The sequence below is a fragment of the Cataglyphis hispanica genome, chromosome 3 (genome assembly GCF_021464435.1).
Source record: "Cataglyphis hispanica isolate Lineage 1 chromosome 3, ULB_Chis1_1.0, whole genome shotgun sequence".
In the NCBI taxonomy this organism is placed as follows: Eukaryota; Metazoa; Arthropoda; class Insecta; order Hymenoptera; family Formicidae; genus Cataglyphis; species Cataglyphis hispanica.
Window position 1 is genome coordinate 7,074,947 of NC_065956.1, and position 144,179 is coordinate 7,219,125.

Here is a 144,179-nt window from a genome sequence, read left to right on the forward strand (position 1 = left end):
CAGATAATTCGTGTCGCCGCAACCGATTCGTCTGTCGGCCACACTTTAGTTATAGAAAGATACCGCGAAACAGCACGAAGCCGGTAAAATATGTGTTTAGATAAACGGATGAATTCTTGGAAAACAATTATCCCCGAACGCTGCCTCCGGCAAGTAAACACGTCGCGTCGAAAAACAATATAAGTTCAAAATTGCGCATAATATAAAAGAAAATTCTGAAATATTTTATCTTGCTTCGGCAATATTAATTGAATATATCACTTAAATTAAGATTAGAGAACAAAATCTACATGTGATTTAATCAGACTAGAATCTAAGATATGCATTATTTGCGATAATAGTATATTTTTAATGAATATGTCATAGAAAAATCTATGATATAGTTACATATATTACAGTGAATTGTACATATAAATGATTTCTAAAAATCTCACTGAAATATATTATCTATTTTATAAATTATTATTAAATTGTATAAAATAGAAATATTATTTCATGCTCATATTTTTCTTTACGATATGTGTTTAATAACATAATTAATTTATTGCATTTTTGAAAATAATTTGACGTCAAATTTTCACTGTACAATAAGATTACATATATAATCAACAAGTTTTTTATAATTCATATTTACACTCATCATCATTGCATTTACATTCATTCACATATTAGCGATGCCATGCTACCAACAATTTTTAAGATGAAAAAAATTTTCGATTTATATGCTTATTTATATATTTTTACTTAATATATTAACATATAAAAAATAATATATTAATTAAAAACTAATAATATATCTCTTCACTTGTTTTTATTATATAGCTAATTATTTAAGATTTTATATATTTTATATAAATCTCTTTTTTTCTATTTAATATATATAATATATATTTTTACAGCAAGATAAAATTCTGCGATAATTTTCTGGTGCTTGGCCATTTGCTAATGTGTCTTCTATAATTATCGCAAATAAGCAAATAATTAATGAACTCAATTAATTTACTCACCAATGATGAACCACCTCGCTGTAATCGCTGTCGCTGACTTTATCACAGCTGTCCCGAGTACTCGTTCATAACCAACGCAATTTGAAAAAAACTGCGGTTAATCAGAATCGCGCATTAATACTCGTTTATTAATACTTTCGATACTAGCGATTTACTTTACACGGCACTCCCGACGCGTGTTACATATAAACCGCGACTAATTGCGATCGTGCACCCGCTAATTAATATTTCACAATACTCGCAACTCGCGTTGTACGGCACTCCCGATACGTGTTATGTTACATATAAATCGCCGCTAATTACGATCGCGTACTCGTTAATTAATACCTTTAGCGATACTCGCGACTCACTTTATACGACACTCCCGACGCGTGTTACATATAAACCGCGACTGATTACGATCGCGCACTCGCTAATTAACACTCGCTGATACTCGCGGCTCACTTTACACGACACTTCCGAACGCGTGTTACTCGCAGCACGCATTCCACGCAAATAAATAACGTGAGACGAGACGATCGCGCGTCAACTACAACATTCTTCGTTCGTCCGCACCCGAATAGTAATAAATTCAAAAAAAAAAAACAAGATGGTTGTTCTACAATAACAAGCGGCAACGTCACGGCATAATTTCTCATGGCCAATGAAAAACGTTGACTGGAGCAATTTTACGGTGCGAATTATAGCAAATTACACATGACTTGTTACGCCTGTCGAATAATTGTTGACACTTGAACGGAAAACCGCGGCTAATTATAATCACGCACTCGTTAATTAATACCTTTCGCGATACTCGCGACTCACTTTGTACGATACTCCCGACGCGTGTTACATATAAACCGCGACTGATTACGATCGCGCACTCGCTGATACTCGCGGCTCACTTTACACGACACTTCCGAACGCGTGTTACTCGCAGCACGCAAATAAATAACGCGAGATGAGTCAACTACAACGTACTTTATCCGTCCGCAGCCGAATAGTAACAAATTCAAAAAGCAAGATGGCTGTCCTGCAACAATCGCAACGTCACATAATTTCTCGTAACCGACGACAGACGTAATTTGATATTTGGCGAACGCTGATTGGTGCAATTTTACGCGCGAACGCAAGCTATACATGATTTGGTACGGCTATCAAGTACTTGTTGATACTCGAGATTACGATCATACACTCGTTTGTTAACATTCCACGATACTCGCGACTCACTTTCTACGACACTTTCGTTGCGTATGGCATCTTGTATCTAGCACGCACTTCACGTAACAAATGACGCGAGACACGACGATCGCGCGTCAACTACGACGCGTTCGCGACTGTGGCAGATTAAAAAACAAGGTGACTCTTATGTCAATGTCAATAATCACAACGTTGCGGCGCAACTTAGGCTAATAATATTAATATTGTATAATAATTTAAAAATTGTCGCCAACTGACATCGTTTAAATCTTACAGCGTGAATTAATGTGACAGATTTTATTTTCAGTTTTCTATATTGCATAGTAATATTAATTCCTATCATATGATAAATTGATAGCTTATTATTGCGCATGCACACGTGTGTTCAATTAATACGTAGCAACGGTCGCCCTAGTTCATAACGACACTCCGATACTAATTAGCCGATTACTCACGGGATGTATGTTCAAGTGTATTAACGCGTTCCGTGCAAATCGAATAAACTAATGTACATTCGATAAGTAAATAATATGAATATCATTTTGATATTTCAATCGATCGAAAAATAGATTTTTTTATTAACTATACTTTTAAAAAAACGTAACGAGCAAATTTTTTACGTTTTGTTATTCTACTAATAATAAAAGATATATTTTCTTTTTATAAAAATATAAAGACTATTCTTTATTATTTTATTACGCGCAGAAATATAGAAATTTTCATTAATGGATTAATAATTAAACTTACGCAAATGCCAAAAAAAAAAGGAATTTATATATCCTGGGAACAAAAGGCATGATATTATTTCTTCAAACTATAAACTGCGACTGAAAAGTCATTAACTATACAACATATTGAGAATGTAAACAAATAAGTTAGTTTCTATTTCTATAAGAGATAAAAGAAAACAAAACAAAACAAATTCTTACTTCCAATTTAATACAGGATTAAGATAAATAAAAACAGAAAATTTTGGAAAAAAAAAGACAGTGATATATTTATCAAATTGAAAAGTCATCTATCGTCGTGATTCGAGTTTCCACATAAATGTAGGGAATTGTATTTTACTTTCATTGGTAATATAGATCTTCGAATGATCGATATTATTTTAACAGCAATTGATAAGTCATACCAACTGTTGAAATATGTAATCGCAAATATTTCCTTTTTTCCGTATCAGTTTAATAATAACAAATGCTTTACATTTATTAATAAATGTAAAGCATTTGTTTCTCGCAATTTACACTATAAAAAGTAAATCTGAAGTATATTTAAGCGTATACGAAATATATTTCACTATATATATATATATATATATATATATATATATATATATATATATATATATATAATATACTAATTAAAACAATTGCGAAATATTATTTAACAGAGACAATGCAAAACAATAAATAAAGAGTTTTCTTCTTTTAAAAATATTTACCTATTTTCGAATATATAAAAAGACGATGTAAGAAAAAGAATAATAAATAAGGAAATATTTTGTGCTCTTATATATATAATAGAAATAGTACTTACTACTTATTTCTAAATATAAAAGAAACAGATAATAAATATATAAATATATGTATAATAAAGAAAAATATTCGATTTTTGATATCTAGAGAGAATGTTATCGTACAGCGGGATTCTCTCAAGCACACATATATATCGCGAACGATAATTGACGATAATCGCATCGACATTCGCACCATCTGTGAAAGCACCGTCCGTGAGTCGCGCGAGACGGTCAACACCCTTTCCGACATTTCCGTGTCGTCGTCGTCGTTGAGGGAGGAAGGAGGGAGCGGGGAGTTCTGAGGGAGAGAGTGACATTGGCAACACTGACGATGCTCCTTTCCAGATGGTATCTCCAGTCTCCAGTCTCCAGTGACTAATTCGTGACGGGTCGGACCACATTGAGGCGGAGTGCTTGAACGATCCCAGTGCAATCCATGAAATGAGCATTTTTTAAGTGACGGTAAGCGTGCAGGAATGCATCGTCCACGTTCTACACTTTCCTCCTCTGTTTCTCCTCGCTCAGTCTCTCGCATCTCTCCCAATGCGTGCACTCTGTTTACTCCGAAATGCAACGCCACGCATAGCGACCCCAGAGTCGACGACTCGTCGCGGATACTTCATCGGACCGATTCCTCCTCGTGCTCTGCCGACAATGATATGTCGGGAAGACGCGCCAAGACGCTACCGTCAATCTGTTACGTCTGTCCGCATGTTCGTCGCACGATTGTTGGATCCGCTTTTATTTATATGTCGCTTCTTTCATTTGTCCAAAACGCGTTCGATGCATCGCGTCTTTGAAATTATTACGAGTAAAGTAAGAGTTACGCTTATAAGTAACGAATATCATGTATCTGGTTCTATTAAGTATATATATATATGTATAATCGAATGACTAATGCCAATGATTATACAATATTAGCAATAATTGGATGACTAATACCAGTGATTTTACAATGTTCGCTTTCAGCAGAAGACAACACTAACAATAAGTTAACCATTAATATTATATTGCCTGAAAATTGTTTCTGCTGAATGCTCTTCTTTTATTAAATTACATTTATGTGTTTCACAAGACAGATATGTGCATTTTATTAATTGTAATTAATTTTAATATACTGAAAAAAATGGGTATTCACTTATCTAACATATTCGAAGATAGCAGATTAAATTAAAAAGATTTAAAAGTTTAGCAGAGGACAACAGCTTAAACAGCAGCTGACAACAGTTTGCTCTTTCTTTTATAAACAATAATAACATAAGTAAAATAACAACCATCAACTAGAATTTTTAAACTATACAATATATTTGTATTTTTTATAATTGTTTTTAGTAAATAAGTAGAGTTAATATTGAATTCAATAATCAATCAAGTTAATCAATTGATGAAATTAATATTCTGCAGAGTACTTTTTATATTATTTGGTATATCAAACATATATATATATTATAAAAGATGTAGATATAATTTTATCATATATTTATCTCTTAATTTCTTCAATCTCTCTGATAAAATTTTCCTAAAAATTAAATTACAATGAGAATTCTCTTGTTGATTAATTATATAGAATCTTATCAAAAAAATTTAAACTGATAAAGTATACAATATGTTATATTCCATTATTTTTTGTAGCTAATCCAAGGAACTATTTAGAGAAAAATAATAAAAATTGTAAATTGTACACTAAAAAAACTGCATCATGACGGAATACAAGCTTGTAGTAGTTGGAGCTGGAGGTGTTGGAAAATCAGCACTTACCATCCAACTGATACAGAATCATTTTGTTGACGAATATGATCCTACCATAGAAGATTCATATAGAAAACAAGTAAGCCTACTATTTAACTTTATTTAATGTTTTATGAGAATTTAAAATAGTTTGTCATTCTATTGAAATATTCAAACTATTAATCTAGCCATAATCAATATGTCATAATGAAACACTAACTGTATGGTGATGCCTGAATCTTTTTAGATCCAAGTAGCGCTGTCTGTTTTAGAATCTTTCATTATCCAAGAATTAAAAGTTTCATACAATAAATATAATATCTTCTTTCTTAATCTGTTAATTACATCCATGTATTGTTGTTAAACAGGTAGTGATCGATGGTGAAACGTGCCTTCTAGATATATTAGATACAGCCGGACAAGAGGAATATAGTGCAATGAGAGATCAGTATATGAGAACAGGAGAAGGATTTTTGTTAGTCTTTGCTGTAAATTCTGCTAAAAGTTTTGAGGTAAGTATATTATATAATATATAACATAATTATATATATCTATCTGATTAACATTTTTAAAATAATTGTATTATGTTTTTAATAGGATATTGGAACATATAGGGAACAAATAAAACGAGTAAAGGATGCAGAAGAAGTGCCAATGGTGTTAGTTGGAAATAAATGCGATCTTCAGCAATCTTGGGCAGTAAATATGACTCAAGCGAGAGAAGTCGCACGACAGTATGGTGTGCCATTTGTAGAAACTTCGGCGAAAACAAGAATGGGTGTAGATGATGCATTTTACACTTTGGTGAGTAAACACAGATATCTTTGTTAGTATTACAAATTTTTATATGGCATATTCATAATATTATTGAAAACTTTTATGTATAAGCAGAATCGCATTTCTAAAATATATTTTACCGAGATTTTGAAAAATTTCGAAAGCGACAAAAATTCATTGTACATGCATTTTAGGTCAGAGAAATACGGAAAGATAAAGAACGTACAGGTAAACCACCCGGTAGTAGCGGACACAGAAAACGTCGATGCTGTATTTTATAAATTCTTGGATAACACCAATATATATTTTCACTCAAAACTCTATTATAACGCGAGAAATAGAATACGAGAAAAGCCTTACATTATGTTCACAGTGCACAAATATTTGCTGCTTACTCTAAAGTATAAATTGCAATAAATTGTAAAAAATTGCAAGCACATTTTTTCTATATATTGAGAGAAAAGAACAAATTATGTAATAGCTATAATAGTTTTTACCATATAATAGGTTTATGTTTCATATAAGAAACATTTACCTTTGACAGTTTGCCCCAGGCAATTTTATTATATTGAAGTATCTTAACCCTTGATTGAATGAAAGAATAATGCTGATTTTTTTTTGTTACATATGTATGATGTTGGCACAAAACATGTTAAATTATATATATGTATACACACAAAATTATAGAATTACAAAAAATATAGCTTAACTCGCAAATATTATATTTGATGCTGATATTCATATTTGTCAATGTTACTGTCATTTTTATACAGAGGATAATATAAAAATTTTATTACAGGGCACACAAATAGGCCATTGGTAATATGTGGCGTAAAATGTAACATGTATATATTACTTTCTATCTTATAGCTATTTAGTCGATATTAATAACACTATTCACTTGTCGCACACTAATGGATTTTAATCAAACAGCAATATTATAATATGTTAGTAAAGTAAAATTTAATCACTGTATAAATTGTTTTATAATTTATGAATTAAGTTTTTTGATCAATTGCCATTTTTTATCGTGAATATTTGCTAAGCAAATAAAACTATCATTCTAAAGCAGAAAAAGAAGCTCGAGTCACAGAAAAGATATTACAAACTTAATTCATTATGTGCTGTGATTAGATATTTTTAAGTACATCAGGTTAATTAAGGCGTTACTGTGTGATTAAAGCTGTGTTCCAATATTCATGCCAGTATACTGAAAATCTATATTTTACATCATGTATACTATAAATTTTTAGTACTGATAGTGAATATCGGAACACAGCCCATCTGCAATTTTTATATAAATAGTACTTTATTTAGTAGCTATATAAGAGAATATACGCGCGCAAATATATAGATGTATCTTCTAAGGAACTTGCTTTTTTTGGAAATAGATATATAGATCAAATGATGCAAGTAAATTGTACACAACAATATCGAAATAAACTCGCGACATCGATTGTTAAATTTGAACAGAATATCGCTTTCTTGTATTAATTTCTCATGCTACCTACATATTATTAACCAAAGGCTTAAATATTCAACTATTCAATTACATTTATTCCTAGAAATAATGAATTTATTGCAAGAAAGCTGTATTTGCTATAATGATAGCATATCCATATAACGCATATATTTTTTTTTAGTTTATATAAAAATTTAGATATACTTAAAATTATAATCTTCTTTTAAACTTTATGAGAAAAAAGATAGACACTGCTATTGGAAAGTTAAGATGACAAAGTTAAGATAGCGAGAAATAAACTCTTATGTTTCTGCTCTTTTAATAATTTGCTAATTCATTATAATATCATAGATAATAGAATAATTCATTAAAATATTAACCACGATTTATTGTGACATACTCATAATTTAATAAATAAAATTATTATAAATGACGAACATTATATATATATATATAATTATATGGTACTCAAGTTAATTGAGTTTTTTTTCTGACAATAAAATAATTTCGACATACAATGAATTTTTTCTTTACTTACTTCAACTTACAACGTAAATATTGATGGTTAGGTTTTATAATATATTCAAGGAACAATCAAGGGTTAAATTCTTCGTTAAACAATGCAAACATTACAAATTTCCATATTCTCATATACATGTAATATTTTTTAATATTGATGTATACAAACGCGCATATTCTCATATACATGTAATATTTTTTAAATTAATGTTTCCAGCTAATAAGGAAATGTGTATGTATGTGTATATAAGTATACACATAATATAGAGATACTACACATACAATTCAATTTCATAATAAAACTTTGTAATAAAACCTGTTTGTTATAGCATTCACTTGTCGAATGCTTGCCTATAAGATTGTTATGGCTCATTTATATGCACTATTTACTATTGTAATATTAATTACATAAAATCATTTTTGTAATTTCATCTAACAATATGTTGTCACATTGATATGAATATTTATATAGAAATAAAACATTCATATATATTACTCAATAATATTCATGTTTCAGCTGTATTACAATCGAAATTCGTAAATCAAAAATTTTATGTATAAAGTTCGATTATAATTATTTATTAAAATTCTTTATAAAAATGTATTAAGGTATTCTTATATAAATTTATCTTTAATATATTTTATCTCCCATCTGAAATATGAAAATGTTCACAATAAAATTATATCTATTCTTGAAATATATAATATCAAGATTATATAAAGCTTATTTTATTTACCTTGATATATGAATTTTGCATTTAATACTATAAATATTTTATAGAAATTATGTGTAACACAATGCGCGACTTTAATTATTCTTGGGATAGTGGGCTCAGAATTACTAAAAATATTGAAATATTTTCGATTAAAGTTGCATTTATTTTCGAGCACCTAAGTAAATATAAAATTGTTATACGCCTATATGATTCTGTATGTATCTATATCACTGTCATGTTACTGTGTGTGTGTGTACGTCACTATATATATATATATATATATATATATATATATATATATATATATATATATATGTATGTGTACACACACACACACACACACACACACACACACACACACACACACACACACACACACACACACACACACACACACACACACACACACACACACACACACACACACACATATATATATATATATATATATAAATAAACTAACTTCTAATTACATATGAAATAGTAAATGTAGGCTTGAGTGTGTATACAGTAATATATATGGCACGTCAGTCTGTACGTTTAATTACTTAATTATAATTATTAAATACTACTATATGTTATCCGTCAAATTTATAAATCGTTTTATTGTGTTTGGCATTAATCATGGCTGATGGCTCTAGCACTACCGTATCATCTCCATGTACTTCTGCTTATGTTTGCTCAACATTTCAGTCACCGTTACCAATTGTTTAATTGTTGGCTATAAATAAATATTTTTTTTATATGTATATACTATGAATATTTATACAATTATATAAAATAGACATACCTGTGTCTTTGATAAAACTTGGAGTTCCTTCAAATGTGAGACACAAATATGATGTAATGTCGCCAAGTCTCTTGCAGTGTCGGATACGCTTTTGGTTCTTGGATCTGTACCCTCTGATTCTGGCTTCTCAGCAACATTCTGTACAAGTTTAATTATATAAATTCAAATTTTTATTTTTTTACCGCACATCAATGTTGAAATTTTTATGAATAATGCAATATAAAACATTTATACTCAACAATAAAAATATTCTAATAAATAATATAAAATAAACATATAAAATAAACTTACAGATAGTTGGTCAAGGAAGACTACCATTCGTTCTTTATTTTTGAGTATAAATGGGTTTACAACCTCCATGTATGGTTCTTTTCCACCAAATTCCACTAAATTAGCCAAATTTTGTAGACACTTTGCCACCATAACTAATGATCTATGGAATAATTTAAATTAACAAAAAAAGTACAACATATTGGAATTATTCAAAACTCTATATTAATCTCACATTTGTGTAATTTTTATTTATGTATAATGTACCTTGCAGCAGATGGAGGTGGTGGCTCAGCTATTAGATTAAATGACCTAGGATTTAATATGGCAGGGCAGAGAAGGCGCAGAAATATAAATCCACTGACTACCCGAGTTCTGACTAGTCTTTCATGTGGCCACTTAGCAACTACTGCTCTTTGTAAGCATCCACAAATATATCTGAGAGTCCTCGGACAAGCATCGGGACTTGTAAAAATACTCAATGTAACTTCATCCAATACCTAAAATAAAAAAAAAAATAGAAAAGTATTATGCATTAATATAATTGTCGTGAATCGCATTTAAGTACAATATTTAAAAAAAAAATTATATACTTGTAATAAAAATTCTGCATTACTGCAAGCATCTTCTGGAGAATCCATTTTTGTTGGATTTAATTCACAGCTTTGTTTACTTTCAATTAGTTTCACAATCGTATCACGTAAAGCTGCTTTTAAAAACGAAGTACAAACGGATTTCATATATAAATCCATCAAAGTAGTAGTAAGACTGGCAGCTCTAAACAATGTTGGTGTTTCATCCTCTTTTTCGACCTAAATAAATGCGTTTTATAATTATATGCTTATATTTTATGCTTGAATAGCTAAATCATAACTTACTTCTGCTTGATTCAATGAGCGTAGAAGATCTGCTTCTTTTCTTTCATGCCTAAAAAATTAATGATATAAAAAAAATTGATTTTTATAATTAGATAATCATACAAGACAATTATTGTACCTAAAAATTCTAAGAAGACTATTTGCCAAGGGTACTCTATCTAAGTGGCATACATCTGCTAAAGCCTTGACAACATGCAGCTCTGGATCTAGCAATAACTGTTGAAGAGGACTGTACTCTTCGGGTGGCATAGCTAAATCGTGTCTGTATCTGTAAAATACATATATACGTATACATACACATATATTATTATTATTATTATTGTTATTATTATTATTATTATTATTATTATTAATATAAGAGACTATATTAAAAAAGGAAAATAATGTAAATGTGTTTTAAAAGTATATTAATATTTTAAAAAAGATTTTTAATCTTCACCGTATGCGTAAACGTAATGCTCCCCATTCCCCGATAGGTGTAACTCCCGATAACGGATACCACTCATCCATTTCTTCACCATTAGTCAAACTGGCCAATTCAACCGTTAATTCCGCTACTTCTGTGTCTTTGCTGCGCTTGCCCTTATTGTACAGAGTCAGCGAAAAGGACATAACGTCCGGCGGTACGTCCCTATTGAGCATATTATTGAACGCAGTTGAATAAAAATTGTATATATAGAAATGTTATTGTATGTAAAAATCGTTTACGTACTCTAGAATAAATTCCTCATCCCATAACGGATGTAACCCCGTTTTAACTTTCGTGCGAGCAACTTTAACATTGTTTAGAGCCACTATAATGAATGGACTCGGGACTAGCTTGTATGGAAGCCTATGCGCGTCTAAGATATGCAGATGCAACGAACGTAATTCACGGAGACGAGCGACTTTTGGAGCACGAGTGAGTTGTGATACACATAATGGTTTCAAGGCATTAATCCAATCTAATGCGTTTTCGGAATTCGGCGCAGCCAAGTAAGTTATGGTGGCCAGACAAGGTAATGCGCGTTCAACTAATTGAAAACAATGAGGCCTATCAAATACACTTTCGTGGACCTAAAAAGATACTTGAATAACTCATCTCGTGTTTGCTCTAAGGTGTTATTTCCTCCATTTGCCCATAAAATATTATATAGTACAAATAGTACATGTATGTCATGCATGTTACAATTGTATTGCAACACAATTATTTTTGTTATTAACTTCAGTAGATTCTAAGGTTTCATACCAATATATCACATACTATTCCAATATATATTTCTTACCTGGTACAAGTAAGCACAACTCAAGTCGATAAGACCTTTTGGTTTAGTTCTCTTAGGATTGTCATACAAATAAAGATGCGTATCGGTGGCATCCACCAATAACACAAAATACAATGCTTTCCATTTTTTATTTTTCTCAGATTTCTTTTCCAGATATCCTTGCATTTTAATTCCTTTATTTTTTTTCGCTCCCGATTGCTCTCGGCATTCCCTCAGAGTCGCGTATATTTTCTCGGCATGTTGAATTTCTCTGTTTACTCTGACACTACCATCAGGCTCGGTTACCATCGCTTGAACTAAAGTGTGCCCTTCCACAATTTGTTCCTTTCGATATCTGTGATATAATATTAATATAAAGTCAACACTATTATTTCTATGCAAAATAGCAAAAGATATACCTGTTAATTACAGCATCCAGACATTCAAATGTTCTACCTCCCATTAGGTATCTTACTCCTTTTTTCTCGATTCTGAATCTTTGTATCTGATTGTTTATATGGAAAAAAAGTGAGTAATCTCCTGGACTGTTATCCGATGGTCTGACCTATGATAGAAGATAGAGATATAGAATTTATGCAAGAATAAATTAAAAATCAAGCAGAATATAAAATAAGAGATATTATTAATAAGATAAATCATTATTTGCTTACTAGGAAACTTCCAGGTCCTGCTTTTACCAGCATGTCCACTGCTTCACTTTTGGTGACATTAGGATGAAACCAGGAAAACACTGTGTTAGGATCTATTGAATCATCAAGATCCTCAACTAATTCTCGAAATATTAAACCCTGTTCGCCAGTTCTATGGGCAGTGACCCATAACCACCCATCACCCATGTCATTGTGCACGAAAAATATATCGCCTTTTTGAAAGCTCAATTCATCAGTATCTGGCATTTTCGTATATGGCAATATTGCGACAATTCGTTTCTTATCATTTACTGGTTCAGGGGGTGGTGTTGGGTGTATAAGTCTTTCTCTCTTTAACAGATCCGAACAATGAGTATAATATGCAACCAGATCTGATAAGCTATTAAATTGACGACCGCCTACAACATTATTAAAGTAGAAAATAACTGCTTATATGCAGAACTTCCACACAAAATTATGTAAATATAGAAAGTTTTATGTGCTATTTAATTTGTACATTGAAAACATTTTACAAATATGTTTTAATTTAACATTATACCTCAAAATTTGACTTGCATCATTTTCAGAATAAATGGATCTTATATGCTAAAATAAAATATCTCAAATAATATATAACTATTAAAGCACATATATCTCTCTAAATTGTTTTAAATATAAGATGTATGACTGAGAATTTTTTTGTTAAATTATATCAGTCCCTACCAATATAATAATCTCCACAAACAGCTGTAATTCGAAAGTGATTTATTCCAGTTCTCCCCAAGTAAGATAGAACATAACTTCCAGGCTTCCTGTCGCTTTCACGAACCAGATAACTACCCATTTTACTAGCATCCCACAATCTTTCTTCTGCTGTAAATCTATCTAATCTACCATGATACCATCTGCAAGAGAGATTGTATGCTTTTATTTGTTTTGATTCTATGATTATGAATGCATTCTGTCATATATCAGCCTTGCATTAACTGTAACTCTATTGCAAAGAAATCATATATTTGTAAAAAATTGATAAATTATATTCAGTCTCACTGATTTTCTGGTGGTGCTGTTAACAAAGTAGCGTTTGCACCATCAGGTTCTTCTGTATCTTGTATATCATCTGGTATATTTTCGAGAAAAGGATCAAATTCATTCTCTGCATTTAACGATTCATTCTGACCGCCATCTTCACTTCCTGTACTAGGAGAACCGCCTTTACTACTATGTTCCATCTATAAAAATGCCATTATATTCGATGAAATAAATCTTTCATTTTTATTTTCTACTGACTTTAGTTTATATGTATATATGTATGTGTCCATAATTTAATCCATTTTTTGCATGTTACTGATCAGTTTCACTAACAAATGTTATACTAGCATATCAATTCAAAAATAAACAAAAAGTATAAGGATGCATATTTTTTATTATCGCGTGCATACTTAATCGAGGAATTCAGAAGCCGACACCGCTAACGATAGACACCGAGATAAGTCGTAAATATACAAGGCGCGCTGATAAAAATTGAAAAAGGAGGTAAGATATTAAATAAGGAAAGCGTGAGACAATTTGCGTTACGGCGATCGCACTTCCCTTCCGTGAGGTTGTATAACAAAGAAATGACGTGTGGCGGACGATGAATAATACTCCTCGTACATACATACATACATACCTTAGCATTGTTGGACACGCTGGGTCCGCCACGCACAAATTCCGCCATTCTGTCGATGCACACTCACATACACGCGATTACGGATAAGAATCGAGCCGGTTAGTTGAACGGCATGCGTCTTTATTGCGATGTCTTCCTGCGTCGCGCGATTATTTACAAAGACAGACTCTTATTAATATAAAATATATTGACGTTTCCCGGCAGCCATTTTACTATTGCACGCGCCGATCATGGACTATATGCAAAAGCAAGAGGTAGGCACTATAGATAACAGCAAGTATCGATCGGTAACGACGGTAATGCAGTGATCGACATGGACTATCATTTAATGGCAATTCTTTACAAACTCTTGTCTATGTCCGAAAAACGACTATTGACATTATCGATGGAGTTAAGATTTGGCAGGAATACGAACAAACTCTGAACTATGAGATAGGAGTTCTCGCTAAACTAAACATACTCAAATACGCAGCATATTGGAACATTGGAACTACCAGGCGCGTGGTTGTGTGTGTGTGCGTGCGTGCGTGCAGCATGCGGCGCATGCGTGCGCGCGCGTGTGGTGTTGTATGCAATACGCATAGATCTTCTTGTCTCTATTTAAGAAAGAGATGTATATAAATGTAAATTTTAAAATATAAGAAAAGATACTTTTCCAAATAAGGGATAATATTGATTTGGGTCATAAATAATTTTCATTTGTCTTCTTTAATCATTCTAATTGTTATGGCATATATGCGTGTATCAGGAAACTTATATATGATATTCAGCTGTATTATTCTATGTAACGCAAAATGAAATCTAAAATTATAAAATCAACATGTATATTTCCTTTATATTAATTTCTTAATGAAAAAATCTTTTATCAATTATCACATAGAGTAAAAACGATATATAGAAAAAATTCAAAGTTACAGTTAAGCAACTGATATAATTGTGTGCACTTTCCATATCGGCGAAGACAGTCGCGCAATCCATGATATAATTCACGTACACAATTAATATTTGCAAAATAAAATTGCATATACAGTTCATGAAGAAACTTTATATAATAATAAAAATAAATAATATAATAATAATAAATCTCCAATTTAAGTTTATTTTTTTTATCTAGGAAAAAATTTCTCCATTCCCTCTTCGAGAAACTTAAACATTAGCAATTCTGTTTATTTAAAATAGACCTCAATAGAGAAATTTTTTATCAATTACATATTTGTTCATTATTCATGTAAAAATTGTATATACATATATTGTTTAACAAAATATGTGGAATTATTTGTGCTGATAAATATTTTTTGTGGCAAATTTAATTGGGAATAAAAACCAGATCAGTGTCTTTCAAATTATTATTTTTCCAATTATATTCGCCTTTCCTTTCCAGATAAATGATTCGGGTTTTATTTGTTGACCAAACTCCGCTTTATTCCACCGCACCATAAAATTCTTGTGGTAGTTTTCAATACTTAAATGCTTCGCTAACTTAGCAATTTCTTCATCGTTGTAGGTTTCAATCGGGAAAAATCAGATCTGTATCTTTCAAATTATCGACAACCCATTCGTTAAATCTTTTTTCAAGCTCCGGTGTGAATATCTCTTTCCAATTATTTGTCTTTCCTTGCCGGATAAATGATTCGGGTTTTATTTGTTGACCAGGGGCTGCTTGATTCACCATAGAATTTTGGCGAAAGTTTTCAATATTTAAATGCTCCGCTAACTTAGCGATTTCTTCTTTGTTGTAGGTTTTATCAAAAAACGTGGCGACTTTCTTGATGTTCTCAATTAAATTCTATGTAAAATAGATAAAATAATTTATAATTATGTAATGTATTTTTAAATCACAAACGCGAATATCTATAATATAAATATCTTTATTATCAGAGATACGTTATTTTTATTATAAATATAATAATTTCTTGATTTAATTGAAATCTGACCAAACGATATATTCAGAGGCGTTCTCGAGTCATATAAAATAAAATTAAATTAAAAAAAAAAATTAAAATAAATAAAATTTTTGATTATTATTTCTTGTAAAAAATGATCAAAATATTTAATTATGTCCATCGATTTTCTTCATAATACTTTAGATTTTAGTTTCTCAAATTTATTTATCAGATTTTTTAATTCTTACAAATCTTTATAGAAGATCTTAGTTTATCTTACTTTTATTAAATCTTCATAGAAAAGAAACAAAATATTTGGTTTATGTCTAATTGCCCAAGCTGTTTTTACATGTTCCCAATATGGAGACGACATTGCTGAAATTATGAAAATATATAAATAAGAACGAATGATTTTGAAAATAGATAAAAAATAGATTATATTAATAAAATCGAAACTTTGCAAAACTTACTGTGATCGTTCATGAAATCAATACACAACTGCTCGAAAGTGTCCTGATACTGAATCAGTTTAATGTCCTTTTGGAAATAATACCACGAGACCACCACATCTCTTGGATTTCGGGCGACATAAATAATCTAGAAGTGAAAATAACATTTCCGAAAAGATTTAAATTGCATTTTTTGACACACGTACATACATACACATATGTACATACACACGTGCTTACTTTGCAATTATTGTTTATGACTGTTGGTAATAAATCGAGAGCAAAATGACTCTTGATGAAACGCGGTGAGGGCTGATTTTGCACAAAATCGATACTACACTTCGATATTTTTTGCTCATCGGGAGTGTCGCTTGCAAATATATCGTCTTCCACTAGTAAACCTAAACTGAAAGAGAAAAGTCTTTTTTTTATAACAAAGTGTTGTCTAATTTAAAAATAAACAATTTACTTCGTGTTCTTTCTTCACATTACATAAAAAAAATGCACGATACGCGTTTCTACAAAATTTGAGCTCTTCACATTTATTATTTATATCAAAAATGTAATATTATTTAAAAAATGTGCATTTTCGATGAATGTATCTTCCAAATAAATCCAAATAAATCTTTAGAATTTAATTTTTACGCAAAAATTTTATCCAAATCTTCAACTATAAAACTTGGACGAAATAAGAAGAATATAAATTTAAAAATATATAAATGTAGAAAATGTGGAGTTTATGTCTTTATGATTTTTATGGATATATGGATATTATTATACTATACTCTAAAAAGGGAAATCTTTCTATTAAAGTCCTTCGATGCGCTTCATTGAAATTTAGATCGTTGGCCACCAACCATACGAGTTCCTGTGTCAGCGTTGTACCTGATCGACACAAGATAATTACAATTAAAATACAACCAATAAATCAATATAAACAATACAAAAATGCTGTGGCATTTTATTAGGACTTTTGTTAGGAAAAAATGGCCTACCTGATCTAGGATGGGTAATGATCCACGTGTCATCGGGACGAGTCTCGAAGTTATATGCTTTATCGCCTTGCTCGGCGTACTTGTATGGCAGGAACCATTTTTTCTCGCCGATTTTGACAAAACCACGGGTATGAAGCGGATAAGATTTGGACAGCGCAATCGCCTGTTCACCTTTAATACGTTGGATTTTTAAGTCCTTGAAAGGAAAGGCATGATTCCTTAACATATTTCACGGCGCGAAGTGATGATTTGTGACTTTTTAAAATCTCGTTCGAATATTCTCGGCTGATTCCGAGCTAATAAAATTTCTTAGGAAAAGATCTATGAGTACTCCGGCTTGATATGAACCGCGTACATGTGCGCTCTGCGCTTCGGCTACCTTCGAAGAATAGGCATATATACGTTTTCCACTTCTTCCTACTTTTTACCGAGTAAGGCAATGTCGATCGCTTATTTCTTATCATATATGACAGCGTTAAATGCTTTTCCGACTTGCGAACTATTTATTATATACATACGTACATACATATATAAACACTATATTGGTTTTTAATAGTTTTCAATCGTTTTTTCACCAATAATTGAATAGTTTAAACTTTTTTCTCTTCAATATATATGACACATCTCACAAAAAATCTATAAAGTCAAATAAAACTCTTTATTAGTATATTTTTGAAAATATAAGATATATATTATACACGCTATATATATAGGGCGTATTACGCAAAATGCATTAATATAATCAATTGTAGATTAAAAATTCCATTGTATATTTTAACAGAAATGCTAAATAGATTTGTTTTCGTATTCTACATGTTTTAAAAAATACGCATTATGGGAACTGATACTCTGCATACGAGAAATGCGTATATATGAAGCGGCATATATGCAATATTTACAAAGTAAGTTTGAATTAAACACAAAAAATATAATATGTTCTAATATAATAAGTTCTAAGGCCACGTAAAGACGATACATATTTTTAAAAAAGTGTTAACTAAAGGTATTAATGCGCTAATAATTACTTTACAAAATTTATAATTTATAAGGTGAAAATTTGAATATCAGAATTTATATTAGAAAGTAATTCAAATTTTTAACTCATTCCAGAGCCTTATTCATCTTTTATTAAAACTTTATCAATTTGTGATCTCTCTGCAGTCCATACCATCCCATGTGATCCTACGTCTCGATACTGAACGACCGAAGTACTGAAATACGCTTACTAAATCACAGTATAGGTAAGTACTCTTATACTGTGCTAATAAACATCACACATCAGCGTTTCTTCCGTTAGAAATTGAATTCAGCGTAACAATAATAGCGTAAGAAGCATAAATTAACTAGGCGAAAGCTGATACTCTGAAATAAGACGATGTGATTGGTCAGCGCAAATTACGCTTACGCAAGTTGTCACATGTGACGGCATTCCAATATATTTCAATCGTTCCGAAATTATTAGTAGACTAACTGTTATAGCAATGAAAGTCGGAAAGCATTTGCACTATCACGTAATTGTACATGACACGATAATGAGATAGAGAATAAATAGAGAGAAAGTATTGGCAATCACATAAATAAGCACTTTCTAACTCATTTTCTGTTAATGCAATATATATATATATATATATATATATATGAAATTAAATATATTCTTAAAATTAATATATTATTAATTATATAATTATGAATATAATAATTATTAATATATATTATTAATTATATTATTTATAATGTATTAATATTTATATTAATATTTATAATATTAATATATATTATATTATATAAAAATATGCATAATTAATTATATTTTATTATTACATTATATTTTATATATATATTAATTATAAAATAATTAATAATTTATTATTAATATTAATTATTAATATATTAATATTTATTTTACTATTATAGTATATATTAATGACATGTCATTAATAAAATATTTCCTTTTTTTTGTAAAAATGTCGACTTTTAAAATTTTCGACTTTTAATATTTTACTCACTTTTTTTGAAACTGCCAGCCACCATATGCATTACTGAATTCGCACTACCTCGGAAGTATGTGCAACTAGAAATCAGTAATTCCCTAGGACCTACTTTGATTAAAAAGATAGTAATTATTATTCTCTTGTAGCATGCTGAAAACAATTTCGGAACGCAAAAACAATACTGTCCATACTTTAAGCGTATTTTGGAAAACATTGTTAGTTATTATATATTAATACGGTAGAGACGCGCCATCTATATATTATATGTCTATGATTGAAATCAGATATTGATAAATAACCACATAGCTTGATAAATGCGAACATATATTCTATCTGAGATGCCATAACTTTATATAAATGAATAAAATTTTATCAATTATATTAATAACTTTTCTATATTTCGAGATTATTTAAGTAAAAACTCGCGGAGCTTTGTGGAAACGACTGAAAAGTAACGTTTAATTACAGTTAACCACATAAATTCTTGATAAACTGTTAATTGTTGTTGATCCTGTATGCGAGTACATTCTAAATTGGTTCGTGATTGACTTTTTAATTAGAAAGTTTAACAGATTGTTCCTAATGTTACTCAAGTAAAAGTGCGCATTAATCTCTATTGTATATAATGTACGCGTTTATTCGAGATATTTGATTCTTGTATTAATTTTCTGCAACCTTGGTTTCAAGATACAATCTGAAAGTCACATTTCAATATGTGAATACATTAACATAATACATTGTAAAAAAAAGAAGATAAATATCCTCTATATCTCTACATATAGCTAGTTGCTGTTTAGCAGTGGGACTGTTATTTTACACTTGGTATGATGCAAGGAGTGTCTAAGAAATTTTGCAATATCATGCATAAGATTTCAACATTTACGGGAAAAAATTATGGAACAGTACAAATAGCACCGTTACAGCAAGCTGCTTTGAAAGAACGTTGTATACTTATAGATAAGTTCGATAGACCTATTGGCGAAGCTACAAAAGAATTTTGCCATGAAATTAATGCAGAAGGAAGTGTACCGCTTCATAGGGCATTCAGTGTCTTTCTGTTCAATAGTAAAGAAGAGTTGTTACTCCAAAAACGTTCCAGTAATAAGGTAAGTTAGGTATTTATAAGTTATATAATATTTTAAGATAAAATTATATATTTTAATCACAAGTATGAAAATTAATGGATATAGGCTTCAGTTTTAATATATAATGTTATGTCTTCTGGAAATTCTGTGTCAGGTTTAAATTACTTATTTATCCTGAAATTGAGTTAGATACAATTAAATTAATATATAAAATAACTTCTCTCCTACTTTTTACAAACATTGGATACTATAAATGCTTAAAAAAAATCTGTTTATATGACACATCTTTATGTTACACATCTAGATAACATTCCCAGATCATTACACAAATACTTGCTGCAGTCATCCATTGGCAGAGATTCCTTCTGAAATGGAAGAGGAAAATGCTATGGGTATACGCAAAGCGGCTATAAGAAGACTCAATTATGAACTAGGTATACCCATCGATGCAATTAAACCTCATGAATTATTTTATGTGACAAGAATCTACTATGAAGCAATGAGTAATTCACGTTGGGGTGAACATGAGATCGATTATGTGTTATTTTTGCAAAAGGATGACATTACTATAGATCCTAATCCCGATGAAGTAAGCGAGGTTCGATGGATGCCTAGATCAGAGATTAAAAATTTTGTAAAAACTATGATACCGTTAACACCATGGTTCCGTCTAATATATCAATACAAACTGTTGCATTGGTGGGACAACCTACATACTATACATAAAATGCAAGATCTTGATAACATAAACACATTATCGAACTGATTGTCAAAATAAACTCACAAATTTTGATTACCAAAGATTTTTTCATATTGCATTTTTGCCAATTAATTTTCTGTAATTTAAAATAATAAATATTAAATATATGGGATCTGTTTTTAACTGTATTTTTTAACTTGAATATTTTATATATGCATATTTTTATATACATTGTATAATCCAGATGTATGGAAAAAAGCAATTTTTTTAATATAAAAAAATTGAATATGTGTACAGAAAAGTAAGAAAGAATTTGTGAAACCTCCTTTCTCGAGATCTGCATAACAAAAATATAATACAAAATTTAAATATTTTTTGATACAAAAAAACATGCACATATTTTATTAAAGCAATATAATTGTTCCTAAATAAATTTTATTATAACTTGAATTCTTCGTTTTTATATTTTTTCTATTTATCCTAATAAATTTATTCTTATAATTAATTAACTTTTATTTTCGCTTAGTATTATATTTTTGTTTATTAATTCATCATATTGTATTTTGTTTATGAACTGTGTTTATTTTCTTATTTCTAGTCATAATTCTTAGCAAATTACTCTATACTATTTGTCAATTATCATATATAGCGATTAGTTATAAATGTAGATATGCATTCATTTAACTTTGATTAAAATGCTTTTAATTACATATTTGGATGTTTTAATCAATGTATTATTTGTTTCGTCGATGTAATATTGGAGTTGCTAGTAAAGAACGCCTATATTTATTCACGATTATATATATATATATATATATATATATATATATATAAACATATAAATTCAATATATAATCAATAGCATATTTATATTCACAATAACTTTTTTCAAAAACTCAAAATCAAATAGAAAAATTAACCGTGTTCCGCAGAACAATTGCTGAGTTGTCCAAAGATTCCAAAACTTTTAGAACCAACAAATCTACATAAAATGTTGATAAGACGACAACTCAGCAATTGTTCTGCGGATGGGCAAAGTACGACTAAAATATCAACTAAAAAATATATTTGTCGACATAAATTCTTAAGGATGAGGCATACCCGTTTGAACTCTCGAAAAATAAACACATTTTCTAAATTTTTTTGCAGCGCAACGACTTGATAAAAACTTATTATTTTTTTTACTGAAATTAAATAAACTGTAGTTAAATGAACAATATTCATATCTGATAATAAAATACAAATGCAAAATGTATATAAATTCAGAAGAGACTTTTTAGTTAATGCACATAAAATTAAATAGATTTACATTTCTATTTGATATTCAAAAAAATTATTCTTCTGGAAAATTAATCAAAGAATGAAAAAATTTATTCTATATTTTGAATTTTTTTCTTTTTCTTTCAGTCGTATTATATCTTTACTCAGTAATATCACGATCTAATGGACATTCTGTACATGCTATGTTTTCTGAATATATTTGTAAAGAATTGGAAAAAAACGCACACAGAAATGCTAGCTGGAAAATCCGTTTTAATATATTTTTTTTATAAAAAGATGGAGAGAATAATTTACCATAAGATATTTTATGAAAGAATTACTGAGAGTTACATTTAATTCTATTAAAGGAATTAGAATGAGAATGAAAAAATGACTAACAATAAGAAGTATAAAGATTTCAAGATTTTTATTTTTATTAGATTAGAAGATTAGAAGATTATTTTTTATATAAATTTCGGGCATTAATAATTATGTAATAAACTCTTGTCAATTTCTTCTAATTATATAATATATAAATTCATGTATATATATTTTCAGTTTATCTTATTCTTTGCAGATATTTTCTGCAGGCTATAAGTTTCAGATGTGAGAAAGAAAGAGAAACTATGTCAGTAAAAGAACACCGCTCGAAGAAAAAGTACTCTTACGTTAGGTTCCCTAAATTCTATGCGCTCGTAAGTCGCAGTGAGGGGAAATTAGACAAGTAGAGAGAATAAGATGTAAAATGAGAAGTAACCTAGTTTATAAGTTACGTTATATATTCTTGTCATTGCCGTGATCATTAGTATATCTGCCCTTCCCATTCGCATGATCCATTCATGACGTACTTTTTCGTAGGTGGACTATATATAAACCTGTTTATGTCTTCTTCTTGCTCTTCTGTATCCCGCAAGACATCGTAGATGTATATATATATCGTGTATATAATTATATTTTCCTTTTGTTTGCACTTTAATTTATTGCTGCAAAGTGAAAAGAAGTACGTGTGAAAGTTTATTTTCTCTCAGCACACGTATATTTTCAAATATCTGAAAACCTCTAAATCATCTCATCTCAAAGATGTGTTCAACGACAATTAGGGGTAGTATTTATTTTATTTTATGCTTTACTGTGTTGTTTGGAACTGCATTGGGCTTATACGTAACATCACCGCATATAATCGTCTTCATGGCCGATGATTTGGTAAGATTTATAATTATTAATGAAAGTGAAGACATGTACTCATATATTATTTTAATTGTATTTGAAAAAATAACACATATACTCAATAATAAGCAATACTCTAACGAAATTTTTAATTATTCTTTCTTTTTCGTTATTATTTTTCGGACTTTCTGTGAATGTAATATACAAACATAATTACAGTATAATCATTATTAAAATTTATTAGCTTGATTTGCGAAATATATATACTTATATATTTGTATAAATAATTATAAAATAATAATTAATTTGTTAATGTTTAAAATAATTAGATAATAAATAAGATAATAAAAATTCTATTTATAGAAAAATAGTCCAAAATATATTTAGATGAATCAGTTTTACCGAATGTGAATTGTAGATTGGATAGGCAATCCTTTAGATTAAGCAACAATGCACGTGAATCGTATTGATGCATTTTACGTTTCAACTCATCTGAAAATGTGCAACATAAAACTTTAAAAACTTTTGAATTCTCTATTAAACTATTTCAAAAAAATTTAAATAAGATACATACACACACACACACACACACACACAAGTTATTATTTTTTAAAATAATAACTAATTTAAAAAATTAAGAATTAGTTTTCTAATTGTTAAATTTTTTTCTGTTAACACATGTATCTTTTGTATTGTTATTTTTAAGAGGTGTTTATAATTTAATTACAAAGATAATGTGATCTTTTTTCTCTTTCTATTTAAAATTCATAAGATTTGTCAATCCAGAATTTTGCAATTTCTCCGTCTTTTTGTCAAATATTTAAATATCCATTCAATATTTATATATTATAGTCGAATAATACTAATACGGGAAAGGAAGTAGAGAAAACAAAGTTTAATACAATCGTTAAAAATTAACATTTACATATAAAAAATAAATTCTTTAATAAATTTATTTTAATTTGTCTGTTTTTTTTTTTTGCGGAGAATATTAAAACACACATCTATAAAAGCTAAAAATTAAAAATGCTTTATATAATGATTGGGATTAAAATCTTATTATGTTACTTGTGCTTATACTGTACGTTTAATTTGGCCCGATTAATTTGTACGAAAGTATGATTAAAATTATCTGTAGTTAAGTTAATTACTGTAGCTTACGTGCTATCCACGCCTCCGCGATCAAGTCGTAGATTGTGACTCATTCCAACTACTTGACGAATGCTAATTCCTACACGTCAATTATACTTTAATTCGATCATGTAATTATTATATATTAGACTTCCGGTGCGGATTCATATGTGCATAGAAGGAAAGTACTCTCTTTCTTTTACACTTCAATTACATAGAAATGTTAATAATGCAGTGTTTTTGTAGAAGTCACCTTTCTCCATAAAAATTTTTATAATGCTACGATAAATGTACGTGTACACACACATTTACCTCGTAGTATTGTAAATAAATTTTTTACAAAAGAAATTGTTTTCTATCAAAATACTAAATTATTAATATTTAATGTAATTATTGATTATGCATTTAACGCGTTAAAAACAAATAATGCTCCAAATTTTTAGGGATGGGATGACGTCGGTTTTCACGGTTCGGATCAGATACCGACTCCGAATATAGATGCTTTGGCGTATAATGGAATTATATTAAACAGGCATTATGTCTTACCATCCAGCACACCTTCTAGAACTGCCTTTTTCACCGGACAATATCCAATACGTTTGGGTATGTGTTATTCATCGCGCTTCGTAAATGATAATATCATGAAACAGTGCCTCTAAACTAACGTCTGTCAAATACATTTTGCTAAATTTTCCACAAAAAATAAATTTTTAAAATAAATTATTATTTTCTTTTTTACTTTCTTTAATTTAGAAAAAATATCTTTCTGCACAAAAAATATTTTATGTATATTATTATATATATTTATTATATAAAAATGTGTATTATTATATAAAAAATATTTTATGTATATTATTATATACATATATTATAATATTTATGACCGCCTCGAATGACAACAGGATGCGTTAACTTGTCGTGCATTTAAAAAATTAATACAACATTTGCGCGTCTTTTTGTTGTGTGCTTATATTGTGTAATGTTGTTTCATGCAGGTATGCAGGGAGCAGATATACAGGGTGGTGAACCCAGAGGAATTCCTCTCAAAGTGAAGATATTACCAGAATACTTACGAGATTTGGGATATATGACGAAACTGATCGGAAAGTGGCATGTGGGGTACTATACATCCCAACACACTCCCTTAAATCGGGGTTTCGATTCCTTCTTTGGCTTTTACAACAGTCATATTACGTATTATGATTATAAATACTCGTTTCAGGTATAGCACATATATGTATTAATAATAATTATTTGAGCCAATTGTTATTTTGTAACAAATTGACATGTAATCAAAATAATGTCCATAAAGCTCTATTGCTTTTGTTTTTTAAAGCATTATATTTTTAGATAGATAACGTAATAAAAATTAATCAAGTACACATTCTCTTTTAATATAGTTGATCATTATAATGACATATAGCACAATATTTTAAGATAATTTACTCGTATATAATCTTGTACAACAATCATAAAAATTCATGTTTTCTAATTTACTTTTTATTATTATACATTTTGTTATATACTTTACGATATTTTTTTATGTTAGAACATGAGTGGATATGATATGCATCGTGGTGATGCTCCAGCTTATGTATCAACTAATAAATATGTAACTGATCTTTTCACCGACGAAGCGGTCAGGATCATTCAGTATCACGAGCCATCTCAATCGCTCTTTCTTCAAATATCGCATCTTGCTGTTCACGCGCCTCTTGAGAATCCACATGATTATGACTACTACGATAGACAGTTTAGGCACATTCGGGAAATAAATCGCCGCAAGTATGCTGGTACGTATTATTATATTGCTTTTAAATGCAAAATAAAAAATATCGGTCATATTTAATATTAATTTCATTATCGATTACAATAAAAGTTTACATTAAATAAATAAATTTATGTAATATTTAAATTAATTGATAGAATTTTAACATAATAATTGACAGAGAATATTTATGAAAAATAAGTCATCATTTTTTTTTATATTTGTTGTTTTTTTAGGAATGGTATCGCGATTAGATAATTCCGTTGGACGTGTCGTTCAGGCCTTAGGTAGCAGAGGGATGTTAAAGGATTCATTGATCCTTTTTTTAACTGATAACGGTGCAGCATCCATTGGAAAATTTCGCAATTATGGTTCTAATTATCCTTTACGAGGTGTATGTATTTTAAATTACATACAACTGATATAGATATCGAATCGATAAGTTTAAGGCATAATTGATTACACAAATATGTTACAATCAATTTTCTCTTAATAGATAGAACAAGAAATATATTTTATTTGACTTATATTAAATAGAATTAATTTTGTTTAAAACTTATTTAAATTATATTTAATTTTTTTATATTTGAAAATTTCTAAAAAAAATACACATAAACTTTTGGATTGCTTTGATAGTTCAACAAACAATAATAAAACAAGATTATAATTTATATGACGATAGATGAAATATACGCTGTATGAAGGAGGTGTGAGAGGAGTTGCTGTATTATGGTCACCAAGATTACGTAAAACAGCACGTGTATGCGATGATTTGATGCACATAACCGACTGGTTACCGACTCTATATACTGTCGCTGGTGGTGATGTAAGGGACTTGGGAGAGATCGACGGTGTCAATCAATGGTGCATGTTAAATAACAGTTTTCCGAGTGCCAGAGATAGGCTATTACTTAACATCGATGAGGTTTCTAAGACTGAGGGCGCCATATACAAACAATTCAAGCTTCTTCGGGGTACTTATATGATTGGAATTATTGGAAGAAATAATAATGTAACTTATGCATAAAAAATAAGTTATGAACAAATTATCATGAATATAATTATTTTAATTGAAGTTCCAATTCACACGAATAAAGACAAAATTTAGAATCATAAAGTATTATTAAAAAAAAAAAAATTTCTTAAATTATACGATACAAAATTTGAAAGTATCCATGAGCAGGCTTATAAAACTGTGATTTTTAACAGACGACATTATAGCTCGTTCATTTATTGACAATAATTCCTGTTGTTAGTATATTTTAGGAAAAATCATATCTATGTCTTAGGGTCAATCGAGGGTGGATACTACGATGGTTATTATCCAGATATCGAAAGAATCATGCCTAATTATCCCAGAAAGAGCCTACAAGAAGAAGCCTACAAAAACATGCCGCCGTACACTGACACCGTTTTAAAGAGTGTGGTGTCACAGAGCATCACTCGTCACCTGGGTGATCCAGTCACTCAACCCAGCACGATAATTCAGTTGCGGCGCGAAGCAACTGTCAATTGCCGACCTAGAGACAGTTTCATTACATGCAATGTCACCGAGTGTCTTTTCGATATCAATAATGATCCCTGCGAAACGAGGAACATCGCCGAGCAATATTCAAGGGTGAGTTGTCAATCATCGCGTTGATGTTAAATAAAGTGTACAAACTGAAACTAATTATCGAGATCAATGTTTTCCCACATCTGAAACATATAATCAGTAAACGTTTCTAGTCAGAAAATATTTTTTAAATTTTCTTCTTCAAAACTTAAAGAATTAAACAATATTATTTTAATAGCGATGCTTTATTTTTTTTAATAATAACTTATTTTTTGTATAATTGCTTGTTAGTTTAGCCTTTGATCACTTATCGATCAAGAGAGCAAAGTTACGAATTTACTAAATTAGATGACATCTCGTACAATAATTTTTGCAGATCTCTCGGGAATTGGATAAATACTTGGAACATTACGGGCTTATTATTAAGAGACAGATTAAGATACCGGTAGACTGGCTGGCAGATCCAAGAAGAACAAACAATACGTGGGAGCCGTGGGTAATATCGAGTGAAATTATTTTGAACAATTCGGCTCAACTGGCCAGTTTGGCCTATTGTGTTTACATCGGTATTATTCTCGTAACAGTCATATGCAATGGTTTTATTTAAGTGAATTTTAGTTAAGCAAAACATAATTTTATGCACGAATTTCATCAATCAATTGAGGAAAAATGTGTTGATCAATTTAGATCAATTTGATTTATCGATAGAAATACCTATATTTAAGCTTCTCTTCTCCTTCATACATTACAAAAAGATCACGCGATTTTTTAATCAAATGCATATATATATATATATATATATATATATATATATATATATATTACAGCATATAATAATGTGTTTGCAATGGGTTTATTTTTAAATGACTAAATTATAATGTATAGATATGTTAAATTTGAACTACGTCCAAATGCTTCAGTGAACTATTTAACATTTGTATAGCATTTTTCCTCGTTACTGTATATTCTGACATGGAATTGTGTCAACGTTTTCTATTAGATTTTGCTTCGTATTATTCACTATTCTGTTGACTTACGTGGCAGAAACATTTGCAAATAAAACGACGACGGATGTATGCGATAATTTAGTTTATCTTTTTTCCTTTGATAAAAAATCTCTGAAAAAAAATTGTATCGTGGATAGATAATTTTATAGATAATTTGATAACATTTTTTAAATTTTTTAACATCATTTTAGTTATCAAATTTTTAATCATAATTGTGTGATTATCAACAGATCTCGAGTGCGTATCGTCTCTATAGAATGTATGACCTTGTCGACAATTGGTAGTTATTTCAACTGTATTAACAAAAAAATATCTACGTCAATTAATGCTCCTATTAAAAGTTGCTTTCATTTTTTTGCAGTTATGCGCATAATGAAGTTGAATGCATAATTGTGCACAAAATAGAGTCAGAATAGATTTTTTTTGCCTGTTAAAATAACGGAGCGCTAATTTAATTTAGTTTAAATAACAATGTACTAATTGATTCTGCGTTTATATTTGTCGATTTTCATTTGAAAATGCTATTTTCAAATGCATGTTTTTACCAAATTCTTTAATTTGTAATAGAATTAAGTAACATTCCATAAAATCAAGATATACATATTTATTTTTCATCTTATCGTTAGTTTAATCATACTTTTTTGAATGTGAAAGATCAAATTTATCTTAACATGATTTATAACAGTATTATTTGAATTTCTCATATGATTGTTGCACTATAAATGCACTATAAATGAAACTGTTACGTAACTCGAAAAAGATGGAATACAAAAAGATGTCGATACTTCTTCTTTAATTAATATTTTATATTGTTATTTTAATAACAAAACTATATATTATTAATTATAACGTTATTATAATTCATAATATATAGTTTTATACATACATATATATATATATAGTTAATATATAATTATAACGTAAATTAATAATATATAGTTCTCTAATTATAAATATTAATTTATAATTGATCATATCAATAACATATGATAAATAAAAAAATGTATATTGAAATATTATTTGAACAGTTAATATATGATTAATAAACATATACATTTAAATCGTTATTTGAATTTTGATGTATCCTGATAAATTCTTCAAGCACCATATATCAGATAAGAGTATCGAGTAACAGTTTTATAAGTTATATTAAAAGTTTTAAGTTTTATAAAAGTATCGAGTATAAGTATATTTTAGTATATATATATATATAAGTTTATCTTATATTTAGTATATATGTAATTAAAACTACATATACTTACATAGATAGGTATTACATACCGTGTAAAAATACATATCCAAGGTTATATGTATATTGTACACAATAGCTGCGACAAAAGATAAATATTTAAAAAAAAGTCTGTTTTAAGTTCAATTAGGCTAAACAGCTTATGTTACGAGATCATAACAAGGATATAATCAGGTCAGTAAGCGTTGTCTGAATAGCTTAATAGCTCAGCGTATAAATGTAGCAATGTATGCCTTACACTTTGCAGTATTAAATTTGAACTCGAACGGTTAACATTGACAATCGTTCGATCGTCGAATGATAAAATCGTAGATAACCCTAGATATTAGTAATGCAAAATTATATGTGAAAAAAGTGCTTAAACTACGTATATGTCGTCGAATGAGAAGATATTTTTCATTAGCTTTACTTTTGACATTAGATTTCTTAACAAAATTATTGTGATTTTCCATAACTAAATGTAAACATAAATTAGAATATTAAAAAACTGAATTGTAGTTAACAGCAGACTAATCATCAATTTTAATATATAAATATTATTATTATATACATAGTGCGTTGTGACACCGACCGATAATTTAATGTGCGACATTTTGTGAGTTTGATTAATTTCCGTGATCTTGTTTTATCAAATTGAGAAAATTTGAAACAATGGTTTTGAGAAGAACAGACTTGTTAGTGTACGTCTTTGTAGTGATCTTGAGTATCCCATGCATCTATTTGGGTTTGAAATATAATGCTTCTAATATACAGCCACCTAACATCATTGTCATTATCGCTGATGATCTTGTAAGAAATTATTTTTATTAATATAATAACTTAGCAGATGCGCGCGTGGCATTTATAAAAAAAATATATACTACTAAAAAAAAAAAAAAAAAAAAATAGGAAACACTTTTTATATTTTAAAAATTGAGCTGTTTTCAAACCGCTAAAACTCGACGAAAAACCATTGTAGACACAAAATTAAAAAACCATTTTGAAGCTTTAACTGATGTTTCAACTTTAACATTTCAACTTTAACTTTTGACTTTAACTTTTAACTTCAACTTTAACTTTTGAGTAATGTATATAGTTGCATAGCTTAAAAAATATTTGTGGAAAAACCTAACAATACTTAAAATAAAGAATTGTCAGAGATTTTTCTAAATGTTCATTTAAAAAAATATAATGTAATTTAATTAACAGTTCAATTTTAAAATATTTATTCGTTATATAAGAAAAAGAGAAAGTTCTTTTTAAAGAGAAAGAGAAAGTTGCACTTAAGAGAAAATTTCTTTATTATTAAATATTAAGATAAACAACAAATTATTTTTCTTCAAATTATACATCTTCTATTACTTTTTCAAATCTCCTTCTTAATGGTCCCTTGAACTCAGGTTCAATAAAGCATGTTTCTGTATAATATATAACACACATAGCTAGACAAAATTACACGATACTATTTTAAGTCTGCTTATTTATGAAGTTGATTAACGAGTTATCGTATTAGCATTAGTTTTAAATTTCGCAATATTATACAAGAGATAGTCATCATTTAGGAAAATATAAAGACAATTCAAAAAATAAAAGCTATTCACATTAAAATGTATTATTAAATGTAAATCGTAAAATTTAATTTGTTATTACATATTTTAATAATTATAAGGGATGGAACGACGTTAGCTTCCACGGCGCCGATGAGATTCCTACACCGAATATAGATGCTCTCGCATACAATGGCGTGATACTAAATCGACATTACGTATTGCCAATGTGCACACCATCGAGAACAGCTTTTCTCACTGGAAAATATCCCATAAGAACAGGTAATCTAATTAAGTATATCTAAAACGTGGCATGTTTCATTGTACGATGCAAACTTTTGAAAATTATTTGCATTTTATTGACACATTTATTGATAAAAATGTTCAAAATGTCAACTATATAGATGTTCCAATTTAATGGTAGTTTTCTCAAAACTTAGTTTATGCAAAAATTTATGTTTATATTTCTTTATTTAGGATTTATTTTCTTATTGATTCTCTTGTCCATAATGATTATAATTTTATGTTACGGTATAAAAATGTCCTTCAAAACTCTTTATAAAAAGAAATTAATTAAAATTTAATTTAATTGTATGAAATGTATCCAATATTTAGGTATGCAAGGTTTCCCCTTGCGAGGAGCTGAACCACGTGGTATACCTTTGAACAATATTCTCTTACCCGAGTATCTTCGAAAAATCGGATATGCCACTCATTTGGTGGGAAAATGGCATGTTGGTTATTATACAAGGAATTACGGTCCTACTCGTCGTGGTTTCGACACTTTTGTTGGGTATTATTCTGGTTACATCGAATATTTCAATCACTCACTCTACGAAAGTGTAAGTTTTCTGTTATTATTTGGGGAATATTAATATTATGAAATGTCTTGCTAGATGTATAATAATACGTTGATGTGCACTTCTGCATTATCTGTGCATTATCCTGCAGTAATAACAAAATTATTATTTGCAACTGCTGAAAAGTTTGACCATTTATAGTCGTAGAATCGTAAAGTAGTAGAGTTTATAATTTTCTTTCTTATTACACATTATAAATAAGTAAATCAATCAGAAAAAGTGAAATTAAATTTACAGGAACAATTGGGGTATGATTTGCATCGTATTGTGGGTGACAATCACAAGATTGAATATAGCTATGACTATATGACTGATCTTATAACCGATGAGGCTGAAAATATTATTACGTCGCATAATCCTGCGAAACCTCTATATTTGCAATTAGCACATCTTGCACCCCATTCTAGTGGAATCGAAGATGCAATGCAAGTACGCAATTGGACAGAAACAAATATTACTCTCGGTTATATCGAAGACATAAATAGAAGAAAATACGCAAGTATGTAATAAAATATTCCTTTTTTAAATTGTAATTATCGTAAGTATCGCGCGTGTTAAAATTAAATCAAATTTACGCAAAAGATAAGAAAAATTGTGTTTCTTTTTCTCTCATGTTTATTTAATCTTGATTTCTCAATTATCAATTATGTCTATCATTTTTAAAACTGTTTAACAAAATTTTTTTTTTTAATTATTTCACACGGATGTTATCTTGCTTTATTTTTACTTCAATTATAATAACAATGTTGTTTGCGTTTTTAATAATATCAATAATTTGATTTTATAATGTTTGAAATTATATATATATTTGTCTTTAGGTGTCGTTGCCACTTTAGATGAATCAGTCGGTCGGGTGATCAATGCTCTGCAGAGAACAGATATGCTGAAAAACTCGATCATCATTTTTATAGCCGACAATGGAGCGCAAACTGAAGGACTAATGCAAAATTACGGATCTAATTATCCACTTAGAGGGGTAAATGCAGCTTTACGTTTTTTGTGTAAACGTATTGAGGCTATAATTTTATGTTTGATTTGTATTCGCACATAATTTTCCTTTAATATTGCCAAACGAGAATAACACAAGTCAGTGTTATGTCAAAAATTTATGAAAATAGTTACGTAGATAAAAAAATTACAACATAGAGAGAAGAATTAAAATTTATACAGATTCTAAAATTAATTAAAACAATTTTTTTATTTTTAGTTAAAATTCAGTCTTTTCGAAGGCAGCATTCGCGGCACGGCGTGCATCTATTCACCTTTGATTGATCATCCCTCGAGAGTTTCTATTCAATTGTTTCACATTACTGATTGGTTGCCGACATTATATTCCGCGGCTGGCGGTAATCCGAATGATCTGAAACAATTGGATGGCATTGATCAGTGGTCCGAAATCAAAAACGCGAGAGATGGCAAACGGAAGTCAATTCTTGTGAATATTGACGAGAAGATTAATAGTGAAGCAGCATTAATAGGATCTTACAAACTTGTTAAAGGTAAAAACATATATAATAGTATATAAATAATCTTTTTCATATGTTTCACATTATTTATTATCATTTAAAATTTTTTTCTAATATAGATAAGTCTGAGTACCAAAAGTATTATAATTATAGTGGTAAAAATATACTTTATCCCAAATACAATGCAATGAAAGTACTAACATCGCCAGCTGCATCAGCTATCGCGAGTGTTTCAACTTTTGTGTTAAACGCAAATAAAGTAATGCAGCTGCGGGAAGAAGCCGCAGTAGTTTGCAAGAATTTTACGGATTTCCCCAATTGTACAAATCGCACCTGCTTGTTCAATGTCTATGAGGATCCTTGTGAAACTACGGATCTATCTTCGAAATATCCTAAGGTGACATTAAATTAAGATTGTAAAAAATATAAATACATATTTATATGTTTAATATTTATATTTTAAATAATTAAAAATATAAAAATAGATTATGAATTATATATGAAATGACTTTTAATAATCAATATGTGATGCGAGAAATTAATAATCTCTAATCCGAATAAGTAAAAAAAGTTACAACAGCTATGTCAATAATATTGCATTAAGATAGTAGTGTCTATTAAATTAAGCGTGCCAGTAAAATATGTGTCCAGCATCCATATTTGTAACTTTACGATTGCTAAGAAAAAAGATAACTCTCGTGTGAATTATTATTATGTAAATGTCAGTACTCATCGTCAGTACAGACGAGATGGAAGCGATAGCAGAGAGATAATTCAAGAATACGTCGTTCCATTTGCAGGACGTGAAGAGATTGAACATGTTCATCGATCGCTATAAATCGGTCCTCATGAACCAGACGAACGCACCCGTCGATCCGGCTGGCTTTCCGAGTAACTTTAACAACACTTGGGTGCCCTGGTTGCCGGACGACTATCAGTCGATCAGCGAAATGCATTTCACGATGAATGAAATGACGCCGTAACAACGCTTCATTCGTCTTGGATTATGAAGTGGTAAAGTGCTGATCACCTCAAAAATATAACAAAAAAAAAAAAAAGATGCAGGAACATACATTGCATTAATAATTTCTGAATAATTACGTTTAATTCTGTGTACTTATTCTGTGTACTCATTTATATTATTATATGTTAATATTTTACAATATTAAAATATAATTTTGAATTAAATTTAAATTTTAACCATTTAAATTAATACAATTTTAATATAATTAATAAATGGAAAATACTTTATTATTAATGACATTCTTTATTCGTAACAAGAAAATTGCGAATGTTCTTGAAAAATCACTGCCATTACTTTGTATAATAGGTGATTAAAAATTACTGTCTATACAAAGGCAATGATTTTATAAAAGATTAAAGATGGATTCCTTGTTAAAACATAGGAATCTTCTTGAAAAAATGTCGGGATACATTATAATTTGTTACAATTTTTTTATTGTTACAAAAAATTGAATATTTTATTGAATTTAGAGTACAATTAAATTTAGAATTCTTTTAAAATAAGATTTATTTAAAAGTAAACATAAAGAAGAGAAAGGCAAACAATATATTTTTAGATTCGTATAAAGATTTAATTTCATTTTTAACAGCTTGATATTTCAATTTATTTTTGTGAGAATTTGTTTCAAACCTATGTAAATAAATATTGTATCTTTAACGTTTCATATGCTAATTGCGAATCACCCTATATATCTTTATTAACGGTATAACGGGTGTTGACCGTAGGGTGTAGGAGGGTGGCAAAAAGTTTATCGTTGGTGGGACAAAACTCTTCTTTTCACTGACGTTATTGTATAGAGATTATGCAGATGGGACGCCGTCGTTGTGCGTTGAGAAGGTTGATATCTATTTAATTACCGGTATCGTATTAATTAATCGTGTCTCATGCAAATAGAGAATTTTAAACTTTCGCGACGTCCACTTTGTCGAAACGTCAATCTACGAAGTACTATGTATTTTTCTCTATCTTATATTTCTATTATTAATTATTTATATAATTCAACAATCATTTTTCTAAGTGTTTCTTTTTATTTGCAAATAAAACAGTTATTTGAAATAAATGCGTATAAAAATTCTTCTTACAAAAACTTCTATTTTAAACAGTTTATAGACAAATTATCATTTGATTCGTGTAAAAATCTTTTATATCAAATATAATTAATAGATGCAAAAAATAAAAACGCGTTTCTTAATTAATTTCATCAAATTGCGACAATTATTGCGGGATACCTAAAAGGGGGGAATAGTAAGTATAGTCAATTCCCGCGTGCAACAACAAACACATATATCTCTTTGCTTACAGCATGGTCCATTTCTCATCTTGCATTTAATATTTCAAAAACTGCTATACTTGTTAAACGTTCTTTACTGCCGTTCTTCGCAAGCCCGCAGCGCTTTCGAGCCACGAGACGAGGGATGCCGGCTCTAAATTCTAATCTAGGACCAACAGCGAGGCCTTTTTCTGTACTTCTTCTTTTATATTCCCGAGGCGCGGCTTTACGGCTCATTTAGCAATTCGTTTATTTACAGGCAAGAAATCGCAGGCGCGTATACGCGTACGTGTGGCTTTACTCTTTGTTTGTGCGTAATCACGAAAAGGGGATGGTATGACGACAAGGAAGAAAGAAAGAGGAACAAAAATGAAACAAAAGGGAGTGGATGAGAAATAGAGAGACAGTGGGTGATGGGCAGGGGAGGTATCTTCACGTTCTACGATCGCAGGGGAAGGGTTTGAAGTTTAAGTCGCTTTTAATAGCGAAGCAGCTGTTGCCGGATCTGCTTGTTCCTTTTTTATGGCCGATGTCTTCTTCGGCGAATAATGGGAAATAATCTAAAAAGAAGGAGGCACTCTTTCTCTCTCTCTCTCTCTCTCTCTTTCTTGGTTTTTTCTTTCTTTTCTGCTAATAAAGCTGTGCCTTTAACCATTTATTTTTGATACCAATATTGCACCACAATTCTTCGTGTCTTTAACTCATTATATACCGGCCTAATTACGTGTACATAACTATCTTTACTAATTTTATGTAGTATTAAAGTGTATTATTATAATTATATATCTATTTTTTTTTTAATTTTAAAAATATAAGATCAAAATTGAATAAATGTTAATATCTCTTATTAATTTACTTTTCATTATTCTTAGAAAATCAGTGTTCTTTTCCATAAATGAAAGGATTTCTCTCGCGGTGGAAAATACATGACGTATATCATGATAAAATCAAGAGAAATAAAGAGAGAGGTTACTCGAGATCGCGGGAAGATAATTAGATAATGTTAATAAAGGTAAAAAACAAAGTAGAATTGATGGCGCACATAATACGGTTGCGCGTTAAATTTTTACAGATCTGACGTTCACATGTTGCATTCACTCGTCCACTTACCTGTTTCTTAAATTAATGAGATATAAACGCATTGCGCAAACTGCAAAGCAAGTTAATGTTCCATTCATTCCGCAAACCGAGAGATATAAACAAAGAGTTATTTCTACTTTTGTGTTTCATTTTACTGCACGAGAAAATCGCCCGTGGCAAGAAATCTGCTGCCTCTCGAAATACATATTATTGCAATATCGATAATTGCTTGATGTTGATTTACGTATCACCTTTTTTGATTTGCACTAGTGATCTATCACTTGTCGCACCTGTACATGTAAAGTCGTTTTCCGATTAAATTTCTCTAAATAATATATGACGAGAATAACTTTATAATTAGAATAATTCAGACATTCGCAATATTGATTTGTAAGTAGAGAATTGGCAATATTAATCACCTAAAAATATAAAGAATATACTTTAACCACAATATAATTATGTATAACTGTTATATAATTTTTATAATTATAGTAATTGCCTTGCAATAATAATAGAATATCCCTCTTATATATTTGAGAATTTAATTTAATCCCTAAATAATAAGTATATTTATATATAAATACTTGACATTCAATCAATAAGAAACTTGAAAATTGTGTAAAGTATGTTTATTGCAATTTTTTCTCATCCACGTCCTTAATCCTCTCAAATGAGCACTTAAATTTCTGTCATTTGTTATGACTTCTCTGTCAAAAGCCCTGTCAAAGCTCCGGACAATCTCAGATCGAGGCAAACTCACTTCTTACTCCTCGCTAATATCGATATGCTTTATTAACTGGAGCATTCGCTATCTTTTTACACGGCATGTGATATTTCTAGGTTTACATCGCTGCGGGTGAACTCGCCTGGTGGGTTCCGCGTGCAGAGGAACGAAGGATATAAGTCCAAGCCGAAACTTAACGACGTAATGAACGTCTGACGGAGGATTATTTATCGATGGCAACGGGGCAGCGTAAGGGCCGGCCGAAGTACCTAAGGAGAATAGGAAGGAAGACGAACGATCGACACCGTGGACAAAATTGGCGCGGTAATTAGCACATGGCAAGGAACGTTTCGAGTTCTTCTAATTGATGCACTCGATGAAATTTGCTTGCTAATTGTATGCCGTCGATTTGTCTGATTGAAATAATATATGCGTACATATTTGAGAAAGAAAAATGTGTGTCCAAAAAACTTCGAGATAAATTTAAAATTATAGATTTGAAATATTTATTTCTAAGTTCTATAATAAAATGAAAAAATCCATTTATAATTATTTAATCAATTGATTTATAATTAATAAATCCATTGATAATAATTCAACAAATGCAGTAAATATACGCTGTAAGTTAAAAAATTATTTAATTATTATAAAACAATATATGTATTTTTTCAAATAAAATTTGCTGAAAAATATTTCGATTTAAAAAATTCAATATTAAATAAATTATGTTAAAATTAAATATAATCAAGTTGAATATCAAAAAGCACAAAGAGAGAGAGAGAGAGAGAGAGAGAGAGAGAGAGAGAGAGAGAGAAAGAGAGTGAGAAAGATTAACATTACTATTTTTTTTTTTGTACGAAAGTACAATATTTGAGATCGATACCACGAATCGAAAATTGATGAATCGGAGCAAGATAGCACCAATGCTTACGAATCTTTAAATGGTAAAGGCAAGGATAAATTATTTTGGCTCCGCCTTGTAGTAAAACAAATGATCACAAAGATACCGCCTGCTCGTTAAAATCATTCCCGCAAAGGTGGTCTCAGGTTTTCTTTCTTTTTTTAGGATATTTCTTGTTATGTGAGGTGTATAATTTTCGATAGAATCAAACTCTAAGAAAGTGCAGTGTGTTGAAATTAATTAGTGATTGAAGAACACAAATAATTTGTGCGCCGCCAAATGATTTAAACCTTTTTAATTCATATTAAAGAGATTATTATTGTATGAGATTCCCATGGAAATAATAGTTCGAGCCCAAATGAATTAAAAGCCCATGAAATATTCTTTTTCCTTCGCAATTCTTTTTTCTTTATAATGTGTAATTTTTTGCTCAATAAAATTCAATCAATAAAAATTTAAAATTAACATTACCTTAGATTTGATTAAGTAACATATCTTTTTAATAATATGCTTGTGTTAAGTTAATTTAATATTGAATAAAGAAGCAATTTTTGCATTTCCAAATTATTGAAATTTTTAGAATCTCATACAATCATTTCATATTTATATTTATAAAGTATATTTTTATCAAATAAAATCTATCTCGATTTTATCCCTATATAAAGTTGCAAAGCATAAGGGAAATTTTACATATTTGTATATCACGGATAAAAAGAAAAATATGTTTGGTTTTAAGAGAAGTTAACAACAACAATTGCTTTTCTTTTTTATTCAACGGCATCCCCGTGTTGATCGCCGGACTCTTCGTATATCGAGGAAAGAGGAGACTCAAGTAGGAGGCGAAGTAGGAGGAAGTGAAGTAGAGTAGGAGGACTCCACCACCACCACCGGCTGGCAAATCCTGCGGGACTGCTCCGACGGACACCTGTAAGCACGCAGACTCCCTGCCGAGCCGGACGCACGGTGCACGAGAAAGTTCGAAATCGTCGCAGATCCTGAAGGATCCTGAGGCGTACTGTCGATGCGTTTTTCACTCGCGATTTCAACGAAAGTGATGCCTGGTGTCTGTGCGCGTGTTTTACATGCGGTCCTTTGCCTCATCTATTAATTCACTGTTAATCACGTTGTTCAAAACAAATAAAGTTTTATATCTGAAGATGATTTCATTGATCAGTGAAATGTTATTAAGGGTTCTTAGATATTAAATATGTAGATTATTAAATATACAGTTTGATCGCGAGAATTAATAATTTTTGCCTTTTAGAAAAAGTGCATTCAGTTATAATTAAAGACAATTTCATCGATAAATAAATTTAAAGTTCAGTACGGAGGACTCATGCTGCGAGTTGCAAGGATCTATCTCTCGGTTTTTATAATTTCATGTATCGTGTGTAATTTACAACTCTATATAAGCTAATTTTTAACAAGCACTTTTTAAAAGCATTAAAAATTTTTGCATATATTTTGTTTTTAATTATTATTAATTAATTTACAAAATATATAATTCACGAATTTCCTTCTCTCCATAAACCAATAAAAACATCTAATTTCTAGCAAAAATTTTTTAAATAATATGTGCTAAATATTACTGTCCTATGGAATAATATTTAAAAGATATTAATAACAATCGAGGGAATCCGATATATTGCAATAATTGAGTTAATGATCGAATGTGACAGTAAATACATAATGTTATTGTTACATACAGGATTAATGATCTCGACAAGGATGTTCTAAAAGAGATAAAAAAAGAGACTTTTTAAGATGCATTAAAGAGAGTTCTTTTTAAAATTTTTGTTTTTTCTACAAAGAGAGAAAAATATCGCGACTTTTTAATAGCAATAAATTAAATGATGAAGGTGACGAAGAAATCTCAAATCTTCGCGAAGCGATTCATGCAACATCGAGAGATGACTGACAGTCTTTGAAGACGCGGATAAAAATCGTCTTCGTGATATTCCTGGAACGAGAGCGACGATGTTAAATTTTTAGAATGCGAAACGAGAAAAAATGCGAATAAAGAAGCTAAGCGGTGCTAAAATCTGGCTTCTGCTGCTCGTGTTGGTAGTTCAAGATGGCAGATGTATAAAATGGCTGTAAGTACTAATTTATCTTTATAAGTGTGTTATTCAATTTTGTATTTTGTGTTTTGTGCATATTTAGACATAACTCATCTTACAATAACTCTCTGATAGAATCAGTTTTTGCATGTCTTGACATTCGCGAACTCCGAAATGTCAATCAGATTAGCGCAACTGACAATAAGGAAAATCTGATCTTATTACATAGGGTATATAAGAATAATCTCCAATCAACTTTTTAAATAAAAATATTGACTACTTTTAAATATCAATTTCAAACCCAGATTTTATCATTTTTTCATTGCAATTTAATTTCTTTTGTTGCACACAAAAATTTAAATTTAAGTTTTAATTTAGTACAAAGTTAGATTACATATTTTAGTTTTTTCTTCTAATAATATAAAAATAAACATTAATTTTAAAAACATATAAGATAGAAAGATAGATGAAAAAGATATGTTATTTAAATATGTGTCATTAAAATTATTTATATTTGTAATTATTAAAAATATATAAATTGTAAAAATTTATAACTTGTGCTGTATAAAAAATTAGTCGAAAAGAAATAAAAATATTGAATCATGTAATTATAGTAGCAAGCCAAAAATATACATATATGCATAGTCGTATGTAAACGTTCTTTAATCAATGGATCAAGCAGAGATATGTGAGAAGCTTCTCTATGATCAGCGAACCCTCGTAATAATGAGTTCCATTTGCGCTCTCACGTTCGCTCGCGGTGGCTCCGAACGAGTTCGAAGATTAATGTAGGTCCGTTAATGAGAAACAAATAGATTAGTGGTCGAGGGAAACGCGTTCGAGAACGCGAGCCGAGGACGTAGCCTCCCACTCTCGATCTTGATCATTATTTTCCTTGAATCAAGAAGATCGGACCATGGCAAGATTTAGAAGCGATCGACATAAATTTCGTACTCGAATAAGGAATAAAGATATTGTCGATGCCGCTTTATGAGCTGCATAAATAGACAGCTTTACGTTCGTAATTCATTTCGAATCAATTTTGCGGCCAATATGATTGCAAATGAAAGGAGGATGATTACCAATTTTAGAGATAGCTCGCATCGTAGCCAATTTATCACGCTTCTTATTATTCAGACTAGCCATTTTAATTATCAGCAGCGATGGTAGAGATATATTCATTTTTTATCATGATTGTTTTAATGCAAACATTGTTTTCTTTAATCATTTTATTGACAAGTTTTTATTTTTTAAGAAAATATTTCTGAATGTTTCTCTCTCTCTCTCTCTCTCTCTCAATTGTTTATTTTAGACATTAGAAGCTTCGGAAATCTTTAGATGGATCAATTTTTAAATTTGGACTATTGATTGATATGGATAAAAAGCAACTGTGCAAAGATTGATATAAAAATAAATATTTTAAAATGAATAAAGCAAATAATTATTATATTGCAAATGTTTTTGTTAAAATAGTTATTTTCTTTATTTCTTTATTTTTTTCTTAAGATCGTTGCGCAAGTCATTTCTCTCCGATTACTACCAATCATTCCTGCGCCAAGAATAATTCTTTTCATTTGAAATTAAAGTCGCATAAAGTTGCCTCGTTAACATTTAAAGCTGATGTAGAGATTGTCGATTAACTGATTGTCAATTAACCTTCTTTTTCGAGGATTTCTCGATCTCTGGATATGCTTTAATTGTCATGCGAGAGTTGTGGCGAATTTCATTGTCTACGAAGGAGGGTGCGAGGTAAAGGCTAAAGGGGAAGAGAGCGGAAAAAGCGGAAACAGAGAGAAGGTTGAGCGGCGGAAGATGATGAATGGCGGAGTGATGGTGCTTTTGCGTGCAAAATTGGAAGTACGGGGGGAATACGTCGAGGGGAGAGGGAAAATACGTAAGGAAGATGATCGGGGAGCGGCACGAGGATAGCCGGGGGTGGAAGATTAGGGGTTGCCTACAAATCGTGATTTATAAACGACGTTTTCCAGGAACTCGCCCTAGGAACGAAGCCTACGCAGGTCTTCTCTCGCGATTCATTTGTTTATAATTATCGCGACCGACATTGACGGATAATTTCGTAGGGTGATTCGAATTCTCGATTTTGTTGCTTTTCTGAGGCGAACAACCATCGATCCTGCAATGTCTTAAGACTTCCGGTAGCAATACGGTCGGACGATGATCTTTCTGCATTAAGGAGTGTCGCCAAATTTTTTATTTGGAAACTTGTCGCGCAATTTTTTATTTCGGAATAGTAGAATTTAAACGAAGATTAATGACGCTTGTGTCTTGAAGTGAAGCAATAGTTTTTCAGTGTTGAAAAGGCTTATTGATAACAATAAGAGGAATATAAATAACAGAATTTCACTTCTTATAAACAGTTTTACTCTTAGAACGCAATTTTTTAAAAATATTTTCTAATCTTCTCGCGATTTAAAAAAAGTTGCAATCTATCCTGAACTGCTGCTATGGATCTATTAATCATCGTCTGGAAGATCGAAGATTGTTGCTCACGACTTCGAGGCGACGTTACGAATAGCATTCTCGCCGAGCAATCTGCGGTTCTTTCAGCGAGATCATGTGGATATCTTCGTAGAATCGAGGCCAAGGATCGATTTATAATAATTTACTTGCAACGAACGCCCGAAGGGTCACGCTGAATCACACGCGAGTTGCTATTTATAAGATCATTCTTGACGAAGCGATCTCTACAATGCATTGCTCGTAAATCACGCATTCTTACTTAATGCGAGTTGGAGAGCAGCGGTTTATACCGCTGCAGCGTTGAACTCGCGTCCTACGCAAGGAGAGTCCTAACTCGCCCGTCTCGTTAATTTGTCATTCGAGGGACACCGACGTCGAAAGGATTATAAACAAATTGGATGTTAATTGCGAAACAAGTTGGATTAATTGATGAAGTACGACTCTAAGTACGATGATTTCTTAAGAATAAAGTAAAAACGTTAATAAGATTCGTTGGACAGATAATGTGATTCAATTTTGAGATATCATCTCTTGATTAATGGTGTTATAAATATATCGTCGTGTATTTCTCCTTTTTTTCAGTTAATAGTTAATGTACGCGTATGCGAATCGTTTATATCGTTCATGGTTTCATGATACGAACCGATTTCATTCCCTCTCTCGTCATTTCACGCCTTTAAACAGTTCTACCGTTTTTCAATCTCTCTCCGATCGGACAAACTCGTAGGCGCCCGCGCCTATTATCGGTCTCGTAAAAATCACACTTTACGATTCTACCAGTCAAAATGAATTTCGAAAGTGCAGCTGGTCCAGACGCAATTTCGAAATCGCAATATATTGCTATCTTTCTTTTTTTTTCGAAGAAACTGCCGTGCATTTTCATAAGAATGTCCGCCACGAGCATCCGTGAAGTTTCTTCTATCGCAAGATTCTCTCGCGTAAAACGAAATGGTCAACGGTATACAAATCAAATTATGTAAAATGGTAATATACATGGCGATAACGTTATTTTTTCCCCTGGATAGCGATCATCTAAATGGATGTTCCAAATGGGAGATCAAGGATAATGTACGTCATTCAAATTTTACATGGTTAAAAAAATTATTTCGCAGGAATAATACGGGACGATATATCCGAGCCGGAACAATTTAAAAAAAAAAAATTCTTCAACGTAACGGATTTTTTTTTTGGGGGAGGAAAAAATGAATATTGCCATCGTTGAACCGTTTAGAAATCCCGTGAGAAGCGAAACGAAAGGCGCAGCTTCGACGGATGCTCGTCAGTAGCATTATACTCGGCATCCCGCCGAGGGTGGCACGATATTATACGTCAAAGAGTAAGAAGGAAACATTAGAGCTACCCATAACGAAGGTAGTTATTGAACAATGCGATCGCGAAATGACGAGAGAGTTGGCTGTAAGCTACTCACGCACGCGTGTGGTATTCATTGTATTTTGTAAATTATTACAGCTACGTTACAATGGGGGGCAATTATCATATTGCAAAGCACTTCGTAAATCACTTCGCCTGTTTCTATCCTGGCCGTTACATTTCACCTTCTATCTAGATCTATATAGATTTCTTTAACGAGCTCCAGTTTATTATTCTAAGAGATATCTATCTGAAATAAATTATTCACATCTTATATAGAGTATTTATCCTGCATCATTACATTATTCGCTAATCAACCCCAAAATGATTAGTCTAATATTGCAAAATTCTAATGTTACTCTGTACAGTAATCGACTAATTTTATATCAAATTTTTTTTTTGTTTATTTAAAAATCCTTTATTCGCATAAACTATTATCAATATTTGGAATGTTAATTATCATGTGTGCGTAGCATTGTGCATAGCACAATCCTCGAAATTAATCAGAAGTAAACTATCGCTTTAAACATCGTGATTGGCCCGATGGTACGCATTGCCGCTGATAATTAATTATCTGATACACGATAGGCAAGTAGTCGCACATTTGTCTTGAGAGAGCGACTCATAAATTACTTTACGCGCAAAGCTGCGGGCTGAGCAATACATAAACGCAACTGAAAATTGTGCTTATGTTAGTTATAGATGGCTTCTTATATATTTTACTGTACGCAAGTGGCATCGATTGCTTATTAAATATATTTTGCGTTTAATATTTTATTTTTTCCGACTGTCAAAATAATTTATCTTACCAAGTTTTGAAATTACCTACAATTTTATCTCTTTTATGGTAGATCTAAGAAAAATATGCCAAAAGTCCAAGAATATTTGCAATAGAAATTATCAGAATGTTAATTAAATTGTGATGAATTGTGATCAAAAGATAAAAAAAAAGTAAACTGTAAAGAATATAGAATATATTTTTTTTTCATCGATTGCATAATCTTCAAAAACAAGAATCTAAATATAAATATGGTAAAAGAAGTGTTACATAGTATCAACATCATTCAATTATGTTTATTTATATATGGGCTGATCATATAAGATAAGATATATTTATTACACACTAGAAATTCGCCTAACTGCACTGAAGCTTTATTGTGGCTAATTGAAATGGTTGTCCGTTTGACAAATGTTGCTTGCTATGATATGAATTACGTAACAATGCGGAACTAATTCGAATATGCGTGATACATCGATTATACTATTGGCGTACATTGTGATATGATTTATTATAATTGACGACATAATAAATATTAGCTATGTGTGCACCTGATACATATGACACGTGATAATTGCTAATATGAATCAATAAATAGAGCATTGGAGAGACGTTGCCGTCAAACTAAACAATGTACATAAAAACAATGTAATATATTTTCAAAATAATTATACCTTTTTATTATATATTAAAACATATATCGCCTAAAATGTGTTTAAAATCATAATTAGAATGTAGACGAAAATATCTGGTTACGCTTTCTAATTTTCAAGTAATTATCTTTTGAGCCGTCGCTTATCATTATTCCGTTATTACTTCCGACAAAAAGATCAAAATGCTGTCGTTAGAAAGCATGCTCTAATCATCTAACTTGATTAATCGTAAAAATTTGATATGTATAGTCTAGTGATTAAATCAACTTTTAATTATTGCATTACATGCATGTTAACTTTGCTAGTAATATTGAACCACTTGTTACCTGTCAACACACACAGCTTAAAGCAAATACATTGTACTTAAAAATTTATTAAACATCAAAAGAAAAGTAACAACGATTGCTTTTATCTCTTCTTTCTCTTTCGCGCATGTATATGGATATTTATCTTTCCTTAAAATATTATATGATTGTATTAAAGTTATCACGCTTGAATAGTTTAAATATGTTTATTTATAGAAAAAAACATATATATGATACTGTATGTAAATATATTCTCATTTTGTATTTATATGAGTACTTAGCGCAAAAATTTTGCTGGAAAAAACAAAATTATAATCCATATCAACGATCAAATTTGTTCACACACAGATCAGTTGAATTTAATTTTTACTTTGCATTTACTTGTGATTAAAATGTAAATCCGATAATTAGTCCTCAATTGATTACAATACACAACTCGACATGTTACATTTATTATTTTGTCAGCGGTTAAGGTTCCTCATTAGTACATATCAGATTGCTGAAATAATCATCGCGGACTGGCACTTTAATGAACTGATAATTTGGATTGAATATTTATGATTCGTAATGAATGAATATCCTGGAAGTTTCTTTCGGGTAAGAATGTTTCCGTTTCTTTTCTTTTTTTTTTTTGCGATCCGCAAATGATTCGAGACGCGCGCTCAAGAATTGCAAAGCTTTGGCGCCCTTCATGCGTGCGGCTTTAATGAGCCGTGCGTGCGAAGAATGCACGCGCGATGTGCTCGTAAAGAGACGTAAGAGAGATATAATCTTTTACTGCCATCCTTATAGAATATTTCTCGTTTTTTGCCGAGCAAAATATACTTTGTCGCGCAATATCGAACATCGTGTGAAAGTAGTAAAAATATTTATTTCAGAAAAAATTGCAAATTTGATATTATCTAAAATAAATATCACAACACTGTAGGATACAAATGCAGAAATAGTGAACAGGAAAATTTACATTTGATATTAATGAGAGAAGACAAAAAGAAAAGATAAATTTATCGGCCCAGAAAGTCTAACGTCATTTACGCGAGCGTTACAAGTTTTATGCAAAGCGTATCGCGTTCTTGCGTGGGTTGTAGGGCAATGTGAATGCACGCGCGCGAACGTTTACGTGGAAATTATATTCCTGAGTCGAGTCGTAACCGCGGGAAATCTCTCGACGAAATGTCATCGAGAGGTAGGAGAGGCAAGTTGGCGCGAGCTTGCAGCAACAGCCCAGGCGAGGTGACGAGGATGGTAATAATGAATTAGAGAGTCCCGGGCTCTTTTGATAGGGTAATTTCAAGGGTAGGCTCCGTGACACGGGGTTGGTGATTCGGCCATTCCCAGGGTTGTTACGTCTAGACGCGGTTCGGCGACCGCGTGCACGGGTCATTTCGACTTTCAGGTGTCCGTAATTATTATCCCCGCATATGCGCGTTGCGAACCGAGGTTTAGAGCCGTGCGGCATTCAACCCGCGGCGCTTAAAGGCGAGCCCTTTTCAGCCTCTCGCGCCCTATAATTTTCGAAATTCACCCCCTGATTTACGACACAACGCGAGTCGTACCGGGACTGGAGAGGTGAAGGGATCGCTCACGGCTGTCAGCCCTTCGACGATCATTCGTCGGACAGAGTCGTACATGCCGACTGTTTCACCCCGAATTCTATGGTCGCGTGTTCTAGAGCGTTAAAGAGGCAAGAGAGAAATAAGATCCTTCCTGCTAGAACTTATTAAGAGCGCCTATTGTTGAATTCTCAATCACGTAAAACAATTCTGGATCTTTATTGTATTACATTACAAATAGCAATATATTTATAAAAATGACATCTTCAATGAGTATTTTTATTTTAAATTTCATAATTTTAACTTTAATAAGATATTTTCTCACATACTTTTTTACATGCACTTGGAATCAAATATATTTAGATTTAATTTTATGATAAAATATAAATGCGCAACCAGCAATAATGCGCGCTATTTTTCTAAATTAAAAATTACACTAAATCGCATATTTAGATAGATGGATAAATCGAGAATCGTTGTGTTTAGCGGTCTCGGTCGCACCGGCGATACGCAGGATATGTGGACCAGAGAGGCGTGCACCAGCGCGAAGAGTGCAGGTCTACTAGAAAGAAAGCAAGCGAGAGCCTGCAGGGCTACGCCAGACGTGATGCCCAGTTTAGTGCAAGCCGCCAAAGATACGTCTATAGTATGCCAACAGGCGTTCCGACATCGCAGATGGAATTGTAGTAGCATCGAACGCGCGCCTGACTACACGCCCGAATTGCTTACAGGTTTGTGCTAAATGTCACGTTGTTTAAAAATCTTTCAAACATTCTAATTCGATTAAAGTTATGAAATAAATTACGAAATAATCCTCTTTAATCTTTTTCAAGGAATAACTAAAAAGTAATTGAATTAATAATAAAAAGTAAAAAATTTTATTTGATATATTTTTATTAGAAATATTTTCTGCTAAATTTATTATAAAGAAAAAAAATTAAGGAAAAGAAAAAAACAAATTGAATAATAAATTTTTCTCCTTCTTAAGAATTAGCAATTTTAGAGTTCACGGAAAATATAAATTATTAAAAAAAATTCGTAAAAATATTTTAATATTACTCATAATATTGTGACATGTTTTATTAACATTATGACATGTTAATATAGAATGTAAAGATTATTATTATTATATATTAGACTGTGTAATCATATTATTATGCATCAATATTTTAAGTATAATAATAAATTATAATAAATTTATAATCAGTAATTTTGCGGGACAGAGGAATGCGAAAGTCGATGAAGATTCCGTGGAAACGTATCGAATATCCTTTGAGAGATTTGCGACGTAAATAGGAAGCGCCTGGCAGGCGCGCCTCAATTAGCGATCATTAACAAACCGTAGCTCCCTCGGTCTTCATCCTCTTGCCTCGTGACCGGCTTCCGTCGGATTAATCGCTCGCGTTTCACGATGATTATATTGTAAATAAAAGTGTGCCCGGAGAAATATCGAGATATCTTCCGTTAATGAGAAAACCGAGACGCGCCAATAAGAGATATATCACGAACACGCGAACGTGATGTTCGCCGTTGTATTTTTCATTTCCGACAGTACGGTAATCGGCTTTTTTTTTTATTCATCTCAATTGACAATGGAAAGACTACAAATGTAATTTTTAATTTGAGAACAAATAAAATAAATTTTAATTAAAATAAAATTTAAATCGACAATGTCATGACGATATATTAAAAATAATCCGGATGCAATTAATAAATTAAATTATCGAAATTAAAATTTGAAAGCTGTTGTGGCACTGATAATTATTTTATATAATTATTTTCACACATATGTTGATTTAACGAATGGGGTATCCATTTTATAAATCGTTAATAAGACATAAAAATATATAAAAAATAAGTAAATATATATAAAAAAGTTGTTTCTAAATATGTGAAAACATTATTTCACATTTTTTTAATTGAATTTAATATTCATGTAATCTATAGTATATAAATAACTATGTTTAATATATAGTTTTATTTTTTTGCGATCAAAGTGCACTGATTCATTGATGCATCAACTATAAAAAAAAAAAAATTGATTGTTTCATATATGTGTCTCTCCTTTCACGTACATTTATTACAGGAACAAGGGAGCAAGCCTTTGTCTACGCGATGTCGGCTGCTGCTGCAGTTTGGCGACTTGCACGAGGATGCGCTTTAGGAAGCCTCGCGGCTTGTTCCTGCGCGACTCCGCCACGAAGAGAGCCGCCTTCACCTTCCGCGCTTATGTCGCCTTCATCTTTCACCACCATGTCAGTCTCCTTTGACACGTTGTCTGTAAGGAATTCTTTTAAATGGGGCGGCTGCGGAGACGACGTGAGATCCGCCTCGAGGATGGCGAAGCGATTCCTTCAGGGCGCGACGCCGCTCGGTACCGGCGCAACCGTCAAGTTCATGCACGCTGTTAATATGCATAACAACAGGGCGGGTCGAAGGGTTAGTGTACGCAACAGAAGGATAAGTCATGAAACAGATGTATAGAAAGTTTGGCGAATTCTGCCAGAGAATTTTCAAAGTTTTATTATTTAAATATTTTGAGAAGAATATATCTCAAGTCGAGATAAAATTAGTCGAGGAATAAAATGTTGTTATCTATTGGTATTCTCGAAGCTTAATCTCTCGAAAGAGTAACTGATAATTAATGTTTGCCGTATGACAGGCGGTCGAGCAATCCTTGACTCTGGAGTGCAAGTGCCACGGGGTGTCGGGATCCTGCAGCGTGCGTACCTGCTGGCGCGGTCTGGGCGCATCGGGACCATCCGCCGCCGGAAGTCGTTTGCTTCGCAGATACGCTACCGCGGCTGAAGTCAGACCGAGATCCGGCGGCAGACTACCGCCTTTATATCATCACGATAATCTGCTGTACACCACCAAGAGTCCGGACTACTGTCTGCCGGATAAGAAGAGGGGCAGCCTCGGCACGATCGGCAGGTTAGACGGGTTATTATTTCATGTAATGTGTAAATTGTATCTAATCACGTATGTGATAATAATTATACAAGATAAATCATCAAAGATGGGATCTAAATATCTCTGCCTGAGATTTTTTGGAGATATAAAAAGATGCATGGAAGAATATCGATGATATGTATCTGAATATATTATATGTATATTCAACATATTAATTTTTTAATTTTTATGCTTATCAGGAAATACAAAAGATAATCGCGTATTATCTTAAAATTCCGTGTAATCATAGAGATGCTATCTTCTTTAAAATAATTAGTTTTTCAGAATAGAAATTAGAGTTCATAAATCGGTTTAACGTTAGCTCGTTAAAAAATATTTATAAACATTAGTTTATAAACTCGCGACTTCATAGAAGCGCACTATAAATTTTGATGTCTCTCGATATTAATCGCGATATCGCGTAAAAGAATTCGAATTGCATTTTAACGTGGCTGACAACGTGAAGAAAAAAGAAATATTTATTAAATTCTATTTTGCGAAAGAATTTTTTTTTTTTTTATACAACTACTGTCTGTCAATAAAAGAAAAAAAAGATAAACTCTACGTCATTGATTATTGCATTAATTAATCGCACGATATTATGTATAATCATCAAAAATATAAATATTCGTTAAAATATACATAGCATCTAATATGCATAGCAATGTTTCTTGTCAAAAATAAACATTATTTTCTCTTACAATGTCTAAACATGAATAAGCTTACGAACGATTGGAAAAGGAGAGTGTTCGTCAAGAGCTTATGTTAATGCTGCAGAGATCTTGGCCTTTCTCGTTTCTCAACTAAAAAAAAAGCGTGAACAACTTGGTAGGCAGAAAAGAGGTATGCCATGATGGCTCCGTAAAGTGAAGGGCAGGCATGAAGGGAAAGAAAGATATGAAGACTGCAGTCGATCCACTTTTTTCGGTAGCCGCGGGCTGGAGAGCCTCCGTCCTTTCTTGGCCGCAGTAGTTATTTTCGCGATAGGTCATTAACTTCTATCGAAAACACATTTGAGAGACTAATTATAGTCTTTGGTGATAAATTCTTTGTTTGATTGAACAATAAAAAATATTGAATATTGAAATACTCTCTATGATTTTTCGTACAGAATTTCGTTAATGCGTGACTTTGGTTCGCGAAAAGACACCGCTTTCCGATAGCGAGCTCGTGTGATTTTATCGCATGCGCTTTCCTAGCTAGTAATCCGGGTTATGAGCTGGCGGTGTATAAAAGTGCGACGAAAGATCATTAGCACCGCTATAACGCGGCTCTTATGAGGCATCCGGTCATTGCTGTGACTTGCGCTTTCTTTTTTAGCTTAAACTCATCGCCAGTTGCAAACGAAGTATCCTAATAATCATTATTTCAAAATAATATCTCCAACGTAAAGATTTCTCTAGATATCATTTTATAACTTACAAGCCTCCTCAAGCTATTTCCATGAAAAATTGATTCGAATGTTGTTACGATAACTTGTTTTGCTTCAATAACAAATCCTCCCTATTCCGTCTTTTAATAGTCTTTGATTTAAATATAAAACATAAGTAATATTATTTATTCAAATAATATCAATTTAGTTTTGTTTTTGACAAGAAACATCATTATTAGATGCATATATTAACGAATACTTATATTTTTGACGATATAATATAATATAGCATATAATTAATTAACGCAATTAATTAACGTGCAAGAAATAAGTTTATCTTACTTTATCTTTCGTTAAATAATAATTATTATTTTAAAATTAATTCTTAATGACGTGTTTAATTTATCCAATCATTCCCTTTAAGATTCTAATTTGTCGGTTATTTAAATGAGAGAATAAATGATCTTTCTGTAAAACGTTGTTTTTTTACTCTTTTTTTTTTTGTTATATCGATCGGAAGTATCAGATACTAATAAAATATTTTGTCTATCTTATTCAATTCCTTACCGTCTTTGGACAACAAAAATGTCTAACCGCATGCAACAAATTTCTCCGCTTCGATTAGGTATCTTCGACATTAGCCAGAGAGTCAGGCTTATTTATGTGACCGCGTTGGTAATTACGCACGAGGCGAGAATGAGAGAAGACGTCCCAAAGAGATAGGGTGTCCTATCATCTCGACGATGACGGCACTCGGTCCGAACCTGTTTTCGAAATCGAATGAATACGCCTGTTTTACGATGCCGAATACCGTTACGACTGCCCATTCACAGTCTTGTTTCCGGTTTTTTACGAAAGGTGCTAACGTTAATTTTCGCTACGTATCGTTTCGCGAGCTAGCGCTACTGTTCGAAGAGCGCTTTTAACGACGTTACTTTATGACCTCTCGAAAAGCCGTTGCAAGGTAGGGTTCCTCCGGAGGCCCACACCATCCTTTAGTCATGGATTGTTTAATAAACATGGAACAAATTTCTTTTCACATTAAATTGGATATCGAATCGTCACATTTATATTTTTCTCATTTTTAATAATTATTATATAAATATTGTATATAACTGTAAAAAATAAACTGTAAAAAATTATATAAAATATTCTTAAGCTATTATTATTATATTACATGTAGAACTTTGTTTGAATCATCCTGCATAAGAAACATTGCTAATTCATCATGAGCATGAAAGAAAGATGCAAGTCGCATCCGGTCTAGCGAGAAGAACGACTTTTTGTAATATACGATGATTGCATTTGCTACGGATTTTCCGGCAGCAGAAAGGATGGTCCTTCATCCCAAATTATTTACGCTTTGTTCCGCGTGAATTAAGATCACCCACGGCATTTCAAGAATGATGATGTTCTGTAAGGCGGAGAAAGTACCGGATGCACGCGGTGGATCCGGTGAATTCTTTATCTCATTTTATTCGATCCATAAATCGCCGAAGCTTATTATTTGTACTCCTCGTGCTTTACACAATACGAAAAATATGTGAAAGGATATTGATGTAAATTATTTTCTTGCTATAATGACCACGATAGCCCATATTCTCATCGTATATTTAATTGTAAAATAAAAAATTTTTTTGCACAGTTACATGTATTAAAAAAGGAAGGTATAAATTGGATTCAATTAATGTAAAATAATTGTCTTTTGACAATGCTTTTACAAGAAATGAAATAACATTACAATGAAATATCTTTTTTAGACATCATAAATATAACATATAACATAAATAAAACTTCATAAATTATCAGCAAGCTTTGGTTCATTAATTAGCATGCCAACTCTCTATTTCGATTGGTCAATATATTATCTTAGTCTATTTAGTCCGGATATTAGTTTTCTTTTTTCATGCAAACACGATTTCATGTATCAATTTTGAGGCGAGATTTATCGGCGAAATTTTCGGCGAAGTTTTCGTGATGCGTAAGGAATTTCTCTCATGTTTAAAAGACATATAAAACAAAATCTGATAATTTTTGAGACGATTCGTAAACTAAACTAATCCGATTTGTTTGTTTCGCCAATATTTTGTTCGGCATTATTAATATACAGAGTAGGCCCAAATGTTGCGGCCAGACTTTGAGATTTTAATAGGAAATTTAATTCTGAACAAAAAAGTTTTCTGTAAACATGGATCGAAAAATGCTTCCTTTAAAATTTAGCGCCTAAAAACCTCTAAAAATCATTTTACAACTTTTGTTTTGGTTTTTGTTAAAAAACGCGTACTTTTCCTGATATTTCTAAAAATGTAAAAGATAACGTGATTTCAGAAGTTTTTGAGCGCCAACTTTTTAAGGAAGCATTTTTCAATCCATGTTTATAGAAACTTTTTGTTCAGAATTAAATTTCCTACAAAATGTCAAAGTCTGGCCGAAACATTTGGACCCACTCTGTATAGTGTCAGGTTCTTTGGGCACCACTGACTCGCCTCGCCAGTTTCTAGCTTACAACCCAATAATTAGAAGCCCGCGTATAATTATACAAAATAGGCGTGGCGAATATTTATCACGTGGGACGCTTTCGATCGTTCCATGTACGACGAAATAAATTTTTCATGATTCTTTTTTCTTAACACCATATATCCGTATAATTTACGTGGATAGTCTCATCTGCGTAAAGTGAACATCTTTACAGCATATCAAGCGAATATCATGCAAATCGATTAATAATAGAGTCCGAGAAGAGTCTTACCAAAGTAACCTGAGGCAGTTTCAATTATTAAAATTATATACTTCTCTGTCTCCCCCTCGATGGATTATTATAAGTAATTTTTAGAGAAATATTACAAATCATTGGATGAATAATCTATAATATTACTCGTCTGTCATGTAATATCCGGTAAATGCGAATATATTCATGGAATAATTGTGCAAATAATAAGAAAAAACAGTTAAATATTGCTAAAAATAGTTATCTGAAAAGTAATTTAAACAAGATCTTATTTTATTATACGAGCTTCTTTTTAGGTCTGTGTGCTTTAGTCAAATCTAAATCTGTTTTAAACTGTTGTTTTATATTATTTAGAACAGAAAAGTATAATATCAAAAATCCAAGGTAAAGAATGTTGGCAGTAGATTATGTATTATGATAATACAATTATTATAAATTATTAATTTTCGGATTTTATTCTTTCTCTCTCTCCTTCTTTTTCTTTTTGTAATATATGACGTTACTCGCTATTAATATTAGACTTACATTGCATATATATTTGACGTTCTCATTTATTATTAAAAATTTCTAGGAGATTAATAATTTAGAAATTAATATTTCTGAATATTTATAGCAACAATTACAAAAGTAAAAACAAAATTTTACAGGCAATGTAATGGCAGCAGTTCTGGTTATGAAGGCTGCGAATACCTTTGCTGCGGACGTGGTCACGTTACCAGGACCGAGAACATCCTCGAGAGATGCGACTGCAAGTATATCAGTTGTTGTTACGTGAGGTGCAAGACGTGCAGGCGGGTCATACAAACGTACGAGTGTAATTAAAGATACGACGCGGATACGGGACAATTATTATATACGAGCGCAATGAATGCAGCCTTAATTCGCTCGAAGAAGAGGAAATGCCGAAGAATTAACGATGGAGTTAGATCCACATGCGCGCGCGTCACATATAACGCTCTATTCGATTTATAAACTATATAAATTAAGACCAAATTAATTCTACGAGAGATGCGCGCGGATGTGAAAGTTGCATCTCGAGGAAGATTCGCGCATTCGGCGACGAGTGAAAACCTGATCGCGCGCGGATAAGAAAAACGCAACGCTAATTATTTAGACGATAAATTATTTATCGTGAATATATAACTCATGACAGTACCTAATAGAGGAGTTATTTATACTATGCTATATATTTGCTATTTATTCAATGTATGTGCGTGTGCATGCGTATGGGTATATGTGTGTGTGTGTGTGTGTGTGTGTGTGTGTATATGCATATCGTGGAAATCCTATGTTTGTCCGCACCGTGAGTGATGATAATCCGTTTGCCTCTCGATAATCGCGGAATTAATGTAAATTGCATCACGGAATCGTCGTAGATATTTTGTGACTTAAGCGTAGATCAGAGCAATGTACATAAAATGCTCGAATTCAATGTAACCTATTACATTCTGCAATATATCTTACTTAGAAATGGCATCTTATTCAATCGTTTCCTGCCAAGCAAAAATAACTTACACGGATGGAATTTACAATTTGATACTATTTAATTAAATATACGACAAGATCCAATTTTCACAGTGGAAATTTATGCGTGAATATAAATGATTCAACGGAACACTCAAATTTGATTTATCGCCAAAAATAATTTTGTATGAAATATTTTTCAATATCACGTCAGTTTAAATCCTTGTCTCTTTATATGATTACTAGGAAAGTAGTTTGTCAGATGGAATGACAAAATCATCTGTATTGTATTGTATTAAATATGCATCACGTCAGTCGGAATGCGTGTGGATTATACAATAAACATAACGATATCTGTTCACGAGTTTGACCAAATTTAAACATTTCATAAATATTTAAGATCATTATTATAAGAGACAATAATCAAAAAACTTTGATTAATATTGTACAATTTCGAGATTTGCTTTTTACTCTACATTTTTTCTATTGTATAAATCAGCAAATAAAAATTCCATATCTGTATAATCAAAAGTGTCACTAATTGTAAGATAATTTATTTTTCACAATCTCTCTTTTTTTTAAATCAATTTTTTCAGCATTTTCTTTATGGCAGCATTAATTAGTGAAAGCTATTTTTATCAATGCTATTCTAAATAATATTCAACAAATTTAAAAAGATTTTCATATTCATATATTTAGGAGTTAGATAGTAACAATTAGTAAAAATAGCGAATAGTGAAGTTATAATTTCTGCACATTATCGCTATAATCTCTACTATATATCTGCAATTTTTTATTATCTTGAATAGGTTTATTAGTTTATAGTGTAACAATTTTTTCAAATTTGTTGAATATTAACAATAAAAAAATATTAATAAGTTAACCTTTATTTTTTATTACGCAGATTGTCATCATTTGATATTGAAGAAAATGAAAAGGTAGTTTATCGTTACTAAATATAAATAAGAAAAAAAATTTGTGACAAATTTAGTAATTTTAGCTGTCAAATAGCATAGATCAAATTTATCAGGCAATTTGTGTATTTATTAAATGTATTTATTAAATGTATTTATTAAACAATCCGTTTCTCCAAAGTGAAAAGTAAATGCTGAATTATATATTGAATTTTTCCAAAATTCCAAAAGCGACATATAAATATATATTTTATATATATTTATCAAAACGCTATTTTTTTATTATAATATTATATGGAGAGCCAACAGGTATATAAATATATATATATATATATATATATATATATATATATATATATATATATATACAATAATCATAAAATGATGACATACCTGACAATGATCCCGCATTCATTATGTTTTCAATGCATTTTGGCGAGAGAAGACTTCAAAATAATTATGATCGAATAATTTTGATGGATTTCACGCACACAAAAGAAATAACATTACTGATACAGAAATCGCGATGCTATCGAAGATTTTACGACACTGTGCGCAATTTGTTCAGGTTAGAACACTTTACAAAATATTTTCGTGAATTTATCGTAAGCAGATTTCACTTTTAGACACAATAACAATTATGAGAGATACGTACGCGATCTATTACACTGCATTGCACAATTTATACTTATATCAAGATTTGAGAGGCTTTCAAGAAGACCGCATTGCAATATTCGAAGTATCAGAGAAGAGCGGCAAATCCAGGGCTGTCATACGTACCAATATGTAAAAAAAAAAAAGATCTCCTAGAAACTTTTGTAAAACAAATTCTATTGGTTATCGGATGCGTTTGATGGTTTTGGACGAAAAATATGTCCAATCATGAGAGAGATTTATAGCAAAATATTCCTAAAAATATGTTAGGGGTTAAAATATGTAGGGTTATTATTATAGTAACAAAATAATTAAACCATAATCTTTTCAATGTCGAGTATACGAATTATGTTTCTACATCATTCTGCGTGGCGTTCTCTTCTGCCTGTATATCCAGATCTTTGATAAATTCACACCAGTTTATTCCTTCCCCGCAATCCGGCTCTTTTTCGGAGGCCCACCAAAGTGCTGTCTGCAAACAATAAATAGTATGCGTTATTTCTTTTGTTTCATTGAATTTCTTGTTAGAAAAAAATTATCTGTACAAGTAAAATAAAAAATTTAAAAAAATAAAATAATGGATCACACATGTACATCAAATCACTAATGTACCTTTACATTCACAGGTGCAGCAGGTGGTAGAGGATCGATCTTCACGTTCATGAATTGCAGCAAGTCGTTATAGTCAATTTTACCATCTTCGGCTTGGTGCAAACTTTTGTAAGAATAGTAGAGTTATATTATAATTGTTAAATACAATCAGTTAAATTACAAATTCGTTAAAAAAAAAAACTTACTGATCCAACATGGAATTTAATAACTCTACATCAACGGGAACCTTGCAACCGCGCAAGACCATATATAGGAATTCTCGAGGTAAGAATCCCGTTCTATCTCTATCCCAATGATGTAAATCTTCTTTTAAGCGATCGAGATCATGCCATAGAAATCGATACAGTTCCGTATGTAATAATTGTCTAAAGATGCAGGCAATAATCATCGATTTTATTATTAAATATTAATAATTTTTTAATTTTATCTTTTAATTTTTAAATGCTTACAATAAAAAAAATACTCGACATTTTCATAAAATAAATTATTCTTCGTATTTTATCTTTTAACAATTATTGTTTAGAAGAATAATGACAATTTTGATACATCCTAGTGGAAATTTTATTGAGATTTTAAACGAGATTCACACATACCTCACATACTCTCTGGATTTATGCTCGATCTTCTCGTGAGGCGAATAGAATCGAGCAATCGTAATTATTTCATGTTCTGTTATTTTATCCTTCATATATAAACGCAATGCTTCTCTAAAAAATTTTATTTAATAAAAATTTAGTGGAAAATGAGTAAAATCATACGCAAAGAAAAAATATATAAAATTGATTTATATACGTACTTAAGCTTTTCATATTCTAATATCAGAATATCATTTTTTGTATCTTTAGGAGTATATGTTTGAATAAATTCTTTATAAACTGGTCGTAAACCTTCTCGAAGTTTCTCCAATATCAATTTCTTATTTGCTTTAGGAAACTGCAATAAAGAAATAATTATTTCTTTTTCATTTACAATAGAATAAAATAAAATAGAGTTAAATAGAATATTAAATAAAATTTAAAAATAAAAAAATAGTTTAAATAAAATTTATGCTATAAATATAGTAATTTGATAATTAATTCTATTTAATTATAAAGATTAAAAAAATTAGCTTTTCTTCTTTTTTCAACGTTATTTTAAAATATATTTAGAGTAAATAATAATAATAAATCTTTACATATAACATTAAAATTTTTCAAGTTTTTTACAAATATTGTAAATACTTGAATTTTGTATTTATTCAATAGATATTGTATATCATTTATGAGATATTAATGACCTGTCTATCTTTGTTATTATTTGTGTGTTAAAATATGAATATACATATCTTCACAAACCTTGTCGCAATGTAACTCCATGTAACGAAGGGCATAAATATCGGCAGATGTAATCTCGAAATGAAAGTTGTTTAGATTTATGTGCGCTCCTATGTAAAAATCTTGTGGTTTATAATACTCCGGTTTCTTGCTCGTGAAAATATCTTGATCAGGTAACATTATCGGCATTCGTTTTTGAAATAAGGATCTCAGAAAACCTAATTTAATTATTTTGCATTTATATATTAGATTTGATATATTTTACCCCAATCTTATTTTATATATATTCTTTCTCATATATACATATATTAAAATTTTTTAAGTTTTTTACGAATATTGTAGCTATACCTGAATTTCGTTTGCCTAATTCAAAAATAGATATTTTATCGTCCATGAGAAATACTCTTATAATGAATTGTCTATCTTCGTTATCTGGGATTTTCGATATCATTTTCGCCCGAAATCTCAAGACATGACTATTAAAGCCCTGTCTAAAATAATAATAATAAAAAATAGAATTAAATAAAAAAAAAACATTTTTTCATATTTTGCTTTTTACTTACTTGTCATGATACAAAAACTTGACGAAGTCTGTTTTGGGTGGTTTTGGTAGCATCGCAAAACAATTACCAAGAGAATCTTCGTAAGATCCAAAACCATTGTAAGGTGGTATAATTCTTTCTATTGGCTGATATAATTCATCACGTTTGAGAGGTTTTGTCAAAGGTGTGAAATCATCCAAACCATATTTTTTCCTAAAGATTATTTAAAAAATATCAGATCAGTTTTTTTTATGAGGATAGAATTTTTTTAGAAACTATGATCATCTTACCGGTAATACTCCTTTGTAAAAGCGTCCATGTCTGTGATAACAATTTTTCTACCAAAGGCGTTGATTATCGATCCAATATTCAACTCATTATCTTTGTAATAATCGATGGAAATTTTGCCAGTGTTAAGAGCATCAACCATGTAATAACCCTGTCTTATATCTTCGCCTAAGACATTTAAAATCGTGAAACGATCTTCTGTGCCAATCGGTTGCAATCCAGTATAAAACTAAAATTAATTAAAAAATTTAAGAAAATTTATAATGTTTTGACAATTATTGAAACAAATCTGTGATTTTATAATTACATAGTATTTAGTATAACATAAAAATTTATATTAATAATATGTTTGATGCTTTTGCATTAAAATTGTTGATATTTGTCATACTTTTGGTATTTTCATTCTTTTAACAAGCATGGGTCCTGAATCTTGGCCAGAATTTAGTGCTAAATTTTCTTTGATCTCCATTGTATTATCAGAAAGATAATAATGTAGTTCGAGATCGTGAATGATGCCGTGCAAACTTTCGGTATCGTCCCAATATCCATAAAATCGGAGAACCTGCTTATCGTATTTTAAAAAGTTGCCAAGAGTGTCCACCATGCGACTAGGCTTTTTTGGAAATACTTCCTACATATATAAATATATAACATAAATTTAATATAATTAAATTAATATAATCTTAATATAATAACAAAATAAGCAAAAACGTTGTGTAGAGTGATTTCGATTAAAATATTATTTTAATTTAAGCATGCGCTATAAAAATTCTGTACTTACGGCCTTTCGAACCTCAGAATACGGATCCTTTGGTATATCAATAGGATCAGGCACTGGTATTCCCATACGATTAAGAAAATGTCTCGTAAATTTATCGCAATCCACGATTTTGTACACTCGTCCGTATATTTCTGGTTCCTTGCCGATATTTAAATCAAGTATATCATAATATCTATATTTCACTTGATCGGGTATTGGTATTCTTTGCCGTCTAACCAGAATTCCTTTGCATAAAAAATTATTATGACAATTGTATTACATATTTATAATAATTACAAATATTTATTTCTATTTTGATTTTTTCATCACATTATTTGCGTTCGATATAATAAAATACAAAAATTTACACATATATAAAAATAAGAATTAAATATAAACAAAATAATGCTGTATCGACAAAATAATGATAGAGAAAAATTATAAAAATGAGATGCACCGTTAAACCTTGCTCTAAACCGCTGTTATCCACTGGCGGCTCTACGATCTTTATTGTTCCATCTTCTAGAAAAAAACTGATATTCACTACACGAACGTGAAAGGCCGTTTTCCACTTTTCTTGTACAGTTTCTTGAAAAAATGCTTTGAACATGAGCCTCTAAAAATGCAATCAAAGTAACTTTGTTAATAAAAATACAATTTTTACGTAAAAAAAGTTTGAAAATTTAATTTATCCACTAAATAATGACTTGATTATAATTGTTATATTTACATATATACACACGTGCACACACATTTTTAAAAGAAAATTTATTTGTTTAAAAAAGATAAACTTTTATTTTAATGAGATGCATTTACTGTCAATCATACTTGGCCATCATATTCAAGCCATGGCGGAATTTCTGGCATCTCTTCTCGAGGAAAAATGGATGAATAACGACTGAAAATGCTTGTATCTGCCTTCTCGGATAAATAATACACTCCATCGTGTATCTTGTCGAAATATTGTCTTTTGTGAAATTTAGTTCGACCAATCTGCACAAAATATGCATATATTACATATTTATGACATGTATTCTTTTTTTCTATATATTTCAATATTTTTATATTGCATTTATATTTTATATTAAAGAATTACATTTTATTATCTTGCTCTTTACGATTAATAATATTATAATGTGATATTTAGTTGATTATATACGTTATAACTGTATTATAAATATAAAATCACTTACGTTCTTGTCAAAGCTAAATCCTGGAAGGCAAGGTAATATACGCGGTGCCCGTTGCATACTGATAAAAATTCTATCAATTCACCGTTAAATTATCATATTAAATTAATTACAGATGATAGCATAGAAAGTATACTATTTATATAAAAGCTTCTTTGTGAAGACGAGAATATCACTGACAAGAAATACCAGTACCATATTCACACATTGAGTTTCCTTGGTGATCGTTAAATCTATACAGTAATATGTAAAAAGAGAGCGTGAGATCTCTCTCTCTCTTTTGCAATTTATTAAAGAAAATGGAGTAATAAAAAAATATGTGTTTCTTTAATTGCTAACAGAAATAACATTTTTATTTTAATTACAACATATATTTTATATAAATGCAAATTATTTTGTAATAAGCGTTTACGATAAATATTTACGATAAGTAATAGAAAGAATAGAAATATATATATATATATATATATATATATATATATAGGCGTACTATTATTTAAAAATTATATAACAAAATCAGGATTTAATTGTTTTAATAACGCGTTAATTACAAAGCGCGCGCATATGCAATGAATAATAATAATAAAGCATGTAATATTTATTATTTTCAATAATTTGTGACACTGTAATGCATCACAGAATATATTTATACATAGATACTTTTAGATATATACATATAGCACAATCTTTCTGCGGTACAAATGTAAAGGTATATAATTTAATTTTTCAAGAATTATGCCATATTAAAATTATTTAAACTATGTTAATGCGTATTTTTGATAAGATGTATCTTATAAAAGCATATATATATATATATATATATATATATATATATATATATATATATATAATTATTAATATAATCACCTATGTAATCGTTTATTATTAGTAAATATATTACTCAATTTTCTTAATAACAAAGCAGTATTGAAACCAAGAAAAAAAATACAATTGCAATAAAATAATTTCCGTGATTAATTTTTACAATATTAATCGTGCTTATAATTACAATTATACAATTACATTTTCGCAAATTACGAATAATCAATCATATTATTTGAGATTCATGAATATAACACATATTGCCAAATAGAATATTTAATTAAACATGCAATGGTCGATTATTTCAAATACATTTCTAAAAAAAAATACATGAAAAATTATAAAATCTATTGAAACTCTTTCTTTATGCATATTGTTTTATAAGTATTATTTTATTGATCTTACAGATCAGCACAAAATAGCAGTTCAAGTTATATATTACTAAGCCAATCCGTCTCTTTGCTTGAGAAGGTTACAGCAACAGTTGTAAATCAGATCATTTCTATGCCATTGGACGGCGTAAGTACAAATATTTAATAAGAGATTTAGCTTATTTTATAAGACGTCTCGCGTCTCATATAGCACCGTATAGTTACTTATTTTAATACATATATAAATCGTTAGTTTAACAACATAACATAGTCAACGGAATATTGTAATTATATTCGAAACTTTCATCGTTTGTAAAAATTGTTCAGCGGGGATTTAAATGGCTGTTTTGTCAGACAGCCGCATAAATGTTCGAAGCCCCGCTTCCTTTTCCTCTTTTTCTAGTCTTTAATTTCCGGTTGTAAATCGTGCCAAGTAGTAATAGCCTTTGAAACATCGATTTCGCTTAATTTCAAGTGAAGTTGTCCCATCACATTGCTTCCAGTCGACAGCCAACCTTTCTGAGTGCATACAGATACCTCTAATGTTCGAGTGTTTAAGTCTCCCTGCGAAACCACATATTCAAATTGCTCGTCGAATATTGGATTACAATTGTCCTTTATTACGGCAGTCTTGCGCTTTGTTTCTTTGTGTCGATCCGGTAAAAGATAGAGTTTCACATATGGATCTGGTATATTGTGTGGATCATTTTGAGGGAGCGGTAGATTACTGTAATGTAACATGTAAATATGTAACAGGAGATATTGTTGAGAATTAGATTCATTATGTGACAAAGAGATATTGATTAACTTACGCAATTTTATGTACAACAATAATAAGTTTCTGTCTCTGCACACTATAACGTAATGTCAATTGTATTCTGCCTAATTTTGCTTCACCCTGAGAAGATGTCGTGTTTAAATTTCTGTGGATAAGCTGAGGACTTCCTGCCAAAGAAGATGGAGTACTGGTGCTGACTATTAGTTCTTCTTCCACCACTGCTGGTTCTTCAGATACAAGCGCAGGTCCATTATTATGAGACTGACTGTTGACTGATTCTTTTGAAGGTTGTTTTTTAAGAGGGCTGGGAGGTACTGTAAGAAAATATATCGTATTAAATAATATGCATTACATCTGTCATATAACATGAGTTTAAAAAAGTGGTTTTTTTAAATAGAAAATATTAAATTCTCCCTTAACTTAAGAAAATAAAAGATTTCGGGTGATATTAATTCGATGCTGCTTACCACTAGAAGATAATATGTTACTAATGTTAGATTCCTGACGCTCAATTCGTTTATTTAATTGATTAATGTCATGATCATCTTCATCTTCTTCGGAAGTGGGTTCAGGCTGTTCATATTTCAAAATCTATAAAAATAAGTTGTTTTGTGCAATTGATATATCTAAATGCATTATTAAATTCTGCACATGTATAAGGTTTTTTATTACTTACATTTAATGACAATGACAATACAAGCTTACTATCCGCTTCGGCCATTTGCAAATCGTACGGCTGTTGGGTTATTTCTAAATTATTCTTTTCCAAAAGCAAGGAAAGATTATAACTCATTTCTCCAACTGTTATGGTAGTTTTCTCATCTATAATCTAAAATGTAAATAATTATTAAATTATCATTAAATAATAATAAATTTTATGTTTCTTTCACGTATTATTTTTTTTTAAAGTGCATAGAGAACCTTTATGTACAAAACGCCAGTTTCAGGATTGCTGACTAAAAAGGTATATCCTTGCTCCCATACTGGATCGCAAGAACGTGGTATAGTAGGTGTTCTCTCTTTCTTCCCATCGATTCTTGCTTCCAAATAAACATCAGGTTGTTTATTTCCTCGGACGCACTATGCATGCATATAATGCGATATTAATCATTTTATTAAAAATAGATAACTCTTTTCTTACATAATATATTATATATTATAATTTACATACAGGTAAATTTTTAGCAGAATCGATATAGAGTGTCAGAAGGGCTGTACTCATCGATGTAACTCTAAGTTCCTGAGTTTCTATTAAAGCCTGGACAAAAGTTCTTAATTAAAAATTGTATATATAAGCATATTAACATAGAGATGCATATATTTTTTCCTACTTACAGCTTTCAAATCAGTAGGATTTTTGGAAAGTTGCAACCATATTAATCGCAAATGAACCATACCATGCTTTGCTTGTTCCAAAGAGACCCACTATAAAATAAGATCAATTTGATTATTAAGATAATATAAACAATTACTTTCATGTGAAAAATTCTATACTCACTGTATCGATCGTGCCTTTTTTCTTTACTCGATTAATTTCAATGGTAGCTCTGTCAAACAATTTCAAATACAGATTTTTAAAAATTTTTGATTATATATACACAAACTCTTAATAAACTTTTAAGAATGTTATACAAAATTATTTCAGCAGTTTCGCAGATGAATGCTTTTGGCGATAATGATGTACAATCACTGAATTTACAAAATGCATTATATAAGCTTTCATGCAGCAAAGGCAGTTATATTACTTCTGACGCACTTTTATAATTCTGGCTTTAAATAAGAATATAAAAGCACATTATAAACATTTATAAAACATGCAACATTCCATAGTATAAATTGCATAAATAAAATAGATGTTTCAATGCTTTATTTAATATGTAATAAGAGTAATGTGGTGACACGAGTTCAGAATTATTTTTAGCAAAAGTTTATCGAAATTTGTATATACCAGGATTTTTCTGTATATATTTTGAATAAACATGCATCACAGGTGCATGATTAATATTTATGTTTAAAATATTTTAAATATGCTGCAATATTTCTTAGAAAGAATTCATATAATGAGGAGAAGATGCAGTATTTCAAGCGTAATCTACAATAATCTCAATGGCAGAGTATTTGAACATATCCTAATTCACATTTCGATACAAGTTTCTTATAAAATACATCATATATTGATCTGGTCTAGAAGTGGTGTACTTGCTACATTCAGCAATACCTGCCAAGTGGATCATCTTGAGCAGCGTTGTCTTTGTCAAAGAGCTGGGCAACCATCGTGTTGTAGGCTCCCAAACCCTCTTCCACTATAAACTGTCACCACATAGTCTATTTTAGTTATTCTTATTAAGCTATTCTTATTAATTGTAAATCACCTGATCATTCTGATTAATTAATTAAAACGATCAATAAGAATAAATATGGGATAATTTTTTATTAAAAAAAATATTTAAAAAAATAGGAAAAATTAATTATGATTATATTTTTAATAAAAAAGTTAATAGAATATTCATATATGGATTATATTAGAAACACTCAAAATCACATACTACAACTATATGGATGTAGAATGTACAAAAAATAATTAAATTTTGATAACTCCAAAAATATATTGTAATATATATATATATATATATATATATATTTTTTTTTCTTAAAAGAATTGAAAAAAAAATTAATACGTGTTCGTGCAACACATTTAAGAAGCTATAATATTCGTATAACGTTAATAAAAATAAATAATAAAGACACAATAATATAGGAGGAGGTGGTGAAAAAATCTTTTTTATTATTTACACAGAGATAATACATTATATGTTAAAAACGCACGACTAAACAACATGCACAGATAATAACTTCAAATTTAACATCTATAGTTTTTTGTTAGTAGTGGATATGCAAGCATTGCCTCATTCACAAATCATAATTACTACCTGCCAAGGAAATCATCACATTGTACCCCAGGGACATTTGGATCCCAATCCCAAAGAGATACCACAGCTTCTTGCATATTGCATGAACTGATTATAGCCTGTATATCAATATTATGACGTATAACAAATATAAAGATAACTCTTTTAATGGCAACTATAATATATTTCTATTCTTCTATTGCATCAAGCGGTAACGTCGCGACTCCAAGTTTGTTATTTCCTTTTATGTATATTTCTGTACTATGTAAGTGTATGGTAAATATATGTATATAAATTTTCAATAAAAATAAACATGGCATATTCCATCTCAATTATGAAGATATGTACATAATTTCTTTTTAATCTAAAGAATAACTGCAATATGCCGCTAAATAGATGAATGATGTGGTCAAAATGATATATTTTATAATGTGACGATTTTATTCTATGTGTGTAAAGCATTAATAAAGAAAATTAATAAATTAAAAATTGGAACCAACATGCATTTATAGTCACAAAAATAATATTGAAACCAACAATATAAATATTATCACACCCACATAATAAAAATCATGCAATAGAAGCTTCATCAAGAATGAATAGAATAAATTCAATAAATTTAATGAATTATTTTAGATCAATTATGTGTATATAATATATAATAAATTATATGTAATTATATAAAATGATATAACAATATTAATTAATAAGAGAGTATATTATATTTTATAAAATTTTTATATGATTAATTGTGTGATGACATGAAAGCAAAAATATAATAATTTTAAATGAATAATGAAAAAAGGTACAGAATGTTGTGTAACTATACCTTCCAAGACTTTCATCGCCCTTTGTATCATCATAGTCCCACAGCAGTACAGTCAGCTGTTGCGCGATGGCTGAAGGCACAGCACACTAGTCCCATATAATATGCACATCACATACACACATACATACATACCAATTTATGGAATAACATTATATTAACATAAATTAGAGATATATTCTAGATATATTCTATCTGCAATCCGATAAAGATAACACTAACCATTAAAAGTAAAAGGAAGTAGAAAGATATAGTCATAGAAATTTAAAACAAGTATCTGTGATTGATTAAAAGTTATATGTGTGTATGTAAAAATTATATAAAAAAGCAGAAGGGTTAGCTATTTAGAATGTTAGATTAGCAATGTATTGACTATATAATACATAAAAGATACTTATCTCTATTTATAAAAAAAGTAAATATAAGAGTATTGTATATCACTGGATATATCATCCAATAGTATCCTTAATGGATTAACGCGATAAAAAATAGAATGCGTACAAAAAATTTTTACGAAAATTTATTTTTTAAATTGCTGAATATTTTTTCTTACCACATAGAAGACCTTGTGTTGTATTTTTTTTTGAAAGATACATGAATGTTGATAGATTGCAGTGAAGCACATGCATTAAACATTGTTAATATATATATATATTCTGTGCTCAACTAAATATGAAAAATTGTACATACCTCACACCAAAAGTCCCATTTTGGGTTAACAGTATTGTCAATGGTTTTTGTTCTAAATTCCTGGGCACCAACATTTATGACAGCATATGGGTCAGACTTGCCTTTACCTAACATTCCAATATCTTTCTTCATCAAATGTTTTGCTTCTACAACATGAATTCTCAGAACACCCTAATTTAAAAAAAAAAAGAAGAAAAAACATGAAAATATTTCATAAAAAGTAAGATATATATTATATACAGATTTGCTATAAATATTATTGCTATAAACCTTACTTCAGGTTCAGGCATCTTTAACGATTCCATTGGTACTTCTTCGCTTAATGGTATAATTATTTTGTTTGGCAATACAACAATAGCTGCTACTTGTTCAACAATCGTCTTCCTTAAAATTTCACTGAAAGAAATACCGTGAATTTTATTTCAATCTCATTTAATTAACGAGCAATGTTATTTAATTAATTATCAATTTCAGGTGAATTTCAGAATTAATTTCAGAATAAAAAATATAATTTTATATAAAAAAATCATACTTGAATCCAGGTAAATCTAATACATCAGCTACTCCTACTAAGTTGAAGTTGATAGTAGGATTATTTAAATAGAATATTTGTACACCTCCAATTAATGGCATTACAGATAGCATAGGTTTCATAACAATGCGTACCAAACCACGTATCTGAGAATATATTTATTTTTATTAAAAGTTATAGGAAATATTCTATATAACCGAGTTTTCATATACTTACTTGAAAATCCTTAATACCGCCTTTAATGTTTCCAACAAAAAAGGTAATATCACAGTCACCTGCATACCTATACAAATATAATATTTTATATTAAAACATATTTTTTTAAAAATATGAATATACTGTAAAAAAAAAAAACAATGAGATACATACATAATATCTGCATCTAAAATGATTTCATTTCGTGAAGTATTTTTATCATATACTTTTATTCCATAAATTTTTGGTGGCTGTAAAAGATTATTTTTGTTAATTTTAAAAAACTGCACACACACACACATGCCAAATTAAAACGGACTTACAATGCGACCTAAGACTAGACGATCAAATTGAAAGCCTTTTATTTTATATTCAGTCAGTTTCTCAACAATTGATGGTTCTATATTTTGTTTACACAATTGACGAACAAAATGATTCATACTTGGCCACACTTTATATAAGATCTAAAAATATAGAAAACAAACTGTGAAAAAAAATTGATTTTTGTTTCTGAAACAATAAAACAATTTGAAATTTATATTTTAAAGAAAATAAGATTATACTATTTATAATATAACATAAATAAACTATTATAATGCATACTCTATTTAGCCACTCAGCTCTATCGAAGTCAGGAAAATACACCCATGATGGTAATTCGTCTATTCGACCCGTAATCAATACTTTTTCTTTAGCCAATGCACTTGCTTGTGTTGTAAGAATTCTCAGCTCGTTATCCTTTTTATATTCTGTCCTCCATACAGAAAGTGCAATTGGCGCAATCAACCAAGCTATGCTGTAGTTAAAGTATCCCCATCCCCAAATGATACCGGCTGCTGCCAGTTTAGTTAGAAATGATATAGTTAGCGAGCCGACATTCATATATGGCCAAGTAATTGGTTTAAAATCTTTATTAGAAGCATTTTCTGATTCTCCTTCCATTATCAGTTATTATTATTGATTTATTAATTGGTCTCAGTTTTCCTGTAAATAAAAAATATGTAATCTTTTATTACAAAGCTTGAAATATCTTCATTCCTGAAATTTAAAACATCTCATGTATGAGTCATATTTAAGCTAATGTTTGCTTTAAATAATTATCTTTGATTTAAGTAATTTTTTGAAGCGTTACTTTTATTTATAAAAATAAATATTATATTTGACAAACAATAATACTCATACACATACACAATAATTATACACAATTACATTTTATTATTAATTATTATATAAACAATAACACTATAGTGTTAAAAATAATATAGAACGTATATTACGTATATTGTTTTGCATGCATTCGTTTACTCTAATTAACATTCATTAATATAAATATAAACGTTATCAAGATCATTTCAAAATAAGATCTATCATGCTACGTTTAGGTAGATCTTACTTTGAAATTGCCCTATTGCATAGTTGAGAGTATCTCTACACACATTAAATTATATCAACGCAATTCACGGTGACCTTTAAGATCAGAAAGAAAGAAAGAGAGAGAACATACAATTTTGATGATACAGAATACAGATTCCAACAGAAGTTCAACATATTAACCTTTTGCCAATCAAGACAACATATCCAAAATATCAAGCGCGATATGTGTCGTAATAAAAATAGCATATTTTTCTTACAACTACAACACATATTGTATTTTTATTATAGCATACGATTCACATTTATATTTTAATTGCATAGTTAACAATTCACAAAACCAGAACATTTATTTTCATTTATAGCCATATATATTTTTGTCTCAATATGATTAAAAATCATTAAACACAAAATTTAGCAATAGTGCTTATAATATAAAATTTGCTATAAAACTTTGAATTTAATGTCTTATACTATCTATATATATTTTATATATATATATATATATATATATATATATATATATATAATATTATGTATAGTTTATTCTAGAATAATCCTATCATTCTTAAATTATTATTATATCTATAATTATTCTTATTATTATCTATATTTTCAGAAAATGTTTATTGTTATCTAATTATTAACAACTTTTTAATTCAAATTTTATGAGAAATTAGAAAACAAATAAGCTCTTTCTGATTTCTTTTATTATATTTTTTTATCATATTTCACAAAAGATAATATATGTTCTCTGAAGATAAAAGGTTCATCTATGAAGTAGAATAAAATCAGAAAATGACACAAATGTAATACTATATTGCGACATGCATATAAAAGTTATTAAAGCATGTAATTAAACATGAGAAACGAATTTTCTTGTAACTCGCTCCAGTCTCTGATTTATAACAATCCAATTATTATTCGCGTTTCTCGTTGCGAAATGATTCATACAACGATAAGATAACGTTAATGATAATTGCAATTGTTGGTAGAGATGTAAGTCCGTATTTGCAAAATAGTAACAACTACGAAAATTGATTCTCCAAATTCAAGGAAATAGAACTTGCTGTTTTCTTCTTGTAAAACAGGCATTTAGCCGAAATCTAAACATAGCTCAATCTCTCGCATAGTAAGATATACAGTTTACAGATATTCCGTTTTAACATTATATGTGTATTCAGATATTCCGAATGATTCATATAAACAAGGATTAAAAATTAGTAGAGTTGAAATATTAATGATTAATTATAATTAAATTTAAAAAAAAATGCGAATAAAAAAAATTTAGTTTAGCGATCGTCTTCAAAAATGAATACTTTAATAAGAATTTAATAATTTTGAGCGATAGTAATAATACCGAAATATCTAATATAAGCGAGATTTTTATTGTATATAATAAACTATTTTTTTCATACAAATTATTTTATTTTTTATTTTTTCATACACTTCTGTGCACACACATATGTACAAAATTTCAGATCTTTCTAAAAAAAATATATAATTTCATATTCAATACATACTTTTCATACAGATTATCTTAATACAAAAAAAAATATAAATGTAATATAATCAAATCAAGTTTGCAATCAAATTTTGTCATAAACCAATCGTCTAATATCATTTGAAAAAAAAGTCTTAAAAAATTCTATTAAAAAAGATTCGAGTTGTAAAGAAAAAAACCATAAGTAATTCTCATATGGGTTAAGGTCGTCAATTCTATTATTGGAATAGATTTCCCCTTCCAGAGTAATATCGATATATAAATTTTAAAATAATAAATTTTCATGCATTTTCTTTTTTGATCTGCATTTCACGATTGGAAAGGCAATATTTGTATTAAAAATGCAAATATATGCAGACAGAAACGCGAATTTGTACCTCGAGCGATGAAACTAAAACTATACATATGTACAAAATTTTATTATACATTTATGAACATTGAATTATGTTTTTTATAATTCATGTCACGGATCATAAGTTGATCTTTGATTTTATCTTTTCACAAATTTTTTCCTCCAGATAGAGCTAATCATTTGCATACATTCTGATGGAATACAAAATTAGGCACACGTCACTTCAATTTAATGTGTCCTCGCCCATATCGTAAGATGTTTGTTTCGCAAAATTCAATCGCTCGCAAAAAAATTAATGCATTCGAGACAATTGCACGACAATGAGATAACCGATGTACGACATCAATTTTGTTTCAACAATTGAGGCAATAAGTCGCTTACACCATACTTAGAATCGAGTAACATATACATTTGCGTGTCTGTGTTCTACCTTTTTTTAGCGATGATGACAAAACGGCAAACATGCGTGCGAACATACAGATTACCGCTTCAATACTGCTGCCTACCTAACCAATACCCAAGATCCAATACTCCACAAGTGAGATCAGACTCGCCTGAAGTGCTGCGATAGTGCGAATGACGTCATGGTCAGCTGATCGCCCGAAGTTGCCTGCAAATAGCTGCTGTCAGTCCGTTCTATTGTTGTTATTGTAGTACAGTGACTTTCTCGCGGAGATTTTCCTTAGTGTTCTCGCTCGTTGAGATTTCATTTCGGTCTCCCTTGTCAAAATCTTCTTCCAGTTTTCCGCGAAGCATTGTCCCGTCTTTCTTCGATAACTCGAGCGACGGGGAAATCTCATCATGGGTCTCGTATGCTCCACAGCTCAGGTAAGGCTAAGGTTCGGAGATAACCATTGTCTGACTCATTCTTTCCAGAGAAATAGACTTTTCCTTTTCTCTCTGAGGAAAGAATTATTGATTATTTAGCAATATATTTATGATTATGATTATGTAATAATTATAATTATATTTCATTGTTGAAACCATCACTAGTTGTATTTATATATTCCTCTATGGACAAAGAAACTATATTGAATTCTATTTTAAAAATATAATTGAATCAATAGTTGAATCAATTTCAATCTCATTTTGCTTTGTATCATCGGAAATTTTATGAATTCATGCACGCGAATGATCGAATATCTTATATGCGTCACTTTTATATTTTCATTATATATATATATATATATATATATATATATATATATATATATATATATATATATCTAAAGTATTGATTGTACTATATATGTATATTAGGATGTATATAGTATGTAAGCGCTATATATTTTTTAAAGATCTTTTAGTATGATAAAACTAATGATTATTACAGAGATATTACTATGAAATTAAATTATATTATTTGAGAAATTTACTGTATGTTTTTGTTTTATTTATTTATAAATAAAACAAATGGATTTGTGTCCTATACTGTTCTCTTTTACTGTATAGCTTGCGTGCTTGTGCGGAAGCACAGCTTGCAGTTTCTGTTGTTCTCAATGTCCTTCGTGCAGGAACAGCACAAGCACTCGCATTATGTATGCGTTGCTTTTATTGTTGGGTACTATCGCAGCCTGCATTACTCTAGCTCCAGGACTTCAGAATGTTCTTAAAAAGGTAAAAAAATATTTTTAGTAATTAAAAAAAAATCTTATATATATCAAATGTCTTATGTATACCTTGTCTACTATGTCTTATATATATACATTTTTGAACAGGTTCCGTTTTGTGCAAATAGTTCAAGTTATCCAGTTCCATCAAATTTAATTCTCGACTGTGAGTCTGCAGTTGGTTATTTAGCTGTCTATAGAATATGTTTCATTCTTTCTCTATATTTCTTCTTGATGTCTGTAATGATGATCAGAGTGAAAAGTTCACGAGATCCACGAGCACCGATACAAAATGGGTAATTGAAATAGCTTATATCTTGCGGGTTAAAATCGCGATTCTTAATGTGATATTTACATAAAATTCTCAGATTTTGGGCAATCAAATATCTTTTGATAATTGGAGGAATTATTGGCGCTTTCTTTATCCCGGAAAAATCATTTGGATCTACTTGGATGTATTTTGGGATGTTAGGAGGTTTTCTCTTTATAATTATTCAGTTGATTCTGATTGTTGATTTTGCTCATTCTTGGGCTGATGCATGGGTAGGAAATTATGAGGAGACTGAATCGAAAGGATGGTAAGAGAATATTTTTATGATAATGTGAATGTAGCCGACATCCTTGTTATCAATAAATGCAATTTTTAGGTATGCCGCACTATTAGGTGCATCTTTCTTCAATTACGCTGTTTCTATTACTGGGGTGGTGTTACTTTATATATATTATACACATGTAAGATTATTAATTATATTTATTTTTGTTTTAGTACAGATTTATAAATTTGCTTTACAAGGATATATATATACTCATCTAAAATTGTTTTATCTTTACAGAAAAATACATGTGAACTTAATAAATTTTTCATTTCATTTAATTTGATTCTGTGTGTCATTACTAGTATTATATCAATATTACCAACTGTACAAGAATATCAACCACGATCAGGACTTCTTCAGTCTTCTGTAGTAACATTATATGTGGTATACTTAACATGGAGTGGTATATCAAACAGTCCAGGTAGATATAAATGATTCAGAATAAGCCAGGATTATATGACTCATATTTTCTTGATTGCTCTTACTTTTTATTATTGTTATTTTAATTCATAGATCATGAGTGCAATCCTGGTTTTCTTGGTATATTCTCTGGTAACGATACACAAAATCGTATTACATTTGATAAGGAAAGTATTATTGGACTTATAATCTGGTTCAGCTGCGTTTTGTACAGTTCCTTACGTACAGCATCTAAATCATCAAAGATTACAATGTCTGAGAATGTGCTCATTCAGGATAATGGAGCTGGTAAATATTAGGCTAATAGTTTGTGTATGTGACTTAGTGACTGTGCAATTTTGAAAGTGTGTGCTATTCCTCCTATTGAATATCTTCACAAAACTATCTTTTTAATGCACCCACAATATCTTTCCATCAGCTATAATCTATATATGTTTAAATTTTTTAAAAGTTAAAATAGTTGTATATAATATCAATCTTTCTATATAGTTAGGAAAGCAGGAGAGCAGTCTCTTATTGGTGGTGAAGGTAGGCACACACTACACCTTACAAATAGAATTTTCTTTCTGATCATGCATTCTGATTATATTATATCTTTAAAAAATACACATCAATATATATTTATATATATTTGCACAGCTAAAACGTATTCAATAGTTTACTTATACATGTAATAGAAAGCAACTTCTATATTTTTATATGTAGTATTGAATAGATCTTAGTAATTAGTGTGTGTTTATCTTTATTCCCTTGCTTATGTTACATTTGTTTGTTGTGTCAGTTTATTTTTGTTTGCCATTGTTAAATATTTTTGTAGACATAAATATGGTTGTCTTATGTGAAATTGTTATTATATAATTTTCATAATATTTAAATTAAATATTGAAGATACAATATAAGTTAATTGCCATATTCTTGTAATTATAATTTTAGTTATATGTATAGCATAAAATAGCATCTATGCACAGATGCATGCACTTTTATTACTATAACACATTATTGTTAAAAACACATTCATATGAAAAATTATGCTTGTTTCAGTTTTTTTATTTGTGTTTTTAGTAGCTTTTTCTTTTGTGTTATTTCTCTTTTCCTAAATGTAACCAGATTATACTACAGTAGAAGGACGTAATGCCGATGCAGAAGGTGGGAATGATACCAAAGTTTGGGATAATGAAGAAGAGAAAGTGGCATATAACTGGAGTTTCTTTCATCTCATGTTTGCCCTTGCTACTTTATATGTTATGATGACGCTTACAAATTGGTATAAGTATGTATCTGTAGTATTATATTAAACTATTAATATGTTATTTTGATGTATCAGTATCACTATAATATTTTCATAGACCAAACTCCAGTCTGGATACCTTAAATGCAAACGCTGCTTCGATGTGGGTGAAGATTATTTCTTCATGGATGTGTTTGGCTCTTTATGTATGGTCGTTGATAGCGCCTGCCGTTTTCCCGAATAGAGATTTTTCTTAAGTTTCTGAACTTATTGGAAGCGGAAAATCCAACAGCCTATAAAACAGGTATCTATGACTCAGTGTCGTATATTGTGAATGAAATATGATAAAGATAAACGATAAACACACACAGATATGTATAGCTATATATTTAAATATAATTAAAAATCTTATGTTACAGACATTTCTCTGCTTATGATCTAACATTGAAATGCTAATCACGATTATTTACGCCAAATAATGCAATTTGAAATATTGCATATTAAAAGTATATTAATATAAGAAATATAGACACATATTTTATGTGTGCAAATTTGCTTCCTCAATATGATTATGTTTTTAATATAGAGATATTGCAGAGAATATGCATAGAATTGCAGAGAATTGCATATATGTGTTATATATGTTGCATGTAATTTTAGAACTAAACTTTTATTAATCAATTTTTTAAGTTGTGCAAGTTGATTAAATTTTTAATTTAATAACGTGCTTTATTTTGAGAAACTAATAATTATGTCATTATTACATTCTTTATATCCTATAAGAGAGTCAATTTTATTAATACATATATGTGAAATAATACGTATATATAAAAAATTACAATATACATATATAAAAATATAATACAAAAGTATATATTTATATGTCTAGTATAAAATTTACGATATTATTTGAAAAGCCGTTTCATCATCTATTCGATTTATGTACTATGCAATATGTTGCATGTACTCAAGTAATATTGCTGTACCACTGATGCATTTATAACTAGTTTATAACTGGAACTGACGCATAAGTATGTTATGTGTTATTGAAATATATATATATATATATATATATATATATATATATATATATAAATTGCATATATATTCCTATCAAGTATGATTATATTCATGTCTAATGTGGTATAATTAAACATTTTTAATGGTGCTGCTTATTAAAAATTATAGTATTTAGAATTTATTGAGATATAGGAAATAATAATCAAAACGGTAATTTATTTATTAATACATTTATTATTTTTTTTCTTTAAATTATAATATTTTATGCTTTTATTTTCAGCTAAAACATACACAGCCTCAATTTAGAGCTTTCTTATAATATCATCTGCCTATTGCAAAACGTAAATAACAACGTGTATAAAAGAAGTTAATTACAACTGATTTCATGAATAAGTATTATTAAGAGTATATGAATAGATAATTGTCATATATAATATGACTTTTATGCGTTCTATGATATATAAATAAAATACTCCTTGAAATAATTTTTTGTAAAACAAACATTTATATAACTATAAATGTGTGTATCAATGAACTGTATCTTTTTGTTTTTATTTAAATGATTCAAAATACTATTTTCTTTCTTATTTTCGTTCATTTGTTTAAACTTTTGATAAAAGAACACACGCACGCACGCATGCGCGCACACAACACATACATACATACATATATATATATATATATATATATATATATATATATATATATATATATATTCTTCTATGTAAATATACTTAATAGTTATATCATAATATAATTATTATGGATTACTATAAAACAACTTTATAAGTTTACTTTAATGTTGCAAATATGTTTTGATTTATTTGATAAGATGTATTGCAACAATTATATCATGTGATGAACATTATGTATTTTATGTTTGGCAAAATTAAAATGTTTTTCAGCGATGTTTGGAACATATATAACAGATTTTAATTTAAGTTTTATTTCTATATTTGTATAATATTATAACAATTTAAATATTTTTTTAATGTTTACTATGCTCTTATGTATGTAATAATCGAGGATTGTATTCAAGAAATTATGTGTATTTCTCGAACAATATATGTAAGACATAGAAGTAAAGAACAAGATAAGAAAATTATATATGAAATGTGTATTTAATATTTTTAACAATAATTATATTTTATTGTCCAAAACTTCCTGAGCAATATATTCCTAATCAAAAGACACTTGTACATACACAATAATTATGAGATCTTCATATTTTACCTTTCCACATTGATGTATTGTGCTGGTAATTTATAATAAAATATATATATAATTTAATTATATTATAATAAACATATTTTTTAATTATGTGGCTGATTGTTTTTGCTTTAGGTTAATTACTTTTTTATCTGATTTATAGATAGAAAAAGTTTTTGTCCATCTACTTTTATTTACTTTTTTAGATTTACTTTATATTATTAATAATTTTTTTTTTATTGCCAAAGAAATTAAAGTATTCAATACTAATTTATATAAATTATGATTTATAATTTATAATGTACTACCTAAATATAAAATGTACATAATATTCTTTGTAAATATATTAAGTTTATCAGAAAATTGTACGAAAGGTAATGAAAAACTAATATTTACAGTTATATTTATATAGCTACATGTGCAGAGGAAAAATTTATGTAAATATGTGCTTATAATTATTTAAAATGCATATCTAGGTTTTCAAGAGAGAAATTTTTTAGAAGATACTTTTTTTGATTTGTTTTGCTAATTATATATTTTTCCGTAGAAAAAAATATTTATGACTCAATTTGATATGATAACTTTTTTCTCTACTTAAGTTTTCATTAGATATTAATTACATCAATAGAGTTGAAAACACTATGTACAAAATTCTAGAATGTTGTGATCAAGATAAAACATTTAGTCCAAATCATTTAAATTAAAAGAGATCTATTCTATTTTGGCTGACTTTGTTTTATCTTTTTGCAACACTGGTTTTTTCAATAAATAATTTTTTAGATTTTGGAACGGTGAATCGAACAACAGCGTGAGAATTATGGACATGCAAATAATCCATATTATTTCTTTCAAATTTATCTGAAACAAAATTTAAAGACGTATTAGAAATTTAATTAATATTACATATAATTAAATGGATTTCATGTCTTTTTCAGATCTCCAAGACTTACCATTACCCTGAAAAATTCAAAGTGCTCCGCAGTGCGAGTTTGTCCAACATTGTAGAAATATATCGGGAATTGCGTTAAATAGACGGCATAACTAATCCTCGTAGTAATAAGAAATCCTCGCCAAGAGAATAATTTACTCAAGAATCCTGTGATTAATACGACACACGTTATTTTCAAACGAGTTATTTGCAAATTGTTAATTTTGTATTATTATTAATATGCTTTTTTAGTAATTACCGTTTGAACTGCCAGTATGCTGTGTTATAGCTATCCAAAGGAACAATCCACACCATCCGATAGGAGCGAACGCGTTATAAGTAGCTGCGTGGATCGGATCGTATACGTAATCGATTGATCCCATTTTAGAGGGCCCGAAAAAAGATGCCAAGAACATTATAATGCACACAGTCCAACCCGTATAGAGAGCTGTCTGAAATTCGCGCGTAAAAAAATGAGTATATTTATCAGAAGAAAATTTTATATTCAATACAATGCCACTCACTGCGCTCAGTTTGAAATCCTTAGGTATATTCCGAAGTAAATAGCCCGCAAAGATGCCTATGATGTAAACGGTTAATCTATGCGATGGTAGTGTATAGGAAAAATCGGCAGTATCGAATAACTGTCTTATCCTATCAGAAAAAATAAGAATATGCGAATATGCATATCGGAATTAATTCTTTTTTAATGTTAATATAACATACGTGATTTACTTACGATGTGCCAAAATACACATAATTATTGAGATATCTGGTATACGTGACGTAAAATCTCAATATCGTCGATATCAGGGCTATTGCACCAAGTATAATGACGCCGATCCTTGGTTTTTTATATAGAAACAACACCATCACGGGTGAAATCGCAAATAATTGCGTGTCTATTCCCACATGATGCGTGTGCGTAAGACACTGAAAGCGGGAAGAATTATTTCGATCTTGACGTATGTAGAAGAATCGAAATGGTATTGCAAATTTTCTTTTAAGACGTGCTGATCTAGATACTTTTTAGAAGTCTTTTTTTTAGCCTTAGTTTTTGTATTTTGGAGAAATAATTTTATCCCTCGCGCAAAACAATTATTTTGCATACATTTTATGCGTTCTACCTACCATATTTTCGAATCCAAAATAATTGTGAATAAATAAGAAATTCCGCCACCATGTTTTTTTGCAGATGTTGGCGTGATTAGTCACCACCAACGGCCACTGCGGTCCGGATCCGATATACGGCATGATGTGAGTACAAAATAATATCAGCGCTCCTAGAGTCGGTACCAATCTAAAATCGCACATTGTGAGTATTAAAAGATATTTTCATATTCAATTAATTATGACATATACGTTGCTATCAGTACCTCAGCAAGCGCGACAAGTATTCGGTCTTGATATCTAACGTCCCGGTCCTGTTCAATCTGCCTACAAACGAGTACGTTGTTAATAGACCGGACAGCATGATAAACGGGTCGGTATATAGACTTGCCGCTCTTCCTATGACAGTCCACGATTTACCTAAAAACTGCGCCAAAATTGTCGTATATTTTCAAATTGAAATAATTAGCGCTTATTACGAAAATCGATATTAGCAATAATTGATTTATAGTGCATGTGTATGTCTATATACATCACAAACAAAATTTTTATTTATATTTTTATTTTATAAAATAAATGTAATATTTATGAAATAACATTTTTCATATATATTTTAATAATCGTTTCTATTTTAAATGCTGTATTTACATTTTTATATCCAAGAAGATTACAATCTACTGTAAAATTATATTTTATTTGTAAAATAACATTTAATACACACACACACATAGATATATATTTTTATAGTACATGTTTTTTATATACTCTCGTTTTTAAAAATTGATAACGACGTACCTCGCTCATGTAAGTCCGATTCATGTAGGGAATAAAAAACGTCGCCATACTCTTGTGAGCTACAAGCAATAAAAGGCTGTTTAAAAATCGAATACCATGAAGCGACGCTATATCACCCTGCGACCTTTCCAATGAGAAAAGTTTCCGGACATTACGTTTCAGAGAGAATGATAAAAGCAGTTCACTGCCTGATATTTTGTAATGATCGTAGTATGCAGCTACGAGAGTCAGGATGAACACGGTGACGAAGAGAAGACTGTGGAAAGTGATGTAAAAATTATATCTAATATTCGAAAATTTAATTAAGAATCTGCAGTAATTATCTAGTTTTGGGAAGAAACGAATTTAGAAAGATTGGCAGAAGTTTATTATAAATAATTGAATAAGTTTCTGTCAACACTTTAATATTCGCTTATTTTTTTTATGTCATAATGCAAATGTTTTTCATAATTAAAGTATTTTTTTTACCCAGCAGCGATGGTCGCTTTTGATAGAACAAGTTGCTCCTTCACTTGACACATCTCTTTGTCCACATGCAGCCTAATTTTGAGACCAGTTTGAGACGTGTACTTTGAGATAGCATATTGAAGAGAGGCTTTCACGTCTTGGGCTGTACACGATGCGGGTGTGCATACGGCCCAATTTACGGTAGTAAAACGCGGCACTCTATGTCCAGGCTGAATATCAAAATAAATTATGCCAAATCTTAATTTTGCGTTATAATATAAAGCTGTCAGATTAGAAAAATCTGTAACGTAGACAGATATTTAGAACTATATATATTATCGAAAAATTAAATATATGTAAAGCGATGTAGGAATTTTGTAAACGTTGCAATTAATATGAAGTTGATAAATTAGTTTCTTAGACATTACTAATAATATTTTTCTCACTGTGTGACACAACATTATTTCGCCAGGTAAACTCATTACCATTATTTTACACGTTAATGCTTTCTTTTGTAAGTGTTTGTAAAAAAAATTACCATTAAGTATTGTGGCTTCAGAAATAAATCTTTATAATATATTGAAAAATATGTAAAATCTGCAGAACACTATTTGAAGAAATATAGGAAAACTCGATGTTTATTATCATGATTACATGCATAAATAGCATGATAATAGAATATTTTTTTTTTTTTTTTTTTTTCAAAGAATCTCCACAATTTCATAACCGACCTTCGCAGCAATTTTAATATACTTGTCGCACAAGCGCTTTTGAGATTGTATTTACGGAAGTCTATTAAAGCATTCGATTATAAGAGGTGTATGAATAAAGCAAACGGAGATGCTTCATAAATCATATTTATAAGATTCTTATGAAGGCGGAAGGAATAATTTCATTCAGAAAATAATTGATACATTAAGCAACAATAATTGATTGACCGAATGATAAACAATGATAATTGATGCACTAAGCCAACACGCAACTGATTGCAAATGATTGTCAGAGCACATGTCGTAATATCGCAGTCATCATATATTATTATCGTAAACCATAGATTGTTGATATCGAAGCATAACAAATTCTTTGTGTAGTTTATATAATCCATGATATTCTGATGCAATTCATTGTTTAAATTAAAAGCTTCGTAACATGTGATTACATATGAGTAATTCTATCGCTACCAACAATGTTACGAAAGATTCTTATGATTACATCCATCTGCAAATTTATTCCTCAATTTTTCGCTTTTAAATTTAAATCAAGTTTCCAAGTTTCGAGAATAACTCTTTGTGTTAGTCTTAACTGTCCTTTCTCGTACGTAGTTTGCTGTTTCATACTGTTAAAATTCATTCTGTGTCGTTCTGTGTTTTCATCGTGGTTGTTCGTCGAGTGAACGTCTTTTATTTCGTCGACATCCTCCCGCGTCGCTGTCTTTCTCCTTCGATTTACATAAATTCTGCGGCACGGATTTATGTGTCTACTACATATTCATTAGGAATTAAACGTGCTCGGTGATTCATCAAATCATTAAAATGCCGCGAATATTACTCAGAAAGAAGAAATATTTGTTAATAAAAGTGTTAGATTTTTTTTTTTAAACTCGATTCTAATTTTATTATACGTATTTTCGAATCTTATCTTTTTCACCCAATATTATTATCAATTGTTCGTGAATAAATGGCACTTTTGTAAAATGTTTTCGTGTGAATGTACGTCGTCATAATATTTATCAGAATGTTTACACAAGCTGCTCGCATTATCGCAATCTCACACTGTCAAAAGTAAAGAGCGAATAATATTTAAGTGACTCATATGACAAGACGATTTTGATATTCTACGTGCCGAAGCGATCGTCCGTTTCACTCATGAAGGTGAGATAAGAGGCGAGATTAATTGCAAAACGATCGATCAAACCGATTCACGTAGCGAATCACAAAAACATGTACATTTTACTCACGTCGGTCATGTTACTGCGGAATGCATAGTGCGAATGTAGCAGACGATGCAGATATTTAAGATCCGCTCGGGACTGATCGACATCCAACTGTAGATACGCCAGACAATATTGTCCTCGAATGCCATTCTTGCCCTCGATACCAACGCATTCGTCGAAATCACCGAATTGATTAATATTTCCGTTGAGCAGACCGGAAGGTATCTTCGCGGTCGCGTCGTACACTAAAAAGTCAATGAATATTATGAAAATGGAAAAAGTTCGACGAACCTTTCTCTAATTTACGTGGGCGATTTTATTGAGCTAGTTAGTTTCTTACGCAAGTGATTAAATTAAGTAATTATATCAGAATTATGATATAAAAATATATTTAGATATTGTGTATAATTATTTTGACATAAAGTCTTCAATTTTTTCCTGTATAAAAAATGACATTAGCTATTAATTTGATCTAACATTAGATATTTTCAAGAAATTAATCTTTTACACTTCAAAAATTGCATGTGTAAAATATTCTATTTTAATCAAACTAAATTATAAGACTAATATCTCGGAGTTAAATATCTGTCTTTTTGAAGTGTTAATACGATTAAAGAAACGATTAACTGATATCAATGATAACTGATGTACATTGTAAGATAAATTTTCAAACAAAAAGAGAAATCTGGCATCGACCAATATCTCAAAGTAACCATTGCCAAATCTCCCAGTTGCGTACAGAATAGCGACCTAATGTTCACTTACAAATGCTTTACATAACAATACTAGACGATTGTGAAAAATCATTAAATTTACCTAAGTTTATTACTTTTTAATTTTAGCAATTTCTTCTCAAACTTCATATTACTTAGATTATGTTTTTAATAATATTAAGAATAGATGACTTACTTTTGAGAGCCCATAATGTAAACTTCCTGAGTTCCTCATGAAAGATATCAGAATGTTGTTTGCATTCCGTGCTGACGCCACCTGCACCAGGATCATAAGCGGGAAGGATATGCAATAATCTACGTGCCTCGAGATCGATTTCTTCGGAAAAATTTTCTGAAAAAAGTCAAGAAAAGAATCCTTTTATTATCTCGGATATCGAAAATCTTGAATATATGCACATATTAAGGAAATTATGTGTTAATATATGCTCACACTTATTTAAGGAAATCTCGTGAAAAATATCTCTTTTTTTCTGGAATTAATATATCGTGTTGGGGATTCACGTAAATCGCAGATGAAAACAGTTACGTGCTTCGGGTTTAAACGTGAGAGTAAGAAATTTTATCGACGTAAAACCCCGCTTGCCTGACATTGACATGATAATGCGAGAGAGCCATTAAGATACCTCCCGATGTGCCTGTCGCTCGTAAACTGCGTTGTAATTTACGATAAAACGGAAACAAAATTTTCGGATATAAGGTCGAAGCACGAGTCGATCAATATAATTCCAGTCGATGTTGATGTATGTAAGAAATATTGACACATAGATGAAGTACTGATAATATATGTCTGAAATATGATTCAATCTCTACTTTGCAATGTTATATGATATGGATTGATTTTTATAATTTGAAATTCTGTCCTTCTTTTTTTATTTTTCTCTTCTTTTTTTTTAAATAATAAAAAAAAAACTTTATTTTATGAAGCAAAATTTTTATAAGACGAATTGAATATTCGTATCATAGATGAAATGATGAGTCAATTCGGCAAACTTGAGCGTGCTGGGGATATATAAGGTCATTGATCTATACTGAATGACTTCACAACTTGTTATAAAATTAGAGAAGGTTTCGAGACAACTCTCAAAATGTCAATGAACCGGCGTTATGTATATCATAATTAGTTCTCGAAAAGAAGAATTCTTAAAAATTTAAAACATATGAAGAATGATTATATATACAATAAGATAAAATCAGACTTAATCAGATTTTAATGTGCTATAAGAAACACGCTTGCATTTTTTACATTCGCGAAACAAATAAAAAATTTCATATGCATTTAAAAGTTCTTAGATGCATTTCTGCGGATGATAGAATTATTCTTTTTCTAACATTATCTCTCTCTCTCTCTCTCTCTTTTAAAAAAATTAATTTATAATTTTTTAATAAATGACATAATATAGCGAATGAAGCAACTGTGACATTATTTTATTAATAATATATCAATATTTTTTTTTTCAAATACATCATAAAATATTGAAAAAAATCAATTTTTTAGAGCCTGATATTTATAGATCTTTTTCAATAATATATATGTTATATACTGCATTGGTGATTGAATTGATTTTAAAAGCGCAGACATGTGCGACAATGGCTGACTGTAGAAGTTGCAACATGGTTTCGGACAGTTATATCAGTTATTGCATCACGGATGCATTTGCATTGAGAGATTCATCGAATACTAAATGATAAATGATGTAATCTATGGCTTCTCTAATTCTTTAATTATATATATTTCTAATATTATATATATTTTTGTTATATTTATTGATTAACAATTAAATAATGTTACTTTCGATTAAGAATTGCTCGTGATAATCTTTATCATTATTCTTTTCGAATAACGGATGATCGATGTGGTTTCCATTGTTATAACATAATACAATTTTTTTCTTGCGATAATATGTGGCAATTGGATTCAAAATAAAGGCGGACGTTTAAAAAGGACGAGCATGACGCGATGTCGAAATCACAACGGCAGTCTCTGAGCGAACGGAATAACTTAGTATCGTGGTTTGTTTGCTTGATTAACTATGTAACCGCATAAAATACAATATGCAAGTAAGTACAGTGCAGAGGGGACAAATAATGCGCATATTCACATATATCATCATTATTTAATTTATGTTTTATATATATGTATATTATGTATATATATATTTATAAATTTTTTTCACTTGTGTATGTACGTGCAACAAGTTGAGAATTTGAACACAGCAATGTATCATAACAGAAATGACAGCTATTGCGTAAACATTGCGTAGTAAGCGTTTATTTGTTTTGCTGTTAAATCGCTGACTTTATCGAAATAGGTGATAAGGTAATCTCGTATTTTTACCATAATGCAAACCGCGCTGCAATTTAAATATTTTTAAGTACAAAGCCTATGTATATATATATATATATATATATATATATATATATATATATGTATATATATAAATAGAAAATTACATTATGAAACGCACGTTAATAATCGGCGTTAACTTGTCGTGTAAATGCAATGATATTACATCTTCTACTGCGGTTTACGAAGTCTTGTACATACAACTAATTAACGCGTAGACAAGGAGGATCGGATACATATCTGTGTATCTTCATTAGTTATGTTATTAAATACGTTCCTTGTCAATTTCATAGCTTATTCGAAAAAACTACCTTGTTTAAAAAATAAGATAAATTAAAAATTTATTTATACTTAGAAGAGAACGTCTCTTTTTATATATTTACTAGTAAAATTTATTAATTTTACTTATATCTCTTTTGCGAGAAAATGTGTTTTAAATTATTCTTTCTATTGAAAATAAATATCAAAATGTATTTTATTTGTCCTATAAAGAAGACAGAAGGCAATCAAAAACCAGCGCGGTAATTTGTGCGCGTATATTTTCTATTAGATATAGAGATTATTCATTAAATTATATTACATAATTTGACAAATCAGCGATAAGAAACGGTAAGAATTTATGAAAAAAGTTATCTATTATAAGTTAATTCAGATAAAGAATTATAAACATCATATTTGATATCGCAAACGAAATGTTTATCAAATCAATACCACATTGTGAAACATTGTATAAATATTGGACTACCTCTCTTCCCCCTTAATTGTATTATGTGCATTCCATAAAACGTACAGAGATGTCCTTGTTTATCCGGTACACGCGCTTTCACGTATGTACAATCATATAAATCACGAACCTGAGGTAATTGACATCATTAATCGAAGGTCACGTATCGACTTGCATCTCGAACTCTCGTCGGAGTATCTTATAGTTCAAAACACGAATCAATGTATTCAAGAAAAATTACGAATTATCTTTATTCTACTCAAAATCTTGACCTTTTGCGAGATATATTTTATTAGAGCGTAAAAACAATCGCGTGAACATTAACAGAGCCTCATCCCTCCACTCGATAATTATCACTACGATCATCGTCTTAACAGAACATGAATTTGATTGGAAGAATGTTCATATTAGATGAGGAGCTCTCTTATGCAAGAGATGCATTTCGGAAATGCTACATGCCAAGCAACAAAAAAATGGCATTGATTTGCAGGAAGATATGAGTCCCCTTGATTAATCTTATTTTTCAATCATGAAAAAATGTTTGTCATTTGTGCCTTTATTTCTTCATGTTGTTTTTAAGTCTTACTTTTTCATTGTTTTTAATTTCTTTTGTTGACATTTATTCGTATCTTCTGTGTTTTTCTCTTAATCCTTGGTCTTTCTTTCTTCGTATTTGTCTTATTCCTTAACGAGACGTTTTACAGGTCAGTTTTATGTTTCTCACACATCACTTTGATATTTTAATTTTCTACTTTTATTATATTTTATGTGATTTGTTATTTTATGTATTTTCAGAATGATTAACTCTCCCATTTTTGTAAATATTTTTGTAAATATTTTTCATACTCACAATTTTATTGCTTCCTTTTTGACACAAACATTGCACTTTCACACATTAATTTCTCATCTTTTCTTTAACATTTGAGACTTTACGTTCGCATCGAGGCTCTTAGTTCTTCATTTTGCCCTCATGACTTTTGTCAAAGAAAAATGAGGACGACATTTACATTGCATTGACATATTGCATTGGCAACTTTGTTTGTTGAACCATTGCAACGTTTGGAAGGAAAGTATGACATGTGCATGATGAATCTGATTAGTGCGAGCATCCGAACCATGCGAATTAATTATTTGTCTCATCAAGAATTAAGTTCTTACATCATAGGTGCGTTAAGATAAAATCAACTGTAACTTTGATGCGTTCCGTTTTTATCTTTGTATTAATTTGTCATGTACTTGCGTTTCTTAGTTAGTTTCGTTTAACTTTTTTGTCACCATTGAGAAGAACCCGAAGTGAGTCGAAACATATGAGTGAATGTTTAATATATTGTCAATGCACACTATATAAAATCAAATTTTATATTATTTTATTTTATTTTATTTTATTTTATTTACGTTGATCTTACAATGCGTCATAAGAAGTATAAGTCAATACAATCATATTTTCTACTGGTTAATTATCCACATCAATTTGTTATTGTTTATTCTGAAGAAGACTACTAAGTACAGTCGAAACGCATATATTTGAACAAATTGCATTTGATTAAAGAGAATTATACATTATTCATGAGTTTTTATTATAATTGGCATCTTTTTTTTACTCGTTTAATTGGTCCATAACATTTATTTATTTATTGCAGTGCAATACACGTGTCACTCTTATCTTTTTTATTTTATTTTAATTTACGCTGATTTTACAATACGTCATAAAAATAATTGATATTGTTACGATACAACCATATTTTCTGGTTAATTATTCACATCAATTTGTTTATACTGAAGAAGATTAAGTAGAATCGAAACGTATATATTTAAACAAATTTCATTTGATTAAAGAGAATTATACATTATTCATAAGTTTTTATTATAATTGACACTTGTTTTTTTTTGTTTGTTAGTTGGTAAAAAAATTTATTTATTTATTGCAGTGCAATACACGAGCCCCCCCATTCTTATTTTAATTTATGCTGATCTTACTATACATCATGAAAATATAATTATATGCTATTTAATTTATTTTATTTTATATTTCCTGAAAATTTTGATAAGTTTTAATTATACCGATCTGGGATATCTACATTTTTTGATAAAGACCGTTTAGTTTTTGCAAAAACAATGTATGGTTAATATAAAATTAATTATTTTAATTATGACTTCGAGACTTTGTATATTAAAGATTTCATGGATTGTAGATTTGCAAGAGCAGACTACATTAGATTTTTTTTTGGCAAAATATTAATATAATATATAGTCGTCTGAGAACTAATTACACTCTGTAAATAAATTTAATCAAATTTTAATTAGCCATTTTTCAACAATTTGCGATCTACCCATTGCTCAGAAATTTACTTATATTTTTCAATCGATTTAAAATATTCGTCGAGTTTCTCAATTGTAGTTCTCTATTTAATTGTCCCATAAAGATAAATTAAAATTGAGTGTTATATGAAAATTAAAATATTAATTGTCAAACAAGGCGCTAAGAATAGAAAACTAATAAATGACAAGAATAGTATTTATATGAAAGCTAAAATTGCTTTCACGGAAACATCTGTTATGAATTTTTTATTGAGTTTTGTAAAAAGATTTTAGTTAAGTCGATACTTAACTAAAATCTTTTCACAAAACATAATTTGTGTGTGTGTGTAACTTTTTTAATACTTCTCACATATATAGGTCTCGTTATAATTATTCTAATAATAGTGACCCTGAATCTTCAGACTACCGCGTTCGCGACCTTTCTTCTCGGTCCATGAGTAAATAATGCTGCGTCGTATACCACGTGCGTTGCGTAATTCACGTGCGGTAATATTTACTTTTCTTACGGGTCCGCTACTCATAAAGAGCTGCGAACAAAGTCGTGGCAGTCCGAGACGAAATTTGCCGCAATGTGCATCGGTTAACAACGTATGATGTAGCAATAAATGAGGTTGCAACATACATTGCAAACAACAGCTTACAAAGCCAATTGCGTTAAAATTTCTGCTAATTCTAATTAATTCACCTTCTTAATCCATTTACGATTAATAAGTAGATTTGCAGGCCAAAGAAGAACAATTTTGTTAATGAAAGATTAGTTCATTTGTTGAACCATTATTATACGCTTTCGTAGTAAATGCTGTGGCAATTAATAATATTAATCATAATATTGTAATATTATTAATCAAAAACAGTTATTTTTTCAGTTTATTTTTCTCTAAAAAAAACATTTTAAAGCAAACATATCTAAACTAAAATAAATCAAAATATATATTAATCAAAATAAATAAAAATATATATTAATAAAAGAAAAAAGATATAAAAATATATAATTAAAAATGATTAAAATATGACATATATATATATATATATATATATATATATATATATATATATTGTATATATAATATAAAACAATATAATATAAAATATGAAAATCGAATATTTTATAGTTAATCAATGAAATCTATTTTGCTTTTTATTCGCGATGTCATTATTAAAATTATTGTTTTTATTCTGTAATTTAATACTTTGAGACGTTTGATTGCTGCCGCCTGTAGCCATAAAAAACTCCGAATTAAAAAATGAGTTATAAAGCACGAATTGAATCATTGGTAAATTATGATTAATGTCTCGGGTTTTTTGTGGGAAATCCCGGAATTTATATGTCAATTACTCTTGAACTATAGAGCAAAGTATGAATCAAGGTGGATTACATCCTTTCTTTAGCAGAAAAGAAAATATCTGAAACATATACATGTAAAAATATATATATAATAAAAGATAGCATGATATTCAAAAACCGATTCTTCGACAGTTTTAGAGTGATAATCCTCTTTTTAACAATGCTGAAGTCTGATCCTTGACAAACCGGAAATATCTTTTTATAGATTGTACATGGTAGATATATAATGATCCTGGTATAACTGGATCTTGTTAATTTATGCATATGTGTCTCGGAACAATAGCTATAAATCTCATCGTTATAAATTAATTTAATATATAGATTTAATATATAGATTTAAAAAGTGAGTTTTTTAAAATTTATAAATATATATCATTTTTTTTCTCCTATTTTCATATCATATATTATGACGTTTTCGAAATTTTTTATATCAATGAAAACTTATTTAAATGTGTTTATATTTATTATTTTAATGTGTGTGTTTTTTCGAGAGATTTTTTTCAATATGTTGTTAATTATTTTTTATTATAGTACTGTCTTTCCTTGCAATATTTTTGCAGAACCAATGTTTTTTATTTATCAAATGCAAGAATATAATTGTAATATCGACTTATACGATATTGCACCATCAAGATATAAGCTATTCGTCTAATCCGTGAAGCGTAAATATATGATCAAAGAAACTTTCAAATATAATCTTTTCAATATTGAGAGAAACATATCAATCATCAATTGTGAATGGGGACACATTATTATATATTAATTTAATATAAAAAGAGGAACTATTTCGCATAAAGTTCATGCAAAATTTGGACCCTATATGTCAACGAGAAATTTTTTGAATCTTTTAATAATTAACAGATATCAAACTGTTTTTTAATTTCAAATCTTTTATGCGTAAATCACTATTCTTTTAACAGATATAACCGCATTCACATGATTCATCTGCTTAATATAGCAGTGTGTAATTTTGTTTTACCTAACGACATTACGCGGATTGTCGATGGGGAAAAGTTAAATCAATTAAAAATATGATAAAAGTTAAGTATTCATTAATATCATTTCCAATTACACGCGATATTTAACGCCATTATAAATTTTTAAAATAACATAGTAATTATATTCGCATTGAAAGCGAAGTATGGATGCTAATATCATTTAATATTTTTTGTTAAAAAAGCACGAAATAAAAAAAAGAATAAAATATAAATTATTGTAAAAAATTTAACACAATGGTAAAAATCAGATGTAAAAATGTAATCGATTGATACAACTTTCTTTATAAAGTCAAGTTTATTTCGTAGGAATTTATTTTATTTTGCGGGCATTGAAAAATATTTTATTGAAATATATAAAATCAGACAGAATACCAGTCATGTTTTCATGTCGCATCAATAATTATATGTGTATAATTTGCATACAGAATTCGCCGTCGAATGAATTAGATTGATAAGATGTATGCAATTGTATATTTTTGTCGTGTTTCGTCTAAATCCAGTCTCGTCGGATGAAAAAAGTAATAGTCTTTATTATTAATATATGCGAGTGAATCCATCAACGGGCATAATGATATGAGAATGCAATATATATTTTTATTGAGATAGTTATGTATAGGATACGCTGTGTTGTGAAATTATTAATTTTACATCCAATATAGCCACAAAGATAGATTTTGTATTATGCAAAGCTATAAATCAAATTTGTTTGTGACGCATTATAAATTTTCCTCAAAATTATCTAGATTAATAAATTTCAGATACTTAGTAATAAAGTATTCCTTATACGATTTTAATATAATATATTAACATTAAACGTAAAATAGAAGAATTCGTGTGATGAATGGCATATGTTAAGTTAAAACACAGTATATATATATATATATATATATATATATATATATATATATATATATATATATACTGTGTTTGTACTCGCGTATTAATACGTTTATATATGTATATTTCAATGAGCGAAAATTTATTGAGCATCCACATTTGTAATAGTTTTTAAATTATATGTACTTTATGTATTATGTACTTTGTGCATAATATGATTCATTACTTTGTAGAGATTTTATTTCACATCTCAGCAGATAAGAACATCTTGATTCAATTCATTGTGTTTCAAGATAATATGTTAGCTAAAATTAATATTATATGTTTTATATTAGAGACATTTTACATATTATTTTATATTACATTTAGACTGTAATAAATCAAGTGTAATGAATAATGAGAAAATATTAATATAATTAATGTTTTTTTTTATATTTGTCAAGGACTCTTGCATTAAAAATATGTCAAAAGTGAATTTATAAATCGATTTTCTACACATTAAAATGTTGAACACTTTGTCACTTTTGATATGCCCGTTGCAGTTGTTCGACGTTTACAATTTATCGACGTGTCGGCATATAATGTACACAATATTACGATTAAAATTATTTTCGCATAACGTGCGAATGTCGAAATATTAAAAATATTTTGCATAATTGTTTGCATTTTAACAATTGCAAACAAAAATTTTCGTTAAAACTCTTTGTATGTGAGTAAGTGATGTGGTATGTGAGTAAGTACGTAGTAGGTAAGTAAATCTACATATGCACATAGGTATATACATATGACAGTATTTATCGAAATATTGCAAGTGCCTCTAATCAATGCCACAATTAAGGTCAGCGCATTTTCTGTTTGACACATGCATTTTTTTATTTGCTAATGTCTGACTTTGGTAAACTATCCTTTATTAAAATATTCTTTTTCTTTTATTATATAGAAAAAAGTTCATATATCCAATATAGAAATATATATAATTATAAAAATATAAAAATCAGATTGGGTTTTGATAAAAAATATCGATGCCAATTTTTTCTTTGTCTGCTAATAAATATTTGACATAACAATTTTAACTCAACTTAAAAAAAAGACGAAATGTTTGTTTTTTGGAGGAATTTTAATTATGCGACAATCTATTAATTAAAATTAATATTAATTGTTAGACTATTTACGTGGACGTATTTCAAAGATGAATTGCAACATAGTAAAGCGAAATGTATGTAACTTAAGGTAAACGAATAAAAAAAATGATTTCTTGATATGCGGTATTAGTTTCTCAATAATCAAGTTATTTATGCATTCGTAGAAACGAAGAAAAAAAGACCCTGATATTCTGTTTTAAACTACAACTATTAATCAATGTAATAGGTATTCGTGCAATTTGAATAAATGCATATGGCCTTCGACAAAAGTACAAGAGTCATGTACTTTATAATAATATTTTATTATATATTTTATCATATATTTCGCGGGCTAAACTAGTAGTCTGCAGATTATTTCTGTTTATTTTATTTTTCTAAAGTATTATTGATTTTAGATTCTTTCGCTAAAGAATTTTGATATTATTTCTGTCAATTTTATTGATCGTCAAAGTCCGTTAATAATGAGATGCTAAGAACTAAGGAAGTGAACGAAGCTGCATTTACTACATTCATAGTTGATCAAAGGTTAATAATATTTTTGTTGATTACAAGATAATTAACAATGCGAAAATGTGCAAATTTCGAACTGTTGCAAATGGATTTTTTAATTAACAATTAATGTTGAAAAGATGAAGTTGATGTATTCTGTGAGATAAATGAAGATGAAAATCGCGAATGTGTGAATGAAATTCTATATATGAGTGTCTTATAACACGATGCAATTTTTCAATGTATCTGTCAATGAATCTGATTTTATCCAATCAGCATTTGAGCATGATCCGCTTCCTAAAAATATGTCACCGAGAAGTCATTTATTTATTCATTTTAATTAATTATTTTAGTTCACAAATATGTTTCAATTTCCTACACTGCAATTTGAAATATCCGCATAAACAATCTAACAATTACGGATATTAATATTAACTAGTAGACAGAAGAACGACAATATATCACGAGATAATTTTTAACTTAGTATTTTTTTCTTAATTTTTATAAGATGATTCTCTATCTTTATATAATATATATATATATATATATATATATATATATATATATATATATTATTGCCTAAATAATAAAAAGTGTCAGTTTGCTAACAATAATATGAAATTAAACTTCACTTTTTTTGTTACGAGCTATTATAATAGAGATATTGTTATTTCTCATTTTTTTTATATGAAAGTAAAATATTCTAGACTCACCATAATGCGGATTCGTGTGATGCATTTCCAGTTTGCCATCGCTCCATACATTCTTTTCGGGGACGATTGTATAATTGCTGATAGTGCTGATTAGCTCGTCGAAAGTGAAGTTTTTTGTCGTATCAGTCTTGTTGCGCGACAGCACGTGTAGTATGTTCTCTTCTTCGAAAGTGTTGAGATTGCCTGAAGGCGTCAAGATGTTGACTGACTTGTCCGCCTGTGATAGACCGATTAGACTGAGAATCACCCAAATTCTCGTTTCCATTTCTCCCCTCCAACAAAATTGCCAGACCGAAAAGTATTACACGCGGGAATATGGGTCGCACAGTTTAATTTTTTTTATATCGTGATATTGTTGGCGTTTTTCAAGTGAAATTGATAAGACCGGGTTGGCAAGATTAATTGTAGATCATCTTCGTGCTTACATGATCGCCGTCAAAAATATTCACTAAAATCTTGGAATTCGGGAAATTTGCTACAAATATGCTCTCTCTCTCTCTCACAAAAAAAAGAAAAAAAAAAAAAGAAAAAAATTGTAACGAGTTGTCGCGCGTGATGAATCGGTCAAGAGAATCGCACGAGGTATATCGAGTGTTTCGCGAATTATCCGATTGTTCGAAGACGAGCTTAACGAGTGATCGCGACATGAACGACGAAGTCACTTGGAGCCACCTTGCCATAGGGAGACCGAGAAGAGGGGTTGAATACTGTCGCACGTATACTCGTCCTCTCCCACTCTTCTGTACCAAGAAGGACCTCGATTGTCGATGAAATAAAAGTGACTAGGTGTAACCGCGCGAAAGTATTGCTTATAAATCGACAAAATATCTTAAGTCAAGCATGCGAGAAAACAAAAAGATGACCGTGAAAATGATGAAAGAGATTTGAATCGATATTTCGGGATATTATCTATCGATGAGATTAGATCAGTTTTTGTTTGCAAGAATATCTTTTTTTTATAAGAAAAGATCGGCATTAACAAGTACAATTATAAATATCTAATATATAAAATAATAAATAATATATAAAAAAATTTATTATATAATTTTTTCTTTATATATAATTTATTATAATTTTAATAATTATTGATATTTTGACATATACATGTACATTGCCAATGACATATATTTGATTGCAATGCATTGCATTGGATTGCAATCTTTGTTGCATTGCACATTTTTCATGTATTAAAAAAAAAAAAATAATTGTGTCATATTTCAAAAATAGAGTTGCATATCTCTGCTTTTTTCATTTGAAAGTAGACGCATGTTAAAGCGATGTGCTTTGTATTTGAATTCTATATAGTCTATAATATATAGAATAAATATAATATTAATATAATGTATAGAATATTTCTGATACACGATACAGTACTGCTACAAAGTTTGTATGCGCGCCTAGATTCGATATTGTTCTCCACGACAGTCATTGATTAAGATTCGATGGTGATTTAGTGTGGTCATTCATAAGCGAAGCAGTGCTGATGATGACTCGAGATCAGCGTACAATTAAAATTATCCTTGAAGCGCATTCCGTTACCGTCTTTGTTAACTGACCACAAGTTCTATTAACAGTCACGACCTTGGAAAACCGCGATTATCAACAAAGACTGATCATTTCATTATATAAGATATACCATAGAAAAAAAAAGAACTTTTTACACAAAGTTTTTAAATCTCTAGAAACGAAACAAACAGATAAATATTATCATATAACTTTAATTCGTGAAAAAAATTTCTGGCAAAAGAAATTAAATATTTTTTCCTCAACATCATTGTGATAATGTCACAATCAGATGTTAAGAAAACTCTGCTGACGCATAGATGTAAAAATGACTGAATAAATAGTAAACCGTGTTCGATCCTACAAAAAAAAACTAAGCGCGCTAGGCGAGCGTTGTATCATACATATTTGTTTCATTTGACTCTTTTAAACTTTTTTACTTCTTTCACAAAGGAAATCAATTAATTCAAGCTGAATTTAAAATATATGTGCAATTCGATTATAAAATATGTTTTCGACATGTTTGCAATTAAGAAATTAATCATCATACCAAAACGATTATATCGCGATATCGCATTGTATGCAAATTTTCATTTGGTAGCTGAATAATAATAATATAATATTGTATATATAAAAAGATATGTACCAGCTAAATCCGAAAATTGCTTCACGAAGGCAATCGACTACGTAGCCTTGGATATTGATCTCTTGGATGTTCGATCTGTCGATCAGTTCGGGTCTTAATCATCTCTAAAAATTTCTCGGTGAACCTTCACCCATCTCTATCTGAGAATACGGATTTAATCATATATCACTTCAACGTTCGGCTTTTCAATGATTTCGAATACCAACATAAATCAATCACAAAATGGGTACAAAGATCTTTCATAAAATTTTGTATATAAAACTTTTCGTTATAATAATCAAGTCCCTTACTGCATGCAGAACATTGTTCATATACAAAAATATGTACCAATTAAATCCGAAAATTATTTTACGAAGGCAATTGACTATGTAACCTTGAATATTGGTCTCTTGGGTGTTCGACCTGTCGATCAGTTCAGCTCTTAATCAGTTTTAAGAACGGTCGGTAGACCTTCACCTATCTAAAAATATTACAAAATTCATCATGTTACTTCAATTGTGGCCTTTTAATGATTACAAACACTGGCATAAATGCATCGCATGTATGGTGCAAAGATCTTTCGTAAAACTTCGTACATAAAACTCGTACGTAAATCTTTTCGTTGATAATAATTAAGTTCCTTATTGCATGTTAATTATCTCATTTGCATTTATAATTATATACTATTCCATCTTCTTCTATATATAAAAATGTAGGCTTCAGTAAATTGAGAATCGAATTATCATGCGACACGTGCCGTTATTGCACTATGCATATATTGCACAAACATCCTCTAATCGAAATGCTAATCCAATTCAAGTTGCAGAAACTTGGTCATCAATTGCAGAATCATAACTAAATATATTGTCGATATGTTAATTATATCCCGCGAAATACTATATTCTAGATTTATTTTTCGCAAACTATTATATATACGTTAAATAATGATTATATAGAAAAGAATTCTAGATTGTGTTCATGTTTTGCAGACAAGATTATAATAATAATAATATATATATATTGCAACGCATTCAGGCTATAAAATATTTGCCAAATTGATACATCTGTTCCATCGAATAAACGAAATATTGTATATATCGATATAATAATATTAATAAAGAAAAAATATAATGGCAACAGAGTTAAACTCATTACATAAAGAAAATCGCGATTTATCAAATATTTGTCAAATAAACGTGTACTATTCTTTACAGGTACAGACATCATAGTGCAGGGTGAATTTTCACTACTGTTGCAATGCGAATCTTGCTAACGAATGCAACTCGCGGAAGTCCGCGACTATGTCATGATTATGATTCGCATGCTTGTCTAGAAGAGTTCTCGAATTACAATTAAGCAGAGTGCATATGCAATCATTTAGAAATGTTTTGTACAAGCAAAATGCATCAAGATACTTACGCAATTTGTTAGCCTTGAATTGAGCGGATAAAGTTTCCTAAATATATTTTGGTAAGTTTATTCTATCAGCTTACAATTAGGGTAGGTAAAATATATTTTAGTTTTAAAAAAAAAAAAAATTAACTTGTAAAGAGTATATGCTTATATATAAATATACGTGTATGTATGATATTTGAAAAAAATTGCAAAAATACTAATATTATCATGACAATTCTTTTATTCTTTTAATAATATATTAGATATTATATAATATTTAATATAAATATTATAATTGTAATATTTATAATATAAATATATTATTATGTTAACATTGTCAATAAAGTTGTGTGTGTGTGTGTATATATATATATATATGCTTGTACAAAACATTTCTAAAAGATTGCATATGCACTCTGCTTAATTGTAATTCGAGAACTCTTCTAGACAAGCATGCGAATCATAATCATGACATAGTCGCGGACTTCCGCGAGTTGCATTCGTTAGCAAGATTCGCATTGCAACAGTAGTGAAAATTCACCCTGCACTATGATGTCTGTACCTGTAAAGAATAGTACACGTTTATTTGACAAATATTTGATAAATCGCGATTTTCTTTATGTAATGAGTTTAACTCTGTTGCCATTATATTTTTTCTTTATTAATATTATTATATCGATATATACAATATTTCGTTTATTCGATGGAACAGATGTATCAATTTGGCAAATATTTTATAGCCTGAATGCGTTGCAATCGGTGAATTGTGATTTCGATTTTTATTGATTCAATAGAACTGTTTTCGGAAAATTTCTCTCTTTTCAAAATTTAAGAGGATTATTGGGGGATTTTATTTTAATTTTGTTAGATTTTATTTTTGTTTTTGTTTCATGCGAAGCTCATTGTCAGTGTAAAATCAATTTCTTATTATTAGTCAACAAATTAGTCTTTCTTTATCAGAGACATAATAGACTCAGGCTTTAGTGCTCGTGGAGATCACTTCTACATATTTTGTGAAAAAAAAAAAAATTAATTTGCTAATAATTACGGATAAATGTTTTTTTTTAAATATTTTAGTTACTTTCCGAACACCCTCATAATATTATAATCAATAATCTATAATTATTTTAGATACAAAGTTCTATAAAAATAGAATCGTATAATTGAATTGTAGATTTTGAATTGTGGATTTTTTATTCTAAATGGCATTTATGAACGTATATATGTATATTCAGTTTGGAATATATTCATTCTTAGATTGGGCATTTTAATTTCACTTAATAGACGACAGAGATAACGGGTTCATATGTATTAATTAAAGTGTAAAAATAATCTATCAACTATTCGCATAAACATATTATATAACATGTTACAATGCCAATTTAACGTATAGCTTACAATTAGTAAACAAACCACGCTCGTGACGATCGGAATATAATTTGCTAAATCGCTATATACTATTTCCTAGCGGGAAAATGGATGCATTATAATCTTTTATCAAGCATCACACAGCCTTATTATGGTAGCGGATAATTCGCGTCTTCCATCGGGATTCTTGTTATTATTTGTTTGAAGTAAAGACATTAGCTTGATTGTAATATCATGTCAACTACAGTATCAATTCAATTATGCTATTAAATATAATATTTATATAAAAAATATAAGGAGTTAAACAAGCATTATCCTATACTTATTTTAAATAAAGATTGCATGTCAATTATATTATTTATCATAAAGTTGAATAAATTATAAATAATTTGATAAAAAGTTTAAAAAATTAGTATATGTATAATTATATATTTTAATATATTTATTTATATATATATATATATATATATATATATATATATATATACGTTTTTATATGTCAAAGATGTTATTTTTTATCGTTTTGCGGACAAATCGCGAAAAATTAATAAATAATTCGATACGTGTATATACATCTATATGTATTCATACGGATCGATCTCCGTACCTCTGATCTCGAATCGATGATTAAAAAAATGGAAATAATTAAAAGAGAATCAGCGCAACGTATACCGATGACACATGCGCGAAATGTTACGTTGTTTATTTAAATGAAATGCGATCTTGCTTTGTGTCGTATGTAAACGGGACGCGCATGTTGTTGAACTTCTTTCTTGGCGACTCGTTTAATGTCCTGACCGGTATGTTTTCTCGCGTCGCGTCGACAACGATAAAAAAAGAGTTAACAATGGGATACTGTAAGCAATCACGATTACCGCAAATATGCACGTCGTGACTGATAGTTTTTATTACCTATTACTTACGAGCTCTTTTCTTGACATTTCTACGCGAGATTGCAGGTGTACTCAAGCATTATTTTACGACGGATTTCTTGAATTTTTTTGGAAATGCCAAAGTCGCGTAAACAAACCAAAATGTCTTTGTTTCGCATTGCGATCTCACGTTCTTTTACAAAGTGGATATTCGATTCAACATATGTGTCAAATCTTGTATAAGTGTTATATAAATCTTACGTAAATTCAGAGAAACTTTCTCGGAATTTGTATTCGAAGAGAATCATATGTCACGTCACGTTGTCACGTCAAATCTTCATCGCACGCGAGAGAGATACATATTTAAAAAATCTTTTATATCTAATTTGTAAAATCAGCTGAATATTTCAGTAATAGAATTATCTAATCTTTGAAATGTGATTTTACACTCACACGATTTATAATATAAACAGGAAGAAACAATTTATGTGAGGGTTTATGTTTTTTATACTAAAATTAAAAAATATCTATGGATATTACGCTGCATCTCTCTCGGTACACGCCGATCGGCGCTCGCGCTCGGCCGTTTCCGGCGACGCTCGGCGATATTCGGCGGCATCAGCCGACAAGCGTGCGCCGCCGACCGCCAACGCTGTGACCCGTCGGCAGCCGACCAGAACGGATCAAGTCAGATGTTGACAATCGGGAAATGATGTCGCCGTCTTTGTCGCGCGCGTCGCCGACCATTATCTCCTTCAGTCGCGAGCCCGCAGTAAGTGCGCGGGTCATTTATTACGTTCGTCGTGCTTCGACGATGACGACAACAAGGACGCGTTCGCCTTCCTTGTAAATTGTGAGAGACATTTACTGCTCCGATTAAGGACGGCCGTGCGACATTCATCCTTCGCACGTGCACGTCACCGTCGGCGTGACAAGGTACGCGCGGAGGTATCGATTCTTTTGAGCGCGAACGGAAAGGGACTCTGCAAGAGAGCGACGTGTCGCGTCGCGTAGCGTTGCTTCGCGTCGTGTCGCACGACGCCTCAACGTGTAAACATACGTCGTATTCCTCGCCGCCCGCCGGCGGCACCGCGATCACTGGCGAGGAGGCGGTGGCGGCGGCGGCTTGCTACTCGTTTACAGCTGAGCGTTGACGTTGACGCACGTCTCAGTGCGGTCGCAACGATAACGCACACGGAAGAGACGCATACGCCGTAACGACAACGTCACATCTCGATGGTGAGTCTGTGAATCGCTGCCGACGTCACGCCGCGTCACGGCGAGTACGCGGCGCGGCTGACTCGCTCGCTCGCTCACTCTCTCCCTCGCGTGCCTTCATTTATGGCTTAACCTAGAGGCGACGACGAATGACGTGACTTTGCGTAATATAAACTGCCAGGAAGGAAGAAAGGAAGGAAGGAAGGTCGCACTGCCGATTGTTTTTTTTTCTCGCATTCGGAGCTTGCAAGATTATCGTCTTTTCATTTTTCGCAAGATTTATTTATTTTTGTTTTTTATCTGTCACTTGAGTCGAATTTTTTTTTCTATCCTTTTTCCGTGAAAAAAATTCCGGGAGAGCGTGAGCGCGAGACGGAAGACGAGACAAGCGTGACACAAATACAAAGTGCGCAATACTAGGTATATGGCTTCATCCTCCCATGAAATCTTCTCTAATGAGAAATGCATTCTTCGCGATGATTTATTTTTCTAGTGAAATGAAACTCCAGATTTCTCAGATTTTGTCAAAAGCAAAATTAGAAATCAAAGGTTTTCGGTAAATTGTCGATAATTTATCGCGGAGTAGAGAATGTCAATATTGTTAAATCTCAGGTGGATCAATAAATATTTACCAGAAAAGAAATATAAAACGCGGATATTAAACTTAACGATGCATCTTGATGATATTTATGTAATTATATGCAATATGTAATACTATTATGTCAGTGCACACAAGATCAATTAATTTAATATCTAATATATTCTTCTTTTATGATATAGGTATTGTATGTTTTTTTTTTAGAACATACACAGTGTTATTTTATACTTTATTGCATTTTTTTCTTATTTATCTATTTTAATTTATTGAAAATTGTATCCTTATATCATATACACATTTTATCTTTTCCAAAATATCTCAAGACATCTGATTTTCAATCTTGCTCAAATTGGAGCTAACAAACGATTGAAATTCTTGGACTTCTGATGTAGTTTTCATATCCCGCCATTTTACTTGCAACTCAATACCAAGATTTTATTGCGTCTTACAATCTGTAAAGTAGTGATTCTTACAATCAGGAATGTACGCTTCCCATAACGATGCAGAACGTACTAGATTAATAAATGAATTTTTGCGTAATTCTTGTTGTTTATCGAACCTAAAATTGTATATATTTGTTAAGAAATTGAAAACATATGATAAATTAATATTATATATTACACACAGAAGAATTACTGTATCGGATTTTTATTTTATTTAATATTATACAGGATACCTAACAATAAGATTTAACGAAAAATTGTCTTATCTGTAAATTTTTCTCGTGATCGATTTTTTTCTTAAATCAAAAGACTATCGCAAATCAATTTTTTATTACGTTACACGAATATCTTTGTTACTAATCTCTATTTAAAATTAAATAAATTCTACTATGTGTTTATATTTTTAAAATTTTGTTTATAAAAAATCTTTATTTTAAATTATTTATTATGGCTAGATGACTATTATTAATTTCTTGATATTCTTTTTTGCTCCAGAAAAAAATGACTCAAAATAGGATCAAAAAATTTGCGAGAAAAATGATATGATAGAACTTTAAAGGAAGGGTGAGGGCATTTTAGAATATTAATACTATATTATACAATATTAAAATAATTGCTATGTTTTTTTCTCATTTATGGACATGTCAAAGTGCAATGATAATTGCCTGGACACATTAAGAGTGTATATGTGTGATGAAGAAATCAAAAAAGAAACCTTTCCTGACTCATTTTAAGATGTCAGTGGGATCTATCTTGCAGGCTTTATTGCTTGATTATTTTCCAGAGACCAAATTAAATGTATATATGTCAAGGTCAAACGACTAGATGCGTAAAATATTTTAGGCTATCGATGAATTTCATCATATATGATTGAAGTTTGTATATGATCGAATTTTTACGTTAATACATTAGCTTGTAAAATAAATTAGGGTAAATCAGGATTTTTTAATTTCATGGTCATTATATTTTGTAATTTTTTCTACTTTATAATTTTATGATATCTATATATATTGCATAAATTTCCATGGAAATAGCGTGATATATGCAGAAAGTTGCTTATCGTGTTTTTGTTCATTCTTATGCGAGTCGCGTAATTAAGAGGGGCTTTCATCTCAATTTACTGAACTTTTAATAGTTTGAATAAGTACAGGTAGGCTAAATTCTCGACCGAAATTCCAAAAACGAGATTTGTTTAAAAATACTCGTGCGCAATCGATATACTGTTCCTAAATACTCCATTTTCCCGAGATTAGATCTTATTATCTGAAGTAACTTTTCTCGTTTTGCTTCTCGCTTTGTCACACAGAGTATTGATCGGCAACTGAAAATATAAATATATGTTATACGGATAATAACGAAGATTCCGGGAAGTCAAAGAGCAAGGAATTGATTATTCCAGTGACATAGATTGCAATTATCCTCCTGCTTGTCAATTGCTATCATTAGTAGTCGAAATTGAAGCTCTTCTCTTTCGTTTGATCTGTCACAGATAATAAAACCGTGATAACCGTCAATAAGAAAAACTTTGCAAAATAATATGATATTATATATATATAAAATTGGTATTATTATACCACAGAAAATTTGTTTACGTAATTTTTATATTTTATGCTACATGTGAAAGACAAACTAGCCTCTCCATGATATGACGAAGGATAATATTGATTCTATAAACACTATTGTGATATTCGATTGAACTCCACGTATATTATTACGTATATCTATTTATATAATGTTACTGATGACGACATTATTTCGCGGAATATGTATTAGACTAATTAATATCACGATGAATTAGATACAGTCAAAAAAGCTTATATTTAAGAAAAAAATGTAAAACAAATAGTAAAGCTTGCAAAAAAAATAATAAAGCGTGTATATCGAAGCCTAAACTCTAGCTCTATTGAAATAATATTTATTTGTTTTCATTTCTATAATACAACATCGCATGTAATTGAAAACTTTTCAATATTATGTCAGCACACGTCATAAATTTAGCAATGGAGTTATAAGAAATTTTTGTTAACATGTATTAAAAAAAAATCTGTTAATTGAATTAATTTTATAAAATGTGAATAAAAGCTGAGTTACTGCATCTGTGTGTGTGTGTGTGTGTGTGTGTGTATTGTTACATTACTATTGTAAACAATACTAACGATATAAATGACGATTATAAATGACTTTACTTTTCATCTACGCACTAAGATTTCAATTAATACAAAAGGGCTTCTTTCAGTTACGTGACTTTACATATACGATTCGTAAATAAAGGGTCGATTCGCCAATTACAATGGCTCTCTTTCGAGTGACGGCACTTCGTGCTTGCTCTCTGCTCCCCCGTTGCGAGGAAAATACGTATATCACGCGAAGCATCCACCTGACCCACTAAAAATAGCCAATATACTTGCGCCTTTCTTCACATTTGTTCCAATGATAAATCTTGTTTCGAAAATGTAGGTAAATGAGCGAAAAAATCTGAACATCGAAAGAGCTTTTATATCTCTGATCGAAAACGATGGTAAAAATAATTAAAATTAATTTGAAAAATAAGTTTTTGTACATATTTTTTTTTATTATTGTTGAAGCTTTCTAAAATCATATTGAATTATGAGATCAAAAGCCATGTAATTTTTTTAGTTTACATTGAAATATAGTCATTTTTGGAAAAAAAAAATATAAAACCAATAATTTGTGTTTAGTTCTTAAATAAAATGTTATATATGCGGAGTTCGAAAAAAACTTGTCTTTTTTTAATGTATTGTGAGAAAAAATTAATGTTTAATCGTTACTTTTGACGTCATCTGATTTTGCTGAAATGATTAAGTCTTAATTTGGTTTCGTATCGGTAACTAAATAATACATGCAATATCGAGGACATTGATGCATATGGTGTGACGTGGAGTTCTTTATTCTAGCAGATTGTTTTATTGCGATAAGTCTTCAGTAAACTCATATATATTCTTTTTGTTTCAACGCCGAGTTTTTCCAGAGATGTCGTTAGAGACAACAAATTTATATGGAAACCAATGCAATTAAAACTTCAAATTTGCATCTAATCTCCCTAACAATACCGCAAACTAATTTTAGAGATATTTACGAATTTTTTCAAACAATATTTCATGTAAAATAGAAAAATGCGATTTTATTTTTCTATTTTACCAGCAGAAATATAAGATCATATTTCTGTTAATATAATATTTTATTAGTGATTGTGTGTATATGTGTGTGCGCGCTATTAATATATTTAAAATATCTTTTTTTTCTCTTTTTCACATATGTTTCGAATGTTATATATTTTAATAATTTTTTGAGCAGAAAAATTTTATTTTCTTTTCAAGATTTAAATTTCCGAATAATGTAGATATTATGTAGATATAAAATTTATTGACAAAAAGGTATGAAAGCCAAATTTTTCACATAAGTTTCTTTAATATTTATTTTTATCATTGCGCTGTAATAAGTTTAGATACTGAAAAGTAACTACTGCTTGCTTATGTAAGCAAACGTTGAATTGGAAGCGGAAGATTGATTTGCGTCAGCGGTTTTTCCTCGTGATGCATCGTCTTCTTTCTTTTTTAGGAGACTAGGTATATATTCTTTTTATTAGGCTTCTTCTTTAGGAAATGGTTTATATTGGTTGAATATAGAGTGAATAACGTTCGTGTACAAAACTATCAATATACATATTATATAAAAGTTTCAAAGTGCGCATATTAAATTGTAAATATTTACTTTATGAGCATTGTGTATAAAATATTATTTTCTGCACGGAAAATTTTTACCACAAATTTATTATTTAATTTTATGTACTTTCCTTTTCAAGTTTTTAAAAATTTATGTTTTTTATATAAGATATATGTATATGTATATTATCTAATTTTTTTTATAATGAAACATCAATATTTTATTAGAATCTATATTTTTTGATAAATGTAAGAAGAAATTAAAAGAAACTTTAAACTTAAAACTTTAAGAAAGACTTTTTTAAGATTGAAACTATAATTGAGAGAATTTTGTTTTGAAGAAACGTTGATGATAAATTTGTAAACAATATACTTTTCGTTCTCAAAGTATTATAACTTTTCTAATTGAGCATTCTGTATATTAAAGTTCTGGAAAGAATTATCTTTTACATAATGATGACTACACTATGATGATTTCTTACTTCTTGGAAGAAGGAATTTTTATGATTACGGATATATTAAAATATCTATCTTAGCTCATTTCGAAAATTCTGTCTTTGAAGAAATTTACGTAAATTTATTATGAAAGCGTTAAATTTATCGTTCATTGCCTTTTGTGATTGTGTCATTATCTTGATGCAGATGATAATGTATTTAGCTCTTTCGTTTGTGTTGTTCAACTCTCTTCGTTCTTTTCCTCCTCTCTCATTGGTTCGCCGATGTTCTGAGCTTTGACAACGTAAACAGTTTTATCACATATATTGAACGCTTCGTGTGGGTGCCATGAATCATGAATGAGTATAAAGCATCAATGCGATTGTCTATGTATTTCATTCGCATTCGCTCGACATGTGTATTGCTACGACTAATATTATCTTTCAAGGTTGGATATGCATGACGGTATGATGGTTTATGGAAATATATCCTGCGTATATATGTGGGTGCAAATTTATGATTTAAAAATGTATTTTAAATTTTGAAATTTGAGGATAAAGCAAAGAATTAATCACATAAATTTTTAAAACATCTGATTCTTGTCAGATGAGATATTCAACGACGCTATGTTAAGTCTGTGGAAATGTTTTGTCTCGTTGCACAATGCAAAATTTAATTTTCTTTATTATATAAATATTTGCACTAATTGCAATTAATCGTAATCATTTTACAAAACTATTGTTATCAGCAAAAAATTTCAAAAATTCGAGGATTAAACTACTTTTGCGAGAGGATCGGTCTTTTATACAAATAATCTTTTTCAAATATTTTAATTTCCTAAAAATATTTTATATATATTTTTAGATTGTTTCCTTTCCGAACATGTATTAAATTATATACGGCAGCCTGTAAATATATATTTATTTCCAAATTATTTTTAATTTTAGTCCCAATTTTTAAATAAGAGAACTTAAATGAAAAATCTTTTCAATCCTCAAAACATAATAAAAATTTATACAGGAAATGAGATTTTGAAATACATTGTAACTTCCGGGAAACGGTTTACTTTTGCGCAGAAAAGAACGCAAGAATATTTTTCCGCAGACTCGATAAATCTTGATACGCGAGAACTCACGCGCGCGATAAACCTTTAAATCGTCCAGATTTAATTCATCTCCGCTGGATAGGAGTAGTCTGTAACAGGATTAAAACATCCGATTAGATGAAGCTGCGCAAAGTGATGCCTGATGATGGCGGTTCCTCGCGGCGGAGATTCTTCGCTGCGGCCGGAGATTGCCTTGCCATTTCCGGTTATACGTCACGCAAAGGATATCGGAGAAAACATCTTACACGTATACAAGGTATCGTTTGCTCATATCGTGCTCTCAGTATAACTAATTTAATTAATCTCTCGACGTCTCGTGCACTAACATTTCGACTAATTTTTCGTTCTAATGATTTTTGTGAATCATTCTGCGAAGCAATTCTCTATATGAACTCAAAAATAATTCTACGGCAAAATCGATACATTTTACAAATTGAACTTAAAATCGAATAAGCGACGATAACGTGTTTTTAAAAAAGTAATGTAGAAAAATATTATATGTAAATATTATACGCCGCTAATAAATCACTAATTTTAATAAATACGTTAGTTTAATTATTAGTAAATGAAATGGTGGTTTGTAAATAAAATTAATATGTATTAATATGTACAATATATGCTATATGCAGTATTTTTTATGTAAAATCATATTACGTAATGTATATATCTAATGTTTTTGCAATGTAATCTTTATTGAAATAGGTGAAACGAGATAAGGCGAGTCTCATGATAAAACGAGAGTCTGCGATGATGGTTTATCGATTTTCATGTGATGCTATCTGCATTAACTTCATTAAATTCTTGTTATGTCATGCGTATTTTCCGGCCGAATGTATGTATTGTTTTAATTGCCGCATTTATGTATCTAATTGAGCCGTAGCTGTTTCTCCGAGCAATTAAATAGCCTCATTTTTTAAATGTATGTCATTGTACGAAATAATTTGTTTTGCGCCACTATTCCGACATAAATACGTCATATCTCTAGTTTTAATTTTCATATTAAGATAGAAAGAATTTTAAGTATGCGTTACAGTTCGGAAAAGTAACTAACAATGCACATAATAATTTTTAACTTTTTTTCTTTTTTTTTTTATTTATTGTCATGTTTTTTTTTTTTTTTTAAACACAGCGCATGTAAACAAGTTTTAATTAAATTTTCTTTTGGAATTTATGTTTATTAACATGGAAAATTTGCATGCATTGAATAACAAAAATTGAATTATATTTATTTTATATTTGTTTTTTAAAATTTTTCTGAAATCCGCGTCATATTTTATTGATTTATTGACTTTCTACTACAATTGTAATTATTTTTATACACATATTTTTATACACATATATATACTTGCGTAATGTAAGATATTTGTATACTAATGACGTAAAAATTATGCGCTTTAGATGCAAATTGGCGTACAATGCAATAAAACAATAGGGAAACAAATATGATTTTGATGATCTTGTATGTGATATTATTTTGATGTTTATTTTAACAAGTAATATAAAGATGAATATATTTTTACACATACAATGCCTTAAATTATTGCTTTTTCTTTCATTTGAAAATTTTCGACGAATTCTACAAGATAATTTTTCGACATATTAATATAATTTTAGTAAATCTATAAAAATCTAAAAGTTAAGGATTAGAAGTTCTCAAACTGTTAATATTAATAAACAAGATTTTCTTTTTTCCATTAATTGTAAATAAAGATTTTAATGAAAAATCTTTATAGTTTGGTTATCAAAATATTTATAATATTGAAGAAATGGGAAAATTATATAAGACAGTCATATTTTTGTCAAGTTTCATTAGGTCAACTCCAAATTAATCAATGTATCTGCAGATAAGGTAATTTCGACAATAGTTTCGGTACACCTTACCATATCCATATCGTATATCCACATCGTCAGCTGTGTACATACTGACGTCATTAGCGATTGAACGTCAGCATTTCGGACTTTTCTTGCGTCGTTCTTCATTTCGAAGTAGTAGTCTCGCGCAGTGGACCTCGCGATCATCATCGCCGTAGCACAATCAGCTTATCGCGGCATCCGAATCTCGTAGATATGGGTTACGTTCCGATACGCAAACCTCGTGAAGAGGCTGATAAAGTTCTCGGCGGCAGATATCGGCTGTCATTTCACGAAGAAGGTAACGAAGAAGGTATTAGATTAGTTGTTCGCCATTGTGTTAGACATTCGGATTTGCGTCGAGTTTTAGCGAAATTTTTCGGATCGATGGAAAGTTTAGACACGGGTGAGTGGAGAATTAATTCACAACTCCGTAAAATATGGATGCAGGATCTCATGCATCGCGATATCGATTGATTTCTTTCTTTTAAATTTTCTTAAACACCAATAAAATTTTCTAACACAAATATTAAGATATTTAAAATTTAATTTTTTTGTACATTTAGAGTGAAAGGGTTTGTTACACAAAAAACAATTTATAAAAATTGAGGATCTTCTTTTTCGAAACTCAAAAGTTTTAACATCCCTTGAAAACATTATAGAGATATTGAAATGTTTTCTTGTTAATCGCAAATCATCCAATAATTACAACTTAAAGCTATTAAATATTCTACACTTTCTAATCGCATAACATTGTGTTTTCTCATCATCGCTCTCATTTGTGCCATAAACATAATTAAAATGACTCAATGTAAATGAGAATATAAACAAGTTAAATTACTATGTTATGATGATGAGCGAAAGTAATACAAAAATATAAAAAATTAAATTAAATTAATTGTAACATCTTCGAACGCGCATTTATCGTAAGAGTAATCTGTATTTTTTTTTGAAATTATAATTTACAAAACAGTGTGTGTGTATGTGTGTATAAATTAAATGTGTGTATGAATTAATAAATTAAGTGTATGTAAATTAATGTGACATGTATAAGAAAAGATCTTTATATCATCGTATAACGTATGCATGTATTTATATATAATTTATTCAATACAATGATTTGCAAGAATAAATAGTTAAACTTTGAAAACATAATTATTAAAGGATTTTAATTAATTGCGTATATATACATTTCAGTACGCACACACACATACGCATATACACATATTTGTAATATACACACAAACCCATTAAAATTTTCCACATGTATTATTAGCGCTATAAATCTCAACTAACTCTATTACATCGTACTCAAGTTTTTCAATGTCGATCGGATTGATGATTGCTATATTCCGTGAAACTTAATTAACACTGGATTTTTCTATATGCGAAACTTAATTAACATTATTAGTTATATTGAAATCTAATTAACAATATTATTAATCTTTAACTTGCTTATCTATAAGACTGTTCATAGCTATCTTTTCTTATTTTTTCTTTTTATCTTAGTTTTTATTTTTTTATTGAATGTTGTTTATGATTACTTATTGTTTTGCATAATATCGCTTGATTATTTTTTAATACTTTCTGTATCAAATATACAGAGAGAAATAATAATGAAAAAGTTAATATACAAAATATAAGAGGTAATAACATTAAACGAATATGTATGAATAATATTTTTAATTATTTACATATGTATCTTTAAAATTAAGAGATACATACATGCATGTATCTCTTAATTAAAACATAACATTTGAACTAAATGAAATAATTAACTTTATAGAAGTCTAATAAAAATCAGGCAATGTTTATTGAAGATTTTGAATAATAGTGGAGTATCCTATTTGCGCTGAAGGATAACATGAACGAATTTGTGAAACTGCAGAGCATGAAGAAAAGATTGCCGTCTATTTTCAGTACTGAGGATGCTGACACCGAGACGAGCGGGGCCTGTGGGCCCCGACGAGATCGGAAATGGGCCCGACGACAAGAGTGCGAGCAATCCTACGAGCGGCTCGGTCACTCCAGGTGGGACTTACGAGAACGGCGACAATTCTAAGGAATTTCTGTCGACCGGGAGGACTGGCAGAAGAAACGCGTTACCGGACATTCTTGGCCGACACGCCGAGACTGGCCTTTCTGATCTGTCAGATCGGTTTGAGGAGCTGTCCACAGACACAGGTGTCAATTCACGCTCCTTAACCGCTCACAATTTCGATCAAGGGAATTGTAAAATAGTTGTAAATAATAAATAATGATTAAGAAAAATATAAAATATTTGTCACTCTGCTTCACTTGAACCATTTGGTTTTATACGCTATATACTATACTTTAATGATTTACAAAAATATTACAACACGCTTTGCTTTGCAAATTTATATTTAATGATTTACAAAACTATTGATAAGATGCTTTGTTCATCGCAATTTTTGTTACGTAATAATTTTATCGTGAAACAATGTTATATATTTCAATGATAATATTTTTTTATTTTTAGGCATCTGTTTTGTTCCGGAACGAGTGTTCCGAGAAAATTTGAATATTTTCCCATATGTTACAGATCATTCTAGCAGTGGACAAGATCCAAGCATACCGGGTACTTCGAAACAGCATGGCTGACCGTAGGACTTTATAGCGAATTTTGCTATTGTGACAACATTGAACCTTTCCGAACATCACCGATGACGACGATGAGAACATGATGAAAACGCGTACTGTTTCTGTAAACAAAGTTCTCATGCTTCTTGACTCACATCGTAATGACAGAATGTATCGATTGATGCGTGTAAATGACAAACCGAATATGACTCATTTTGTTGTCTTTGCGAAAACATGATAAAATTTAATGAAAAGAAAAAGGAGATTAAAGTTGAAGGATTCAATGCAAGAATGTAAGAAAATTGTAACATTCGCTTTTAACTGCGAGAGATTGTATTTTTGAAAAATCCGTCTAAAATTCATTTTGAATACGGATTTTATTACTTTATTTTGTTAATTGTTATTTAGATAAATATTGCAAATATTACAAATTTGAATGAATTTACTCGTGCAGTGAATTTTTCGATGCACTTTTCTCTTGAAGAAAACCAATAATTTTTGCTATTAAGGTAAGATTGACTTACAATTTTTGAATAAAGAATATTGGGCAAGATTAGTTTTATTAGACAGAATAAATCCTAATTGCGAAATATTAAAATTATGGATCTCAGACTATAAAAATGAAAAGTACAATATGATTTAGTAAATAATAAATATTGAAGATTTTTTTGTTAAATAATAGAAAATTTTTATTATGTACTGTATAGGATTTGATTTAGTAAATAAAACAAAAGATTTTATTTTTTTCTTTCTCTACAAAATATAAAAATTACTAAATAAAATTTAAACAGTGTATTTCAAATATTCAGCTTTATCTCTGTTAAGTAATTGAAAATTTTTATTATATATTTCTGCTTTGATAAAATATTATCCATTAAATTCAACGAAATAAAATATTGAGGCAGTTAAATTCGCTAAATGCATAATGCTTGAATTGATTTTGGCTTTACTGACAATGATACTGTTTAAAAACGCAGTAATATTGTATATATATATATATATATATATATATATATATATATATAATATATGTAGAATATATATAGTGATTCGAACAAAGTTTCTACTTTTTAAAGTCTTTTTATTCGATATGCGATCATTGATTATTGAATACCGCGAGAAATGAGCCAATCAAAAACATGTGCCATCAAAAAGGTCTCATTGAACCAGTTTAAACTTTGTGCTATTATTAAATTTTACAAGTTTTGCTCTATATAATGTAGCGAGAAAACTACGTTTTGAATAATTGAGAATGGCATCGATATTGCTATTATGAATGTAATATCCGTGATAATACGAGTATTAATTATAAGTGAGTACGAAATACATTGTAGAAACTGTGCATCTTTCTTAAAACTTACGTACTCACCTTATGTATAACATCGTTGCAATATACGGTATATTTTATCTCATTAAATTCCAAAATTTACTCATTAACTTAGTTAAACATTTAAATTTTAACGAATGATGACCTCATTTGAAATGTCCTTGAAATTAAAAGCCAAAGAAAATTTTAATATTTAATGCGTAGTCGGGATTTATCTATACGCTTTCGAAGTTAGATATTTATCTCTCTATTAAGAAATTCTATCGTAAACTTTTGCAAAACAAGAAAATACTCGAAGCCCGATAAATGATTGTTACAATTTCGACGAATATAGAATATTTTCGCGCGTGATATTTCGAGTAAAATTAATTCCGAAGAGAGTCACGGTCGTAACTTTTTTTATACATTTATTGCGAAACATATTACGAAAGGGCTTGTAATATTTAATTATGAAATATAATATTGTCGCGTAATTTCATTAACGTTTAACTTGGAAGTACTCGTTATATAACGATTGTCTCTTGTTAACGTTGTACAACTGTAGAAGCGACGTATGAACTCCGAGATGTTTCTAATGGCTGAAACATATGACTAGATATTTGTACAGATGGAATTAAGCGATTAATAGCGTGTAATTGCGCATGATAGTGGACATGTGTACATACGCAGAGATATGGGGGGTGATATATTTCACTCTCAGAGTTTTAGTCGATACCATCGTTTCGACGTTGTCCTGGATTTTTACGAACACGAGCATGACTAGTGAATTAAGTCAATGAATAAGATATGTTTTTAGCGTACTATTAAGTCTGTCTGTACATAGGCACGTATCGCGTTGTAACGTGTAATCATATAGTCCATGTTCTTAAGGTACATTTTACACTAAATATGATTGTGTTTGATTCTCATCTCGTATTTGTTTGCGCCTTCGACACATCTTTTATGTTGAAGAGTTAAAAAAAAATATTAGAATAAAGTTATGTTTTAGAAAATAGCTAAAGATGAAATTTAAAGCATATGTGATGAGAATAGTACGATCTCTTTAAGTAAAATAAAATGGTTTTAGACTTGTCTGTATCAAATCTTTGAAAAGGTTGAACCATCCATCCTTACGAATTTATTGAAAGAAGCAGTTGAGAAAATGATCGTATAACTTAAAAATCTATTGCGACGCTGTTTTAACAAGAACTGCTGATACTAATTGAATAATTGACATTTACCTGTAATTATTATTTTTTTTTTTTTATAAGGTCGTATTTTCATATTGCGGCCATATTGGATAAAGCTCTTGATAAGTACGTTAAGAATAGTGGAGACACGTGTGATAGGCAACGATATTGATAATGATCTCTCTAATCAAAAAAATGCGTATCGCGCTATTTGATTGTAAGTGCGTGCTTTAGTTTAAGAGTCAACACTGCGCGTTATTTCTTTCCGTGTTTTCACAAATAGGGGTTCGAGCATCAATGATGTACTATGTTCTTTTTCACGCGTACCTGTTTTTCATAGTCAATAGCGGTAATTACGCTTTCGAGATAATGGCCATTATTGTGGATTTGTAAATATATGTATTCGATCTTTAATGGACTTGATTCATTCGAACGATAGTGATCAATGTTTTGTTTTGTTTTATTTTTTTTTTCTTTTTTTTGACGTGAAATGATTCAGAGTATATATATATATATATATATATTAACGATTCAACGCGATAATGCGAGGTTGCGCCCCCGCGATTGCAGATACATGCGCCGATAAAACGGTCTATGATATCGCTGCGATTAACGTTAAAAAAATAATAGAGATCGATCGCAACAACAGAATACGGTTGAGTCGCGTATTCTCTATGGCCTTTGTGCGTGAATGGTGTAGTGTCTCTTGTGTGGACTTGTACGCGCGCGGAGAAGATTGACACGATTGTAAAACAATGTATACATTACTTCTACCTGTGGGAACACAATACAATTTTGATTCGTACGTGTGTTAGTTTCTTACATCACCACCCGATCGTCGTAATCTCCTTATTCCAGTAAGATGGGAAGTATTAGTGTCTTAAGCTCGTTTTACACTCAAACATTTCATTTGCTGAAATTAACTCTTGCAATTGACTGCGATATTGAAACCCTTAACTCTACTTGTTTACTCAAATAAGGTCTTTATTAAATTTAATGACAAGTTGTTTAGTTTATTGTTTTATTATGCTGCATTTACATGTTTCTATTTATTTATTTATTTTTGTATAAAAAGGTTGCTATAAAATGTGATGTACTTAAAATAGAAATCGGAAAGTTTGCATCAAATCATAAAGATTTGGCAACATTTGTATAACTTTTTATTGAAAGTGTTACGTGATATAAAGAATAAAATTTCTATCAGATAACGAATATTTGAGCGGAAGAAAATAAAAATAAGAGATACATAAACTATAATAAATAATGGAAATTAAATAGTTCTATTCTCTTTTCGATTCGATATCATTAATACGCGCGCATAAAATAAAAGGATATTAAAGTAGGCCGCCGGTTCGGTCTACGCGAGACGAGTTGCAGTATACACTTGCATGCGAAAAGTACGTGTCAGGGAAACACTGCAGGTGTGTATATATGTGTATGTGGCGACATTGGAAAAATTCCGTTTGCACAGCTTGTCAGGAAGACAAGACTGTCCACACGTGCATCGTCCCGGAAAATGCCCATGAGAGACTGGAATAAAGATGAAATGGATTTATCACACGTATACACACAAAAGAGTACAGAGTGATTCATTTTAATGATACGAGTTCAACATTACTTATCCGCAAAAAGTGGCGGCAATCTATTATTAATACGCGATTATTTCTTCCGTAATTTAAATGTTATCGCATTAATATATGTTCATAAATATATTTACATACATATTTACAAAATCTGAATCTATCATTATACTAAACGCATGTGTAAATACATCTTAAATCTATTAATTTATAGATTTATTTATTACTTAAACAACTGTAGTTATGTAATAGTTACTTTAATCTTAATAATTGATTAAACAAATTCAGTTTTTTAGATGTATATATGTATATACTTGTAAATGTTAATAGAATATAAATAGAATTTACAAGTAATTATATTTAATGTACACGTTGCAAATCGTAATATTTTCATTTGCAAGATTTGTTGGATATATATCAATTATTTAGAGATTTCGCGTATCAGGATTGCGGTCGACATCGAGTTCTTATCTCAACTACACGAGCTCGTCTTGATAGACGAGGATGAAAGGAATGATGGATGTATACTTTCATTTTACATATAAGTATGTAAATATTAATGTAATAGCTCGTTAGGCTCATTGAGTAAACAGTATAAAAAATCGCGATTCATACGCGTTTAATTTTGAGAATTGACAGGTGATGTGTTCCGTACATTTGAAGCGGTTATCATCGCTGATGATAAATAGTTTTTATCTAAAATCTCATGTTCTCAACGCGCACATAATTAGCATTAAATAGAATTATTCGACACTAAATTTTTTACCTCCTATAAATTTCGTATTTAGAACATTAATCTTATAATTTTTTATTTTATTAATTTATTTTATTAAGTGAGATAATAAGTATAATATATAATAAATAATATAAAAAAATATTTAATTGTAAACTTTTTTTATATTTTCTATTTATTATTATAATTTGTAAATTTTTTTAAAAAACATTTTCTTGTATATTTTAAACAATAACAGTCAGGTATATGAAACGAATATATTATATCTATTCAAATTTTAGACAAAAAATACTACAGATGTATGTAAATCACATATGGCGCAAGCATACGAGTTGAGTACCTCTTTATTACGGGTGACAATAAATGCGGTTTATGTCAAGTGTGTCAAATCGCCGCACACACAGGTGCGAATCGTTATAACCGCACATGGGAAGCTGTTATTTCTCCGGCCTATGCAAGCAAAGATTAGACGCGGGATAGAAACAATAAAAGCGCATAAGTTATAGTGGTTTCCTCCACGACTGTCAGTGCACATCCAAACGCGTACAGACGACATTGTTTTGCGACATACACGTGCTTCATTTTGCTCGTAATCTTCCGCATACTAAAGTATTCTCCGATTACGTATTACGCTATCGCTTTGCAAAAGACATTAATTAAGTGATCGATAAGATTTTAATCGGCAAAATTTCACAAAAACCATACATAGCTCTTATATATAGCTCTCTACAAATAAAATGTTTTTAATTTGAAAGCGACAAAATGTGTGAAGGCTAGTTTAAAACTTTTTAATTTTTCTTAGAATTTTGGGAATTTTCGATTTCGCAGCGATTTCTTGCCAATTTTTTTCAATTTATCGATCTTTTACAAAAATACTTGATAGCAAATGAATAAAATTTTCTAATCAATTTTTGTGATTTGATTGCTTCCCGAATTACACGATGAATTCTATTCTTCATTTATTTATATGTGAAGGAATACTTTTATCAATCTTTTTTAATCGTATTTTTTTATTGAAGTTTCTAGAAATATGTGCTGACTTGATTTTAAGAAAAGAAACGAAGAAACTCTCAATCGTGCATCTATTATTAAAAAAGTCATAACATAATATGAGATGAGCGAAGATAAAAAAAGTTTCTTTAAGATGCCTTATCCACGATGGAATCCTGCAAGCTCTTGGCATCCTGTTACGATTAATGTTGAGTAAGTTAAATATCAACATTTTATGATATTTATATATTTTATATCAATATATATTCATAAAGTTTTTAAAATCTACAATAATAATGCTATTTTATCATATCACTAGAATAAACAGGAAATAGATATTATATATGTATATATATATGCATTAGATAGTATATATGCATTACTTTCAACATTTATTGTTAGATACATTTACAAGTATGATATTTAATCTACATACTTTTTTATTAAGTTGGAAATACTTTGATCGATTTTATTTAATCTAATAAATAGAAAAAATGTAGCAATATAGAGATGAAATGCTTAGGGAAGGCAAGACTGATTGAACAAGCACTCTATATAATAAAAATCGATTTACCAATTATGATTCCCAAATAAACGCCTTTTCTAACAAAGACTATTGAGTGCAAACATTTCAATTTAACGACAGGGCATTCTCGGTCTAATAGTCGTGCAATATGCGATTAAATCTGCTCTGGAATTAGATGTGACTAATTTTGTTATTACACAGACTTTGTGACTATTTACATAAAAAGTTTTTTTTTCATTTTTCAATTTTAACATTAATATACAGATTTTTTTAAGTTTCTCCTAACAGGAATGAATTAAAAATTTTGTCATTTTTCTGCAAAGTTTATGAATATTGTTATATGTTACTTTTTCTTTGTAATTTTTTGCTAGTGGATAAATATTGCGTGATTTAAATTATCTTGAGTTGTTACAAGTTTTGCGTGTTTCGAGAATTTTTCACTTTAACTCGTAAATTGATTTTTACATTTCGTAGTCTGGGGTGATTGATTACTGCACAGATAATATCAAACTAATTATTTAGAGGATTGTGTCACGAGTTTATGCGTGTTTCCACTACAATACTCTATGACAAATATAAAATTTATGTAAAATATTTTGTATTTTTTTTTCTGGAAAATACGTGCAGAATTAATATAATATCTCTCGAAAGTAGAATTAGAAAATGAAAGAGAAAACTTATTTTTATTTATGTTAGTAATACGTAACCGAAGTACTTTATATAATATTTGAGAGTGCAATTGGCAAGTTCAATAATATACAATCATTAAATTATATAAAATTTACAAAGTTATTTTCTTTTTATAAATTTATAATTAACTTTTGTTATAATACAAAAAAAAGTTATTTTAGGAATTGAATTTTTCAAAGATAAAAAGATTGTTTTAATTTTTTTTAAATAGATTTATATTTTAATATTTTTGAAATTATTAAAGCTATCGGAAAAGATTAAATAAAAATTATTTTTTGCAATAAATTTTTCAAAATTTTATATTAATTTAATATAATAGTTATTCAAAAGAAAAATTAGTTTCCTAAAATTCTTCAAAATTAAATATATTTTTGGAACAACAAATTATAAACTTAATCGCCCCTTTTATCACAGTGTATCGTGATGACGTCGGATTCTTTTCTCGGAGGCGCATTTTTCCCTCTTTGTGCGCGAGTCTCTCGCGCCTTGTCGTCGAAGACGAGGTCTCAGCAGTCTCGAGTTTCCACTGGTTGTCCGAAGTGGACATTTATTGAGTCTCCGATGTTTATAAAGCGCCCTCCGCCCTGTCACTTCGCTGTATGATAAAGCTTAGAAATAACGAGTTCTGTCTTCTGTCCGTCATGCGATCGTGTAGCGTACACAACGTTAGTCGCAGCGTGCCTCGTGCAAGGTGTGTCTTCGAGAGCGAGTGACAAAAAATTTCCAAGCTAAAAGAAAAGTTAAAAAAAAATTGTGATGCATGGATTTGATATCAGAATGAAGCATAATTAAACTAAGAAGGCAGAAGCAAAAAACATAATTGTCTGTTAAAATGTGTTGCAATGTTGGAGAAAATTTTTTCACAACAGATGTGGATAAATTATCCGAATATTTTTTTTGTTTCAATATTAAATTATAAACTTAAACATCTGTTAATTTTAATATAGAATTTTAGTTAAGAGATAATAAGATTGCGCTCTAATTCAATACCAAGAGAGATCGAAGGAAGAATATTTTAATTTTATTCATGAAATTGACTTGTTTTTAAAAATATACTTGGGTGATCTCGAATGTCGATTTCGCGATGCTTCGATAGATGATATGTTTTCAAAGTGTAAGAACAATTCTTTTCAGATCGCCCAAGAATAGCCTGCGTAGGTTCGATCCTATAAAGAGCGACGTGGTGGCACCTGAAAGTAAGTTCGGCTTCAGATTTAATCGCATTAATATCGTTTGTGACTTATTTTAATATTTGTGGATTATTTTATTAATCGCCGCGATTTGTAGTGCTGGCGACTGTTGTACCCCCGTCGCAGACCTTCAACCCTTCTACTGATAGTCTGCATGCATCGATAAGGCCGATCATTATGTTGGCCCAATGTTTTTCCATGTTTCCAGTGTGCGGTGTCAATAAATCGGACGCTTCGTATCTCCGGTAGATAGAAATGGATGTTGTGCCAGTGCATAATTAAATTGTTTAAGAAATATTTATTTTGAAGATCTAGTGTGTGATTTAATTTTCTCGATTTTAGCATTGTGTCTCTATTTTTGTGTCGCCTAATTGCGAATTTTGCGTGTCTTACGTGTTTTGAATGTTTCACAGATTTACATGGCGAAGTCCGAAGGTTCTCTATACGATAACTGTTTTCCTGGCAGTGTTCTTCGTGTCGGTTTATAATGTTTTGTGGTTGCTCTCAGGGATAAATTCTACCAAAATGAGTAAGTCAATAAGTAAGTCAATGAATAAGTAGTGCTTTTGAGAACTGTCATACACATTGTCATTGAGCCATTTCTAAAAGTGACATTTGTCCCGAATATCAGCAACATTTGTTTTCTACATTACGAGCCTTGTGACTGCAGTCTTGTTTGTACGATTGGCATGCCAGTGGCCATGCTTGGCGTTAACTTGGGAGAAACTTGAACGCGAACTCACTTCCAGATATCGAAAAATTTCGAAGACCACTCTCGCAACTCGTTTCAAAATCGTAACTCTTGTTGTCATGTTGCTTGCATTAGGTGAGTACTATTCTGGTAAAAAAAAAAAAAAATAAGGATTCTGTTACTTTTAATTATCGTTGATAATTTTGTGATTATTATTATTGATATCAAGATGACTTATTCATTGTAAATAAAATTACCTTATTTAGTAAAATGTTTTCATACATTATTGCTGAGAATATTTTATTAATAAAATATATTTATATGTTCATTTGGCATTAAATGTCAATGTTAGTTAAAGGGGCATACGTTTGAAAAATAAGTTTTTTAAATTACATTTTTTAAATTATTTGCAGCACAATGACTTGATAAAGACTTTTAATCTTTTTACGATATTAATACAATATTATTATTTGGTATTTAAATAAAAAATTCAAAAAAAAATTTTTTTTTTAAAGTTATGCAAATAACTCATTTTTCGAGGTTCCAAACAGGTATGTCCTTTTAATATAAATATTGTATTATTATAAATGTATTGAATATTTTTATAAATAGTGGAACACAGCGCTTCTGTGGTTTCTGCATACATCAATGCGATAGAATGTGCAAACCTTCGCGGCGATACAGATATTATCGGTATTTACTTTCAAACACAATTCCCTCAGGTAATATAATAAATAGATACATTGATGTATTAAATATATTATTTGATTTATACATTAAAATCTTTTAATTTTTATTTGTATATTATAGTAAACTAAAAAAAAATATTCTTTAAAAATGCATAAAAAGTGATTAGTGTGTGAATTATCATTAACTTAAGGTGTGTAATATTATTGATTCTTAATTTTATATGGATTTTTTATATTTTATATATAAATTTTGTATAGATCTTCTCCAAAACGTCCTACAATCTCTGGAAGGGAATTATAGTCGAAAGTATAAATATCCTCAGTACATTTTCATGGAACTTCGTCGATCTATTCCTTATTCTAATTAGTATAGCTCTGGCGGATCAATTCAGACAATTGAATAGTCGTCTCTATTCGATAAGGGGAAAGGTAAAATACACGCGAAATATAATAAACAATATTTATTTTCTCCTATAAAAAATTAATAACATATATTTTTCATTCAAGATATTACTGACATTCATATATGTTATATTTTTATTAATTTAAGTAACATATAATATTATAAACTTACTTGCGAGAGAAATTGATTGTATCTTGAAATCGTTGTTTTTATTAATATTAGCAACTTTTATCGCTATTAACACTTTAGCTTCATATGTTGTTAAGGCGATGCCGGAGTGGTGGTGGGCTGAAGCAAGGAATGACTATAATCACTTGGCGACTTTGACACGCAAAGTGGATTCTCACATTTCGTGCATCGTGCTTCTGTCCTTCGCTACCGACTTATATTTTATCTGCATCCAACTGCTGTTTTCCTTCAAGTATATCTAACATATATAACTATTTATTGCTCATATACTTTTATGTTTACATAAAATCTGTTTTCTCTAATCAGAAAAAAAAACTAATCTAAAAATTTCCACTTATATTCCTATTGTCTATTTATAATTACCGTACTTCTATGCTAATATTAATTTTGTTCAATGCAAGATGCCTTTAAAAGATGAAACTTACGGCAAAAAAATTTCAGATAAGTTTGCATAAAGTTTTGTACTCATTTTTTTAACAGCCCAATACGCGGTGTCGTGTCGAAAATCTACTATTGTTACTCTTTCGGCTTTTTACTAGCAAGAACAATGGCGGTGTCTTTATATGTGGCTTCTATTCATGACGAGTCTCTTTTGCCAGCACCGATCTTGTACAGTGTCTCTAGTTCTTGTTATAGCAACGAGGTTTGTCACTAAATATTGTTATAATTTTTAATTAATCCATAATTGATAGCAGTCTTTAAACATTATTCATAAATTTAAAAAATATTTTATTAAAAAGGATAATTTTCTCTCATATTCTCTCTTTTTCTCTCTCTCTCTCTCTCTCTCTCTCTCTCTCTCTCTCTCTCAAGAAATATTTAGAGAGATTTAAAAAATTATGTGATATTAGTTGATAAAAGAAAATAGTAGCATGTTATTTAAAAATTAATTTTCTTAATTCTTTCTTTATTTGTACATAAATTTTGCATAATATTGCGCAGATCTCTAGATTTTTGACGCAAGTAACGACAGATAATATAAGTTTGACGGGAATGAAGTTCTTTTCCGTAACGAGAAGTCTCGTGCTAACCGTAAGTATAATCTCATCGAGACATTAATTTATTATATTTTACTTTCTTAAAAGAATCCAATTTGTAAAAATACTTTAATCTAAAAATTTTATATTTGATTAAAAAATAAAGAAACTCTTTTTTAAATATTATTGAGCCAATTTAAATTAATTTTAAATTATGATTGGACATATCTTTAACATATCTTTGTTTCCAATTGCATATAACAGGTCGCTGGAACTATCGTGACTTACGAACTAGTTCTAGTGCAATTTAATGCCGCTCAGCAAGTGGACCAATCGAATATTACGAACAGTTGCGAGATGAAGTAAAGAGGTTTTTTTAAAAAAAGATTTATAAGGATTTCGACCATCTATACGCAAGTCTTGTGAAGAATGTCGTGCAATAAACATATTTTATGGAGTCTTGTAAATACAACTCTTCTAAGCTTGCTTTTTCTATACTTTACAACTTGTATGTAGACTTTATATACTTTATTTACTTATTTACACATTTTTATACATATCACATATTTCACTTATTTACACATTTATTTACTTTTTTCCGGCACTCTCACATTAATAGCGAATTTGACGAAATTTGTGTATTTTATGAGCTAATAAATCTGACTTTTGTTAAATCTTATATTTTGTGTATATACATAGATAGTTTTTATTATTTGGAAATTGCTATAACATGACTTTAGATATTTACTTTGAAATTTGCTAATCTGTTTTATTGACAAATCTATTAATATATTAACTATAAATCGTACAATTCTATTATAATGCTATCTTGAATAAATCCTAAACTGCATTACATTGTTGCAATTTAAACTTTTTGCCTCTTCCTGTCTTTTTATTTTTTTAAACTAATTTTTCCAAATATTTTTTATATATCTTAATATTTTATAGTTTTCTCTTTGCATAACAAAGTTTATTACTACTTTATAATTTATATATAATATCTTATTTATTTATGCGCACAATAAACAATCCCTACTATTTTAAGCTTCTATTTTTTATTTTATTACAATTTTTCTATAAGTTAGTTTACATTTTTCAAAAATAAGTACGCGGATTATAGTTAATAAATTTTTCCGTATAAAAATAAATTATTTCTAGTTATTTCTGCATAAAATTGCGCAATATACAATATTTCTTACTTGGTATTATTTTTGTATGTTTTTATTTTCTAATTTATTTTTTGTTGTAGTTGCATCAAATATAACTAAAATTACATTCTGGAGAAAAGCAAACTGGATGTTTCATCAGCATTCAAACAAATTGTCACAAAACGATAGGTAATGTTGTTACACATTATTCTATCTAAATATGGAGAACACATCGTCATCTGCAAAAATGGGTGAAAATTATATATGTATATGTATTTTATAGTATGTTTTAATACGACTGTGAAATCTAACATAGTAATAATCTATATTATTATTTTTACTATTTGATTGATATTAATTGCAATAATTTTTTAAACATTGCATATGAACAATTAATCATACACACACGGCGACGTAAAAACAGCACTTAAAAATTTTCTACAACAAATATTGTTTGAATAATTCTAATAGAAACAATTTTTTCTACATAATTATATTTATATAGAAATAATTGATTGAATAAGGAAATTTTATAAAATTTAAATATCAAAAAATTTTAAGCATATTTAATTATTAACTTACCTAAATATTAGTGTTATAAAAGCTAATATAAAAAAGAGAGGTATATTTTACCTTGGCTTTTACATTTAAATAATAATTTATGAGAATTATTAATTATTTATATTACATAATGTATTGCGCAAAATCTATTAAAATAATGTGTAATTAATGCAGCAAATTTCTTACGATATAATAAGTTATTATTATTAATAATCTTACTATTGTTATGATAAATAACAATTTACACTTCTCGTATTAATTTCCTCTTACAAAATATATTTCTGAAAAATAGATAATATCAGACAAATGTTATCATAAATTACATATAGATTATAAAAAAATTTTTATAACAAAACAACTTTGTGTAATGTTAAAGTATATTTCAGTTAACATGCATAGTCAATTTTATATATTTTCAACGAATACAAATACTTATATATATTATTTTATATTGTAAGTTATAATATTTTAATATTGTAAGCTATAATGTTTTAATGAAATATTACACTGTTGTCATGTATTTATGAGTTCATCGAAATGTTGAATTGCAGCAGCACGACTTCGTATGTTACAATTGCGCCAGTTACCTGCAAGTGAATTTGGTATAAATATTTAATAGATATTATAAGTTTATCATAATAAAATGCTGAAAAAATATATAATATAAAATATATGGTATTTAAAATATATAAAATATATGATAACAAATTTTTTTTTGCTTCTGAAAATCATTAATTTGCTAAATTAAATATATAAATACATAGGGAATACTTGCAAATATATTTACACGAATATCATGAAGTTATATAATTGTAAAGTTTTTTTTTTATTAATCTTATTGCGTATATTGCATATAAAATATTGCAGAAAAATGATTTGTTCTTACCGCTAACATGAAATTCCGTGTAATAGAAAAAAAGCGCATTCCCGTAAGCGAAATGTCGTCAGTACTGAGTTGATATATCAGCCTTTCTGTCTGTAAAACATATTAAATTAAAATTTTAAATGAAGGATTTAAAGCAACGAATTAACTAAATGAATTATCAATTGTAAAAATAAGACAATTTTGAAGAGAAATCTGTGGCGAGCCTTCTCTTTATATTATTTTTTGTGAGTTATTTACCTCCGTATTATAGATAGAAGTTGAACAAGTATACAAAATCGGTAATGCCACTTTGCTTTGATCGTTGATCCTAGCAGTGAGTAGAGTGACGACCACTGTTCTGCCAATTAGAAATAAGAAGGACCCAAAGAAATAGATATCACTGATGATAGTATTGCCGATTGGCTGACTGTACGGATCAAGCAAGATAAAATTCAGAAATTGATATTTGCATTTTATATTAACATATTATATCAGTTTTATACATCTTTGATTTATTTATTATTAAATAAGATGATCTGAATTACAGAGCAATAAGCAAATATAATTCTTGCATAAGTAAAAATTAATTTATTAATAGTATCCACAATTGTACTTCATCTGGCTGTTAATAATAAATGATTTTGCTCTTTCATAGTATACTTACGATAATCCATTGAGTAGTTGCAAACAGATAAAATAAAGATTGTTCGCAAATGATAGGAGGATTACGGGTGCGATAAAGTTGTCGACCTTCTTCACCATACAACTAAGAGCAGCATAATCTTCGCGAATTCCACCCCAATCAATTGTTCTATGCTCCGATGCAGAAACTGTTACTTGCTTGTTTAATATTTTGTATCTTTCGGCTAAGCCGGTAGCGACCTGAACATTCAAAAGATTGAATTAAATAAAATTGAAAATAAAATTGATTAATTTAAAAACTGTTTTTAATCAATAAAGATTTTATTACCAACATGATGAAGACATCAGTAAAGTTCCATGTGAAAGTTGCCAGTTTGCTGACGATAAAAATGTAAATTCCAAGCGCAAAATTATAACTCACTGAAAATAAAAAAATTTAATATTTCCAAAATTTGACAGAAGTAATCATTTAAACAAAATTATCATTAAGGAAAAGTAGATTCGCGCTCCTAACACGCTTCTATGCACGAATTAAATTTCTTATGTTGATTTTCATTACTTATTGCATATATTTCTTATTTCTGCGATTAGAATCATTACTTAATTTTTTGGATGATACTTTCAAATTAATGATAATTAAGAGATCATAATTCATATAAAACAACGCACTTACATGTTTCCAAGATGAATGCGTGAGAAGACTCGCAATATATTTGCAGAAAATGTTGAAATGTCGAATTCGTCGTGTTGCCACTCCAATCATAATCCTTCGTATTTATTGCTATACTTAAGCTATGTTCAAAAAGGGCCAAGAATAGAATAGAAGCAGTTATCAAATAGAATCTCCAACGAAGTTTTGGCCGTTCCAATTTATTACTGTAAAACCAATTTTCCAAATACATTCTATCCATTATTTGCATACTTACTTATCAAATTTTGTAAAACAATGCAAAATTAATCAATTTAAAAGCAATATTCTCGATAAAAAGCAATCGATTCTTATTGAGAATTTTCTAAAGACAGAGAAGTTTTGAAATGGAAAGCAATTTTTAAACATTTACCTTAAAGTAAAGATTATAACCGATAATATTTTAATGATATCAGACTTGCTACGCTATGCTATGCAGAGATGCTACAGATGGCCATGAGTCACAGATTTCAATATTGTTATATTGTATATCATATTTGTGGCAATAAAAATTGAAATACATTCGCGACGCAAAAAAATTATAATAGTATTTATTACGATTTGCTTCAAAATTATTTACATTAAATTCAAAATTATTGACTTATTTTAAAATTTATCACGAAAACATCAAAAAGGATAAAAATTACGACATTTTATTGCAATTGTTTTGTTAACATTTGCCTCATTCATCGCGTATGAATGTATGCAAGCCTGCGATCGTAATCTCTTGTTGATTGTTAAGGCTATGCAATTCTACATGCAAGCAAAATGTACAGGTATTATCGATCAGTTAACTATGCAATGATCTTATCGAAAAATCTTCATTAATACCTACCTGTCTATAAATTGCTCCATAGCTCTCCAATCGCGTTGAAGAATTATCCAATGCGGTGACAGCCAGAGAAATATGATTAAGGCTATTACGCTATTCCCATAAAATACCGCGCCTGCTGTTGCAGCTGATACTCCTCCTAAAACACAATCGTGATTTAAGAATTAAGAAAATTTTGCTGAAAAAGAATGCATCTATCGAAGATAACGTGTAATTAATATGTCAATAAACATAAGCGATCTTTTATATATTTCCATAATTGTGAGATTTTAACTTTAAAAGAATGATTTCTTTCATTCTTGTTAAAATAAAAAATTAAGTCAATCTATTTCTTGTTTTGTTCTAATTCATATTTTCTTATCTATAGTTTATTTTCTTATTAGAACAATCGGAGGATTGTTGAATTTCAATTAATTTTAATTAATGTTTATTGAAACTACCTACATCGAAACTATTACGTATGTCTATCTTTGTTTTACCATGTAATGAATGTATGTCGCATCTATCCTATTAATCCAGAAAGCGACATACATATAAAGGACTTAGCTCTGTTTACCTTTTACTTCGAAAGTTGTGGCATTTAGCGTCCTTATCATATGCATAATCGCCAATATTGCCATAAAGAGCACCATCACAGTTACAGAAACGGCGTATACAGTAAGAAATGAAAATATCGCAAATTTTAGCTTCAACGGAGTCGGCGCTCGTACTCCTGAGACCGGCAAGACTCCGAATAATTGAGCCAATCCTAAAATGGGTCCCATTGCACATTGGAAGCTTTCTGGATCCTGTAAAGAAGTTTTTTCTTTCGACATTTTTCAGCGTTTTACTTTTCTTATATATGTATAATATAATATGCATGTAGAATATATTAGTTGCCATATACACATATAAACACATCTAAGAAATGTTGTTTCAATCTTTCAAACATCTTTTTAGACATATCGTATATTGATAATGTTTCTCTTAGAATTTTATTTTATTACCCAGTCTTTACTTTTTTTTTATAGCTTTTATACACTTTATTCTTTTTCTCTTTAAAACACGAAATATAAGACAAGTATTGAGTTTTCTTGTGATACTCACATTACTTTTTACGGATACAGTTCGAGAATTTTCATTCAATAAATTGTTGCGAAGAAAAGGTCGCACTTTCGGCGGACCAGGAGGAGGACGCGATTCCGAAAATTGAGTCTCCATCCCCTTTGTCTTGTCTAGTCTTTGATGCATTAGAAATGGTAAAAATTTCTGGCAAGTCGCGCTGCTTCTGTTAGAACTCGCAGCGAATATCTGTTTTGTTTTCAACATCATGCCTTCTTCTTTGACGTTTAAAGGATCTCCTAATAGTTTTCCGTTGCAAATTTTCTGATAGATAATTAAATCGATTATTCCGTGGAGGTAAATATATTAGAAAAATATATTAAAAATCTCCTTTTATGCAAAATGTCTTTATTGAAAAAAAAATGTTAATTTTTTATTAAGTTTTTATGAGACTTTATTAACAATGATGTTTATTATGTTAAATGTTAATTTGCATTCTGCTCAGAATTGATTAAACTCTTAGAGCTCTTAGAGGATTGTTAATTATACATTTGCTATATATATATATATATATATATATATATATATATAATATGCATTATACTCATTACAAAATGCGAAAAAATTCAACTAATGTATGTAATTGTTTCTACGCATGCAATATGGTAATATGCAATGTGTATTTTAAATGATATTAATTTAAGTAATTGCTCAACATACACACATCACGCACACATTTCATTTCAGCTTTCTATATTTTTTTAAATGTTAAATAAAAATTAATACGAGTAATAAAACTCAATATGCATAGATAGTTCATTAATATAAAATTTGCACATATTTTCAAGAACTGTAGCATAACTATAAAAACTATAAAAATAAATAGTCTTAAAGACCTAAAAAATTTCAGAGTATTTTAATTTTCTTTTATATTTTGGCATGAAACACCTATATTGTATTTTTACACAAACAGTAAAAATAATACATACGTGACTTAATCAATTAATTATTGTCATGTTTTGTAAAACAGATGTAAAAGAGGTATCGCATTTCATCACAGGAAAGGATTGATCGTTTCTTTAGCCTGGGTATAAACTCAATATATTGATGCAGATAATCGATTCGCTCGTCAGGTGCACAACATCTCACTTCACGTTCATTTTCTCGAATAACTTTGATCAAACGCTATGAAATGGTTGGCCCGATACAATTTCCAAGTATGGTCTTATGTTGCCCATAAACTTCCATTATAAGACTAGCACTATAAGACGATATGAAATGGCACGTGCGTATCTATACTCGTAAAAACTGAAAAGTGTAAAGGAAAAGTATAATAGTGACTCACAGTGAATATCGGTATATCTTTGTTTATGTGCAGCTTTAAAAAATATTTCTAAAACAAAAAATTTATTTATATTATAATTAATATTTTTATAATATTATTTATTAATATTTTATTCATCAATATTTCTAGAAAAAAAGTTCATATAAAATTAAATATAGATATATATATATATATATATATATATATATATATATATATATATAATTATATACAAAATATATGTAAAATATAAATATAAATATACCATTTATATTTTCTCTGTTTTGTATATTTTCTTTTCAAATGTTAGAAAATTAATAAGAATAATTAAATAAATAATTAGAAGAATAATTGTAGCATCGTTTAAAAAGAAAATGAATTCGAAGAAGTGAAAAAATTATATAATATAATATAAATATGTATTATATATTAATTTATTTAATTATACATATGTATAATTTATAATTATATATTAAATTTATATACAGACATATTTTACATATAATTATTATATTCATATTTGAAAACACATACATGAACTTTTTTTCTCGTGTTGTCATTTTTTGGATTGGATAACATACAGATATTTGTAAGGAAGCATATTCATTCAAAACCTCGAAATATATTCGAGGTAAATATCGAGTATATTTTCTAGACTTTTTTTGCGCAACAACTTGATAAAAATTCTTATTTTTTTACAATTAATATAATATTATTAACTATAAATAAAAATTTTTAGTTTAAAAAGAAATTATTTTTAAAAGTTTTACGAATATTTATAGTTTTTTCAATTTTATGGTGTACATGAAAACTCGTTTATCATATCTAAAAAATACAAGATTTTTTTTATTAAACATATTAATAGTTATCTGCTATTTAAGCAATTTTCCAAAATTTTATCAAATAGAAAAATGGCGGTGTGTTGAAAAAAGTTTCCTTTTTTTTTAAAAAAGGTCCATCTTTTTTTGTTTATAGCAAAATAATAGAGAATTAAAAAAGGCTTTGTTAACAGATGCGGATCTTATTAGGAACTTGGATGAAAAATATGAATTCAATTTGTCAAACGTAGACCGAGTTTTCATGTACACTGTGCATAAAAATATAAATCTGCAGATACTCGCATAACTTGAAAAATAAAATTTTTTAAACTGAAAATTTTTATTTAAATGCTTCATAATATTGTATTAATATTATAAAAAAATCAAAAGTTTTTATAAAATCGTTGCGTTGTAAAAAATCTAAAAAATATACTTATTTTTCGAGAATTCAAACTGGTATTTCCCTTTAAATAAAAAAGTTTTTATTTTTCTTGAAAATACTTAATATGCAACAAAACTAATATGACATTATAATGCTTCCTTTTTCTATAATTTTATCAGATTAAAAAAATCAATGTGAAAGATATAAGAAATATATTATATATTTATACATTTTAACATATTTTGTTTTCATTTTTATGTCAGCCAGTGATATACATATGCAGATTATTATTGTATATGTATATGTTCTTTATCAGATATTATTCAAACACATTTTACATAACTCATATTTTTCATTATACATCAGCCGGCTTCAACAATTGATTGCAATCATTTATTGTTAATCTCAGTTCGACATCGACATAAATAATTATTGATTTCACACTGAAGTTTTTTCATTGCATGTTAAGTGTATTGATATGTGTTTGTAGGTTCTAGATTTATTAATACGTGCTAAAATATTTAGATGTTTCAATTAAAAATTAATTTAATATATAAAAGCTATCTATTTGTCATATAGCTATAAATAGCTATGATAAATATAATTTTACATTAAATATGTATACATAGTATTTTTTTAAATACTCTAAATCATCTTAAAACAAAAATAGATTTCTAAGTTATATATTTGCATTTAAGCCTATTATTGCATACTTTCTTAGGATCAAAAGAATAATATTAATAATATTAAATAATATTAAAAAGAATACATGGTATTATACGATTTATATTTTATATCAAAATGCATGCATAGCACGAAAAACTGTAAAATAAAAAAGCAAATATCTTTATATATATATACTAAAGTTATTTTAAACAAGCACTTTAATTATTTAAGTCTATAACACTCAGTACATGCAAAGTGTTTCACAATTTTCAATTTTTTCAATTCTGCTTCAGATTGACCAAAGAATTTTTGATAATCTCAATTAATTAGAAATATGCAGAAAAGTTTCTTCATAAGTATGTAAATGTCATTAAATATCATAATATCAATGATATTTAAGAATCTTGACTTTTTTTAATTAATTCTTAATTATTCCTGAATCTACATTAAAAATTCTGTGAAAATAATTTGCAAAGTTTGTACCCACATGAAATCCTGTTTTTGGAAGCTGACTTAACAGTGATTTTCATCCGCAAATACAGATAATGGCTAAGAAATAAATTAATTTCGCTGATGATCGTGGATAAACTCGCCGCACGAGTGTGTCGAACATGCACTGATGATGAGCAAAGATCGACTTGAATTAAGAGCGACCACGTATAGTGCGCAACGCATGTCCGATCAGATAGTCGACTATACCACTTACAACTCAAACGCGGAGCTTTATTGAGAATACAATGCGCGTTCAGTCGTATTGATTGTTTCATTTATTTTTTTTTTTTATCGAACGATTACCTATCTTGAGCTTCTTTGAATATTTGATCGGATCATGGTTTCGACACATTGCAGATTGATCACTATACGTAAAGATTTCAAATTCAAAGAAAACACATTTTAATATATTCAAATTTAAATTTTTCCTTATTTTTTGCAATCTTTTTTATCCTTTTTTTATTAATCTATTTTTACTCCCAAAGATTTTTCTTATTATTATATTTTTCAATCAAACAATCAAAAATAAACTCGAAAGATTTAGTTTGGTAAATCAAATAAATAAAATAATAATTAATTAATAAAATAGGAAATATTTATTCGTGCGCATTTATATATAATTTATTGGTTTATTAGTTTTACATATTTTGCTTACTTGATTAGAGATTTAATCGTTTATATATTTGTTATAGCATTGCTATATTATTTTAAAATAGATATATTAGGAATATGTGTAAAAGAAGAAAAAATTTATTTGTAAATTTAGATGTGATAGTTAAATCATTAATCTGGTAAGATTACGCCCATCTTTCATATCATTATATATTTCGCGATTTTTATATCAGATTTGTCTAAACAACATTTTACAATCTTTAGATCAGTACGGTTTGCGTTTTTCGATGAGACAAGATAAGTGGAAAGTGGAAGTTGCATGAAAGCGAGTTAGGTGTTAAAATTGATAAAATATTCAAAGACGTGACTTGTTATGGGAAATGTATTAATAAATGAGATATGAGTAATGAAGAAAAACAGCGAAACTTGTTTACATGCAGCGCGCGTATAAATCGATTCTTTTTTTTATGAAAAACATATGTGTGTGTGTGCGTGATGTAAAATCGAATTGAAATCAATATGCATACCATATTATTCTTGAAATAAAGCCTACAAACTCTGCAACCATGAATGATCAGTGATTAATTTTAATGTTGTCTAATATCGGCTTAATAACGGCCTGGCAATTAAATCCTAACTTTTTTCAAAATTTCTTTAATTGTACTATTAAATATATGTTATTCTTTAAAGCATAAAAAATATTTCTTGTAAATATTTCTCTGCACATGTGACATATAAAATACACATAAAATGTTATGTACAAAAGAAAAGTTCAGCATTTTTTTTTAAATATTAAATCAAGCAACAAATAAAGTAAGAAAAATGTAATAAGATAATTTTTATTTTCTAAAATTTTATTTACATCCCCATTTGTGTAGTATTGTGTAGTATTTACTACATTAATATTCAAACATAATGAAAATATAATATACAGTTGATACTGATGTACATTCTACCAAATGGCACGTTGTACTCCAGCCATTTTATTGTAGTCGACTAAATCACGGAAGACGAACCGTGATATTCTCCACCGAAGTACAACACCTCGACCTCGAGAAGTAACTACACATCTTGGCGTCAATTGTCTCAGAGCAGTCTGTCTGGGAATTGTTTCATCTATTTGTGTTCCAGCGAGTTTCTAAAAATATCATTATATTATTTTAATTATATCAGACAATATTGCATATAAATAGATTATACAGAGCAGTATGCATTGTTAATTAGTAGGACATTAATATGTTAAAATCATGCATCTCGATAACAAGTCATATATCAATACTTTATATATAAATTATGTATTTTACAGTTTCTAAACTTGCAAATGACTGAAACTATAAATATATTATCTATGAAAATGGAGAATACTTACTATTATCTCTTTTGGTAAGATATTATTTCGTTTCAAGGCAACCAATCGTAATCGCTCTTCAGCATATTCTTTTGCCCATCTTCTGCGCTTTCTGTCGCGCAATTGTCTGCAGCCAACAAAGTTTCGTACTTGTTGAAACTACAAAAAAATACATAGATAATAGTAATTAGATATTAAAATATAGTTTATTAACAAAATTGTATTAATGATAAAATGTTGCGCTTACACTATATCCTAATAAGTTTATATTTTTTGGTAGAACATTGCAGATAGCGGAAACGCATCCTTTCAATGCCGCCATGTTTATCAAATCAGCTGCTTGAGCTGCTTCTGCTTCTATTTTCTATTACACATATCGGTGAGTTCTATTTGAAGTTTGAAGTGCGCCTTGCCTATACTATTCTACAGAAAAAAATCGGGTCCAGAATTAGAAAGAGATAAGTATACTTTTGGATGACTTTTGATTGGATCTTTGTCTCCGTCTCTTTTTACTTTTACTACCTGAACTAAAAACATTTCTCATTAGATAAATTCCCTATGGTAATGGCAGGGATATTTAAAATTTTCCTTAACGTTATGTTCCGATTCTCCACTTGGATGCACCCGATTATAGTGTACGTGACGTAAACTATAGGGAATGCATCTGGGTGGGGAATCGGAACACAGCCGAAAGCGGGGAACACACACTTTTCCATAAGCGCATAACCATAAGTATAAGGAAATTGATTGGTTCATTTTCTTATGCATACATTTGTGAACCAATCAATTTCTTTATGTTTATGGTTATGCGCTTATGCAAAAGTGTGTGCTCCCCGCTTAAAAGAATGCTGTGGAATGCATGTATCTCTTTTGTTTGTTGCACGCTAAAAGAAAAGCCACGTTTTGTGGTTGCGATTTCTGAATAGTTGTTACTTATTTCTGTCTACAATAACGAAAAACGTCTCATTTATGCATTTATAATAAAGTCAATTGCAGATATATAAATCCAAATACTATGAAGACGACATATTTTGTTTTTATCGTGGTTGTTGGTAAGTGTATGTTAAAATTTTTAATAATCTCTTATAAATGAAATAAATATTTTCAAATTTTAAGTTCTTACATTAAAGATTGAAGTATTATATCTTTGTTTTTATTATTATTATATTAATTGCAATCGTTATTTTTCTTGTCTTAATATTATGTATATTTCTGTCATAATCATTTTTAATATTTAATAAAAAAATATTTGTATGTAGCAACCCTCTCCATAGCTGAAAGTGGAGTATCTTCACAAAACTCGAGGCAAAGTTATAAGGCAGAACGTAATTATCATGGGAGTGACTATGATAACGCACCAACCAAATATTACAAGAATCAGAATTTAGCAGAGACAGCAGCATCCACAAGCGCATCAGATTCACTTCCAGCTCGTAAACTAGGTGTTTCAGCTTGGGGAATAATTGCAATAATTTTAGGTATAATTATACTCAGTACTATAACATATTATATATTTATACTGTATCCATACATATGTAAGAGAGATCAGACTTATGATATTATAGAGCTAACAGAAGTTAATTCTGTGTGTACTGTTAGCGACAATACTAACAGTATGCCACTTTATCGTAGTTCAAACGATGCATTAAATGACATCAAATAATGTAAATCATTAAATCGATAAGAGAAAGACTGAGAAAACAATTTTATATGTTTATATTATAAGTACATAAGTGAGTATTCACATTCACTTAGAATATCAGTATTTTTATATGAGCTTAACAGTAATTAAATTAAGTTTTATACAAACTTAATGGCAGTTTTATGATCTCCAAGTAAAAAACTATATTAAACATTAAGATTATTGTTTTTGTACTACCTTTTATATATGTAATAATAGAATAAATTAATTTTTATAAATCATACAAGTGCATTTACAGCAATCAATGCAGAAATAGTGATTTATTGTAATTATTGGAAAAGATCAAACTAGATTATACAATTGAAAATGTATATCTTGAATACATTTATCAAAAATGATTTTTTTAAATACAAGTGTTATAATTTGTAGAAGTAATAAACAATATATATCAAATTTGTTAATGACGGAAGACTCAGTATAAAATATGTTCATTTAATTATTTTAATTAGATGATAATAAATATATATTACAAAATATTACTTCCACAAGTGTAAAAATATTAACAAGTGTTATAATGACAGACTGAACTTTATGATCTCCAAATTTGGTCCCATTACAGGGAAAATTAATTTTTAGTTCTACAAGCTGGAAATTTTTTTCTTAAGCTATCAATATATATTAAGCTTGTAAAAAAAAGATTTATAGAAACAGTGTACATGTAAATGTATGATGTATATTTATTACAAATAGGAAACTATATATGACTTTACATAAACTATGTGTATTTTAAATAACCTACTTTTTCATAAAAATAAGCAGGCTAACAAATGCATCATAACACATGACTTACGTTTTTTCGAATTCCTTTTTTTCTTTATCTAACACATGGAGAACAGTATGAGAATATGAGAATTATATGGATATGTTTATGCTGAGTCTAGACTAGTTTAAATTTGCTAAAGCAACTCAATATGTATAAAAATTTTTTGAAAATTAACTAAAATTGGCTTTCAGATGGAAGAGTTAATTAAACATGTGTTTTTATAAAAATGAATAATTGCACCTGAGAATTAGTTTTCCTTACACAGTGACAAATAACTATATCTATATATATATATATGTATATATACATATATATCTGTATATATATATATATATGTTATATTAAGTCTTCATACAAAAATCATCAAATAATGGAATTGCTCTTTATCATTGTACCATAAGTTTTATCACGAAATTATCATTGAAACGATATAGAATCTTACAAATACAGATGTTAAATCTGATACAAAATAAATTTTCCGAGCGAGTAAGGTTTATACTGCGATTCACGATTAATGTTTCTAATCAGCTTTATATAGAAACAATGTACTTCACATGTGGCAAATTCTTCTAAAAAGAAATTAACCGGATCTTAATAAATTATAGCTCGTCCTTCTCATCTAGAACAACATCGCTAAGATCAATCTCTTCCTCTTGCGGGGGTTCAGCATCTTTGCCATCCCAAGCTGTTGTTTCGAATATAACAGGCAATTGAGCACCTTTTAAAGGTGCGGTACCACCTCTGCCGTAACTCAAGTCTCGTAAAAATTCATTAATACCATCATATGAGAAACTACCCTTCAGTAAGGAGTATTTCATCTTTTTAATATTGACAGCCGCTAATGCAGGATAACCGAAACCTCCGATTTCTAAAGCATCTTCAATGTTTGGTTGAGCACCAGCTTCAGACCAAACCCATCTATATGAGAAAAGTAATTATAATTTTGTATTAATTATTTATTACACAAATTAGAGATGTATTGTATAATATAAAGTATAATGTTTCATTGTAATTTCTTCTAAAAAATTAAATATTTAGAAAAACAGATTTTATTCAAGGTTTATATTAAATATAGTTATTATATTAATTTCTATTTATCTCTAACATAATCTAATATTTTATTAATTAATCTCTTATATTTGTTTATAAAATAAAATTTACAATGTAAAAATAAAAAAATGTAGTTCTATAATTATGTTCACATACGAAAAAATAAATTCATTTTTGATTATTTTAAGATTAATGAATGTGAGTTTGCTATACATACCCCCACATCTTCTTCTTGTATTTCTCCCCGAGATTATTTAGAATCTTCAAGTAATCGTTTCTACAATCAGACTGACAGTCTAGGATATGGGGTAGAACAGAAACCACACAAATTGGTTTGTCTTCACAAGCATTTCTCAGGCTTTGCTCGGATGTAATTTGAATCACTTCTGGCGCTGGGATATTTTCCGCTAATTTTTCAAGCGCCCAGTTAACGATATCGCCGCTCGTGCGACCGCCGTCATATTCCTGTACCGAATCAGCATCTTTCTTACCTGGTGCAAAGTATTTGATGGTGGGATAACCCCTGATTTCATATTTACTAGCCTGTAACATTAATAAGTTAGAACATAATTGTATTAAATTTAAAAAAATTGATTATACTGTAAGAAAAAATATCAATAAAGCATGTATCTTACTTTTAATGTGTTTACAGTAGCATCCAAAGCTCCTAATTTTACTTTGCCTTTCAGCTCGGTAGCTGCTGTTGCCCATTCAGGTGCCAGGTTTTTACAGTGACCACACCAAGGAGCATAAAATTCAACTAACCACATATCCTCAGAATTCAAAACAGTTTTGTCAAAGTTTTCATCTGTCAATTCTATTACATCTTTGGAATCTTTACTCTGATTAAATAAATATTCAGATTAACACTACTTATTAATTTATATGTCATTACTAAAAACTATTTTTTATTTATTTATTTATATATTCCAGCATTTATTTAAATATTCTTTGTAAATATTTAAAACTCGCACAATTAATCTTAGTTTACCTTAGAATCACTTTCTGCCTTCTTGCCATTTAAGGCTCTTCGAGCTTTTTGACTGACGGTATTTAATGCAGCATCAACAATACCAGCTGCGGTTCTTGGACCATTGTAATCTTCCGGTTTGCTGTCAAGTCCGAAGATCTTAATTGTTGGAAAACCACGAACGCCATATTTACTTCCAAGAGACTTGTGTTCATCAGCATTTACTGCACCAACTTTGACTATACCCTGTTAAAGTAAAATAAATAAGTCAATGTACACACTTAAAAAAAAAAAAGAAAAAAAAAAACAATAATAGAGTATGACAGGAATCACCTTCAATGCGGTAGCTGCTTTGTCATATTCTGGTGTCAACTGTTGGCAGTGTCCACACCATGGCGCATAGAATTCAACCACCCAAATGTGATCGCTATTTAAGACTAAATTATCAAAATTATTTGGCCTAAGATCAATGACGGCTGAATTGGATGCGTACATGCAATTCGCCCCAGTAACTAGCAGCAGAAAACCTATAAGAAGAAACATAGATGTATTATTTCAGATGTATATGAAAATTTTCACGTAATCACTTTGAATTACGTATAAGAATTAAAAAAACGCGCAGGAATTATGAAGTACAATGAAACCGAATTTAACAAGAGACACTTGTTGCAGTATCACCCATACAAAAGATCGGGATGATAACTCGTCAAATTTACTGTAATATCACAAATCATCGCGAAGCGGCCGGCATCATCGAGCCGGCAATTAATAAGAGGAATGTGTTTATCGCTAACCTAAGAGCCCGAACATTTTACTGTAGACTTCACAAACGACTCGAGACATCGCTAACAGTCATTCACTTTTTCCGTTGTAGCAAAGTACACGAACTACACGTTACACGTATGCACTATATCACCACCATATAAAGTTCTCGGGATACACTGGCGGCATCCCACAATCCCACCGATACCGAACGTTTCGTGGACCATTCTGATTGGTTCGTCGGCCATTGACGGATGGCAATCGATAGTTGTCGTTTCGAGAATCGCAATATTGCTCTTCGATAAATTGAAGTTTGTCATAGACAGGTCGTTGAAAAGTACGCGTCGCGTCAATTCGTGCTCCGATATTTTTCGCAATTAATTATTAAAAATCGAATTCTGTGCGAAATTATCAAAATTATCGAAAGTGCTGCGTAAAGTGTTTGTCATAACATAAGCGTTGCGTAAATCACTTTCGTGATTTTATTCGCGATTTCGGTAAAAATAAAATTCGTCTTTTCTCGTTTTCGGATTCGAAATCTTCATGCGCCTCGCCAAAGTACGTTTAAAATTGATGAGGACATTATCTCACTAGGTAATATATTAATTTATAATTTTGTTATTAGCTGTTTATCATTCTGCAATTAATCATGTATCGATTATGTGCTTTTTGTTATATTTGTAATTCTTAGCGGAGATAAATAAGAGCATTTGCTCTATCGCTTTCGAATAAACAACGGCAAGAATAAGAGATAATACCATAATGCAGAAGTATAATTTGTGTGAATAACAGAAACTTGCAGAGTTTTAAAGGCTATTAGCTTATCTTCTGATAAAGTATATATTAGAGAACGCGTAATTATAGGAAAAGCTTTATATATATATATATATATATATATATATATATATATATATACACGCAAAGTGCAAATAGTTATTATTAAATTCAAGTTTCCCTATTAAACAAATATTTTAAAATTTTTCAATTTATTTTAATTTTATTAATTTATTTTAATATTATTAAACTAAATTTAAAAATATTTGTTTACTAGGAAAACTTGAATTTAATAATAACTATTTGCACTTTGCATATTTAAAAAAAGTTATTGAAATATTAATGCATATATCGAAAGAGAATAAATAGAAAAAATAAAATATATATAAAATAAATTTATAAAATATCACGTTATAAATAATTTAATTTTGGTTTTAGTTCAAAAGAAAGGATTTTATTAAAAATTTATAAAATTTTATAAATATTTCGATTTTTCACAATATTCAGCAGCAAATATACAACATAAAAATAAAAAATATACGAACTCTACAATTAAATATGGATTTTATATAAAGCTTAAATAATACATGCGTCCATATATAATTTCTTTCTCTCCCTCTCTTTCTCTCTTTCTCTTTCTCTTTTTCTTAACGTGTTTTTTTCGCAATTATAATCAAACAAATTTTTTTATATAAAATTGCAATATTGCAGTATTTTATATATTTTATAAAAGTTACAACATAACAAGAAATACATGCTAAATAAAAACTTTACAACATGAAAAATGTTTATTACAGTTCTACAGATTTATATGTTATGTGATCAAAAACAATTTGATTATCTCGTTTGTGTTATATATAATATATTTATTTCACGTATACATTATCAACGCACTTTTTGCTATCTGTTTTATTACCTCTGTATATATAATATTTGCGATTAAAAAATACATTCAATTCTAATAAGTAGAAAATTTAACGCAATAATAAAATGTTAATAAAAAATGTTATCGCAAAATTACAATATGATGATTGCAATTTAGCTTTACAGATAAAAAATAATATCGATTAGAAGAAAGGCACTTTTATTGATTTTATAATTATTAAAA

At 29.4% G+C, this 144,179-nt stretch overlaps 16 protein-coding genes across 34 annotated transcripts in view; 7 read left to right on the plus strand and 9 right to left on the minus strand.

The window, feature by feature from the left end:
• The first annotated feature begins 3,941 nt into the window (after window positions 1–3,941).
• Window positions 3,942–8,683, plus strand: LOC126848184 (GTPase HRas). Of its 2 annotated transcripts, none has more exons than XM_050588860.1 (5): window positions 3,942–4,164; window positions 5,335–5,530; window positions 5,799–5,942; window positions 6,028–6,234; window positions 6,402–8,683. In XM_050588860.1, exons 2-5 carry the CDS (start codon window positions 5,402–5,404, stop codon window positions 6,486–6,488), a joined length of 567 nt encoding a protein of 188 aa, XP_050444817.1. In that variant the 5' UTR covers window positions 3,942–4,164; window positions 5,335–5,401; the 3' UTR covers window positions 6,489–8,683. The 2 variants fall into 2 exon arrangements, with proteins under 2 accessions (XP_050444817.1, XP_050444818.1); XM_050588861.1 differs by lacking the exon at window positions 3,942–4,164 and adding an exon at window positions 4,194–4,518.
• Window positions 8,684–9,044: 361 nt separating this feature from the next.
• Window positions 9,045–14,629, minus strand: LOC126848128 (ras GTPase-activating protein 1). Its single transcript, XM_050588742.1, has 15 exons — window positions 14,409–14,629; window positions 13,787–13,968; window positions 13,460–13,641; window positions 12,758–13,155; window positions 12,506–12,651; window positions 12,108–12,441; window positions 11,555–11,898; window positions 11,282–11,473; window positions 10,961–11,110; window positions 10,843–10,891; window positions 10,558–10,776; window positions 10,232–10,464; window positions 9,986–10,127; window positions 9,695–9,832; window positions 9,045–9,625 (listed from the first exon to the last, which is right to left on the minus strand). The coding sequence occupies exons 1-15, from the start codon at window positions 14,454–14,456 to the stop codon at window positions 9,548–9,550; spliced, it is 2,835 nt and encodes a 944-aa protein (XP_050444699.1). The 5' UTR covers window positions 14,457–14,629; the 3' UTR covers window positions 9,045–9,547.
• Window positions 14,630–15,487: 858 nt separating this feature from the next.
• On the minus strand, window positions 15,488–18,103 carry LOC126848168 (sulfotransferase 1C4-like). The gene is made up of 6 exons (XM_050588826.1): window positions 17,736–18,103; window positions 17,526–17,625; window positions 16,981–17,146; window positions 16,762–16,888; window positions 16,572–16,666; window positions 15,488–16,194 (listed from the first exon to the last, which is right to left on the minus strand). The coding sequence occupies exons 1-6, from the start codon at window positions 17,959–17,961 to the stop codon at window positions 15,916–15,918; spliced, it is 993 nt and encodes a 330-aa protein (XP_050444783.1). The 5' UTR covers window positions 17,962–18,103; the 3' UTR covers window positions 15,488–15,915.
• A 1,775-nt stretch (window positions 18,104–19,878) lies between these two features.
• Window positions 19,879–21,961, plus strand: LOC126848177 (isopentenyl-diphosphate Delta-isomerase 1). Of its 3 annotated transcripts, none has more exons than XM_050588843.1 (3): window positions 19,879–19,941; window positions 20,509–20,832; window positions 21,116–21,961. In XM_050588843.1, exons 2-3 carry the CDS (start codon window positions 20,551–20,553, stop codon window positions 21,575–21,577), a joined length of 744 nt encoding a protein of 247 aa, XP_050444800.1. In that variant the 5' UTR covers window positions 19,879–19,941; window positions 20,509–20,550; the 3' UTR covers window positions 21,578–21,961. The 3 variants fall into 3 exon arrangements, with proteins under 3 accessions (XP_050444800.1, XP_050444797.1, XP_050444799.1); XM_050588840.1 differs by lacking the exon at window positions 19,879–19,941 and adding an exon at window positions 19,991–20,262; XM_050588842.1 differs by lacking the exon at window positions 19,879–19,941 and adding an exon at window positions 19,991–20,177.
• A 1,393-nt stretch (window positions 21,962–23,354) lies between these two features.
• On the plus strand, window positions 23,355–40,660 carry LOC126848125 (uncharacterized). 3 transcript variants are annotated; one of them, XR_007687211.1, is made up of 17 exons: window positions 23,355–23,974; window positions 25,513–25,672; window positions 26,065–26,291; window positions 26,619–26,862; window positions 27,074–27,231; window positions 27,520–27,811; window positions 28,127–28,455; window positions 28,769–28,888; window positions 32,297–32,456; window positions 32,790–33,016; window positions 33,272–33,533; window positions 33,853–34,010; window positions 34,242–34,533; window positions 34,620–34,897; window positions 35,301–35,514; window positions 38,715–38,922; window positions 40,321–40,660. XR_007687211.1 is itself a non-coding variant. In XM_050588739.1 (16 exons), exons 1-15 carry the CDS (start codon window positions 23,852–23,854, stop codon window positions 35,481–35,483), a joined length of 3,213 nt encoding a protein of 1,070 aa, XP_050444696.1. In that variant the 5' UTR covers window positions 23,355–23,851; the 3' UTR covers window positions 35,484–35,514; window positions 38,715–39,070. The 3 variants fall into 3 exon arrangements, 2 of the variants coding, with proteins under 2 accessions (XP_050444696.1, XP_050444695.1); XM_050588739.1 differs by lacking the exon at window positions 40,321–40,660 and having other exon boundaries at window positions 38,715–39,070; XM_050588738.1 differs by lacking the exons at window positions 38,715–38,922; window positions 40,321–40,660 and having other exon boundaries at window positions 35,301–35,754.
• Window positions 40,661–41,158: 498 nt separating this feature from the next.
• LOC126848164 (protein Wnt-11b-like) lies at window positions 41,159–57,720 on the plus strand. The gene is made up of 5 exons (XM_050588820.1): window positions 41,159–41,595; window positions 49,187–49,431; window positions 50,787–51,139; window positions 51,363–51,634; window positions 56,400–57,720. Exons 1-5 carry the CDS (start codon window positions 41,510–41,512, stop codon window positions 56,572–56,574), a joined length of 1,131 nt encoding a protein of 376 aa, XP_050444777.1. The 5' UTR covers window positions 41,159–41,509; the 3' UTR covers window positions 56,575–57,720.
• Window positions 57,721–59,130: 1,410 nt separating this feature from the next.
• Window positions 59,131–63,624, minus strand: LOC126859419 (EF-hand domain-containing family member C2-like). Its single transcript, XM_050610698.1, has 14 exons — window positions 63,493–63,624; window positions 63,128–63,292; window positions 62,765–62,915; window positions 62,321–62,544; window positions 61,928–62,170; window positions 61,542–61,768; window positions 61,273–61,464; window positions 61,058–61,200; window positions 60,731–60,927; window positions 60,193–60,329; window positions 59,990–60,103; window positions 59,582–59,761; window positions 59,397–59,499; window positions 59,131–59,256 (listed from the first exon to the last, which is right to left on the minus strand). Exons 1-14 carry the CDS (start codon window positions 63,547–63,549, stop codon window positions 59,131–59,133), a joined length of 2,259 nt encoding a protein of 752 aa, XP_050466655.1. The 5' UTR covers window positions 63,550–63,624.
• Window positions 63,625–64,569: 945 nt separating this feature from the next.
• Window positions 64,570–74,370, minus strand: LOC126848130 (extended synaptotagmin-2). Of its 4 annotated transcripts, none has more exons than XM_050588749.1 (17): window positions 74,270–74,370; window positions 71,216–71,596; window positions 70,936–71,076; window positions 70,787–70,863; window positions 70,634–70,700; window positions 70,418–70,563; window positions 70,161–70,281; window positions 69,886–70,056; window positions 67,679–67,770; window positions 66,959–67,007; window positions 66,796–66,885; window positions 66,632–66,718; window positions 66,382–66,540; window positions 66,137–66,289; window positions 65,928–66,051; window positions 65,495–65,774; window positions 64,570–65,409 (listed from the first exon to the last, which is right to left on the minus strand). In XM_050588749.1, the coding sequence occupies exons 2-17, from the start codon at window positions 71,552–71,554 to the stop codon at window positions 65,082–65,084; spliced, it is 2,424 nt and encodes an 807-aa protein (XP_050444706.1). In that variant the 5' UTR covers window positions 71,555–71,596; window positions 74,270–74,370; the 3' UTR covers window positions 64,570–65,081. The 4 variants fall into 4 exon arrangements, with proteins under 4 accessions (XP_050444706.1, XP_050444704.1, XP_050444707.1 ...); XM_050588747.1 differs by lacking the exon at window positions 67,679–67,770 and adding an exon at window positions 68,391–68,488; XM_050588750.1 differs by lacking the exon at window positions 67,679–67,770 and adding an exon at window positions 69,199–69,284 and having other exon boundaries at window positions 74,270–74,369.
• An 89-nt stretch (window positions 74,371–74,459) lies between these two features.
• LOC126848155 (probable serine incorporator) lies at window positions 74,460–79,820 on the plus strand. Of its 4 annotated transcripts, none has more exons than XM_050588806.1 (11): window positions 74,460–74,667; window positions 75,292–75,456; window positions 75,558–75,745; window positions 75,818–76,027; window positions 76,097–76,181; window positions 76,283–76,466; window positions 76,559–76,753; window positions 76,955–76,993; window positions 77,585–77,735; window positions 77,812–77,997; window positions 78,994–79,820. In XM_050588806.1, exons 1-10 carry the CDS (start codon window positions 74,641–74,643, stop codon window positions 77,948–77,950), a joined length of 1,383 nt encoding a protein of 460 aa, XP_050444763.1. In that variant the 5' UTR covers window positions 74,460–74,640; the 3' UTR covers window positions 77,951–77,997; window positions 78,994–79,820. The 4 variants fall into 4 exon arrangements, with proteins under 4 accessions (XP_050444763.1, XP_050444762.1, XP_050444764.1 ...); XM_050588805.1 differs by lacking the exon at window positions 78,994–79,820 and adding an exon at window positions 78,113–78,744; XM_050588807.1 differs by lacking the exons at window positions 76,955–76,993; window positions 78,994–79,820 and adding an exon at window positions 78,113–78,741 and having other exon boundaries at window positions 74,461–74,667; window positions 77,573–77,735.
• Window positions 79,816–97,479, minus strand: LOC126848134 (O-acyltransferase like protein-like). Its single transcript, XM_050588759.1, has 12 exons — window positions 96,781–97,479; window positions 86,045–86,200; window positions 85,160–85,380; window positions 83,224–83,432; window positions 82,756–83,011; window positions 82,227–82,387; window positions 81,982–82,150; window positions 81,590–81,783; window positions 81,375–81,504; window positions 81,110–81,302; window positions 80,873–81,018; window positions 79,816–80,780 (listed from the first exon to the last, which is right to left on the minus strand). Exons 1-12 carry the CDS (start codon window positions 97,043–97,045, stop codon window positions 80,634–80,636), a joined length of 2,247 nt encoding a protein of 748 aa, XP_050444716.1. The 5' UTR covers window positions 97,046–97,479; the 3' UTR covers window positions 79,816–80,633.
• A 14,523-nt stretch (window positions 97,480–112,002) lies between these two features.
• Window positions 112,003–117,778, plus strand: LOC126848188 (uncharacterized). Its single transcript, XM_050588868.1, has 3 exons — window positions 112,003–112,282; window positions 113,797–114,060; window positions 114,440–117,778. Exons 1-3 carry the CDS (start codon window positions 112,093–112,095, stop codon window positions 114,496–114,498), a joined length of 513 nt encoding a protein of 170 aa, XP_050444825.1. The 5' UTR covers window positions 112,003–112,092; the 3' UTR covers window positions 114,499–117,778.
• LOC126848153 (gustatory receptor for sugar taste 64a-like) lies at window positions 117,650–127,508 on the plus strand. Of its 8 annotated transcripts, none has more exons than XM_050588796.1 (14): window positions 117,650–117,775; window positions 120,306–120,489; window positions 121,907–122,183; window positions 122,627–122,688; window positions 122,780–122,927; window positions 123,096–123,223; window positions 123,314–123,508; window positions 123,986–124,095; window positions 124,321–124,491; window positions 124,732–124,886; window positions 125,135–125,297; window positions 125,597–125,686; window positions 125,896–126,139; window positions 126,881–127,214. In XM_050588796.1, exons 3-13 carry the CDS (start codon window positions 122,092–122,094, stop codon window positions 125,995–125,997), a joined length of 1,416 nt encoding a protein of 471 aa, XP_050444753.1. In that variant the 5' UTR covers window positions 117,650–117,775; window positions 120,306–120,489; window positions 121,907–122,091; the 3' UTR covers window positions 125,998–126,139; window positions 126,881–127,214. The 8 variants fall into 8 exon arrangements, with proteins under 8 accessions (XP_050444753.1, XP_050444758.1, XP_050444755.1 ...); XM_050588801.1 differs by having other exon boundaries at window positions 123,096–123,211; XM_050588797.1 differs by lacking the exon at window positions 117,650–117,775 and adding an exon at window positions 119,820–119,895 and having other exon boundaries at window positions 126,881–127,508.
• On the minus strand, window positions 127,501–131,705 carry LOC126848176 (gustatory receptor for sugar taste 64a-like). The gene is made up of 9 exons (XM_050588839.1): window positions 131,454–131,705; window positions 130,924–131,155; window positions 130,371–130,506; window positions 129,521–129,723; window positions 129,176–129,267; window positions 128,870–129,087; window positions 128,464–128,632; window positions 128,227–128,316; window positions 127,501–127,927 (listed from the first exon to the last, which is right to left on the minus strand). Exons 1-9 carry the CDS (start codon window positions 131,676–131,678, stop codon window positions 127,862–127,864), a joined length of 1,431 nt encoding a protein of 476 aa, XP_050444796.1. The 5' UTR covers window positions 131,679–131,705; the 3' UTR covers window positions 127,501–127,861.
• Window positions 131,706–136,527: 4,822 nt separating this feature from the next.
• Window positions 136,528–137,477, minus strand: LOC126848193 (28S ribosomal protein S14, mitochondrial). The gene is made up of 3 exons (XM_050588877.1): window positions 137,298–137,477; window positions 137,072–137,209; window positions 136,528–136,840 (listed from the first exon to the last, which is right to left on the minus strand). The coding sequence occupies exons 1-3, from the start codon at window positions 137,370–137,372 to the stop codon at window positions 136,655–136,657; spliced, it is 399 nt and encodes a 132-aa protein (XP_050444834.1). The 5' UTR covers window positions 137,373–137,477; the 3' UTR covers window positions 136,528–136,654.
• Window positions 137,478–139,411: 1,934 nt separating this feature from the next.
• LOC126848160 (protein disulfide-isomerase A6 homolog) lies at window positions 139,412–142,506 on the minus strand. The gene is made up of 6 exons (XM_050588814.1): window positions 142,330–142,506; window positions 141,869–142,062; window positions 141,557–141,781; window positions 141,201–141,407; window positions 140,783–141,108; window positions 139,412–140,433 (listed from the first exon to the last, which is right to left on the minus strand). The coding sequence occupies exons 1-6, from the start codon at window positions 142,376–142,378 to the stop codon at window positions 140,115–140,117; spliced, it is 1,320 nt and encodes a 439-aa protein (XP_050444771.1). The 5' UTR covers window positions 142,379–142,506; the 3' UTR covers window positions 139,412–140,114.
• A 986-nt stretch (window positions 142,507–143,492) lies between these two features.
• LOC126848119 (uncharacterized) overlaps window positions 143,493–144,179 on the minus strand; it is a 25,508-nt gene continuing 24,821 nt past the window's right edge. The window contains exon 10 of the mRNA XM_050588718.1: window positions 143,493–144,179. This exon is cut by the window's right edge and continues 802 nt beyond it. The gene's annotated coding sequence lies outside the window, so the exon portion shown is untranslated.

What these genes read in the sequence shown, in the direction of transcription:
- LOC126848184 (XM_050588860.1), top strand. Translation starts at nt 5,402, where the DNA reads ATGACGGAATACAAGCTTGTAGTAGTTGGAGCTGGAGGTGTTGGAAAA. An exon ending in ATTCTGCTAAAAGTTTTGAG is followed by an intron (nt 5,943 to 6,027) that starts GTAAGTATATTA and finishes TGTTTTTAATAG; the next exon opens with GATATTGGAACATATAGGGA. An exon ending in ATGATGCATTTTACACTTTG is followed by an intron (nt 6,235 to 6,401) that starts GTGAGTAAACAC and finishes CATGCATTTTAG; the next exon opens with GTCAGAGAAATACGGAAAGA.
- LOC126848128 (XM_050588742.1), bottom strand. Translation starts at nt 14,456, where the DNA reads ATGGCGGAATTTGTGCGTGGCGGACCCAGCGTGTCCAACAATGCTAAG. An exon ending in TTGTGGAGATTATTATATTG is followed by an intron (nt 13,156 to 13,459) that starts GTAGGGACTGAT and finishes ATAATGTTGTAG; the next exon opens with GCGGTCGTCAATTTAATAGC. An exon ending in ATGCAGAATTTTTATTACAA is followed by an intron (nt 10,465 to 10,557) that starts GTATATAATTTT and finishes TTTTTATTTTAG; the next exon opens with GTATTGGATGAAGTTACATT.
- LOC126848168 (XM_050588826.1), bottom strand. Translation starts at nt 17,961, where the DNA reads ATGTTAAGGAATCATGCCTTTCCTTTCAAGGACTTAAAAATCCAACGT. An exon ending in TCATAAACAATAATTGCAAA is followed by an intron (nt 16,889 to 16,980) that starts GTAAGCACGTGT and finishes TTTCACTTCTAG; the next exon opens with ATTATTTATGTCGCCCGAAA. An exon ending in TCTATGAAGATTTAATAAAA is followed by an intron (nt 16,195 to 16,571) that starts GTAAGATAAACT and finishes TATTTTACATAG; the next exon opens with AATTTAATTGAGAACATCAA.
- LOC126848177 (XM_050588843.1), top strand. Translation starts at nt 20,551, where the DNA reads ATGATGCAAGGAGTGTCTAAGAAATTTTGCAATATCATGCATAAGATT. An exon ending in AAAAACGTTCCAGTAATAAG is followed by an intron (nt 20,833 to 21,115) that starts GTAAGTTAGGTA and finishes TTACACATCTAG; the next exon opens with ATAACATTCCCAGATCATTA.
- LOC126848125 (XM_050588739.1), top strand. Translation starts at nt 23,852, where the DNA reads ATGTGTTCAACGACAATTAGGGGTAGTATTTATTTTATTTTATGCTTT. An exon ending in AAATCGCCGCAAGTATGCTG is followed by an intron (nt 26,863 to 27,073) that starts GTACGTATTATT and finishes TTGTTTTTTTAG; the next exon opens with GAATGGTATCGCGATTAGAT. An exon ending in CTAATTATCCACTTAGAGGG is followed by an intron (nt 34,011 to 34,241) that starts GTAAATGCAGCT and finishes TTTTATTTTTAG; the next exon opens with TTAAAATTCAGTCTTTTCGA.
- LOC126848164 (XM_050588820.1), top strand. Translation starts at nt 41,510, where the DNA reads ATGCGAATAAAGAAGCTAAGCGGTGCTAAAATCTGGCTTCTGCTGCTC. An exon ending in GGCAGATGTATAAAATGGCT is followed by an intron (nt 41,596 to 49,186) that starts GTAAGTACTAAT and finishes CGTTGTGTTTAG; the next exon opens with CGGTCTCGGTCGCACCGGCG. An exon ending in AGCCTCGGCACGATCGGCAG is followed by an intron (nt 51,635 to 56,399) that starts GTTAGACGGGTT and finishes AAAATTTTACAG; the next exon opens with GCAATGTAATGGCAGCAGTT.
- LOC126859419 (XM_050610698.1), bottom strand. Translation starts at nt 63,549, where the DNA reads ATGCAACGGGCACCGCGTATATTACCTTGCCTTCCAGGATTTAGCTTT. An exon ending in AAGTTTTTGTATCATGACAA is followed by an intron (nt 61,201 to 61,272) that starts GTAAGTAAAAAG and finishes TTATTATTTTAG; the next exon opens with ACAGGGCTTTAATAGTCATG. An exon ending in TTAGAATATGAAAAGCTTAA is followed by an intron (nt 60,104 to 60,192) that starts GTACGTATATAA and finishes AAAATTTTTTAG; the next exon opens with AGAAGCATTGCGTTTATATA.
- LOC126848130 (XM_050588747.1), bottom strand. Translation starts at nt 71,554, where the DNA reads ATGGAAGGAGAATCAGAAAATGCTTCTAATAAAGATTTTAAACCAATT. An exon ending in AAAAAGGCACGATCGATACA is followed by an intron (nt 66,886 to 66,958) that starts GTGAGTATAGAA and finishes CTTATTTTATAG; the next exon opens with TGGGTCTCTTTGGAACAAGC. An exon ending in TATTGTCATTGTCATTAAAT is followed by an intron (nt 66,052 to 66,136) that starts GTAAGTAATAAA and finishes TTATTTTTATAG; the next exon opens with ATTTTGAAATATGAACAGCC.
- LOC126848155 (XM_050588806.1), top strand. Translation starts at nt 74,641, where the DNA reads ATGGGTCTCGTATGCTCCACAGCTCAG. An exon ending in TTCAGAATGTTCTTAAAAAG is followed by an intron (nt 75,457 to 75,557) that starts GTAAAAAAATAT and finishes ATTTTTGAACAG; the next exon opens with GTTCCGTTTTGTGCAAATAG. An exon ending in GTCTCTTATTGGTGGTGAAG is followed by an intron (nt 76,994 to 77,584) that starts GTAGGCACACAC and finishes ATTATACTACAG; the next exon opens with TAGAAGGACGTAATGCCGAT.
- LOC126848134 (XM_050588759.1), bottom strand. Translation starts at nt 97,045, where the DNA reads ATGGAAACGAGAATTTGGGTGATTCTCAGTCTAATCGGTCTATCACAG. An exon ending in TCCGCAGTAACATGACCGAC is followed by an intron (nt 83,433 to 85,159) that starts GTGAGTAAAATG and finishes TTTGATATTCAG; the next exon opens with CCTGGACATAGAGTGCCGCG. An exon ending in TATGTGTATTTTGGCACATC is followed by an intron (nt 81,505 to 81,589) that starts GTAAGTAAATCA and finishes TTTTTCTGATAG; the next exon opens with GATAAGACAGTTATTCGATA.
- LOC126848188 (XM_050588868.1), top strand. Translation starts at nt 112,093, where the DNA reads ATGGGTTACGTTCCGATACGCAAACCTCGTGAAGAGGCTGATAAAGTT. An exon ending in GATGGAAAGTTTAGACACGG is followed by an intron (nt 112,283 to 113,796) that starts GTGAGTGGAGAA and finishes GTCTATTTTCAG; the next exon opens with TACTGAGGATGCTGACACCG. An exon ending in GGAGCTGTCCACAGACACAG is followed by an intron (nt 114,061 to 114,439) that starts GTGTCAATTCAC and finishes CATATGTTACAG; the next exon opens with ATCATTCTAGCAGTGGACAA.
- LOC126848153 (XM_050588796.1), top strand. Translation starts at nt 122,092, where the DNA reads ATGATAAAGCTTAGAAATAACGAGTTCTGTCTTCTGTCCGTCATGCGA. An exon ending in CGACGTGGTGGCACCTGAAA is followed by an intron (nt 122,689 to 122,779) that starts GTAAGTTCGGCT and finishes CGCGATTTGTAG; the next exon opens with TGCTGGCGACTGTTGTACCC. An exon ending in TGTCATGTTGCTTGCATTAG is followed by an intron (nt 123,509 to 123,985) that starts GTGAGTACTATT and finishes TTTTATAAATAG; the next exon opens with TGGAACACAGCGCTTCTGTG.
- LOC126848176 (XM_050588839.1), bottom strand. Translation starts at nt 131,678, where the DNA reads ATGATGTTGAAAACAAAACAGATATTCGCTGCGAGTTCTAACAGAAGC. An exon ending in CGCATTCATCTTGGAAACAT is followed by an intron (nt 129,268 to 129,520) that starts GTAAGTGCGTTG and finishes TTTTATTTTCAG; the next exon opens with TGAGTTATAATTTTGCGCTT. An exon ending in CTGATGTCTTCATCATGTTG is followed by an intron (nt 129,088 to 129,175) that starts GTAATAAAATCT and finishes TTGAATGTTCAG; the next exon opens with GTCGCTACCGGCTTAGCCGA.
- LOC126848193 (XM_050588877.1), bottom strand. Translation starts at nt 137,372, where the DNA reads ATGGCGGCATTGAAAGGATGCGTTTCCGCTATCTGCAATGTTCTACCA. An exon ending in TAAACTTATTAGGATATAGT is followed by an intron (nt 137,210 to 137,297) that starts GTAAGCGCAACA and finishes ATTTTTTTGTAG; the next exon opens with TTTCAACAAGTACGAAACTT. An exon ending in TCTTACCAAAAGAGATAATA is followed by an intron (nt 136,841 to 137,071) that starts GTAAGTATTCTC and finishes TGATATTTTTAG; the next exon opens with AAACTCGCTGGAACACAAAT.
- LOC126848160 (XM_050588814.1), bottom strand. Translation starts at nt 142,378, where the DNA reads ATGTCTCGAGTCGTTTGTGAAGTCTACAGTAAAATGTTCGGGCTCTTA. An exon ending in AGGCAGAAAGTGATTCTAAG is followed by an intron (nt 141,408 to 141,556) that starts GTAAACTAAGAT and finishes TTATTTAATCAG; the next exon opens with AGTAAAGATTCCAAAGATGT. An exon ending in CTACTGTAAACACATTAAAA is followed by an intron (nt 141,109 to 141,200) that starts GTAAGATACATG and finishes TTAATGTTACAG; the next exon opens with GCTAGTAAATATGAAATCAG.